Source organism: Sorex fumeus, unplaced genomic scaffold (assembly GCF_029834395.1).
Source record: "Sorex fumeus unplaced genomic scaffold, SorFum_2.1 ptg000002l, whole genome shotgun sequence".
NCBI lineage: Eukaryota > Metazoa > Chordata > Mammalia > Eulipotyphla > Soricidae > Sorex > Sorex fumeus.
This window is the reverse complement of record NW_026606059.1, coordinates 3547042-3689775: the sequence shown is the minus strand read 5'-3', so window position 1 is coordinate 3689775 and position 142734 is coordinate 3547042. Positions and strand designations below refer to the sequence as shown.

The 142734-nt window shown below is 49.1% G+C and overlaps 1 protein-coding gene across 1 annotated transcript; it reads left to right on the top strand.

The window, feature by feature from the left end:
- Positions 1-40050: 40050 nt before the first annotated feature.
- On the top strand, positions 40051-100661 carry RB1CC1 (RB1 inducible coiled-coil 1). The gene is made up of 24 exons (XM_056109696.1): positions 40051-40142; positions 56113-56221; positions 57938-58059; positions 60126-60252; positions 60375-60545; positions 63404-63606; positions 65032-65461; positions 68572-68742; positions 72781-72965; positions 73096-73282; positions 73372-73453; positions 73865-73926; positions 75402-75505; positions 76681-76807; positions 76896-78793; positions 87522-87687; positions 89541-89649; positions 89746-89959; positions 92668-92722; positions 93638-93685; positions 94678-94736; positions 96815-96951; positions 98212-98282; positions 99281-100661. Exons 3-24 carry the CDS (start codon positions 57989-57991, stop codon positions 99356-99358), a joined length of 4755 nt encoding a protein of 1584 aa, XP_055965671.1. The 5' UTR covers positions 40051-40142; positions 56113-56221; positions 57938-57988; the 3' UTR covers positions 99359-100661.
- Positions 100662-142734: the final 42073 nt, after the last annotated feature.

Genomic DNA, 142734 nt, shown 5'->3' with positions numbered 1-142734 from the left:
TTGTAGCATAAAAATCATGACAGAAGCAATAAATGATTTTTTGTCATGTAATGTGTACATAAGAATTATCAAGCAAAATACTAAGCAAAATAAACAAAATACAAGCAAAAATTGGGGGAAAATGTACCTCTTAATACACATCCCAAGCCATTCCTGTCCCATGACATAGTCTGTAGCTCTCATGGTCTGGTCTCAGCCAGACAAACAGTGATGTGATTCTCCTGCCTCTTATACACTCAGAAATAAAGGAAGGGCCAGAGAAAGGACTAAAGAATGCGCCTCGCATGTGAGGACACCAGGTTCAACACCCAGCATTGCATGATCTCCATGCACTGCCAATTTGCCCCCCAACATTGCCAGGGTAGCCTCCCCAAAGTAAATAAATAAGAAAAATAGGAGATTAATTTTTTTAAAAAATCAATAAAATTAGAGCAATCTCTTTTTTGTAATAATTGTCCAGCACTGGGGACAAGGAGTTGCTTCCCATGACCTCCTGCTTCAGAACCCCGTGGGTGTAGCCCTGGAGTACCCATGAGCACCTGAATATAACCTAGGTGGTCCACAAGCACCCCTAGACCGAGTACCAAACCACTGGGTTGGGCAGTGCCAGGAGTGATCTCCCCAAACCTCTCCCCGAGCAGATGCGGGATGTGGCCCATGTTTTTGAAAATGACCAGCTGGGAAAGACAGATCGGGGAAGGGGAAGGTCCCTGCCCTACTTGGCGTGCGTCCGACTCTAGTTCCATTCCTGGTGCTGTCCCCAGTCCCCAGAGCCCCACCAGGGGTGATTCCTGAGCACAGACCCAGAAGCAAGCATGGAACACTGTCAAGTGGGGCCCCCCAACAAAAACAAACCAAAAAATCCATCAATAAAGGTGCAAGCATAAATATACATTTTTAAAGAAAAAGATTAATCCCCACCTAATATCATACACAAGAATTAATCTGAGATGGGTTGCGTACCTAAAAAAATATCTTAAGACACAAAACATTCAGGAATAAATACATTTCCCTGAGATTGAAAAAGAAGTAGTTAAATATTTTTTTAAATATTTTTTTAATATTTTTAAATTTTTTTTAAAGTCAAAAGGGAAAATTTACGCATTTAACATATTCATAGTTTTAATATTTTGTTTCTCATTTAAAAATCACCTTTATGAAAATAAATAAGCAAGTCACAAGCTGGAATAAAAACATAGATATCAGAGGAATGATTTTCAGAATAAGTAAAGATTCCTTCTAGGTTGATAATAAGATCTGGGTCCCGAGTGATAGAGCAGGTAGGGTACTTGCCTTGCATGCAGCCCACCTGGGTTCCATCTCTGACATTCCATATGGCCCCCTATTCACCACAGGAGTGATCCCTGAGCACTGCCGAGTGTGACCCCAAAACAAAAAACAAAACAAAAAACAACAAAGAGGAATATATAGCCGATCCAACCAAAAAATAAATAAATAAATGGGCAAAACGTTTAAATAACTACTTCACTTAAAAAGATCTGCAATGGCTAGAATCGTAACTCAGTGGTAAAATCCATCCTCCTTAGGCAAGTGGCGTCAGTTACCTCCCTAGCATCACAGAAAAAGAAGCAAACGTGGGAGACACACCAACAGGAGGCCAGGGAGTGTTCAACAGTGAACTCTGCCTTGTAGGTTTAATATGCAGGGTCACACACACACACACACACATATACACAAACACACGCTCTCACACACACGCACGCACATGCACACACACACACACACGCATGGACGCATGCACGCACGCATGCACACACCCCCCACACACATGGGCGCGTTCTCTTACACTTCAATACATACACATGAATACATACACGATCACGATCACGATCATCCTGTTGTTTGTCGATTGCCTCGAGCAGACCCCAGTAACGTCTCCTTGGTCCTAGCCCTGAGATTTTTTTTAAAAGTGCCATATTCAAGGCTCTTTCGGGGTTAGGAAAATAAGACCCATCATTGTTACTGGTATTTGGCATATTGGGTACGCCACGGGGAGTTTGCCAGACTCTGCCGTGTGGGCAGGCTACATTCGGTAGCCTGCCAGTTTGTCCAAAGTAGGAATGAGATAATAAGATGTCCGGGAGCTGTTTTTATAGTCTCTGGGTCTTGACCGTTGATGGGATTACACGGCACTGGGGGTCAGTTGGTGGGTGTGACCCCCGCCTACTGGAATTTGGAAGATCTGGATGGAATACATACACAAAGAGTTCAAACAGTTGATAACCTTGTTATAAGTTACACCGTATTATTAGCCATTAGGGGTATTCGAACTAAAACCACAGAAATCTACCCTCATATACCATGAGAGCAAGAACTAGCAAGGATACGGAGCAACTGAAATTCTCCCCATTCCTGGTGGGAGTTGCGGTGACACAGCTCTCCTGACTGCATCTCCTCTACATGTGCTTACAATCCTCCATCCTCAAGCCCACGCCTGTGGCTGTGTCATCCGTAACCTCTGGGTACCAGTGCGGGAAGAGCCATCTCCTGGGCTGACCAGTAGCTGTCTTGATTGCCTAGTGTCAAACTGAAACAAAATCATTGTCCTGGGATTATTTTTAGCTTCCTCGCCTTTTGACAGGAGGCACCTCACTGCCAGGTGACTCCTGCTCCTGCTTTACTCCAGAGGGCCTTCTAATGAGACACTGCAATGGCCTCGGATGGGATCACGAACACTGAGAGGCGAAATGAAGAGAGAAACCCAGACTCTGGCTTCACAAAGGTCCTTCTAGTGAATCCTCACTGAGCTCAGTTATGTGAGGTTAGTTTCAAAAAGTAAAACGAAGAAAAAGGTTGCCTTCTGCTGACTCATTTAGACATAGTCATTAAGAGTTCCATGGTTATTTATGTCAAAATAGTGTTTTGTAGGATTGCATTTACTCCATCATCTTATTAAGACACTTCTGGATTTAATGTCATCAGAAGGTGGGGTATCTACTTGTCCACAGTCGCTGTCATTAGAAAGAACCAAACGTCTGAAGGTCAATAGGCAGGTGCCATCAGGATTATTAAATAGAGAGTAAAAATGGGGAGAAAGAGCCAAATAGGACAGTAGATGGAAATATAACAACGGGGATGAAGGTTAAACTATGGCCATGACCTTTTCAATTTTCTAATGCCATTTTCTACAATTCTATGATATTAAAATGTCATCTTATTAGTGAGCAGGAGTGTGTCTCCACAGATTCCAAATCTCTTCCCACTCTAGTCTTTCAAAGGTTCTTTTGAAGGTGAATCCAGACACTCTGGGTCTCTGGAGAATGCCTTCTCTGAAGCAGAGCTCACCACCATTCCTGAGTCCCAGGACCCCTCCTTTCTGATAACCGCCCCTGGAAGACCACTAACTTCCATTTCAGCTCACAGCTCCCCTTAGAGCCCACAGACCACTGTCCCATATTCCCCGAATTACTATCAAAACTACAGTCTACTGAGAATGAGGTCACCTTTATATTTGCTTTTTTTTTCCCCTTTTGACTTAGCGCCTCGTTTGAAATATGTTTTTCAATAATCCTGTGATCTTGGTGCGTGATTCAAGATATGAGGACCACTTCTTTTGTTCCCAGCCTCCTGCTCGTCAAACATGAATATCCCATATCTGGTGGATACTTTGCTCCCTTATTATCTCTTCCTTTAGGTCTGTGATTACCGTCATCTTTCCACAACTTCGCCTATTGGGATTCACATATTCATTTATACTTTCCTGTCTTCATCCTGTTTGTGATTTACCCACCTTGTGGCATTGTTCCAAAGTATGTCCATATCCCAAGTGACTTGGTGGCTGGACAGATCAGGGTGCTATACCCTTCAAAGATCTGAACTCCCTTGATCAGAGGGGATCATGTATTAGCTTTACTTTAAATAGTGGTTTAAGATGCCAAAAGTAGAATATTTATACTCTGGAAAAGACTCCTGACCTTAAATTCAGATCTCACTAGCTGTATCACCTAGAGGATCAGATCGCAAACCCAAGTGAAGAAGAAGAAATATCATACATTTAGAAACTATTATTCAGAAAAGCACTGCCAGGAGTAATTCCTGAGCGCAGAGCCAGCAGTAAACCCTAGAGCTTCTCTGGGTATGACCCTCCCCCCCCAAAAGCAAACAATAACAACCCCCTGGGTTACAAAACTCAGACCAATGGAGTAGAATAATGTATGCAGGAAGCTGTCACCAACAGTGCGGTAAATCACGACACCTCAACAAATATTCCTTTTAAAAAAGAAAGGGGGGACAGTGTTTCACTTATCTCGTTCTTGCCCTAAAGCCTATTTATTATAAGGAATATCAAGTACAGGCTGAATGCTTAGCCAGAAATCACTGTTTTCATTGCAGATTCAATGGAGGGTTTGTCACAGAATCTTTGTCTACAAGAGAAGTTGCTCCCAGCCATCAGCAAAATAATCATTTGGTAAAAACAAGTTTATATTTTTCTATAGAAGTTGCTTTCTCGGACCAAGCAAGACCAGATGGTTTTCTAGACCCGGACTCCACAGTTGACCAACCTGCCGGATTGTTGCCAGCGAAGCTCTTTCCCTACCCAACCACTCGCTCCTCTGTTGCTTGGCTCCCTCACGAGGAAGAGGAGGCCGACCTCTGCTGCGAGCCCCCCTTCATAGCAGATATATCAACATAGATATCGAAACAGTCTGTTATCACACGTTTTTACAAACACATTGTTGTCTCATTTGCACACTTGGGATTTTAGTTTATGGAGATGACTGAGTGACAAGACAGAAAGAGCTTTGAAATGTATTATTCACATCTACGTCATTCACATTCTCTAGGCTAATGTGAGTCTGGAGACACGCAGGTTCTGCTAAGTAGTTGAACCGGGTCAAGGGTATCTTAGGTAAGGTTTCTGCAGGTACGTTGGGCCAAATAAGTCTTTCAGGACAGGTTTGTTGGAATAATTTTCATAGTCTTTGGGCTGGAGCGATAGCACAGCGGGTAGGGCTTTTGCCTTGCTCGCGGCCAACCCAGCTGGCCTGCGTTTGATTCCTCCACCCCCCTTGGAGATCCTGGAAAGCTACCGAGAGTATCTCACCCACACGGCAAAGCCTGGCAAACTACCTGTGATGTATTCATTATGCCAAACACAGTAACAACAAGTCTCACAATGGAGACGTTACTGGGCCCACTCGAGCAAATCGATGAACAACGGGAGGACAGTGCTAGAGTGCTACAGTCTTGGTCTGTAATGATGACCTCTAGTTGGTACCAGCCCTGGAATGATTAAGGGAAGAACTATGGGTGTTGCGGGTAGTGCCAAGGGAGGCAGTATGGGCACAGATCTCAGAGATGTTGGTTTGCATGTGGAGTGCCAACCTCCTGTCTGCGGAAGCCTTCATAATCGCTAAGGATAGGTTGATACTTGCAGGGATAGAGCCACCAGGAATGGCAAAATTTTAGCTGGCGAAATGGAAGATATTGTAAACTGGTTAAGAGGCTGGAGCAATAGCACAGTGGGTAGGGTGTTTGCCTTGCATGGGGCCAACCCGGGTTCAATTCCCAGCATCCCATGTGGTCCCCCGGGCACTGCCAGGAGTAATTCCTGAGTGCAGAGCCAGGAGTAACTCCTGAGCATTGCTGGGTGTGACCCAAAAAGGGAAATAAAATAAAAATAAAAATGAAAACTGGTTAAATATGGTTAATATAATTACAGTTAAATATACTAGGTTTATGGTGGGGCTGGGGAACTCTGGCCTGCAGCTGTCCAGGAAACCGTGTGGTTTAGCTCTGGTACATGATGGCATAGACATGGGAACTTTATTTTTTAATCCATTTTCATTGTTATCATTTCTTTAGTGAAGTGACTTTGCATGATTGCATTAGATAAATTTCAGGTATGCAATACTGAAAATCAATGTGTGTGGGGGGGGGGGGTGGGTGTGTGTGTGTGTGTGTGTGTGTGTAAAACATAAGTTCACCAAAAAACATTTCGTTCTATCCTTCACCATGAAATTGGTCCCTTTAACCAAATTTACTCACCCCTTTCCATCCAGTATTAAGTGGTCTCACAGTAAATTTACAATTTTGATGATTTGGTGGGGATGGAGGGTGGGGATTGCACCCAACTCTCATATATGCTTTGACACCAAGCCACTTTCCTAGCTCCTTGGTGATTTGTAAAAAGAAGAAGAAGAAGAAGAAGAAGAAGAAGAAGAAGAAGAAGAAGAAGAAGAAGAAGAAGAAGAAGAAGAAGAAGAAGAAGAAAAATTGTTGGTGCCAGGGAGGTACGGAACTTGGCTTGTATGTAGCCAAACCAGGTTTGATCCCAGTACCATAGATGCTCCCCTGGACCCCTCCAAAAATGACCCCTCAGTGTGTGGAGTAAGTCCTGAGCACAACCAGGTGTGACCCCAAAACAAGAACAAAGAAAACAGAAAAAAATATATTGTTGGTGAGTATAACACACATCCTTTTTTTTCCTTTTTTATGTAGGATTACTGCTATTTATTCAGTCACTGACTAGGCTGATTGAATTGGGCATGAACTCCACCTTACTTTTTATTTTTTTTTTTTATAATTTTATTTATTGAATCACCGTGAGAGCATTTACAAAGCTTTCAGGTTTAAGTCTCGGTCATACAATGAAACACCCGTACCTTCACCAGTGCCCATTCTCCACCGCCAAAAATCCCAGTATACCCCATCCCACACCCTCTCCCTACCTGTGGGGAAGATGATTTCCACATTACTCTCTCTCTACTTTGATCACATTCAATATTTTCACACCAGACCCACCATTATTATTTGGGATTTTACCCCAACACTCAGCTCTGCCAACGGCCAAGACTCAGAGACACTCCCGGAACCGCGCGGCCACATTCGTGGCCGCCGCAACATTCTATTATAACATCTTATTATCTCATTCCTACTTTGGACAAACTGGCAGGCTACCGAATGTAGCCTGCCCACATGGCAGAGTCTGGCAAACTCCCCATGGCGTACCCAATATGCCAAATACCAGTAACAATGATGGGTCTCATTCTCCTAAAGAGCCTTGAATATAATCTCAGGGCTAGGATGACGGAGACGTTACTGGGTGCCTGCTCGAGGCAATTGACGATTAACAGGATGATTTGTGATTTGTGACTCAGATCTGCTGAAAAGGCAACAGTAGACAATTTGTTTTCTATTGCTGGTTAAGAATAACATATGATGTCGCATGGCTGCAGTAGTGGCTGCATGATTTTGAAATTCCAAAATTTTAACACTTAAGTCTAGGGGGAGTTCTGCCAAAACCTGCTGGGTTACGAGATCTGCTCCTGAGTCTCTGGGATCATATCCATTAAGCAGCTTGATCAGGAGCCAGGAAGGCCGTTTGTGGGCGATGACTTGGGGTCTTGTTGGGGTGGGGAGGACGACTCCACCCCCATCCCATGAGGCCCCACATGTCTTGTCACTGCAGGCCCAAACCTGACTGTCATATGGCCTCTGGTGGATGGCGGCTACCAAGCTTCCAAGGGGGAGCAGGCAGAGGGGCAGCACCCTTTACCCTCTGGGATAGCCTGGCGACAGTAACCTACTGCAGGGTCTGGACAGATTTCTGGCAAAAGCCACTGGGTTCTGAGATTTGTTTCTGAGTCTCTGGGATCATGGCCGTTAAGCAGTTCGATCAGGAACCAGAGAGGCCATGCCTCCAATTATATAGCTGAGCCGGAGGTGGTTTGTGGGTGTGTGTCTCCCACATACCTAACTTTTGGCCGTTTACTTTCTTGGTAAACTTTGCCCCAAGTTTTTTGGGTTCTGGCCAAAGGCACAGCAACAATTTTGGGGTATCTGCATTATCTGTGGATGCACTTGCCTCACAGGTACAGATTGACCTGCTGGCGGCACCATAACCCCTCGACACACATCTTTAGCCACATCAATTGATATCATAGATTCTCCCTGCCTCTCCAAATATTTTAAATTATTACTTTTGTATTTTATATTGGGTTATAGGATCACATATTTGCTCAAGTTTATGGTATTGCTGTATGAGGGTACTGTACACCACTACCCCCTATGCCCAATGCCCTCTCTTCAACCCCTGTCACCTCTAATTCAGCGTCCTTCCCTCCCATGCACTCCCCTGTTCTTAGTGGGTTGACACTGTCTTAGCCTTTTGTTTCTGTTTTGTTTTATTTTTCTTTTTGGGTCACACCCGGGGATGCTCAGGAATTACTCCTGGCGGTACTCAGCGGACCATATGGAATGCCAGGGATCGAACCCCGAGCCAAATGCATGCAAGGTGAACACCTAAGCTGCTGTCCTATTGCTCAGGGCCCCTGGATTGAGATGGGTTTTGTGTGCACTGTTACCTCCCTCTCCAGCCCCAAGAAAATGTTAGTTTTTAAAAAATGCTTCCTGAGAGGCGGGAACTACACTGCCGTGGGAAGGGCATTTGCCTTGCACACCACTGGCCCTGGCTCAATCCCTGGCATCCCAGACCATTCTCCAGAACCGAACCCTAAGCTCAGAGCCAGGAGTGAGTCCTGAGCACCGCCAGGTATCTCCCTCCTTCCCCCCCCCCCCCAAAGAAAACGGAAACCAGAAACTGCTTACTAAGCATCATGTCATAGCAGTGGGGTTTACTTGCAAACATTTCAGCAGCCACTAGAGACAAAGCAGAGAAGGATGCCTGGCACGACTGACCCTAGGTGGGTCCCTTCTAACATCGCCAGACCCAGGTCTGGAGGCCCAGGAGTGGCCTGGAGACCCCCAAGTGCTGCCAGGGTTCTACATAATCAAAAACTAACTATGCACTGAGAATTAGGACCATCACGCTGTGAGATATTAATGTCAAACCGAGTGAAAAGTCCTGACCCACCGCATAGCTTACACGGATTGGTTATAAGTAACAAAGCTCAGAGCAGGTCAAGTTGAAAAGGGGATTTATTGGTTAATAGAGCTGGACCCTGAGATTTTTCTGAGGCAGCAGTGAGCACAGAGCTCAGTAGGACAGGCACTTAGTGCAGCAGGGAGGGCAGTGACCTTGCATGCAGCCCACCCGTGTTCGATCCCCCGCATCCCAGCCCATCCCCAGAGCTCTCTAGGAGTGAGCTCTGAGCTCTGAGCCAGGAGTAAGCCCTGAGCACTTCTGAGTGTGTCCTCAAAACCACAGAGACAAAAGCAAAACAGAACTGAGTCAGGGGCTGGAGTGATAGCACAGCGGGGAGGACGTCTGCCTTGCACAAGGCCGACCCGGGTTCGATTCCCAACATCCATCCCATATGGTCCCCTGAGCACCGCCAGGGGTGATTCCTGCATGCAAAACCAGAAGTAACCCTTGTGCATTGCCAGGTGTGACGCCCCCCCCCCCCCCCCAAAAAAAGAAAAAAAAAAACAGAACTGAGTCAGACATCTGTGAGGGCGAGGAGATCTGAGAGAACTTCCTTGGACCTCTTCTAGCAAATTTGTTCTTTTGGTTTTTGTTTCTTGGGTTCATTTTTTGTTTGTTTGTTTGTTTGTTTGTTTGGGGGCCACATCCTATGGTGCTCAGGGAAGACTCTTTATGCGTAGAGTTGCTTGAAGTTGGGGACTGAATCCAGGCCTCCTACATGCAAAGCACATGCTCTGCCTACTGCGCTATCTCTTCTGGCCCCTCAGATTTATTCCCTCAGTCCTGCTTCTCCAGAGGAAATGCATTGCCCATGAACAAATGGCCCCATTACCAATGAGTCAAAATATCCCAATATCCCCATGGCAGCAGTGCCCTTTGTTGGGCCTGGAGTGACTCATCTTCCCTGCCCTCCTCCCACTTGACTAATCACTCTGGTTAGCAGGTGAATAATTGTGGCTGTCCCAACTTGGCTAACAGGTTTTTCCACAAAACTCCCAGGTGGATCATGTGACTTAAGGTGGGACTAGGCATGCAACTTCTCCAAGGAGGAGCTGACTGGCACTAGAGGCAGAATCAGGAGCCAGAAAGATAGTTCAATGGGAAGAGTGTTTGCCTCGCACACAGCGGACCAGGGTTTGATCCCCAGCATCCCATAAAGTACCCAGGAGTAATTCCTAAGTGTAGATTCAGGAGTAACCCTTGAGCACCACCAGGTGTAGCCTCAAAACAAAACAAACAAAAAAGAAATGTTGGGGTGCCCCGGGGGGGGGGGGGGCGGGTGAGAGCCCTCCCCGCCCCAAGGGACCCAGCCCTGGCAGATGAAAAAATCCACTACCCAACCGCCACCCTGCTCAAGGCCGCTCCCCACATGCTTGGGCCAAGACAAGCCTCACGCACAAGTGAACCTATTCTTGGACTGCAGGGTTGAGACACATCATAAGACACTCCCTCCCCATTCTCCAAGAGTACCACATCACATTTGATGGAGTTCAAATAGTGAGCAACCAATCATAGAGGGAACTATATATATATATATGCATATATATCACAGTCACCGTCCTCCCGTTGTTCACTGATTTGCTCGAGCGGGCCCAGTAACGTCTCCATTGGAGACTTTGTTGTTACTGTGTTTGGCATATCAAATACATCACTGGTAGCTTGCCAGGCTCTGCCGTGTGGGCGAGATACTCTCGGTAGCTTGCCGGGCTCTCCAAGAGGGGTGGAGGGATCAAACTCAGGTCAGCCATGTTGGCTGTGTGCAAGGCAAACGCCCTACCCACTGTGCTATCGTTCCAGTCCATGCATATATATTTTTTTCAGATATATATACGAAAGTTCATATCATTCAACCTGCAACAACATGCTTGTGATAACCTAAAGAAAGTCTTTTTGTGTGTGTGTGTTTTGGGGTCACACCCAGCAATGCTCAGGAGTTACTCCTGGCTCATGCACTCAGGAATCACTCCTGGCAGTGCTTGGGGGACCATATGGGATGCTGGGGATCGAACCTGGGTTGGCCGCGTGCAAGACAAATGCCCTACCCGCTGTACTATCACTTCAGTCCCAATAACCTTAAGAACGTCTTAATGGCCCACACCAATATAGAATAATCTTCACACTATTTCCTCTATGGATACTTTTTTGTAGCATTTTCAGCAGTTTTACATAACAGACAATATGAAATATATTGTTTCGGTTGTGTTTTAGGACAGGAATTGTGGTTTGGGATGGAAATATCCCAAATTTGGTGGTGGGAAGGTATAATGGTGGTGGGATTGGTGTTTGAATATTAAATGTAATCAAATATTGTGAACTACCTTATAAAATAAAATTTAAAAAAAAAAGAAATGTTAGCTAAATTACCAGCAAATGTCTTCTATGAAAAATAAATTAACACAAGGAAAAGGTTTATCTTACAGAAAACTTCCTACTTACTTAGAATAACGTGTCACTCACTGACATGTTTCATCACTATTTCTTAATAAGTGACTTTAACTATTTTCATCATTTTGGGGGGCTTGTTCTTTAGGTTACTTCCAGTGGTGCTTGGGCGGTCACCACCAGCAGTGCCCAGAAGACCACCTGGTACCTTCCTTGGGTAGAAATAAGTGCTCCACAGGCCAAGCATGTGCTCCGTCCTATGAATATCTCTCTGAACCACTCTTCATCTTTCAAATGTGCAAAAACAATGATTAAACCCAAATAACTGCCTACTCAGAACCTTAAACTGGGAAGGTAAAGAATGATGGAGATGAGTAAATATCACAGTGCAGTCTTGTATCCAACAACAAATCTTCCTTTGTCATATTCACTTGAACTTTTAGAAAACCATTTATCTTTGCTATTTTTCCTTCAAACCACTCCCTTTAACTCAGAGCAAATAGCCTGGCCTGTGTTTGATTGACAGAGAGAGGACAGTGACTGGACAATGACATTGTTTGACTACCCTAGAGCGGTCAAGGCTGTTTGCTGGATCTTCCCAACCTTACAGCCTCTATACGCGAGGCTCCTCGGGAAGTCTAGTACAGACCAATAAGTTCAGAGCAATATGTGTCTTCTTAAATGAGCAATTCCTCATTTAAAAAAAAAAAATTTAGTCACAGTGAAATTTCAGTTACACATGAGTAGGTTTCAGGCAAACAACATTCCTATACTGACCGCTGCCCTGGCGTCCTCTCCCACCCACAGTTTCCCGCACCCCCCTTTGCTTCCCACTCAACAGTCAACTCCACGGGAGGCGCTATAGGGATAGAGATGGATGGATGGATAGATGGATATGTGGGTACACAGATGTATATACAGATATCACTGTCACCGTCACTATCCTCCCACTGTTCATCGATTTGCTCGAGCGGGCCCAGTAACGTCTCCATCATGAGACTTGTTACTGTGTTTGGCATATCGAATACGTCACGGGTAGCTTGCCAGGCTTTGCTGTGAGGGCGAGATAGTCTCAGTAGCTTGCCGGGCTCTCCAAGAGGGGCAGAGAAATCGAACCTGGCTTGGCCAAGGCAAATGCCCTAACACTGTGCTATCACTCCTACACATACACATACACATGTTTTTGCACAATGGGTTACAGCACCATTCACGTAGGGTTTCATACGTAAAACTTGACCACCTTCCCCACCCTGCCCCTCCCGTCCCAATGTTCCCTCCCCCATAGTAACTGCCCCTCCCCATCCTTGGGCCTGTCATTCCACCCTTACGGTTTTTTATACCCCCATGTGAGAGAGAATTCTGTGTCATCTCTCTCCCTCTGATCAACTTCACCCAGCATGATACTCCCCAGCCCTCCAGAGACGAGCAAATTACAGGACTTTCATCTTTTTCTTTCTTTTTTCTTTTCCTTAAAAAAGAAAAACTTTCATAATAAAATGACAACGCTTAAACATTTTACATAATTCTGTAAGTGTGGTCAAAGGACTGCCTTCATGTCACTTGGAAATGACTGATGTGAACTAAACTATAATTAAATCATGTCTAGGCATAAGATCCATTCGAAATGTCAAACCAGTGGATTGTATCATGGCCAAGTGTGAAACATTCAGTGACATTGCATGAGATTCCACTTTTTTTTTTCTGCATCTGGGCCACACCAGTGATGCTGTGGGGGTCCTGAGGGTGGGCTCAGAGGAATATGAGCACTGTCCGGTTAGGTCTAGACAGGGCAAGCTTCGAGCAGGCCGAGTACCTCTGCCTCTGAACCATCTCACCAGCCCCTCAGCAAAAATTCTAAAATATGATTTGATGTGCCATGGCTTATAATATTATTAATGCTAGGGTTTCAGGCATACAACACCCTGAACAAATTCTTAAAATACTATCATTTGTTCAACCTAGAGGTGGCACCAAAATAGAATATCAGTTATTTTCTGTACAAGGTAACAGTACACGGCACTTTCCAACTCTGTATCTGCCTGAGTCTGCGGATGCCTCTACCAAGGGGCAGCTACAGAAGCATCGAGGAGGAGATTTCGCGCTGGATCTTTGTTGTTGTTTGATTTTTTGGTTTGGGGGCCACGCCCAGCTGTGGTCAGGGCTTATTTCTAACTCTGCATTCGGGGGTCACTCCTGGTGGGGCTCAGAGACCATACGCGGATAGAGTCCTGGCAGCAGCAAGGGAGAAGCCCCGCACACCGTCTCTCCTCTAAAACTTAATCTCCAGACTTAAATCTCCTAGTAAGATAGTTATGAAAGAGATTTGCGAAAACAAAACAATACCATTCATCTTACTGAATATTTTTCACTCGTTTGCTTAGGAAATCATTAGTTTTCCTTAAAATGTCATTTATATAAACATGCAATGGTTTGTTATGTTTCATGGTGAAACCATAGAAATTCAAAAGTAAAAAAAATTAATACTGAATATGGTAATTATTAGTAAGTTGAACCCTCATAAGCAGAAGTTTTGGGAGAATATTTAATAATTTTCGGTCCTGCAAAGATATCCTGAGATTACAAAGTTCGGGATGGAAAAATACAGTGGGTAGGGCCTTGACCTTGCATGTGGGCCATCCCGAGTTCATTCTCTGGCACCACCAGAGTGACCCCTGAGTGCGGAGCCCGGAGTAAGTTCTGAGCAGCCCTGGAGATGGCCCCAAACTAAAGCAAGCGCAAAACTTCTGCAGCAGGCCCAGACTGTGGAGAAGTCTGCTCAAAGCAGATCTAAGGGAGGGACACCTGCGTGAGCTCTGCCCAGGCTCCGGTTCTGTTTGATACTCTAAAGAGCTCTTTTAAGGGGGGCTGAAGTGATAGCACAGCGGGGAGGGCCTTTTTGCCTTGCACGCGGCCAACCCGGGTTCAATCCCAGCATTCCATATAATCCCCTGAGCACCGCCAGGAGTGATTCCTGAGTGCAGAGCCAGGAGTAACCCCTGTGCATCGCCGGCTGTGACCCAAAAAGCTAAAAATAAAACAAAACAAAATGGACATAAAGAGCTCTTTTAGAGGTTGAGAGAGCCCAAGTCGCTGAAGCGCCTGCTCTGCCTGTGGGGCGGCTCCAAGCACGTTCCCTGAGCACGGCTGGGAGAGAACCAGAAGTCCCAAGCCCTGAGTGGTCCCTAGCAGAGGCAGGCTGGGTCCCCGAACCAAAATAAAGAATCACTGTATCACTGTCATCCCATTGTTCATGGATTTACTCGAGCGGGTGCCAGTAACGTCTCCGTTCGTCCCAGCCCTGAGATTTTAGCAGCCTCTCCTTACTCTTCCTTCCCAATGCTGCCATATTGGAGGCTCTTTCAGGGTCCGGAGAAAGAGACCCGTTATTGTTACTGTTTTTGGCATATCAAATATGCCGCGGGGAGCTTGCCAGGCTCTGCTGTGCGGGCAGGATACTCTGGGTAGCTTGCTGGGCTCTCCAAGAGGCATATATAAACATATAAACACAGTAACAACAAGTCTCACAATGGAGATGTTACTGGGCCGGCTTGAGCAAATCGATGAACGACGGGAGGACAGTGGACAGTAGATATATAGATATAGATATAGATATAGATATAGATATAGATATAGATATAGATATTTCCCTCTGTGATTGTTAGGTAACAAATAAATAACAAACAATAAAATAAGATAGACTCACCCAAAATCTGTGGGTTCTGAGTTCACAGGGTGCGCACGGTGCCCTTCCCCTGCCAGAGGCCTCCCCTCTCCTACCCCTACTGCGCCACAAAGGGCCGGCAGCTATCTGGGCTTTCCCTGCCCTAAGAAAGACATCAGGCTTGGCAGTCCTGAAGCCTTAGAGGGAGGTTGAGGGGAAGGTGGCTTTCAGGCTGGGGATCAACGACTGGCCCAAGGGTGGCCCCGAGGCACACTGAGCAGAAGTTTCCAAGTAGAGCTTCAACCTGTCTGGCTTCAGCTTCGGAGGCAGGCAAGCGTGAGCTCAGGTGGATTCACTCCTGAGCTCTGGGTTCTTGGCAATAGGCAAGGTCTGCAGAGAAACTCAGGGGCTCTGACTGCGGAAGGATGGACCAGGCCTCCCCGGGCCGCCTGGCCGCCTCTCTGGGCTGGGGACCTGCGCTGCTCCTGTCTTGGGGACCTTTTCCACCTGAAACGTGCAGCTGGCCCCACCTGGCTCCCGTCCTCGTGCAGGGGTGGGGGCTGCTCAGCCCTGGGAGTCCCCAGCGGCCCCTGCCACCCCCCTTCCCGTGTGTGCGTGGTGAGACCTGCTGCCCCGCCATCTGTCCGGGCCGAGGAGCCGGGCCTGTCCTGCCGTCTGTCTGCTTGGAGCTGAGGGAGCATAGAGCCAGAGAACTGGTCTCCCCCTGACCACTGCCTCCTTCCCTGGGCTGCTATTTCCCCATCTGGCCATCCCTTATCTATTTTGATTGGGTACTTTTTTTTTGCATTGGTGAGATTAAAATGACCAAGTATGTTGATCAACCTTCCACCCTTTGTTTTTTTTTTAATAATTTATTTATTTATTGAATCACTGTGGGAAAGGTTACAAAGCTTTCAGGTTTAGGTCTCAGTCATGCAAATATCAAACACATTTCCCTTTACCAATACTTATTTTTTACCCCGAAGAACCCCAATAAAATCCCACCCTCCACCCCTCCCAGTGCCTGCGAGGCAGATGAATTCTAGTTGACACTCTATCTGCTTTGCTTAGATTCATTGTTTCGATAAAAGATTCACCACTATTATTTAGAGTTTACCCCCCCCTCCCCAAATCAGACATGCTGAGAAAGCATTGTGAAGTGATTCGCTTTCTACAGCTGGGTTCAAGAATTAAATGTTGGTTTTGGATTTCCGCTATTTTGCTAATTAACCCTGGAAGGATTTCTACTGAGAGTCAGATAATTAAGTGATTGGTCTCTGTGCTTCTGGGGCCGTGGCCGTGCTGGAGAGCCGCTCGTGGGGGGGCAACTGGTGACCTCGGTAGGGCGTGAAGGACGGGCCGGAACACCCCCCTTCCCATGAGGTTTTCGTCGCCCCCACACCCCTGGCTCATACCTGCTGTCCGCAAGGCTCCCATGCGGCCGCCATCTTCTTTCCAGAGAGGAGAGGGCGAATGGGGCAACACCCTTTCCCCTCCAGGCAGGCACAATGGCCTGGATTAATGCATAGTCCGTTCACTTTTCTGCTCCAAGCTGCTGCCACCCTTTGTTTTATCTGACATGCCACCTTCCACTCCGGCTGTATTGTAGGGGCACAGGCCCTGCCAGGAATGACATGCTGTTTTTTCTTTTATTTTACTCTTCTTTTTTTTTCTCTCTCTCTCTCTCTTTTTCCTTTTGGATCACACCCGGTGATGCTCAGTGCTTCCTGAGTGCGGAGATGGGACTAATTCCTAAGCATCACTGGATGTGACCCAAAATGGGGGTTGGGGGTGGGGGAATTCCTCCTGTTAGTCATCAGGGGTCCATATGTGATGCTGGGTGGGGATTGAACCTGGATCGGCTTAGTGCAAGGCAAATGCTCTACCCGCGGTGCTATTGCTCCAGCCCTGAGCTCTTCATTTCTGGGGGCTTGGTTCACTGGTACCTCTGAAAACTTTCCATGATGAAGTGAGTGAAAGGGAAGACAACTACCAGATGCTGTGGTACGTGAAGTCTAAGGCAGCATACAACAGCCAAAGATAACGGCCCTGGAGTCTCCTTACAGAACTGAGTTTGCGTATTTGGGTCAGAGAGAGTAAAGCAGGAAGGGCACTTGCCTTGCATGCTGACAAACCCTGGTTCAATCCCCGGCATCCTTTATGGTCCCCTGAGCACCACCAGGAGTAATTCCTGAGCACAGAACAAGGAGTAACCCCTGCCCATAGCCAGCTGTGACTCAGCCTCCCAACTCTCCCCAAAAAAGAACCAAGTTTGCTGAACGGGGGTAGAGGGTGAGAGACAATGATGGAGGGACTCGGACTCTGGTAGTGTGTAGGAGGTAGTGACTTTGCATCCCTGGAACGATATTCATTCATTCATTCATCATCCTGTTATTCGTCGATTGCCTCGAGCAGGCCCCAGTAACGTCTCTTTCATCCTAGCCCTGAGATTATATTAAAGGCTCTTTAGGAGAATGAGACCCATCATTGTAACTGGTATTTGGCATATTGGGTACGCCACGGGGAGTTTGCCAGACTCTGTCGTGTGGGCAGGCTACATTCGGTAACCTGCCAGTTTGTCCAAAGTAGGAAGGAGATAATAAGATGTCATAAAAAGATGTCCTGATGTCGCACAGCCGCATTCGCAGTTCCGGGAGCTGGATTTTATAGTCTCTGAGTCTTGGCCGCTGATGGGATTACATGGCGCCAGGGGGCCAGGTGGTGGGTGTGAACGATATTATGTCTTATAAATTATGGTGCCTACGTAAAAGAAATAGAATATTACCCTTTTGTTGTGCATAACTCCATAGAATTCCTATCTCCTCTCTAGAAAGGATATTTTGAGGGGCTGTGGGAGGCATGTCTGGGCCATACGCCTACTCGGGAATCATTGGGGGCTATGCAGGGAGACCACGTGAGCCACTCGCCAGACCAAGCCCATGTGTGACCCCTGTAGTCTGCCCAGCCTTGCTGGGTGGGACTCTATGGGTCACAGCAGAAAACCAACTAGATTTCAAATTTACATGTTGGATTTGGTTTCTGGAGTAGCTTTGTCATAATCATTTCTTTCCCTCTTTTTCTCATGACTCTCAAAACCTTCAACTCCAGGGGCTGGAGCAATAGCACAGCGGGTAGGGCATTTTCCTTGCACGCGGCCGACCCGGGTTCGATTCCCAGCATCCCATAGGGTCCCCTGAGCACCACCAGGGGTAATTCCTGAGTGCAGAGCCAGGAGTAACCCCTGTGCATCGCTGGGTGTGACCCAAAAAACCAAAAAAAAAAAGAACAAAAAAAACCCTTCAGCTCCAGAGCTGGGCGAGAGTTTGCTTCCTGTAGTTTCAGTTCCACTGTGTGTCTGCATATTCACCTTTCTTGTCCCCACTGGGCTGGGACCCGGCCTTTCCTCTGCCTGTGCCAGGCCTCTGATCCTCGGCTCCACCAAGGCTGGAGAGGCACTGGGGTTGACAGCCGATTCCTGCACTGATACAGGCTGGGAGACGCACCTTGAGTCCAGCCGGGGCAGGACCCTTTGCCCCCGTGTGAACTGTCTGATGTATGGATATGCCTTAGTTTCCTCGTGTCTGTGCCATTAGAATGCGGGGAAACTGCTTTCTGTTTAATATAAACCTAAGTAAAAACTGTAGTTTATCTTGCGAGATTTGGGGTGGAGGGTAGTCGGCTTTTTGCTTTTTTGCTTTTTATGGGGGGAAAGTCACACCCAGCGATGCTGAGGGGTTACTCCTGGCTCTGCACTCAGGAATCACTCCTGGCAGCGCTCAGGGGACCATGTGGGATACTGAGAATCGAACCCAGGTTGGCCACGTGCAAGGCAAATGGGAGCTGGCTTTTTGGGTCACAACCAGCAACACCAGAGTACCTCCGGCTCTGCACCCAGGAAGTACACCTGGCGGTGCTTGGGGAACCATACGGGGTGCATGCAAGATGAATGCCCTACCCACTTTACTATTGCTCTGGTCCACTCTTGGAAGATTTTCAATGACACTTTGGAATGTCCCTTTGGAGCATAAATCCAGCCTCCGCTTCTGAATCATTTGAGGAATGGGTCAGAGAGCCAGGCCCAGCACGGTTGCTGGGCCCAGGGCCAGGATAGAACCTCTGCCCTGCTCCCCTCTGGCACTCAGCTGCCTCGCTGAGTCACGGTGAACTCGGGCATAACAGTGCAAGGCAAGTGCCCTCCACGCTGCACTGTCCCTCCAGTGCCTCTGTGATAGACGGAAGTTTCTAGACTATTCCTAGGTCTGGTCTGGTTTTCGCCGAAGCTTACCTACAAAATGGCTCTAGTGGCCAGAGAGAGTGCAGAGCGGATGACCTGGCGTGGTCCCCGGCACCACACAGGGGCCCCTGAGACCCGCCAGGGGTAATCCCCGAGCACCACTGGGTGTGGTCGGGTACAAGAGGAAAGTTCTAATGTTTGTGCTGTTTAGAAGACATGAAAACAAAGATGAATCGAGTTGGCTTAATTGTATCATTGAAACCCTGGACCAGAGATTAGGTCTTTCTTCGTGCAGGTTTGATCCCCAGCTCGCTCTACCTGGTCCTCTGAGCACCAAACCAGGAGTAGTCCCTGAGCACCGGTGGATTGGCTCCCCCAAACCAAACCCAGACAAACAGAAATCCCTGTCATGGATAGACTCTGAGAGACCATCTAACAGTGTTTTCCTTACATATCGAAACCTAGGTGACATGACCCATAGCCAATTCAAGGACTCATCTTTCTCTGGGGGTGGGAAGGGGGTAGGTCCAAGCTAGGTCCGAGAGGTATAAGCAAGTTCTGTCAGATCTCACCCTCAGATATGTCTTACTCGGCTCTGCTCTCCTTTGCTTTTGTCTTTGTGGTTTTGAGGCCACACCCAGCAGTGCAGAGGCCAGCTCAGTCATGGGGCTCGCGTGAGTGAGGCCCTGTACCTGAGTCTTCACAATTCTTCTAGATACACACACACACACACACACACACACACACACACACAAACACCACCATCATAGCCTTTCCTGATTTTAATTAACTTTAATTTTTTTTTCTTGTTTTCTTTTGGGCCACAGCTGGAGGTGCTCAGGGCTTACTCTTGGCTCTGTGCTCAGGGATCACTCCTGGAGGGGCTTGGGGGAGCACATGGGAAGTTGGGGATGAGCCCAGCTTGGCTGCATGCAAAGCAAGTGCCCCACCATCTGCACTACCTCGGGCCCTATCCTGATTTTAAACCTGGCCTTTCTTCAAAGCTATAACAGCTAATTTTGCTGGAAAAGGGGTCTTCAAACATTCCTGAGGAAAGGTACAGTGAAAACTGTCTTCATCAATATGACTGTGACAGCATTTCTAAAACGGCAAGGGGAGAATTTTAATTTTCTCGTTAGTTCCATTAAAATCAGACAGTTTAAAGATTATTAAAGGTAAAAATGGGTTGTCATGAAACCAGAGATCTTACAAAAATTACCTCCCTAACAAACAAATCATCAAATAAATAAAAATGTGTTCAACATTAACTTGATATCACGAAACCTATTTGAGTGTTTCTAGCTTAGAGTGACCCCTGGTGTTTTTTTGAAAAACTTGCACAATGTGACTCTTAAAAAAAAAAAGACTTATTGTTGTAGTTAAGGTGACATGTTCATAGTTCACAATTGTTTTTAATACTTTGTGGCATGGAAGCTGTCCACCACCTAAGTAACCCGGACCCTCTACCAATGTCCTTTTGCTCTTTGGCCTCTTCATTTCCCCGTCTGCTTGGTAGTATCAGATTTGTAAACCAAGGCCAAGAGTCTGTCATCACTTGAAACTGTCTATCCCTGGCTTTGTGCCTCTGGACACCATACCTGAGTGAGAGCGTCTGTTATTTTCCCTTCTCCCTCTGACTAATTTTGCTCAACACGATACCCTTCAGGACACGATACCCTTCAGGTCCATCCACGTGGCAGGAACTGCAAGATTTCATCTGTTCTTACAATTTATGGTGTTCCATTGTGCAGCTCTTGTCCCAGTTCCTGTATCCATTCGTTGTCCTTACACACCTGAGCCGCTCCCATATCCTGGCTATTGGGCTAAGCTCTATCAATGACAGACCAATTAATATTTTTTGTGTTCTTGGGATAGAAGTCGAATCACCCGATCATATAGATGTTCTGTTGTGCTTTGTTGAAAAGACTCCATTCTGCTTTTTCTTAGAGGCTGAACCACATGGCATTCTCACCAAATCCCCCCAACACTGCTTCCAAACTTTTCCACATGTGTGACTCTCACTGGTATGAGATGATATAGAACTGCTTTGCTATTTGAACCACCTTGGGCAGTGCTCAGGGGCTTACTCCTGGCTCTGTGTTCAGGGGTCACTCCCGGCGGGGGTCAGGGAGCCACGTGTGGTATAAGGGTTGAACTCAGGTTGGCTGCGTGCAAAGCAAACGCCCTACCTGTAGCACTGTAGCACTGTCCTCCCATTGTCCATCAATTTGCTCTAGTGGGCACCAGTAACATCTCCATTGTGAGACCTGTTGTGACTGTTTTTGGCATATTGAAATATCCACAGGGAGCTTTCCAGGCTCTGCCAGATAGGTGGGATACTCTTGGTAGCTTGCCAGGCTCTCTGAGAGGGATGGAGGAATCAAACCCAGGTCAGCCTTGTGCAAGGCAAATGACCTACTTGTGCTATCGCTCCAGCCCACGCCCTACCTGCTGTAGTATTATTGCTTCAGCCCCATCCTCTTTTCATTTTTTTAATGGGGTTATTTCTAGACCTTCACTATATCACTGTCATCCTGTTGTTCATGGATTTACTTGAGCAGGTACCAGTAACGTCTCCATTGGTCCCCGCCCTGAGATTTTAGCAGCCTCTCCTTACTCATCCCTCCTAACGGTGCCGTATTGGAGACTCTTTCAGGGTCGAGAGAATGAGACCCGTTATTGTTACTGTTTCTGGCATATCGAATACACCAGGCTTGCCAGGCTTTGCCGTGCGGGCAAGATACTCTCGGTAGCTTGCCGGGCTCTCCAAGAGGGGCAGAAAATGTATATAAGAGAATACAAGCAAGTATGTTAACGCCAAATACACGTGTGCTGCTTTAGGTACAAAGGTGGGCTAGACTCTAAGTGGGCTAGACTGGACCACTTTTATCTATAAAATAAATCTTCTTTTTCTGACCCGCAGTCACTTATACCCCACTACGTTGTTTCTCTTACACACTAAAATTCCAGAGACTAAGGGTTCGACTTCATCCAGGGTAAAAGCAATCTTCAAACTGAAATTGTGCAAAAGTGCCAACAGCTGACAGGGAGACCTATGACACCGTCCACATCAGGGCCGGAGTGGAACAACCAAAGACTGGGAAGTGTCACAGGCACCGAGAGGGTTCAAGGAAAAGCTCTAATACCGTCACTGATTGATGCTTGCATTTCCGTGGCTCTAATTAGTGTAGCCAGTACGTTAATACGGCATTTGGTAAGTAATGACCAGGAACCTTAATGACGAATTGAGAAGAAAGATTAAGATTTATTGTAAGAGCAAATCAAATTCTGATAGTGCTGGTGAACACAAGTATATAGGTATTTTTAGCAGAACTGTAAAACGCAGTTCTTTAGACCTTATCTTTTTTTTTAACTTTTAAAAGTTTAATTAAAGAACTGTGTTTTACAAAGTTAGTTATAGTTGAGTCTTAGGTATATAATATTTCACGATGAACCTCACTACCAGTGACAACTTCCCTCCACCAGTGTTCCCATATTTTCTCCCCATCTCCGCCCCTCATCCCCCCAACTCCATCAACTTGAGAAGCACATGACAAAGTTCCAGTGTCTAGACCTTCTCTTTAGGACCATTTGTTGAAAAAGTTCATAGGAGGAGTTGGCAAACTCTCTATAAAGCAGTTCATTTCCAGTTCATAAGATAAAGGAGCAAAAATTTCTATAGAAAACTAGTTTTTATAGTAAAACATGCAAAGAGCAACACTGTTTAGATAATAGAGATCAATGATGCTCTTCACTACCTCCGACCTTCAACCACATGAAATGGCCTTTTATGATTTACAGGGGAGTTGGTTTTTTTTTTTTTTTTGCTTTTTTGGGGTCACACCCGGCGATGCTCAGGGATTACTCCTGCTCATGCATTCAGGAATTACTCCTGGCGGTGCTCGGGGGACCATATGGGATGCTGGGAATCGAACCTGGGTTGGCCATGTTGGCTGCGTGCAAGGCAAACGCCCTACCTGCTGTGCTATGGCTCCAGCCCTGGGAGTTTGTTTTTTAAGACTGAATGTGGAATGAAGAAAAGAAAAAAACAATTTCCCCATGACAACTTTGTAATTGTAAGTTTTAGGAACAAACTAAAAAAAAAATGGTAACTGTGATACAAAGTGAGCTAGTAAAGTGAATGTCATTACGTCCATGTGGACTTACCATCTCCTACATGACAGAAAACTATGAAGGTGTCGAAGGCAATGAAGTAAGACCCGCCAGTCCTATTTCTCTGATGTGAAAAGTTGTTTCCCTCCTGCCCCCTCTCTCCAGGTGACGGCGTCACTCTGACCTGCGTCAGCAAAGCTAAATCTGTTTAGATGAATAAACAGCTATTCATAGTTACAGCTAGGTCTGCAAACGACTGGCAAGGACAAATATCTGGATAACTCCAGAAAGATCCAGAAGAAGTACCACAGAAATGTGGTAGCTCCATGAGGTTTCAGAGGACAAAGAAAGGATGGTCAGCTGGGCGGACTCAAAAAATAAGAATTAAAAAAAAATAATTTAGTTTTCAAACAGGAGGAAGATAAGCATAGGAAAAAAATCGAAGAAAAGTAAGAGCTTGAGCAAAAGCTTAAAACTGAAAGGGAGAGGGGCTTAATGCGAGAGCTGAGAGTAACAGACAGCATTAATTGAACACATACTGTTTGCTGGGCATGTTTGGCTCTATCCAAGTACTCTGTCACAGCACCCACCTGGGTGCTATGGTTGTGCATTGAGAGAGAAGGAAACTCTCCGTCCATGTGAAAGGTGAGCTGCCTCTTCACTCTTCAGGGGGCGAGGGGGGGGGGGGGTCCTGCTGTCCCATCAGCTGCGTGACCAGGTCCGTGATCTTGTTAGTCTCTGAGTCAGGGAATGGCTGGGCTGGAGAGAGCGTCCAAAGGCACGAGACCAGTACCGACCCAGCCCAGGCACCATGTACCAGCACCGTCAGCTGTGACCCCTGAGCACAGAACCAGGCCTAAGTCCTGAACACCCCCTGAGCACAAAGCTGAGAGTAACCTGAGGCCACCTGGGAGCGGTCCAAAGTCTACAGAGAAAGGGAGGGAGCAACTGTTCCTTTTAGGACCCCGGACAATGACCACAAATGTTTGCATCAATATGAACATGTATTCCTACATGCTGGCTATCTGGCAACTGCTTTGAATCAAAAACATTATTTTTTTGTATTGTATATTGGGCTGGAGCGATAGCACAGCAGTAAGGTGTTTTGCCTTGCGCATGGCCGGCCCGGCCAAGCCGGGTTCGATTCCTCCGCCCCTCTCAGAGAGCCCGGCAAGCTACCAAGAGTATCTCGCCCGCACAGCAAAGCCTGGCAAGCTCCCCGTGACGTCTTCGATATGCCAAACACAGTAACAACAAGTCTCACAACAAAGAGACGTTACTGGACCCGCTCGAGAAAATCGATGAACAATGGGAGGACAGTGCTATAGTGCTAGAGTTTATTGGGCCACCCCCAGAAGTGTGTGGTCATCAGCATGCCAGGCAAGCCCCTGACCTCCTCCGCCTCTGTCTCTCCGCCTCCCTATCTTAAAACAGTTAAAGAACTTTACACAAATACAAAACTAGAAATTATAAGCTAATAAATACCAAAGTTCTCCAGTATCCAAATTTGACAGAGTTGGATGTATAGGCTATGTGCATTTCATATTTAAAAAAATAAAAGAAACATCACCGATACAATTAAACATACCTGTGCTCATTTTTCTTATTTCAAATCTCTTTTCCTTCTTCACTAATTTGAAGTTGGTATATTCCATTCCCGGGCATATGTTTGGATTTGGGGTTATTGGTATATTATTTTCTGTGATTTACTTTTTTTTTTTTGGCTTTTTGGGTCACATCCTGGCGATGTACAGGGGTTCCTCCTGGCTCTGCACTCAGGAATCACTTCTGGTGGTGCTCAGGGGACCATATGGGATGCTGGGAATCAAACCCAGGTTGGCCGCATGCAAGGCAAACGCCCTACCCGCTGTGCTATTGCTCCGGTCCCTGTCATTTACTTTATTTTCTTCTTAAACTCTATGTTTTAAAAAGTTCTGATTTTCTGGGGGTCAGAGCTATAGTACAGTGTAGCGTAGCAGACCTGGGTTCGATCCCCAGGATCCCATGGGTTTTCCCAAGCCCCCCAGGAGTGACCCCTGAGTACAGAGCCAGGTGGAAGCCCTGAGCCCTGCCACGTGTGACCAAAAACAAAACAAAAATAAATCGTTCCTATTTTCTTTTGGTAAACAGTTCGGAATTCAAATGATTTTTTGGGGGGAGTGGGAAGCAGAGGGCAGAGAGGGGTCACACGTGACGGTGCTCAGGGCTTAGCCCTGGCTCTACACTCAGGTGTCACTTCTGGTGGGCTCAGGGGACCACCTGGGGTGCCAGGGCTTGAACCCGGGCTGGCCACTCAAGGCAAGTTCCCTGCCTGCTGTACTATGGCTCAGGCATAGACATTTCTTTTCATCGGATTATGGATCATAAACCTTATGACCTGTGAATAAGTCACCCATCCTTTACTAATATAAATAATGGCGCAATCGCTATTTCTGTTCATGATTTTCCACAATGCAAGTACTTCTTTACAGAATAAAATAAGTAAAATTGACACCTTCATTGTTTGTTTTTGACCCACACCTGGCAGTGCTCAGGTCTAACCCCTGACTGTACTCAGGGATCACTCCTGGGGGAGTGGGGACCATGCTTGGTGCTGGGGATCAAACCCTGGTCGGCCACGTGCAAGGCCTTAACCCCTGTACTCTCTCTTTGGCCAAAATTGACACCTTTGTTATATTAATCATAATGGATTGTCAAACTGTCCGTCATTGAAGGTTACATTTATACTAATTAATACTAATTAAGTACATGCTCATTTCCTCACATCCTAGTACCAAATTGACAGACACATGTGGCCCACCAACTTCGCAGGTTTTAAAATAGGGGGTAATATTTATTTCTTTTTATTTTTCATTTATTTATTTATTCATTTTGCTTTTTGGGTCACACCCGACGATGCACAGGAGTTACTCCTGGTTCATGCACTCAGGAATTTCCCCTGGCGGTGCTCAGGGGACCACATGGGATGCTGGGAATCGAACCTGGGTTGGCCACGTGCAAGGCAAACGCCCTCCCCGCTGTGCTATTGCTCCAGCCCCTAGGAGGTAATATTTAACGGAATAAACTGCAGCTCGCTTATCCATACACCCACTGACGGACAAGTAGGCTTTCTCCACACGACCTTCTCCTGTCAGAAGGCTTGGCCAATGATGACCGTTGAGTGGATGAATGAACTAGTGAATCAATGAATAAAGATGACAGTCTGAGCAAGTGCAGCTGGATTGGTCTCGGAGGGGCTCGAGCTGATCTTCCCTGCCGTATAGAGCTCACAGCACCTACGGGGGCACAGAAATCCAACCCCGGGCACTTACACACTAAGGGAGCAAACATCAAAGAGAAGAAACCCGACTGTATTTTAACTCACTGCACCTTTCCAGCTTTCTTCATTTGGCTTAATAGCTTCAATTCACCTGTTAGTCGAAGAAGCAATATCCATCGAGACCACTTTTTCTACTTTTAAATGGAAATAACACCTCCTCAGTTTTTGAATTCACCTTTGAATTGTAAGTACTAAAGTATAATTATCTTGTTCATACTTAATGATCCAAAAATAAATCTAGCTAATCGAACCCAAATTCAGGTTCAAATTTGGAATGCCCAAATTAGTTTCATTTGATCCAGGGACGGCTTCCATGTTAAAATTTGTAACACTAATGTCCACTGTTGGCAACTTTTGTGGTGGGTTTTGTTGGGGGGCACCAAAGCCAGGTCTCTGAGGCTGCTCTAGGCCTGGGACTCTAGGTGCTCAAATGTAATTAAATACAGGATAAGGTGCCGGAATGATAGTCCGGTGGGGAGGGTGTTTGCCTTCATGAGCCTGACCCAAGTTTGATCCTCGGCATCCCATACGGTCCCCTGAGCACCGCCAGTCGGGAATAATTCCTGAGTGCAGAGGCTCTGTGCATATAATTCCCTGTGCATCGCCGGGTGTGACCCCCAAAGCCAAAACAATACAATACCAAACCAAACAAGACGGGACAAAAGAGAAGACTGGCTTCTTTTAAACTAGGGGGAAACCGGGGGTCAGAGATGGTGCAGGGTGAGAGAAGCACTCGCCGATCCTGCAGTGGGCCTGGTTTGGGCCCTGCCACCACACAGGGGTCACTGAGCACGGCCACGGGTGAATCCTGAGCACAGAGCGAGAACAGTCTCTACGCTGGGCTCCACGCTCCTCCTCAAAACACCCTTCCAAGGGAAATATTTATGAAATTTTCCCTCATTGCCGACAATTGTAATTTTGTACGTAATACATAGAATCTTGGTGCAAAGTCTATCCTGGAAGTTAAATAGGAGGAGGAATTATGTGGCATTTTGTGGTGGGATCAGACATTTCTATGCATGGCTTCTGTGAAGTGAACCATATTAGATGCTCCTTTGCTCCAGAGACAGATGTCCTAATGTATGATGCCAAACACAGAGCTTCAGGCCTGCAGGCATGCACAGTGTCTGACACACACAGCCTGACCCCAGCCCAGAAAGGCTTATCTGGGTTTTTTTTGTTTGTTTGTTTGTTTTTTGTTTGTTTTGCTTTTTGGGTCACACCTGGCAATGCACAGGGGTTACTCCTGGCTCTGCACTCAGGAGTTACTCCGGGGTTACTCCTGGCAGTGCTCAAGGGACCATATGGGATGCTGGGAATCAAATCAGGTCGGCCGCCTGCAAGGCAAACACCCTACCCGCTGTGCTGTGCTATCGCTCCAGCCCCAAGAGGCTTATCTTAATGACCCCTTTTCCTCTTATTTATCTGACCTTCAAATTAAACTGTGCACCAAGAACTTGGTGATAGAGTTAACTTCTTGCCGACCAGGCAAACATTGACAAACATCGACAAACATTGTATTGTTTACTCAACAAGGGCTCATTAGATGAGAATAATGGTAGAAAATAAGACCTCTAATGAGAGATGCAGCACATAGGTTTGAAAAGACTCCTTGAAAATATTTGTATGCTGATTCTTTCTAAAATTTTGCTCTACCGCTGAGACATATGGCGGCTTTTTTTTTCTTTCACAAATGTTAATTCTTTCCTTTCTTTCTTCGCTCCCTCCCTTCCCTCCTTCCTTCAATCCTTTGTGGTGCTGGTGTTCCAACTCAGGACATCATACATGCAAGTGCCCCGTCACTGAGCTTTGTCCCACGCCACCACTTAATTAGGTCTGGGCTCCCGTTTGTTTCTTCACGGCAGACAACAGTTTGTGGTGTTGGATTAAATAGGGGTACACGAACCCCAACCATGATTAAATAGGGGTACATGAACCCCCACGGACTCATGTCAGAACCCTTTTGGAATCATTGGCGTATCTGATATTCTGTAGACATCATTTTTCATACCTCTTCCATCACATTTTTATTATTTTTATTGATTTTCATGATGTATGAACAACTGTATTTGAAAAAGTATTTAAATGGTCTTCGAATCGGTAATGATTGAAATAATTTTGAAGACTTCAGATAGTATAGAGGGTAGGGCACTTGCCTTGCATGGGGCCAACCCGGGTTCGATCCCCTGCACTCCATACGGTGCCCCCAGACTGCCAGGAGTGACTCCTGAAGGCAAAGCCAGGGGTAAGCCCTGAGCACTTCTGGGGTGCCACCTGCCTCTCCCTGCCTTTAAATCATAGTACAAGAAAGAAGAGGTTAATAATCCATTTCTTTGTAAGTTTTGGGGGTCACCCCTGGAAGTGCTCAGAGCTTACTCCTAGATGTGCTCAGGGAATCACTTCTAGTGGTGGTCAGGGACCAAATGGGGTATCGGGGATCGAACCGGGTCGCCCATTTGCAAGGCAAGCGTCCTACTCTCTATAATATCTCTCCAGCAAGATCACGGAATATCACGGTCCTCCTGTTGTTCATCGATTTGCTCGAGCGGGCCCAATGATCTCCATCCAGCAAGATCATTGAAAATAAAAATAGAAATAGATACTTCACAAGAGAGAAGCAGGTGCTATTGAGAGAATAAGCTATGAAAAAAGAGAGAATTGGAATTATTCCACTATTCCACTATGGCACCATTATCATATATTTCTTTGAATCTGTCAAAAGGTGTGATTGATATAGTACCAAAGGACTTTGACACACAAACTAACTTCTTTATCTAATATACTGTTTATTAAAAATAATAAAGATCGGAGCTAGAGGACTGTACAGTGGGCAGGATACTGATTTGGGTTTGATCCCTGACCTCCCATATGGTCCCCTGAGCCTGCCGGGAGTGATCCCTGAGTTCAGAGCCAGGAGTAATCCCTGAGCACTGCTGGATGTGGCCCCCAAACAAACAAGCGAACAAACAAACATAATGTACTGTGTTTTATTGAGGCTTGTGCATTACTGACATTTAATAGACACCACACCTTCGTAGAGCTTACCAGAGAACAAAGCTTCTCTGTCAGGGGATACTGGTAATAAGAGTCGACTCTTTCTGTTTCGTAGAGTGGAGAGAAAGTACAAACTAGGGGCAGAGGCCATGCATGCAGGAAATCATCCCGGCACTCACAGAAAGAATTATTTGCTCCAAAATAACAAGATTGACAAACCTGGAGTTAGACTAGGAAGTCTTTTCCCCAGGAGGGGGAAATATTTTCACTGACACTCCCTTTGCTTGCAATGGCAAAAAAAACTAAGTTTGCGTGGCCGCACCTGGCAGAGCAGGGAGGCTGCTCTTGCTCAGTGCTCAGGACCGTGCTCCGGCCTCCTGCAGGCTAGGCAAGCACAGCAACCTTTGGGATTACTTCTCCAGTCCCTCACTGGCTCTGATTCAGGGGATGGGATAGATCCTTATATTTATTTATTCATTCATTCATTCATTCAATCAGGGGTTGGGCCACACTCCATGGTGCTCGGGGCTTGCTGTCCGCCCTCACCGGAACACACCCAAATCATTATTAAGCAGCTTAGCTAAGCCTGGGACTCTGGAACAGGAGGAGTTCCAGAGGGGGACTTCAGGACGCAGGTAGGAGAGGGTTTCTGACTTTCACACACAATCGCTCGGGTCCTACCTACCTTCAGTCCCCTCCAAAGGAAGTGACTTTTGCCCAAGACAGTTTTTTTTTTTTTTTTTTTTTTTTTTTTTTTTTTGCAGATTTGGGTCCTCACTCTCGGTGAATGAATTTTTTTAACCACTCCATTCCAACAAAATTAGCTTTAGTAACAATTATGAAGCTATAATGGGCGGCAGAGAAAAAGAGTAAAAATAATTTATCAAAACGTCATACGACCAAGGAAGTAAAATAAGATTCTAGAGGCTGGAGAGAGCGCAGTGGGCTAGGTGCCTGCCTTCTTTATAGCCAGTCTGGGCTCAATTCCAGCATGTGGTCCTCCGAGCCTCACCAGGAGTGATCCCTGAGCACAGAGACAGGAGTAAGCCTTGAGCACTGCTAAGCGTGGCCCTCCAAAAGAAAAAATTCAGATGGTATTAGAGAAAGTTTTTTATTCGTTTTTAATTATCTCTTAACAGATTGATGTCAATTACCTAGTATCTAATTTTAATGAAATATTGGCAAGGTATCTTAGGCTAACTACTAAGTCGTACCACAGTTTGATTTCATGTCTTAATTTCAATTAAAGTTAAACAGCAATTAAATGGGGATCGAGCAGGACAAATTTCAATTTTAAAGGTACTGGTGTTAAGCTATTATAGCAATGGAATACATTCTGCATACATGTGAGGTCTGTTTTAGGTTTAATCCTCAGCATCACAAAATAAACAGTTCTGTGAATATTTAAACCATGCAATTACGAAGTAGTAGAACATAACGAGGGGGGGTAAAAAACAGTAAAACAGGATGGGGTCAAATACCCACGGTTCCTTCCTGTGAAAAGCACAGGACAGAGGGGGGCCCCCAAGTACTGCAAACTTGGTCTGCAAACGTGGTGGCCAAGGGATGAACATTTTCCATTCTCCCAAGTTCTGCACCCCTGGAGACATGGGGAGTGAGATTATCCAGAATGAAAGCCGAGGGCCAGGGACACAGGGCAAAAGGCTGGTGCCAGGGAGGAGTCCAGAACTTTCCTTGCATGTGTGAGGGCGCCGTGTCAGGGAAGAGCACACAGGACAAGAGGCCAGATGGGGCTTGGCACGGGGCAGCCCCAGCCTTGATGCACGTGGCCTGAGGAACCAGGACGTGCCATCGTCACCGAGCTGTGGAAAGGGCACACGGAGTGCAGAGCGGGGCTGGGAGGCCGCACTGCAGCCAGGGTGGGGAGAGCATGGGGGCCCCCAAAACAGAGCTGGCTGGGGCAGGCCCTGCACCGCCTCCCGGGCCAGTGCACTGAGCCACTTCTTCCGTCCCCTCCCACCCACAAGTGAGATCCTCTGATAAAGGGAAAGTGCAGAGGCAGATGTCTGGGCGCGGCAGACCTGGGGGCATCTAAATCAGATAGGAGAAAAAGGAAACGCTGGGCGCTGGGCGTGTATCTACGCACTTTGCAACAGGAAGGGTTCCAGAAAGCTGTCTAGGGGACAGCGGGAGGAGCAAAAACAAACAGACTTGGAGCCCTGGAGGAAGACGCTTTAATAGCTGATAAAACAGCACTTGTTTTCACAACAGAAGAGCAACACATTTACAAAGAAGGTAAGCAGTTTGGAAAATGGACAAGCCCAACACATTGGTAAAGCTACTTGACCAAGGGGCTTCTGGTGCCAAACTTACCTTCTCTGCATCCCAGGGGGCTCATGCCACAGGCTGGGAGCTCCCAGGTGGGATTCTCACCACCTGCAGCCAGGAGGCATGAGCTTGGCTTGTTCTTCCCCGGTGAGTTTCGCCCATCCCGTCCTTAAGCAATCCCGCCTGCTACCTGACTAGAGAGGCCTCAGCCTTCAGATACCCGGGTGCTCTCCCCCGGTTATTGTCCATGTTTTGCGTCCAGAGGCCTTGGCAACTACTTGCAGGACCGCAGGGCATTATTCATGACAGACAGACTTTCCAGAAGCAAGAAGGAAATGGGGGCTGGGCTCGGGTCCGGGGGTCAGTACATCTCAACAAAATAAAGGACAGGAGTTTTCTAACTCTTCTGCTATTAAGTGTTTTTCTGAAATACTTTAGTGGCTGCTTAATAGTTCATTCTAGAGATGTACCACAACTTAATCCAGGGTTCTGAGGAGGGGACGATTTTGTATCTGTGAGAACAGTATGTCCTGAGATATATTTGGCTGTCGTCATTGGGAGTGTCACTGAGATCCAGAATGAAGAGGCTAGGGATGTTGTTAAAGCCCCAGACGCACAGGCCAGTCCCTGGCTACTGTCACTGTCCTCCCGTTGTTCATCGATTTGCTCGAGCAGGCCCAGTAACATTGCGAGAGGGGCGGAAGAATCGAACCTGGGTCAGCCAGGTTGGCTGCGTGCAAGGCAAACGCCCTACCCCCTGTGCTATGGCTCCAGCCCTACGAAGAATTAACTGCTCCAAATGGCAGCAGTGCTGAGATTGGGAAGCTCTATATTAGACTGCTAGGTTTTTGTTTTTTTTCTTTTCCTTTTTGGGCCACAGCCGGCGATGCACAGGGGTTACTCCTGGCTCTGCACTCAGGAGTTACTCCTGGCAGTGCTCAGGGGACCATTAAGGGATGCTGGGAATCGAAGTCGGGTTGGCCGGGTACGAGGCAAATGCCCTCCCCGCTGTGCTGTCGCTCCAGCCCTAGACTGCTAGTTACTAAGCCTTCTCCTTTCCCTCTTCTCTGGAGCTCACCAAATTAAGGGAGAGTCTAAATAGAACGGTTGCAGATGCAGCCTGGTCTCAAACCCCAGCCCTATCAGTTACCAGTTGAAGAACATTAGGAGAAACTAGTATCTTGCCCGTTCATTTCTCAATATGTAAAAATGGAGAAAACGTAATAGAATTCCAACAGGGCAATGAGGGCAACACAACAACTTTAGAAATGTAAAGCCTCCATCTGAGTCTAAAGACACAGTGCTTTTATGGGCTTCAGTGAGGGCGTGTGCCTTAAAAAAAATAAACAGAATGACAAACTTCTACCGGGGATATCAAAATATGGAAGCCAGAGAGAAGAACCAGGAACAAAATCTTGAAGTCCAGGGCTTTAAGTCAGTGAAGCTGGTGTCTTTCCACGTATTAAGAGGTCTAGAAAATCAAGGGGAATATTGAAAGTTTTAAAAAGCACAGGAAGGGTAAGCACCAGAATAGACTGCCTCACTAGAAGCATTAAAAAACAAACAAACAAACAAACAAAAAAAAACCCATGGTTTTATTAAAAAAACAAACTTCAAGCCACACCAAATCCCAGTGTTAAACAGACTTTTCTTTGTTGTGCTGCCAAGGGTACCAAGCAGGTCAATACTATGGGTGAGCGACACCTCCGGCCACCAACGCGTGTTCCCTTCCCCGCCTCCGCAGGGCTGGGTGAGTGGCACGCAGCCAACCTGGCACTTCCCCGGGCAGTGTCTGGGGGAGCAGGTGACACTGGGACCGAGCGAGCCCAGGACTGAGGCAGGGCCCTTGCTGGAGAGCTGTCCCTGCAGCTAAATGTGTCTCCCACTGGGGGCGGAGCAGAAGTGGAGCGAAAGCCCCCGCCTGAACCGAATCTGGCTGGGTCCAGATTGCCGTCTACGGCTGATCCGTCTCTCAGCCCTCTGAATCAGCTTTATTTCTTAAAACGCTCCTCTTCAAAATAAGCAGAGGCAATCCTTACCTGTAGGACCTGTAAGCTTTTGCTTTCAGATGTTTGTGCTCAACTTTCCTTTTTTTAAAAAAATTAATTATTTTTTTTTTATCTCATCCGCACGGCAAAGTTCCCTATGACGTATTCGATATGCCAAACACAGTAACAACAAGTCTCACGATGGAGACATTAACTGGGCCGGCTCGAGCAACTCGATGAACAACGGGAGGACAGTGCTACCGTGCTATTTTTTATTTTGAGATGAATGAAAAATTTAATAATTCATTTTAAAAAATTATTATTGTAGTTTGGGGAACATATTTTTTCAATTTTTATTTTTAATGAATCGCCATGAAGTGCAGTTACAGACTTACAAACTTTTGTGCTTGGGTTTCAGTTATACAATGCTCGAGTACCCATCCCCCCACCAGTGCCTATTCTCCACCACCAATGATCCCAGTATCCACACACCCCCTCCGCCCGGCTCTGTGGCTGGCACATTCCCCTTTCACTCTCTCTCTCCTTTAGGGTGTTGTGGTTTGCAATACAGGTAGTGAGTGGCCATCCCATTTGGTCCGTAGTCTATTTCAGCCTGCATCTCCCATCCCGAGCAGGCCCTCCAAGCATCCTTTACTTGGTGGTCCCTTCTCTATCTGAGCTGCCTTTTCCACCAGCATGTGAGGCTGGGTTCCAAGCCATGGGGCGATCCTACTGGCCCTTATCTCTACTATCCTTGGGTGTTAATCTCCCATTCTGTTTCTTTATATCCCCCAGATGAGTTGTGCTCAACTTTTCTAAAAAGCTTTTCCTTGGGGGCCAGGGGATGGTGGCAGAGGGGCACTTGTCCTGCACTCCAGCAGAGAGAGTGAGACCATCTCGAAGTCGTGGTCTCTAGACAGAGGTCACTAGCGTGGGGCAGTCACTGCTGTGTTGCTCACTAGCTTTGAAGACGGTGGCTCCCAAGCTAACTATCATTATCACTAATGATACGTGAGCACCGGCAGACCAAGTAACTCTGGGCAGCTTTCAGGTCCGTAAATAGCCCCGCAAGCATCAAGCTCATAATCTCAGTGCCAGAAGCCTCCGAGAAATGCGTGCGCATGCTTCACGCATCAACTGAGGCGCAAGTTTAAAAACAAAGTCCAAAACTTTTTAAAGGGTTCACCTTAAAAAAAAAAATGAACGACTGTGACTAATTCTCAATAAAGTCAAATGACATCAATAGTGGTTACTGGCTGTGTGCGTGTAACCTAAAAGAAAATCGGGACGATGACAACTGTTGTGAGAACGAGCTAGTGTATATGTGGAATGAAATAACACATCTGGGCGAGTTAGCAAAACGAAGAAATGGGCCCCTGTCTTCCCCAGATCCTGACATATTCTGGGTAAAGGAAAGAATTCAGTGGCACATACACAGTACTACCGTGATTTTTTAAGAGTTCCCTGAAATAGCGGAAGGCAAGAATTTTTCACAGTAACTTACGTATTGGACAGGTCTTGACACACTAGTAGAAATCAACACATTCAACGAACTTTTTAAAATTGCTGATTGCTACCTATGTGCCAAGGTCTCTAACACGGTTCCAGAAAATGAAAAATGAATTACTGCTCTTAATGGATTCAGTGAGGGGGAAAAATTGTAGCTATATGATAATGCAAGAGAAGCAGGTGAAGTGTGAACTGTAACTATTATTTAGAAGTTGGAAGTTAAGGACCTCCGGCCTTTAGGGAGGTGAAGGTTTCTTCAGCAGGAGACAGGGTGGTCCTGGGGTGGGGGGCGTGGACAGAGGCTAAGCCCAGCAGGCATGCACCCCATCCCCTTGCAGAGACAGAGGGTCAGAGATGAGCAAGGGGGAAGAACATGCCTCCTGAGGAAATGAGAAAGGGGAAAACAGCAAGGCGAAGGGCGGAAGCAGATACCAGGATGGATGCAGGACATCTAAGGAAGATGTAGGAATCTTGGCTTCAGTAGTTCCTTTAGGGAAGGGGTTCTCGAGAAGCCTAAACTGAGAGGAAAAACAGGATTTTAAAGATCAGAACTGAAGTACTCTACGGCATTGAACTGTACATATCCTACATACTCCTACTAAAGAAAATCTTTTTTTTTCTCTTCTCACTGTAAGTCTATCAATATACTTGCATGAAATAATCTCTTCTCTGATGAACCCCTTTGGGGCATCATTTGCACTGAGAGAATAATCACTCGAAAATGTGAAAGATGACCCAAGGAAAGAAGAAATAGCTTGAAGGGCCCGAGGTAAAACAACTGCAAATGCTCTATTTACAAAAGCCCAAGTCAAGGCTTGGCACTGCCCACGTGCCGACTGCATGTCGGAGTCCGGCCCGACCCGCAGCCAGTCGTCTCAGGGGGCTCCGTCCAGGCGGGGCGGGCTGGGGAGGGGGTGCCAAGGCCGATCCCTGGAGGGGCCCCTGGACCCCCACGCCTGAAACCTAAGGGACAAAACTGTAGAGTGGGTGGGACGCAGTCTGGCCTGAGGAGTCGCGACTGTAGGTCGCTGGAGAAAGATGCCCCAGAGTTTCCCGGGGCGAGTTCTGGGAGGGGGCAGTGGGGGACAGCCCGGGGGGGGGGGGACAGCACCCCTGGGTGCCGCAGCCGGGGCTAATCCCAGAGGCAGCAAGCACGTGTGTGCCTGTGTGTGTGTGTGTGCTGGTGGTGACACTTCTCACCTCCTCCGTCTCCTGTTCCCTTGCATGCCCGGGTTCAATCCCAGATACTGTGTGTGCGTGTGTGCGCCTGTGTGCTTGACCAAGTGTGTGTGCGGCACATGTGTGCGTGTGTGTGCGTGTGTGTGCCTGTGCGTGTGTGCCTGTCCGTGCCCATGTGTGTGCCTGTGCGCCTGTGTGCATGAGTGTGCGATTGTGTCTGGGTGTGAGCCTGTATGCATGCTTGTGTGTGCCTGTGCGAGTGTGTGTGTGTGTGTGTGTGTGTGTGCCCGTCCGTGCCCGGGTGTCAGTGCCTTGCAGGGCCGACGACCCGAGTCCCGGCCCGCGGCCCCGCCCGCCCGCCCGCCCGGCGCTGGGGCCCCCGCGGCGGCGCCGGGCCGGCCCGAGGGGGCAGCGGCCGGGGGCTGGGGCCGCCCCGGGGCCGCGAAGGGCACCGTCTCCTTGGGGCGCCGGCGGCCAGCGGCGGCGGGCGCGGGGTCGCGGGAGGACGCGGCCGGCCGGGGGCGGGGCCGGGGCGGGGCCACAGGGCGACGCGCGGCGGGGCCGGGGCGGGGCCGGGGGCGGAGTCTCGGGGAGGACGCGCGGCCGGGCGGGGCGGGGCCGGGGGCGGAGTCTCGGGGAGGACGCGCGGCCGGGCGGGGCGGGGCGGGGGCGGGGCCAAGAGGGCGGGGCGGGGCCTGGCGGGCCCGGGGCGGGGCCTGGCGGGCGCGCCCCTTCCCGGCGGCCGCGGGCTTCCGGCGCGCGCCCCTCCCCGCGCTCCCGGCATGCTCCGCGGGCCCGGCCCGGCGTCGACAATAACAAACCCGCGGCCCTGCGACCCCGGCCCGCCCGGGCTGCCCCTCGCCGCGGCCCTCGCCCTGCCCCCGCGCCTGCCCCGGCCGGCCCGGCCCGCGCGCCTGCTCGCCGCTCCCGGGCCGGCGGGCGGAGATGGTGCCGGGCGCCGCGGGCCCTGCCGCCGCCCGGGCTCGGGGCCGCCGCGCCGCCCGGTGAGTGCGGGGGGGGGGGCGGGCGGGCGGGGCGCGGGGGGTCACGGGGTCAGGGGCCAGGAGGTCAGGGGGCGAGGGGTCGGGGCCCGGAGTCGGGGTCAGGGCCGGGGTCAGGGTCAGGGCGGGGGCCGGTCGGGCTCGGGGCCGGGCTCGGGGCCGGGGCCGGGCGCGGGGCGGGCGCGGGGTGGTCGCGGGCGCCCGGTGACTCAGCCGCGCGGGGACCCCGTGGCTCGGCCCGCCGGAGTCGCTTCGGGTCCGGTCCGGGTCGGGTCGGGTCTTTCGGGCGCCCTGAGCCGCGCGTCCCGGGGGCGGCCGAGCCGGGCGTCGCCTGCCGCGGGTCCCCCTGGCCGGGCCGGGGTCTGCCTGCCTGCGTGTGTGCGCGGAGGGGTGGGTGGTGCGCAGCCCTGGGATGTGACTCGGGGTGCCTGTGTGTGTTTACAAAGTGGTGCGCAGCCCTGGGATGTCACTCTGTGTGTGTGTACACACAAAGGAGTGCTGCTCTGCCCTGGGATCTGACTGTGTGTAAGTGTGTGTGTGTGTGTGTGTGTGTGTTCACAAAGGAGTGGTGCTCTGCCCTGGCATGTGACTCTGTGTGTGTATGAGTGTATGTGTGTGTGTGTGTTTACAAAGTGGTACACTGCTCTGGGATGTGACTTTGTGTGTGTGTTTGTGTGTTTTATAAAGGAGTGCTGCTCTGCCCTGGGATGTGACTGTGTGTAAGTGTGTGTGTGTGTGTTCACAAAGGAGTGCTGCTCTGGCCTGGCATGTGACTCTGTGTGTGTATGAGTGTGTGTGTGTGTGTGTTTACAAAGTGGTACACTGCTCTGGGATGTGACTTTGTGTGTGTGTTTGTGTGTTTTATAAAGGAGTGGTACTCTGCCCTGGGATGTGACTCTGTGTGTGTGTGTGTGTGTGTGTGTGCAGTGGTGCTCTGCCCTAGGATGTGACTCTGTGTGTTTGTATGTGTGTGTGTTTACAAAGGAGTGGTGCTCTGCCCTGGGATGTGATTCTGTGTGTGAGTGTGTATGTGTGTGTGTGTGTTTTATAAAGGAGTAGTGCTCTGCCCTAGATGTGATTCTCTGTGTGTGTGTGTGTGTGTGTGTGGCTCTTTATAAAGGAGTGGTGCCCTGCCCTGCGAACCCGTGGTGCTCTGACTCTGGGCCTGCACTTAGTTTTGTACCCACTGTGATGTGCCCCCGTGCACTGCCGTTAATCGCTGGGATTTCTGCAGTGGAGAAACCAAACCCACATTTACGTAATCATTCTAGGAAAAAGGAGGTTGTAGGATCGAAACTTTTCCCAGGCAGCCCGGGACGAAAGCCTCATTGATGCGGTTTTTTTTTTTTAATGAAGTCGCAGGAGAAGTGGGGGAGGGAGCGCGGCCTGCAGGAGGATCTGAGATGGGGGCACCCTGGCGGGAGGCGAGGGGGTGCTGCCCGGGCGGTTGGGGGTTCGGGTTCGGGGTTCGGGTTCCGGCGGGGAGCTTTTGCTCCACTGTAGGAAACTCATCTGTCTACACCCCTGGGTGTCCAAACACGCCGCCGCCTTGTCTAGTCGTCTAGTAAAAAGCCTGGAAAGCAACTGGCCACTCCCTCCAGGTGAGACTGACCCTGCGGGCCCGCCTGCTTCCCTCTGGAGGTGGGCGCAGGAGCGGGCGGGAGCTGTGTGTCCACGGCTGCAGGAAGGATGAAACTCTGAAAATGTTCAAGTTGCAATGCAAGTTGTTTTCAGGGGCTGGAATAGAATGTTGCAGAAGCGTTGTGGGGGGTTGAGTTTTCTAGTTCCTGTTAGTCCTAGATACTGTCAGTGCTACATTTTTTCCTCCCCTACTCTGGCGGGTAGAACCTAGGGCCTCCTCACACTGGTGTGAGGGTCATTAAGTCCCATCCCAGCCCCCCCCCCACCCCTTGTTAATATTTCTAAGTTTGTCTTGACTGCTGAATTGCAGATTCCAGATGTGCACTTAAAAAAAAAAATAGCCCCACGTTTCCCTGTGGGTTCAGCCCAAACAAATGAAGGTCATGAGCGTTGGCTGTGTGACTTTGTTTTCACTAAGTTAACTCTTCGTGTCTGTTAGAAAGGAAAGCTTGACAAAGTCTTGCGCTAGATCAGATAAAATTAAGAGTAGCAAGAGCAAATCAAGACTCACCTTTCAAGGAAATAGCAACTCTGACATTGCTCTCGCGTAAATACAGCAAGAGTGACTGCTGCGGAACGTGGCTTTCAGGGAATGAGACTTTACTCAGAACGCCCAGTACTGTTCGGGAAGGGCAAAGTCTAACGATGCTCTTGCCGGTGACTTGAACAACTCCTGGCTGCGGTGATGGGACGCTACGTGCTCTCGCAGCAAGACACTTGGTAACAAAGACCGTTCACTGGTGTTTCTTCTCACGTCAAGTTATTTGTCATGTACTTACATAGATTTTATAGATGGCTGGACTTGAAAATTTACAAAATGCTTCCATGTACACTGGCCACAGAGATCACAGAGCTGAGTTGGTAGTTCCCGGGTTCTTAGAAGTGGCAATAGCGGAGTCACCTCCTCTTTACGCGGCAGGCTTGTCCGCTGGCAGATGCCTCCTCCCGCCCAGGATGAAGATGTGAGGCGAGGAACTGCTCCTGGTGAGATCCCTGCCTCCTTGTCTCGCCTGAGGCGGCCTGCCTGGCCCTAGGACGTTCCCTGGGGCAGCTTCCCCCGGGGCAGTGCTGCCCTGTGGTGACGGGCCTTGGGGACGGGCATTGTTGGTGGGGCGCTGGGAGCTTCGGCCGGGGACACTTTCTGTGAGCCGGCTGAAGACAGATTTCCAGGGGCCACTGAGAAGGGCCTTCTGAAAGGGGCAGCGGGCCAGGTCCGTGTGAACCGGTGGTTTCTTTGGGCAGTCGTGAGGGGAAGATGACCGGCCGACCTCCTGTTCTTCCCTTCTTTCTCTTCTGTGCGGAGAAAGGGAAGGGTGAAATGGGAGTCATCTGCTTTGGAGGGACGGAAGCCGGATGTTCGGTCCCCGGGTAATGTGGGCACCCCATAATGCGCCTTCAACCTTGTAATTGGTACAGCACCCGGGAACCCCTCCGTGAGCGTGCCCCGTGCTCTGAGTTGTAGTTTGCAGGTTTGCTGGCCACACAGTTCTTTTACAGTCCTCTCTCACTCTCTCTGTCCTTCATCTAGTGTCGTCCAGATTCCAGGTGTTCGCTGGACTTAAAAGCAACCTGAGGATATCTGTGTTCCCAGCATCACTCTGCGCCTGGCTTGGGGGGGGTATTCCGCCAAGTGGAGTGAATGCTGGCTGTATCTGTTCAGTTTGGGAGGACGAATAGTCATCTGGCGGGGGGGGGGGGGTCCGGGTTCCTCCCCTTCTCCCCTTTTGTTTCCCACAATGTAGAAATAAGTCTCAATTTTGAATAGATTTGACTCGTTGACAGTAAACTGGAATGACTCTGCTAATCGTGATTCTGGTGATCACGCTATTGTAGGTTGATTTCCAGTTGATTAACTAGACCCCCCCCTCCCCTAAGTATCTCTTGGTCTTTTCTGTCTGCGAGTGAGGGAAAATGCAGCGCCTGTGTTATTGAGTATCTGGACGTGGCACTGTAGCACTGTCCTCCCGTTGTTCATCGATTCTCTCGAGCGGGCCCAGTTGGGACTCCCCGTCGTGAGACTTGCTGTGGATCTGGATGCAACCTCTGTAGTATCAGCACTTTAGAAAGTGCATCTCCGGCTCATTCTGCACTCTCAGACTGTGATGTGAGGTTTCTTTCTTTCACTTTGTTGCTCGTTCTTCGCCTTGGAGGTTGCTGGCGTATCTGAGATGTGTTCTCAGCTTTTCCCCCTCTGGAGACGCTCGTGATCTCTCCCGCCATCTCTCTTAGCAAATGTCTTCAAGTTAAGAGCGACTTTACTTCAAAAATAAATGAAAACAAAAAGTACAGCTTTCTTCCCCTTCCCCTTATTTATAGCTGCCTCTGTCCCAAGGAGTTGAGAAGGAACAATTTTTACTGTTTTGTATCACTAGCTCTCTAACTCAGGGGTAGGGAAAGACTGTTAGGGACCAGCCACCGGAAGACTTTCCAGGAACTGCCAATAGGGCAGCCGTGTGGATGAGTGAGAGTCAGTGGTCAGGGGAGCCTTCTCTGGCCAGCGGAAGGGCGTGGAAGTTTTCGCGGGAGTCGAGCGGGAAGTGGCTTTAAAGAAAGACGCCTGGTCCTCAGCAGGGGTCAGCGGCGAGGGCTTTGCCTCTCACAGTGCCCGGGTCCCGCCAGACCTGATCCCCGAGTGCCGAGCCGGGAGCATCCCTGAGCGATGCAGGGTATGGCCCCAGAGCAAAGCAACAACACACATGGGCTGGCTTTGGAGTCCTTGAGGTCAAAGCGGTAATCACCACAATTTTTTGGTAGTGATTGTGCTCAGTATACTCTTAAGGCATTGGAGACGCATTGTTGCTGTCTCATCGACTAGGTAAAAGTCAGTTTAGTTTATAGATGGCAAAGTGTAGCGAGGTGGGTTTCCAAATGGAAACAAGTCTGTTTCTGTCATGTCAGTGCTAATTTTGTTGTGTGCCAAATCTGGCAAATTCACATGCAGTTTTTAAAGGGACAGGCAACGGTGGTGATTAAAATTGTGAGTCATCTGGGACGGCTGTGGCCGGTCGAGAGGTGGTTCCATGGACCCGGGAGAGAGCGTGCTGGGGGGAACTGTCAGTAGGAAAACGGTTCGGGAGGGACTCAGCGGCCAGAGACCAGGCGGCAGGGAAGTTTCCGGGTTCTGCGATAAGGATGGTGTCGTTGGAAAAGGAGGCGGAGGCTATAAGGGAAAAAAAAAATTCATAGAATTTCGGTGGGCAACTGAAGTTTTGAGAAATAGGAAAATGATAATTTTGTTGACAAAGAGGGGGAATAAACTGTTCTAAATGTAGAAACACTGAAGTGAGTTTTGATAATGGCAGTTTGAGGTGAAAGTATGATTTCTGATCGAACGTTTCTTAAGTGCCAGGCTAAGTACATAAGCTAAGTGCTTAGCACTCCGTCGGGTCAGAGATGTGGGTTGTCTGATCAGCTAAATTGATTTGTGCGCGACACTGGAGTTTTGAACTTGAACTTTAATGTATAGTAGATTCCTCACATTCTGGCAGCAGCCCTGTGAGGATTTTCCCCTTTTTATAATCATATTAGTGTGTTGGGTGGGTGAGTGGGTCACGGCTGCTGGCAGGAGTGGGCCTTGGCTCTGGGCCTTCTGAGAGCAGGTTCGCCCAATGCTGATGACCCCTCCCCCCACCCCCAGTCGGTACCGGGCAGGCTGCAGACCCCCAGGCCCTCGGGCTCGCAGAGGGAGCCTTGTCTGGCTCCTCTCATCAGCTCTTCTAAAACAGAATATCCAGGTTCTTTGGTTCCTTGTAAAGCGTAGTTGTCAGTTCTTTTCCAAATTGGGTAAGTGTGTTTTTCTAGCAGGTATAAATGTGATCTTTAAAATCAGAAAGTGAAAGTCTGACATTCAGATATACTTACTCAAAAGATTGATGCACCAGTCTTGTTTCCTCGCCTTCATTTTTTTTTGGGGGGGGGCATGTTTCTGGGGCCACAGCCGGCTGTGCTCAGGGCTCACTCCTGGGACAGCCCAGGCTGACCACATGAAGGCAGGGGCCCTTCCTGCCCCGCCCTCTCGGGCCCTGAAGACTCGGCATTCATGTATGTGCATCCGTCAGTGCTCAAGAAGTAAACGTGAAAAGTCACCAACAGAATCACATGATGTATCTCATGACTTGCTTTTCTTACCGAATAATACATTGCTGATCCGTATGTGGTTTTATCGCTTAAAAATGCCTCAGTAATGTCAAGTTGTATAGTGTCACCCTCAGTTGCGTGACCAGCCTTGATTGTTGTGTTTGCTTGTTAGGGCTGTAGGGGCGAGGGGAGAAGAGGCCAGAGGGCCAGAGCTCCCCCTCCGCCCAGTCTCCCCGTCCCCTAGGTGCCTGCGGGACCTCAGGCACTGAGTGATGCTGGTGGTCCCCTCCTGCTGCAGAGCTTGAGGGCCGAAGAGTGGCCCCACGCAGGTGCACGGGCCTCCTGAGCGTTGCCTGGCAACCCCTCCCTCAAAAAAAAAAAACAGAACTGGTGCCATGAGAGTGAGAGTTTTTGGGTACCTTTGTGAGCGTCTCTGACTGTTTCTCAGGTATTTTCAGGGGCACAGTTGTTTTGCGTATTTGAATTTTTGAGGTATGTTGCTAGGTTTAAAAGTCTCTTTGAAAATGGAAGTCACATTTATTGTCGGAAACGTGCCTGTCACTGTTCCAGCTTGTCTGCATCTTCCATTCACTATAATCATTAGCGGCGATCCGAAGTGGGGAGCGGGGTGTTTTGGGGACTGGAGCCCGAGTAGAGCAAGTAGGGTGCTTGCCTTGCACGGGGCTGGCCGGGGGCTGAGGCCGGGCGTCATCCTCGATCCCCCAGTCCTGCCAGGAGTGACTCCTCCGGAGCAAGGGCTGGATGGAGGCCCCAAACACTGCCCGGCGTTTCTTCAGAAAGTCTAACGCAGTGCTGAAGCTGCAGCTTGTTCTGAGTGTGAGCTGCCGGTGTGCCCGCTGTCTGCACAGGAACAGGATTGCCCTGCGGCCCAGCCTTTCTGCTTCTCGGTAGAAACTCCAGAGAACCGGAAACAGACCCAAAATGATATTGCCATGACAGTGCCGTGCACCTTATGCACTCAGCCAGATACTGAAAACCCACGGATTGGCGGATATAGAAAACGTGTATCCATAGGATGGAATATTACTCAGTTGTGAAAAGGATGGCATCTTCGGGGTCTGTTTCGTTCCCTTTTGTTTGGCTACACCAAGCGTACTCCTGACTCGGCTCAGGATCTCTCTTGGTGGGCTTGGGGGACCGTTTGGGTAACTCTTGAGACAAAAAGTTATGCTTTTGTTTTGTTTTTGTCTTGAGACAAAAAGTTATGCTTTTGTTTTTTTGAGCCAGATAGAAGGACAAATATTGTATGGTTGAACTTAAAATGAATTTTCTATAATACGCAAATTTCTAGAGACAAACCATATTGACGCGTATGGGGGCGGGGCGGGGTGTTGGACAGGAGAGGAGGAATGGGGTGTTCTTGTGTGTGTTTGGGGGCCACATCCGGCAGTGCTCGGGCTTGCTCCTGGCTCTGCACTCAGGAAGTGCTCCCGAGGGCCGGGGGAGTCAGCCCGATTCCACAGCGGGCCAGGCAAACACCACGGTCGCTGCACTCTCTTTCTGACACTGGAAGGGGGTGTGAGTACCAGCTCTAAAGTTTGCTTGACATGATTCAATGTTTGGGAAGTACTTAGCAGCTGAATTCAAGCAGTTTGCCTTAAAGAATCACTTGGTTGCTCAAGCCCCTTGCTGGGGGCCGCAGCCGCTCTCTGCCCATTCTCTGCCCATTCTCCTCACTGCCGGGGTCGTGCTGCCTCCTGTTTGGGGAGGTCATGAATAAAGCCGCGGTGAACCCTAGGTGCCTGGCTCTCGCCTCTGTTTCCTCTGTGGGTATGGCCCCTCCCCCCTTCTATTGAGAAATCAAGACGTACGTCGTTGCATAAGTGCGGACTGTACCGCAGGATGGTTTGATTTCCAGCGTGTTGGGAAATGGGCTGAGCTAGTACTCCTCCCCTGACTGAGAAGAAAAGGAAAAAGCTCCTCGGGATGAAGACCCAGGGGTTTCGCCTGCTAGTTAGAGTAGTTTGTGTTGGTTACTTCGTATTGGCATTGTGCTAAGTCAGCTCTTCTTTCTAGGTCCTGTGGCTTGTTTGGCACAAAAGTTGCGGGAGGCAGATGTGTCACCGATCAGGGAAGGGTGATTTATTCTTCTTTGTTTGGGGGCCACAGGTGTGGTCTCAGTCAGGGGGGCTGGGGGTCCCCCGGGCCAGGGCCTGCCAAGTCGAGGCAAGCCCCTGCCCACTGCCCTCTCCGGCCCAGAGAGGGGTGCTCAGAAGGAGATAGGTACCGGCACGCTTTGAAAAATGCGATGATTTTACACACTGCACGTGGGTTGATGGGAGAAGATGGAATTCAGTCAAATTGTGTGACTTTTGACTTAGATCACACAAAGTCGGTGCTACATGATATTTCTTTTACTAAGAAAATAGTAAGAAATTTACAATGTTTTCTTTCATGTGCCCTCTTAAAGCAGTTATTTATTTTTGTTTGAAGACATAAAAGTTTTTACTTAAAAGAACTGGACTTGGAGAAGTGGGAGAGGAGGGAAGGAGAGAGAAAGCCCTGCTGGAGAGAGCAGGACTTTCTGGTGGGCCAGGGCCCCCCCTAGAGCGGCTGTGACTCTCCCCACCCTCCCTGCCCCGCCCGCAGCCTCCCTGGTGCTCCCAGTAGGACTGGGTGGGGCGCTGGCCCGTGAGTCAGTGTTTGGCCCGGGCTGCGGCTGGCGGTGCGCCAGGCCTTGCGTTGCTGGGACTCAGCCCCGCCAGGGGTGGCCCTGGGCCGGCCCGACACCCAGCTGTGCCCGGGGCTCGCGCCTGCCCGGGGCACAGGCGCCTCCACCCTCTGCGCTCTCCCTGGCCCTCGAAGTCCTGCTTTGGCGTTAAAAGTCTTGCCAGAGCTTAGACCGTGCCTGCGTGAAGTTGAAAATTGGTCTTTCTGTTTTCTTGTGGTGTTTGGTCTCTGTAGTAAGAAAAAAAATTGCAATGAGCTGTAGAGATACCTTTTTTTTTTTTTTTTTTTTTTTTTTTTTTTTGAGATACCTTTTTCTACCCCAGATATGTCTGTCTTGCTGTGAAGCTGGCATGACCGTCTGAAAAGGAGTACTGTGGGATTGAGCTTGTAGCCCAAGGCAGAAATAGGGTTTTAAGACGTCCTCCTCTGCAGGGACCCTCCCCGGCATGCAGTGCTCCCACCCCTTGCAGCCCCCTCTCTGGGCCGGAAGCAATCTTTTCCTCTTTTAAGACTCATGTCATGTCTTTTTAAGGCGGGTAACAGAGACCTTAACGTGTCCGCGTTATGCGGAGACTCTGCTGATGGAAAGTGGGGCTCTCCCTGGTTTCCCTGTGTCTGCCCTGGGAAGGGATGGCGCCGTCTCACTCCGTGCACTGCATCGCTGCTTGCAGAGACCGTGCAGCCCCGAGACCGACCGACAGACAGCCTGCTCGACTGCCTCTCTGTGTGCCTTGCGGGCTTCCTGGGGAGACTCTGGGGAGCACCCCGGTCAGCCACGCACGACGCAGTGTCGGCTTCAGGGGACTCAGGCCGACGACAGTCAGACACCCGTTGGATCTCTCGTGCCCTGTTTATCGCCGCAGATTCAGCCGTGGGCGACTTCTCACCGCTTTGACGTGATTTCATTGAGGAATATTCCTAGGAAGGCAGCAGCTTCTGATTTGCTGTTGAGTAAAAGTAGCTTCTTTGCTTCTTCGTTCTCATCAAGATTAGGAGAGATAGTCTAGAGTTAGGATTTTTTTTGTTGTTGTTCTGGTTTGGTTTTTAGGCCCCACCCAGTGCTTGGGAGGAGTTGCTCGTGGCAGTGCTCAGGGGCCCCACGGGGTGATGGGGTGATGGAACCCGGCTGTGCCACGTGCTGGGCACGCCCCCCCCCCCCCCCCGTTGCGTTGCTGCTCTCGCCCCAACAATTTTAAGTGGCTGCTTAATAGAATTGTTTTCTCCTACGTGATATTTTCTTTGAAAAATGATGAGTTGGGGCTGGAGCGATAGCACAGTGGGGAGGGCGTTGGCCTTGCACACGGCTGACCCAGGTTCAATTGCCAGCATCCCACGTGGTCCCCCAAGCGCCGCCAGGAGTGATTCCTGAGTGCAGAGTCAGGAGGAACCCCTGAGCTTCACCCGGTGTGACCCGAAAAGGGGAAAAAAGAGAGAGATGAAGAAAGATGAATAGCAGAAGATTGCATTGAAAGAGCCTTTCCCCCCTACTCATCCTATAGTGTTTGGAGCCATCTTTTTTCGTTGTCACAGGATACAATTTTCACTTAAAAAAGTTCTGTTCCAGCAGAATGTGTGGGTGTGCAGAGGGCCCCCGGGGAGACGGCAGCTTGCCGGGGAGCTCCCGGGCGCCCTCGGTGCTTCCCGAGGTCCTGTTTCTGTCCGGCTGCCAGACTTGACTAGAAGGAAGAAATCGTTCTTCTAGTCCAGGTGTCCACTTCTTCTAGTCCCGTGAAGAAGGTGCCTCCGTTCCTCGGGGTGTGTTTTGGGAGTTACAGAGCACACTGGAATGTTGGTTTTTATCTGATGTTGCTTTGGTGTTGGTGCCCCGGGAAGCTTCAGCTGGTCTCCTCTGCTCCCCGTGCAGTGCTCAGGGACCGCCGGGCTCCAGCCCCTCGAGCCTCTGCACCCAGCTCTGTCTTTCCCTGGGCTGTGCTTCCGGGAAGCTGGCATCTGCGCTGTGCCTGCAGTTGGCTACGGCGCTTTGCGTGCTGAGCGCCAGGGCTCGGGTCTCGGCGTGGACACGCATGCTTGCAGGGCTGGAGACGAGACGTGGCCTGTTTCCTCCCGTGCGCTGGCCTTCACTGCAGCTGCCCTCCTGACTCTGGGCTCTGCCTGGCTGCCTGACGGAGCGCATCCCGAGAGCCTGTCGGACAGCGGCCATCAGGACGGAGATGGCCACTGAGTGTGGGGGGGAAGTCAAAGTCTTGCCCAGCATAGATGGCTGGAGGTGGGGCGTGTCATGTCGCGTGCTTACATGGAACTTTTATATAGGTATTGCCAGTCGTTGGATTTCAGAGTAAATAATGTCACAGACTCATAAAATAGTTCAATCAAAACAACAGTATTATTCCAGAAAAAATAATGAAATGGCTGTCAGTTAAAGCGAATAGCTGTATCGTTTTCTCCTGTTGTAGGGATGGGAACATAGGAAGTTTCTTCATGTTTTAAAGATCTTTATGTAGTTATTAACTTAGGGGGTGGCTCACCGCGGTTCCGGGGCTGTGCCTAGCTCTGTCCATGGGGGTCATGCCTGGTGGTACTCGCACTCAGGGGACCGGATGCTGTGCTGGAGATTGGACCAAGGTCCACTGCACTCAGGGCACACACATCTCCGTCTCTCGGGCCCCTGTTTCAATTTTGTATTTTCATAGCATGGAACGTTTTTGGCACACCTGCAGTGCTCAGGGCTTATTCCTGGCTCTGCCCTTGGGGATCGGGTGGGCTTTGGGGACCAGAAGGGGTCCCAGAGGTGAAACGCTGCTTGAAGTGCCTTGGCTCGCTGCACTCGGTCTGCCCCCAGCGCCCGCCGTAGCTGGGGAGGGAGGGGCGCACCCGCTGGTGCTCAGGGCTGACTCCGAGCTCTGCACTCAGCATCACTCCTGGCGGGCCCAGGGAGCTATGTGAGGTGCGGGAGGGGACCTCGGTCGGCTGCAGGGTAGGCCGATGCCCTGCCCTCTGTCTGGAATGAACCTTTGTAAGCACTGGAATTGGGATTGGCTCGGTCATGCTGACTGCCAGCCTTGCTTCCGCCTTTTGGCTCCACCGGCTGGGACGTGGCCCCAGGGTAGCTTCCCAGATCCTCACTTGTTAATGGCCAAGGAAGAGTTTCAGCCAGGTCTTTTGAAATTCTTTCATAAAAGTCCATTGTTTTTCCTCCTCTTTGAGTCAGATTAAAATCAGAGAGCTGGTGCACTGGCGGCCAAGTGTTTTGCCGGCTTATCACCGACACTAGGACCTAGGTGATGACATTCTCTCTCCTCGGCATTCTTTTCTTTTTCTTTCTTTCTTTTTTTTTTTTTACAGGTGATCTTACTGCACGTATGTTCTTTACTAAGATTGTCAGCCTTATTGAAAATGGTTTTCTGGGGCCAGAGTAGTAGAGGGGTTAAGTGCTTGGCTTGCATGAGGTCCACTGGGGCTTGATCCCTGCCACCATGTTTTCCCCGGAGCTCTACTGGGAGTGATCCCCGAGCACAGAGCCAGGAGTAAGCCCCGAGCACCGCCGGGTGTGACCCGGTCGCCCTCCTCCCACCCGAGTTACTCCGAGGGCAGAGGTGAATGAGGAGCCAAGTGGTTGCTTATGCTCACTCTCCACCTGTTTCCTTGGGGTGATTTTACCTGAAAAGGCCTCACCGGCTACCAGAGTGGATGCTTGGAGAGCAGGGCTGGGGGTGGGCCCCGCGCGGCTCCCTGAACTCGGCTCAGAGCCATGGACCCCGTGCAGGACCCACGCGGATCACAGGACTAGTAGTCGAGCTCCTTGAGTCCCTAAGCCTCTGCCCGCCCCGGGGCTTTCTGGAGAGGTCGCCGTTACAGTAGATTCCCACTGATTCGGAACCCAGGAACGTCGACTGTCAGAGTCTAATGGAAACCTAGAAACACACACACACAAAGTGCTGTCGAAACAAGCCTGCTCTCTCCATCCATGTGGGGTTGGGTTTGGCTCTCGGGCTCACTGCTGGGGGTCCCGGGGACCACAGGCGCTGCCCGGGATGGACGCGGGCCAGCCACGCGCCAGGCAAGCGCCTCGCCCAGGCCCCATCACGCCTGCTCCCGTCCCGTATGTTTTTATACGTACCAGTATTTTGCCGATCTTATCTGTGGCTCTTCCTGACCTTTTCCTCCCTTCCTTCCTTGGATTGTTTCTGCTGGACTGTTTTGAAACATTGCGAAGATTTTTGTGCCATTGATTTTTTTTTTCAGAATTCATTGTTGCTTTACTACAGTGCCGCCTCAGCCCCCGCCCCCGAGTAAGTGAGCCACCAGCAGTGCTCAGGGCGTGCTCCGGGGGCGGCCACACGCCAGGCGGGCACCGCGGCCCGGAGCTTCCACTGGGCCCGCAGAAGTGTGCCGGCTCATGCCGTGCGACCCTGGGCCTCTGCCTTTATTTCAGAACGTGCCTTTCAGAGCAGTCTGATCCAGAACCCTGTGTGTGAACTTCCGACCTTCAATATCTTCTCACAGCTCCTTGGGTGGAACTCCTTCCTGTCTTTTCTTTTTGAAGCCATTTGTTGAAACTGGCTTGTCTTGTAGAATATTCATTTCTGATGCCTAGCCTCTTAGAATATTAAGTTTTCTCCGTAACCCTTGTTCAGTGTTTTCTTTCTGTGTGGAGATTGGGAGGGCTCAGGGCTGACTCCTGGCTCTGTGCTCAAGGATCACTCCTGGTGGTGCTCTCAGGGGACCACATGGGATGCCGGAAGTTCTTCTCTCTCTCTCTCTCTCTCTCTCTCTCTCTCTCTCTCTTTCTCTCTCTCTCTCTCTCTCTCTCTCTCTCTCTCTCTCTTTTGACATATGCTTTGTGCCTGCAGGAACCCTCCCTGGTCCTGGGTCCAGGCCACGCTCCCAGGGTGATTTTTCATCATCTTAAGAACCTCTTCAGGGCTGGAGATAGAGCACAACGGGGAGGGCGTTTGCCTTGCACGCGGCCGACCCGAGTTCGATTCCCGGCATCCCATATGGTCCCCTGAGCACCGCCAGGAGTAACTCCTGAGTACAGAGACAGGAGTAACCCCTGAGCATCGCCGGGTGTGACCCAAAAAGAAAAGAAAAAAAAAACTCTTTCTGACACATAGCGGATTTTCTGCCATCCTACTTTGTTTTATCTTGAAAATTGTAAAAATTGTATTTAAAAAATACACTAGCTCAAAAACAATTGCCACAAGAAGTGGGAAAATTGCAGAGGGGGAGATTAGAACGTGTACAGGCGAATCCTAAGCTGTGCTCTTCCTGCGTGTTTTCGTAGGACGGTCATGCCCTTGCTCCCCTGGGGGCCCGAGTGCCAGTACGGCGAGTGGGGTGCTGGCCCCCCAGAAGTCCACATGGGCCCCTAGCACTGCCCGTCGAGGAAGCCCTGAGCACGGCCAGGGGTGACCCCCGGACCAGAAGAGGGTCTTTTCATTGAGACGACCAGGATGTCAGCAGCACGGGAACCTGAGGCCCGCTCCTCTCCCGCCGCCGAGCCCTTGTTCTGGAAGCTCAGAGGGTGCTAGGTTCAGGGATGCGCGGCCGGCCACGGGGACAGCCAGGCTGCTGGCGGGGACCTGGCGGCCTCTCGGCTGTTTCCAGTGAGTGCTGCAGGCTGGGGTGGAGGCTCTGTGAACGGGCTAGCTGGGTCGTGGAGCTGGGTCTTGGTGTTCCGCGTTTCTGCCTGTAGCCGTCCTGAACAACCCGTGGCCTCTCTTCCCCGCTCACGTTCATAGAGACGGTGCTTAGGAAACATCAGTGAGTGCACACACAGTTTGGTGTGAGTGACAAGATGAGTGACCGGTGAAGAGTCCTTCATGGTCACGCGATGCGCGGGGTGCTTGGGGCACGCGGCGCAGATGGGACCTTTGGCGCCGAGGGCCGCAGGCCTGCGCGGGTCCCAGCAGGTGGCGGCTGTGGCGGGGAGAGGTTGGCACGGCCGTGCGCGGGTGAGGGTGCGGGCCAGGACGCAGCCCGTCTGGCGAGGGCCGCCGGTGTGGCTGGGGCAGGGCAGGGGGGCCAGGAGGGTCTCAGCACGCTGGCCGGCGGCGCTCGCTCCCGAGCCTGGGGGACAAGCTCCGTGACAGGGAGCATCAGGTGCGACTCTGGAGCTGGGTCAGAGCTGGTGTCGCCGCTCCTGAGGCTGTCCGTGCGGATGCTCCCGTGGAGGGCGCAGGGGCCGTTGCAGCCCTCTCTCGGCCTCCCTTTTAGGCAGGCTGGCCCAGATGGTGGAAGGGAAGAGGCACAGTGCGGGCGGGGTGCAGGGCCCGGGCCCTGAGCGCGGACCAGGAGTGAGCCCTGAGCACATGGTGAGGCCAAAGCCCCAGCCCTGCCTCCCTACCCCCCCCCCCAAAAAAAAAACACAGGTCGACGGCTGCTGAAAATTCAAGGTTTGCTCTTACAGCTGGAAGCTCTGTATGATGCTACGTTGACTCTAAATGGGGGGCTGGAAGGAAATCTCACAGAATATTTTTAGGGGGAAATTTGAGTATGAACTAGGGGTTAGATCATGTGTCCGTGTTAACTTTCATTGTTTGGAAAATCACGGTATCACGGTCCTCCCGTTGTTGATCGATTTGCTCGAGCGGGTCCAGTAACGTCTCCATCATGAGACTTGCTGTTACTGTGTTTGGCATATCGAATACACCACGGGGAGCTTGCCAGGCTCTGCCGTGCGGGCGAGATACTCTCGGAAGCTTGCCGGGCTCTCTGAGAGGGGCGGAGGAATCGAACCCAGCTCGGCAGGGTTGGCCGGGTGCAAGGCAAACGCCCTACCGCTGTCCTATCGTTCCAGTTTGGAAAATAAGCATTAGAAAATCCTCTGAAGGATCTTTGGATCAATATGTATGAAATTGCCCGTAATTTGGATGTTCTTTTGCCTGTGTGGACGGAGGCATGTGTGACCCCTCCTAGAGAGGAACCGCACGGCTGGGACCGCGCCCCCCTGGGCCAGCCCGCGTGAGGCAGGGCTGAGGGGCCCGGCTGGGGCCTCCCCATCCTTTCTTTTTGTTGCTTGGTGGCTTGTTTCCAAATGTGATAAAATCATACCAACACAGAAGAGTTAGAAAAAAAAACTTTAAAAGAGAGTATCTTAGGCTAGTGATAATCACTGTAGAAGACTTTGTTTAGTCGTGACTGTTGTGTCTTCCTGCACTGCCTCACACACATTCATGGGCGGGGGCTCCTTCACCCCAAGGCCCATGTGCATGTCACCCACAGGGTGAGCCTCTTTGCATCACCCAACTCCTAACATGGATCCTTCCTCACCACCGTTTTCCGTCGTTGCATGTGTGTCAGATTCTATCATGTTTGCTTCCTTCTTAAGTAATGTCTTTGCCGGTTTAAGGAGCTTAAGGACCTCAGGGCTACCCCAGCGGGTTTGCTCCAGAACGCCTGTCTCGGCGTGGAGTTTCCCCTAGAGTGTCGGGTCCTGTCGCACACCGACGTGCCCTCATCAGGCCGGGACTCTGCGTCCTGCCCCTGGGAAGGAAGCAGGCGGCACCTTTGCTCTCTGGGCCACCCCGCCTGCCCCGGCATCTCATCAGACCCCGCCCGCTGCCCTGCCCCCACGCCTCGTGCGTGGAAGGCCTCCGTGTGCAGTGAGTCCTGTGGCGTGCATTCAGGTCCTCGGCAGGAAATGCTTGCTGAGCACACTCATGTGACCTTGGGTCGCCCCCAGCTGTGCCCGGGGCCAGGGGCCCTCCCTTCCTGGGGGATTGGGCCCTCTGGTGCTGCACGCAGAGCACGAGCCAGAGCCCTGCACCGCCACTCCGACCCCTTCTAAGGTTCCCAATAGCTTGTTTTGTTCCGCGCGTGGAGGCGTGGCTTGGGAGTGACCCGGGGGAGCAGGTGTGAGAGGTGGCCGGAGGACGCCGCCCCCGCTGTCCCGGTGGGTGTTAGTGCCGGGACTCAGCACAGGAAGGCAGTTGGCGGGAACCTTCCCGCAAGAGCCTGGGCAGCCCTCTCTCCTTCACGAGTTCCAGCGTTTTTTTTCATGGGAAACAAGAACGTTGGTATTCTCCAGCGAAAGACAAGTAGTTAAGTCAGAATATACTTGAATTTTTACAGGACGCCTATGGGGATCAAACAAAGACGTTCAATAATAAAACATTTTATAAAGCATTCTAAATAGCTGTGAGGAGAGCCCGAAGAGTCAATGTCGCACCAGGGCGCCTGCCTTGCCTTGCGTGTGCCTGGCCCAGATAGGGCCCCTGCATCCCCCGGACACCCCCAGCTCCACCAGGTGTCAGCCCAGAGCACAGAGCTAGGAGTCAGAGAGCCGGGAGTCAGCCCAGAGCACAGCCAGGCGTGCCGTAGCACCAGACCCAAACAAGACAGATCAGTGGTTGCCCAGACCAGAGTACGTTTTCTCAAGCGCCAGCTTCCGCTCTCTCCTCCAATGAAACTGCCCCGCGAGCAGACACATGACTACGCGTGTGAGCAGAGAACAGCCCGGCTGGCCGGCCGGCGTTGCCAGTCCTGGCATCCGAGGCCGCGGGGATGTGTGGCGGGTCAGAAGCCTGCTGCGGGCGGGCAGGCGGGGGAGGCTGTGCTGGGCACATGGGTGTGAGTGAAGAGGGTCAGAGAGAGCCAGAGCGAGAGAGCAGCTCCTCAGACTCGGGAGCGCGTGAGTCTGGCCCAGGGGGGCACAGCACAGGATGCCCGCCTGTTTTTCCTGTGGCTTTTGAGGGGTAGACCCCTCCCCGCCACCCCTCCGCTTCAGGCCTGGGCTGTGCCTGCAGGGCATGGGCTCCAGGCGGTCCCCTGTGCCTGGCTGTCGCCCCCATCCCAGCAACCCTCGTGGGGTCCTGGGGTCGGCACTGCCTTCCTCAGGCCGAGTGAAGCGCAACTTTGCTGAGGTTCCTGGGGCGCCTGCCCGGGCTCCTGTCTCAGGCTGACTCGCAGGATGCCTTGGCGGGGGCGTCAGGAGTCTCGCTCCCTCCCGACGCCCTGGGGCCGTCAGCGTCCTCGTCTCTTGCTCTCCAGCTCTGAGGGTGTCAGCTGGCCGGAGAGAGTTGGGGCTGCAGTAGCAGCCGGGCTGGGCTGGGCCAGGCCGGGCCGGCACATCTTGCCTGCCCTTCCTTGTTGGGAACGAGAGAGGCAGGCCTGCTCGTAGCCAGTGCGGGGCAGGGCTCACAGGGGCGAGGCCACCTGGAGATTTGTCTGAGCGAGCGTAAACCTCCTCATAGTACATTTTTATTCCTTTTTTGTTTGAAGAAACTACAGTAGTTCAATAACTTGTCCAAGGTCGTAATTAGTAACAGAGTCAGAATTGAAATCGGGCACAGACTTCATGGCCCTTTCTTTTTCTTACCACTTACATTTAAAAAACTGGGAGCTGGGTTTTATAGTCTCTGGGTCTTGGCCGTTGATGGGATTACACGGTGCCAGGGGGCGAGTTGGTGGGTGTGACCCCTGCCTACTGGAATTCGAAGGATCTGGGTGGAGGATGCTCAGCCCCGATCTGAGCAGGCTTGGAGATCTCAGCCCCGGGACCCGCATGCCTGTGTTCCTCTGCCGGTACCTTCATGCGTGTGGAGAGTGGTCTCAGCATGGTGGTGGCTGGTTCTGGAGGGCTTCGGTTGGCGGAGCTCTGCTCGGGGCCGGGAGGGAAACTCGACATCTTACTATCTCATTCCTACTTTGGACAAACTGGCAGGCCACCGAATGTAACCTGCCCACGCAGCAGAGTCTGGCAAACTCCCCGTGGCGTACCCAATATGCCAAATACCAGTAACAATGATGGGTCTCATTCTCCTAAAGAGCCTTGAATATGGCACTTTTTAAAATCTCGGGGCTAGGACGAAGGAGACCTTACTGGGGCCTGCTCGAGGGAAATAATGGCTGTAGCACTTGCCACTGGGGAGCTGTTTGTGTTGGGGGGTGGCGGGGGTTGAACCAAGAAGTGGAATTGCCAGGTCATACGGAAGCTCTGTTGTTCTTTTTTGGGGGGGGGGGTCACACCCAGGGATGCTCGGGAGTCTCTCCTGGCTCTGCACTCAGGAATTACTCCTGGTGGTGCTCGGGGGACCCTCTGGGATGCTGGGAATCGAACCCGGGTCAGCCGTGTGCCAGGCAAACGCCCTCCCTGCTGTGCTGTCGCTCCAGCCCCAGCTCTGTTGTTCTTGAGAAATCAGAGGTGATTTTAAAAGACGTATTTAAGCATCTGTCGCATACTAAATTGCTTCTCTGTATAACCAGACCTTTTTTTCTTTTCTAGCTCATCCAATTTAACCAGTAATGCCATTCAATTGCCAATATCAAGCAAAGCAAACATAAGCCAGTTTTAATCTGCTAAGAAACGTGGTAATCCTTTCACAGTGCCTGAGGTGAGTGACGGTTCTCTATACCCTGACTTTGATCTGTAACATTTTAAGTGATTTTGGAAACAATTCAAACATATTTTCTGAGTATAGAGGTGAACTGTTAGTTCTGATGAAAGACAGTTAGTGGATAGGTCTCACTTAGGCAGAATATGAAGAACGAGAAGCCCAGGCAGAGGTGGAAACCGGGACTCCTTAGGCTGGAGGCCTCTGGTAGCCGCCAGATGGGAGGGGGGAGGGGACGGGGGAGGCGGGGTCTCTGGGGGTGACACGCTGGGATTTCAGTGGCGTGGTTGGTGACGGTCACATGCAGAGGTGTGAAGCAGATCCCTGAGATTCCACAATACTGTAGGCCAGTGACAAGTCAGAAAACAGAGAGATTTTATGAGGAGACATTGTTGATCTGTTAGATGAGTATCCACAGAAATAGCACTTGCCTTTGGCCTTTGTTCTTGCCCGGTCATGTTTCTCTGCAGCACACAGCTGGGGGCTGATTTTCTGCGGCCTTTCACCACTCGCTGTCTCATTGTGGGATAAAAGATGACGATGACACGATGACGTTTGAAATGTGCGCCTTTGTGTGGGAGGTCTCGATTTGGTCCGCTGGTTAAACGCTAGACTCGTTTGAAGGGTCCTGACCCCAGCCCTGTGCCACTCGGCTGCGTTCCGAGGGTGTTCGACCTCGAGGAATGGACGGGTTTTCTTTGGGGTTGAGAAGTGCACGTTGGTGCTCAGGGAGCGGTTCTGTGCTGCGGGTTCGACCCGGGGTTCCCGCGTGCAGCGGGTGCTCCAGCGCTGGGACAGATACCACTGCCCCTGGGATAATTTTCAGGGTCAGCAGGTGGAATGCAGATTAAGAGGCAGTTGGTGGGAATAACTAATTTCTCCTAACGTGCAAGGATCCGTTACTCTTACCTGTTGCTCGAGTATTTATAATAGTTTAAAATCATTTGTAACAGTAAAATATTTTTTTTACTGTTATAACAAAAAAATCAGAGGAAGAACTTTCAAAGAAAATGGTGACTTAAAACTGATTTGTGTATTTCACACTTTTCGTGTAACCGTCTACATTTTAGGTATTTCAAATGTAGAAGTTACAGGAAAAGTGTGAAATACACAAATCAGGGTTTTTTTTTTTTTTTTTTTTTTTGGTGTTTGGGTCACACCTGGCAGGGCTCAGAGGATCATATGGGATGCTGGGAATCAAACCCAGGTCGGCCACGTGCAAGGCAAATGCCCTACCTGCTGTGCTATTGCTCCAGCCCTACAAATCAATTTTAAGTCCCCATTTTCTTTCTTAAAGTCCACGGGGGCTGTAGTCTGGCTGTATTTTGATTTTTACCCTGCATACAGAAGACGAGTGCCTGAGAACTGTGATGTGGCTGGAGCGGAGGCAGGAGAGGCTGGGTCTGTGACCTGTGCAGACGGGGTCACTTTCCTCTGCTCACCTGGGGCAGGTACCCCTCCGCTCCCCCCAGGGCCTGCTCTGAGGAGTCTGTGCATCTTTCCTGGAGTGGGTTGGAGAATTCTGATAAAGCAATTACGCTTTTTGCTGGTTTCATTACTGTCTTTTTTTTTTTTTTTTTAGCAACAAATGACAAGGTGTCTAGCCATGTTAACATCAAAAACAAGCTTTGGTTTTTGTTACTTCTGTAGTGTTGCTGTATGGATACTTTTGTAGTTGGTGTATGTGTAACTGATCCCTTGTCTTGTTCCTTTCAGTGATTGCATGAGAGAGTGAGGGCTCAGCTCCCAGAAGCCAGAGAAGTCATCATGAAGTTATATGTATTTCTGGTTAACACTGGAACTACTCTGACATTTGACACTGAACTTACAGTGCAAACGTGAGCTATTTTCCATTTATTTTCATCAGTTTTTCATTTCCTGTAGCAAAAAGCTAGGGATTTGGTCTTCAGAAAAATGTTCCTTACTATATAAGAGTAGCAGTGTGTCTGGTAAGTCTGAAATTTGTTATCGAAAAACATGACGTATAGAGTCGTCATCTTTTACTTTGTTCTGTGTGAGCAAATAGTTCATTCATAATTATCCAGCTTACCTATAAACTTAGGTCTAGGAAGAGCTCTCAGGTCGAAGTAAGTCTTCATGAGTGATTGTTGTTACGAGTTTTACAGGGCATCGATCAAGGAGTCACTGCTAGTTACATCAAAATCGCAGGCATCTGTCCCCTTTGTGTTGTTTTTCAGTCACGGTGCGTTACAGGTCATTCTTGATCTCTACACGAATCCCTTCACCAGTATCCAGTTTCCCTCCCTCCTGGCAGCCGGCCTCTGGCAGACACTTGCGAGGGTTGTGTTAGGCACTGTGTTCCCAGCACTGCACCTAGACTCCTGCCACCACCTAGACTCCTGCCCTCTTCCTTGCCAGGCTCAGGTCTTTGTTGGTTGGTTGTCACTCTGTGGAAGGTGGCTCACTTATTTGTGAACATTTGTGTTCCTGTTGGGCTGGAGCAATAGCACAGCGGTAGGGCGTTTGCCTTGCGCGTAGCCAGCCCGACCCAGCCGGGCTGGATTCCTCCGCCCCTCTCGGACAGCCCGGCAAGCTACCCCGAGAGTATCTCGCCCGCACAGCGAAGCCTGGCAAGCTCCCCGTGACGTATTCGATGTGCCAAGCACAGTAACAACAAGTCTCACAATGGAGACGTTACTGGGCCCGCTCGAGCAAATTGGTGAACAACGGGAGGACCGTGTTTGTTTGGACAGTGTTCCTGTTATTTGTGAATGAGAATGTAAATCTTTCCGATATTTCAGCCTTACTGGGATTCTTCTCTAATAATTCATTCTTTAGCTTTGCAGCAGTTTCTGATACTTGTCTAGTTTCGTATATTTGTGAAAAGTGGCCTAGAGGTTTCAGGGAAGGCAGAATATACTTGGAAGCCAAGCAGGAAAGAATGAATAGCACGTATTTCTAAACCTCGCCCTTCCCCCATATACATATTTGTGTGTGTGTGTGTGTGTGTGTGTGTGTGTGTGTGTATTGGGGGGGCGCTGCTGGGAAACAGGTGCCCCCAAACTGTTCAGAGCCCAGGGTCCCCTCCTTGCAGTTCTCAGCCCACCTCAGTGCTAGGCTGTTGAGTGCTTGAACCCCCAGCCGGGGACCTCCAGGCCCACAGCCCACCAGTGCGGGGAGACCAGGCTGCAGGGATTGCGCTCAGCTCCAGGAAGGCCTTGACCGCCGTGCCATCTCTGAGTCTCTGCCTGCTGATGTTTTCATTGATGATCATTGTGTAATAAATAATTCTGCCTGTGAGATTATAAAAAATTGAGATTAATATTCCTGGTTTGAAAAATCAAATTATGAAATTTCCATTCAGGTTATGAGTTTTTATGAAATGCAGTTTTACCTCTTAAAGGAATGACTTTGGGGCTGGAGCGGGTAGGGCGTTTGCCTTGCCTGCAGCCGACCCGGGTTCGATTCCCAGCATCCCATATGGTCCCGTGACCACCGCCAGGAGCAGTTCCTGAGTGCATGAGCCAGGAGTAACCCCTGTGCATCTCCGGGTGTGACCCAAAAAGCAAAGAAAAAAAAGGCTTGTTTTTCTTTTTTTTAAACAGAGGAAGAATATTCTGTATGATTTCATAGCACAGTGTGCCCACAGCGTGTCCGTTTAGCACACATCTCCTGTCGGAGAGTGCCCCCGTCTGACGTTACTGTCAGAGTGTTTCGTTGCTCCACCGTGTGAAGTGTGTAGTGATGAATGTGTCTCCTGCCCGTGTCTCATAGACCTCTATTGGGTCCGGCGTGGGGCGGCTGGTTGGGTGTGAGGTGCACTTCTAGAGGGTGTGTTTCTGCTCTGGGCGGAGACACTGGAGTTGAATCGGTCCGTTCCCGGGGAGGTCCTCGGGGTAGCACATCGGGCAGCCGGCAGTAACGGCCCCTCCTCTCTCCGCAGTGTGGCCGACCTCAAGCATGCCGTCCACAGCAAGTACAAGATCGCCATCCCGCACCAGGTGCTGGTGGTCAACGGCGGCGAGTGCATGGCCGCCGAGCGGAGGGTCTGCACCTACAGCGCCGGCACGGTGGGCTCCGGGGGGGGGGGGGCGGGGAGCGGGGGTCTCTCCTCACACACGGGCCTTCGGGTCTGCGGGAAATCCTCAGCGTCTCATTTGAGGGATTTTGTTTGTGTGTTTCGCTTCCTTAGGACACAAATCCCATTTTCCTTTTCAACAAAGAAATGATCTTGTGTGACCGCCCGCCCACTATTCCTAAAACCACCTTTTCAACAGAAAATGACATGGAAATAAAAGTGGAAGAGTCTCTCATGATGCCGGCAGTGTTTCACACTGTTGCTTCAAGGACACAACTTGCAGTGGTAAGGTCACTGTTTTTTGACATTCTAGTACCACCCATCTCATAAAATGATTTCTTCTTCGTAGTCCTGGTAAGGCTTTCTCCAAAGTCTGTTCATCTTAGTTGGGCATTAATGATCTGAAAACGTGGGAAAAGCGGCTTAAAATATATGTAATTAATGTATGCGAAGGGAAAGAGATGGATGACCAAATATATACAATCAACTTTCAAATCATGGAAATACTAGGGACATTTTTTTTGGTGTGAATTAGAAACATTGTGCTAAAGCACAGATAGTACAGATTCCTTAGATGCCGGGTTCAATCATGTGTTCATGCCTCTGGAAGACAAGAGTCCCAAGTAAAATCCTGTTTGTCAGCCGTATGCCCAGCAGAAAGCCAGTCCCTCCGCGACTGCTCTTTGTGCTGACTGAGAGCCCCACGGTCGACTCCATGGGCACCTGGTTGCTGTGTCCCAGTGAACTTCTTTGCCACTATCCAGAAGGAGTACAAATCAGTAAAGAGTAATTGGGGGAAATGGAAGAAGTGAAAATGAACATTCCTCATATTCAGGAACTTAGCAAATGCTAGTTCAAGTCGCCACCATGAAGCGTCTTCCACGGGAGAAGGGAGTTTGCCGGAGGAGCTTTGGGCTTTCCTGGTTTTAGATAAAATGGGTTTCTAGTGTATGTGGAGGATCAGGGACCAGCATCAGCATAGTGAAAACTGTGGAGGGGTGAGAGTCAGGTGAGGGGGCCGTAGTGTGGGAGGTTTCCCGACACACGCCCCCGTAGCTGGTGTCTTACAGTAACCTGGGCGTGCTGCTCGAGTCCCATTGAGTCGGTCCTAGTCGCTTTTCAGTTAGTCAAGTTTAAGTCTGGTCACCCCTTTGACTGGTGGCGTGTCTAGGAACTCGCCTTTCGTTGTACCTTGATAAGTAGTACAGTTCTTATTTACTGAGCTTATTAAATGATAGAAAATGAAAATGTGAATCGTACGTTTTCTTCAATGCGTTTTCGCAAAAGGAGCATGAAAACAGCGACCCCTGAGCAGTGCCTGCCGGCTCTCCTCTCGGTGCTCACCGTCCCTTTCTCGTGAGAGCCGACCAGTCCCCTGGCGCTTGCCTGGGCCTGCCTTTCCTCTCCCCGAGCTCAGCGGGAGCCGCCTCCGTTTTCCTTCCTGCCTGGGCTCTCCCGAGCTGTCTGTCCTTGGGCTGCGCTCGTGCCTTTGCCCCATGGGTGCTCTGCCTCCTTCACGCACACAGGCTTTCTGGGAAGGCGCCCTGGGCAGACGCCTGGCCCGTGTGTCACTAGTTGATTGACGCGACGCTCCCAGGTATGACCGGCCACACCAGGTGGCTGTGGGTGTTTCCTCCGGGGGCCCTGCCCCCGTGGTTTCTCCGTGGCCAGAATGCCGTGACGCAGCCGGCTCCCGACTGCTGTAGCTGGCCGACTTCACCCAGCTGTAGGAGAGCGTTTCCAGCTTTAGGCTGTTGTGACTACCCTGATTTGTACGTTCTTTATCGCACCGTTTTATCTCTGGCACGTTGTTAAGTTTTAGTGTTTTTGGCTCCTATAGCAGTGCAGTACGGTTGATAATCTCAGCTTTACTTGGGGCGGGGTGGGGGGTGTCCATGGGCCCCGAGTGCAAAGCCTGCTCCGGCCCTGGGCCCTGGGCCTCTTTCCTGTTCTATACACCCTGGATTTTATTTGGAGCCTCTTACCCATTATCTGAGACGTCTGTGATCTTAGGCCATGATGGCTTCTTTTGTATTTCATGGTAGTTAGCAAGATGACCAGATGTCATGTATTTGTCATGTATTTCTGAGGTTTTTGTATAACTTCTGCGAAAATACTGTGTTCTCTTTTAAATTGGATTGTTAATTTCCTTGTAATCGATTTATATGTGTCCTTACTTAATTTTCATAGAAGACCCTTTTTGGTTTTTGTTTGTTAAAATATGCCCAGCCGCTGATGGCATTTCTTTTACCTGATGCTATCTTGTGACGGGAACAAATTCTCCTTGTTTCACGGCCAGTTTACCAGCGGTATTGCTCTCGAGTCTTGTTTAAGAATTGCCTGCTTATCCCAAGGACTCCAAATGTACAGCCAGTGTCGAGGCCTTGGGGCACCTGTGTTTGCTCTTTCCAGAAGGCCTCCTGCCGCCAGAACCCCACACGTGGGCCTTTCCCAGGATTCCACGTTGAGATCCTTGGGGACCCGCAGCTGGTCTCTGGCGTGGGGCTTCCACGGGATTGCTCCTGGCGGCTCTGCGGCTCGGTGTGGGCTGCTGGGATCAAGCCTCGTCACTTGTGTGCCGGGCAGACAGACACTCTGCCTGCTGTCCTATCTCTCTGGCCCCGTGATGAGTCTGTGTCTGTACTCACACAGAAACAGTTCACTCGTGAACCTGGCACCCTAGCTTTCAATCGTGCATATCGATCTTTCCCTAAGTACAAAGAGATTTCGTGTCTCAGTGCTGTGTTTTTATAGGAAACTTCAGTTGTGTACCATTGGTTGTTACACCTGTGGATGTTTCCTTTGTGGTCGAATGCACTGAGGGAAAGAGCCTTGTGCTACCCTTGGGTCGGTTCCTGCAGGGGGAGTGGCCTTGCCCTGGCCGAGACGTTTCGCTTTCTGTATCGGGCTTGGGTTTTCGCTTTCTGTATCGGGCCTGGGTGTCCTCGGCCGCTCTTGCCTCAGCGTTTCCTTGCTCACCTCTCGGGCCCGAGAGAAGCAGCAGGCCTGCCAAAACAGGGTGTTCTTTGCAGTGGTTCCGGAATGCCACGACGGGCCCACGTGGGCGCGCGGGCGGGCGGGCGGGCGGGCGGGCGTGCACGCGAGCACTGAACTGTCTTCTCCCCACGCTCCCCCTCCCGCAGGAGATGTACGAGGTGGCCAAGAAGCTGTGCTCCTTCTGCGAGGGGCTGGTGCACGACGAGCACCTGCAGCACCAGGGCTGGGCCGCCATCATGGCCAACCTGGAGGACTGCGCCAGCTCCTACCAGCGGCTGCTCGCCAAGTTCGAGAGCGCCTACGCCGGCTACCTGCAGTCCATCGAGGACATCAAGCTGAAGCTCACGCAGTATGTCTGCCGCTCCGCTCCGAGGGGCCTTCCCCTCCCGGGCTCCTTCCAGAGTCTTGGTGGCTTGGTGGTAGCATTTTGGTTTTGAGTCGAGGCCCATTTGGAAGCCGGGTGGTGACGTTTCGTAGGCCAAGGTCAGGCAGTCTTCGCGGGTCTCAGACGCGCAGGGCTCTGCGTTGCCGCTTCTGTTGGGGGCCGCCCTCTGGGCGCGCTGAAGCCGGTTCAGCGGGGGTCGCTGCCGGTTGCCGACTCCAGGGCTGCCCCTGCCCGGGTGTCCGGCTCGAGGTGGCCTCAGGGTCCTCTCCCTCTGCCCCCAGGCTGCCTTCTCCTTGTGTTTTTATTTCAGAGGCTTGAGATATTGTTTGATCAAACCGAGAAGCTTCGCCCTCCTCTCTTAAGTTTCCAGTAAACCTACATTCCAGTAAGGGCAAATGTTTTGTGTTTTTGTTTTTGATTTTTTTTTTAAGATAAGCGTAAAAGGAAAGGGGCAAAATTTTTCAAAAATAATAAGGAAATTAAGTATTCTGTTTGGTTATTCCCATACGACAGACTTGCCAAGATGAAAGGTCAGCCCCTTAGTCTGGGCCTCGTTCAGGTGTTTTTTTCTGGTGCGTGGTTTGGTTTGGTTTCATGGGCCCGCGGGGAAGTGAGCAGCAGCAGGTGGCGCGGGAGACCCTCGTGTGTCCACTGCCCCCTCCCCTGCGCCCTGACACTGGGGGCAGTCACCTTCTCTCCTCTTCCTAGAGCCTCTGCCCAGTGCCTGCGCAGCCCAGGGACAGTGCTCTTGAGCCAGTGGCTGCGGAGCCTCTGCAGTGCCCAGGGACAGTGCTCTGAGCCCGCGGCCACCGGCCCTCTGCCGTGCAGGGATCAGGGGTGGGCCCTGTGGTCACTCCATCCCTTCAGCCATTTTTCCTTGGCCCCTTGTTTTTAACAAGCGATCCAGGTGACCCTCACTCAGGGTGCTTGGTTTGGTGGTGCGGATGGGTTTTTTTTTTTTTGACCCAACAGACTTTATTTATCAATATATTCACATATATTGTTATTACTATATGCAAGAGGCATAGTTTTAAAGAATGCAAGATCATGCATTGTTAACAAAGGACTAGAAAAACCCAGAATGCTTGCTTAAGTAGATGACTCTATTATACCTACGTAATACCATTCTATACAGCGGGTTGAAAATTTTAGGAGTCAGAGAGGTCTTTCAGGAGACTCAACTGCTGGTCTGAGCCAAATACAAGCTTTTGTTTGGCCGTGGGGTCAGGAAGCCCGGGGGCGGGAGTAGCTGACGGCCTCTGCCGCTGTCTTGGCTAGTGTCCCACCGGGAGAGTAAGGGGTGCGGAGTCTGAAGTGAGCGAGGAGTGTGGGCCCGGCCTTTCTGGACGGGAGCCGCCGTGCTCTCTGACGGGCGCTGTGTACCTTAAGCTTAGGAACTGCGGTGTCCGTGATGGCGAAGATCCCGCTGCTCGAGTGCCTGACCCGACACAGCTACCGCGAGTGTCTGGGGAGACTGGACTCCGTGTCTGAGCACGAGCGCCCCGAGAAGGCCGCGCTGAGAACCTCCGCTGAACTGGTGCTTTCCCCTGAGACGCCTCGGACAGCCGACCGGTCCCCGGCCACCTCGTTCCCCAGGGCCGGGGACCCCGGCGCCCCCGAGGCGGCCGATGCCGGAAGCGGGAAGGAAGTCGGGGAGTCTGGCCAGAGTCCGCTCCCGCAGGAGGACGCCGCGGCGGCGGAGGCGCAGGACGGGGGTCTGCCTCTGTTCAACGTCTCCCTGCTCGACTGGATAAACGTGCAGGATCGACCCAACGACGTGGAGTCTCTGGTCAGAAAGTGCTTCGATTCTATGAGCAGGGTGAGTCTGGGGCTGCGTATCTGATGTGTAAGGAAGACGCCTGCGGCGTTCTGAGGGCAGTGCAGAGCCTCGCGCGGGACCCGTGCTCTGTTCGCTGGGGCCGGTTCTGACCTTTCTATGGTGTCCAGAAGGTTTCCTTACGCTGACAACGACCCAGTGACACGTGCGTGAGGCTTGTGTGGTTAATCCACAGAAGGTTTCTGGACTGTCGACGTCCTTAATGTGATTCTAACCGTCGCTCTAGAGCGAGAACTCCTTCTCAAAGGAGGAGGTTTAAACGCTGCAGTCCCTGAGATACTTTAAACTTCGAAGCCTCGATATGGCGCGGGACTCTGTATTGGAGCAGGTGGCGGCTCCCTGAGATACTTTGAAGTTCCGAACGAGTTTATTCCGTGGGGCGTCTTCTTGGAGGGGGTGGTGGGTGGTCCATGCGCAGCTGCTGGCTCTCCGAGGGGTCGCTCCTGGGGGCCAGGGGCCTGCACACCGGGGATGGAGCAAGGTGTGCCCGCAAGGAGGCACCTCACCCCTCACTCGGTCTCTGGCCTCACGCTGTGTTGGGGGGCTGGGGGGCGGCACCACACCCAGCAGTGCACTGGGGACCTGCACGGTGCCAGGAGTCAAGCCGGGTTGACGGCACGCCAGGCGAGCATCCTGATCCTGTTACTGTCTCTTCCCAGCCCTCCAAGGGTCGCTTCAGTTACGTAATTACAGTGAGCTTCATTTGGGGATAACTTTCCCTTTCCTGTAACTCAGGGATTGCTTATAGAGACTTTAAAATGTGGGGAATACGTAAGTCTTTGAATCTTACTTGTAAACATTAGTTTGCAGTGTAAATCTTCAGATCTAGAAAGGAAGTTAATGAGGCACTGCGCCTGAGCTGTACGGAGATAGAGCTTTCCATTGGGAAAACTGTTGCGTTACTGATAGATTTTTGTTTTTTGAAGTAGCGTATAGCTGTTCAAATGACAGGGCAATAAAATACGATACTTAGAAAAAAATCCAGTCTGTGATTCTTAATTCTGGCAATATCTCTTTCCTTGACGAGTCCTTTTACGTGAGCATTTCATTTGCATGTTACAGAAGGCTTCGGTTAAGACATTTTCTAGGACAGGGTAGGACACATAACATTATGGAAAGACTACTGACAAGTGAGTATTCCTGACTAAACTATGGCTATTTTAGTAGCCAGAAAATTTGTGGTATGTGTGAAGTCAAGAGCGAGATCGTTACTACGATGATTGAAGTCACATTCTTAACAGTTCCATGAGTCAGAGAAGGGGGCTGCGCATTTTGAGGAGAGTCACTGGTTGAAAGAACTTGAAATTGGTTTTGTTTGTTGATTGAACTTAAATCTACGCGAGCCAGATATATTTGCGTGGTTATACGAGGGAAGAAAACAACAGCTTTTCCTAACAAAATTATGAATATTCACAGGAATTTATACCTACAAAAAACAAACATTAGTAGTGTCATTTCTGCATATTGGTACATTCGTCTCATTTTTCATGATTACTATCAGAGCACCATGATGCTTTTGTTCATACTTGTTATAAAATTTGTTAATTTTACTTAAAATAGTAACTACAGTACAAGTTTATAAGCTTCTTAAAATTTGTTTTTAAATTCACTTAACGCAATGAAAGCTCATTTTGAAGAACTGTTCATATTTCTACTGTACTTTGTACTGTACGTATTGGGTAGTTTCACTAGTGTGATTTACCGCATCAGCACTTTGATATTTTGTTTCATTATTTTCTGTTTTGTTTGGGGACACACCTGGCAGTGTGCTGGCTCCCTCCTGGCTCTGCACTCAGGCTCACCTCCTGGGGTGTCGGAGGTGGAACTCATGCAGGGCCAGCACCTACCCCCTGTACTGTCTCTCTGGCCCCCACCCCCACGGTAATTTCTGTCCATACTTTCATGACAAAATCCCAAGTCCTAACGTGTACAACTTGTAGACATTGAGTCACAAAATATTCTTCCATTCCACCTTTTAGTGATACTTGCAGTGAACTGTGACATGCTGAAATGTCACCGGGTGTCCTTGATATTCGATCTTTAGAGTCACTGCTCTGTTAGATTTGTAGAGACTTATTTTTTTTTTATCCAACTTGCAAATTTGAATTGGAAAAGGGCTGGGCAGTAGAAGCTGGAAAGGTAGCGGCGGGGTAGTGCTACCTTTGCACCTTGCACGCGGCCAGTTTGGATCCTCTTGCTTCGCCGTATCTGACCCCCAACACCGCAGGGGAGATGACCGAGCGGTTTCCGACGTGGCCCAGACACTCCCACCCGCAGGGGCCAAAGGCGGACCGCCTGCCAGGACAGAAAGGGAAAAGTGGGGACATGGCGAGCTTTGGCGCTAACCGTGGAATGGAGCACGGTCCTGGTGCTCCTCTCGTCAGTCAGTCAGAGAGCAGGAGCCACTGAAAAGCAGCAGAGACGCGTGCCACAGCTCGAAGGAGCAAGGGCCCCTTCAGGCCAGGTGGCTGAGGGACTCTTGAGGAGACCTCACGACCTCGGCAGAGTCTTGAAAAGGAGAGGGGGTGTCGAGAGGATGTCGGGAGGGTGTGGAGGTGGGCTGACGCTGTCTGCTTCACGCGGACGGCCGTCTCCCAGTCGAGCTGCTCCTAGCCCCAGTGGAGGAAGTTTTTATGCGCTCCGAGAACCGGAAATTTTGTACAGTTCAGCCAGGGGACGGGAAAACTGAGGAGTCCAGTAGGAGAGGGTCATTGATGTGGCAGGTGGAGCGTAGCTCAGCTAAGTGCGAAGATGTTGATACTTTACGGGGATGTTGGCTTGGCTTTTTTTTAAATAACCAAAGAATGAATGACAGTTTTGACTCTGCTTTGTGTAATGTAAACCGCCTGTAGCATTTTCTGTGGGATGTCAGAAACAGTCGGATTGTAGAATTGACTGACGGGTGTAATTCCCGGAATCACGTTCCCATTTATTTATTCCAGACAGCAGTGTCACAGTTTCATTAACGCAGATTTTTCCACGTTTTTCGCTTATGTTTGTTTCTGTCTGTCCCTCTGAAGCGGCGTATGAGAGACCTTGGGTGTGTGGCGTTGGCTGAAATTCTCGTTCCTGTTTGTTTCCTTGTCATTTAGCTTGATCCGAGGATCATTCGGCCCTTTATAGCAGAGTGCCGTCAGACTATCGCCAAACTTGATAACCAGAACATGAAAGCCATCAAAGGGCTGGAGGACCGCCTGTACGCCCTGGACCAGATGATCGCCAGCTGCAGCCGCCTGGTGAACGAGCAGAAGGAACTCGCTCAGGTGCCTATTCCGCCCCCCTCGGGAGGGGGAGCTGGTGGGGTTCTGGAAGGTCTTTCCTCGGCCTCCCTGGGAGTGTGGCGTGCGCCTGGATATTGCTAATGCGCCACTGTTGTTTCCGTGTAACAAAGAGGCATGCCCTTGGCGTTTAGTTTTGTCAGAGTGAGCCGAAGCTAGATGCCAGCGAAGGGATAAAACTAGGGAAGTGCTTTGAGCAGCCCAGAATCGATCTTTGCATGTCTTGATGAATGTTGTAAGGTGATCGTTTGAGTAGTTGAGTACCTCTAGCCCCCCCCACTGCAAAAATCAAAAAAGTCAAAAGAAACACGCAATTTTTTTCCCAAAGCACAAGAAAAATATAAAGTCTTCAAGATTGAACTAAAATTTGGATGTTTTTCCCCGCTTTACAGCGCTCAAGGGGTTACTCCTGGCTCTGCACTCAGGAATTACTTCTGGCGGGGCCGGTGCTCAGGGGACCATATGGGATGCTGGGAATTGAACCCGGGTCCACTGCGTGTAAGGCACCGAATTTTAGGGGCTGGAGTGATAGCACAGCGGGTAGGGCGTTTGCCTTAAAATTTGGATTTTGTCGTCTGATTTACAGCAGTGTCCCAAGATTTTTTGTTGTTGTTGTTGTTGCTTTTTGGGTCATACCTAGCGATGCTTAGGGGTTACTCCTGGCTCTGCACTCAGAAATTACTCCTGTCAGTAAATAACCAAAAGAATTTATACCCCCCCTCAAAAAAAAAAAAAGATTTATAACCAAAAGAGAGAACTGCAATTTCGAAGAGTCAATAACTGAAGCTCTTGTTGCTGCGTTTCCGACCTGTCAACTTTTTTTTGACATCGAGTGTAGCCGGGTCTCATGTACAAGGCCTCTCCCATTAGGCCATATTCCCGGCTTGATCTTGAAACAGTCCCGAGTACAGACCAATGTAAAATTCAGTGTTACTACAATATTCCGTATAGTGATCTTGGGGACATTGAGTGTTTGATGTCTTGTGCTAGAAGTAGACGTCTTCATGTCTAAATTATTGGCAGCTTTTGTTGGCGTTCTCAGCTGCAGAGGCTTACAGGATTGAACCCTTGAAATACCTTAAAGATAAGGTAAAGGCCCTCCCGTTGATCATCGATTTGCTCGAGCGGGCCCAGTAACGTCTCCATTGGAGACTTTGTTGTTACTGTGTCTGGCATATCGAATACGTCACGGGGAGCTTGCCAGGCTCTGCCGTGTGGGTGAGATACTCTCGGTAGCTTGCCGGGCTCTCCGAGAGGGGCGGAGGAATCGAACTCGGGTCGGCCATGTTGGCTGCGTGCAAGGCAAACGCCCTACCGCTGTGCTATCGCTCCAGCGATATCTCGCTTCGGCAGCACATATACTAAAATTGAAATACCTTATTCTAACCAAATTAATTATTTGTACATTTTAGTAATTTTTTTTTCACTAATTTTCTACTGAAGTAGTACAGCTTGGACATCCAGTTCATTACTCAGTGAGTTTTGTTTATATTCTTCTGTAATATACGGATACATTTATACACCTGGATTGTCTGATCACATGCTGGAAGCAAAACTGTAAGAAAGAAATCTAGGCATCAGAGGGAGACGCCGATCAGCTGGACTCGATAGAGACTCCAAGTGGGGAGGGGGCACACACACGACGTGGGTGACTGACATGCTGAAGGGGCCACGGGCACGCCTGGCTTTGGGGGGGATGTAGAGAGAATTTCCCTGAAACTTCTTTCCCTGGACATCCTTTGCTGACCTTGTAGTCTTGGTCAGCTCAGTCGTATTTTCTGAGTATTATTCGTTAGAGGGGGAAGAGTGGTGAGAGCTTGAATAGTCTCCAGCAAAGAAAGGGGAAGGAGTCACGGAAAGGGGTTTATTCTGGAGATCTTCCATGGTCAAGACCACATCAAACAGCTCTAAAAGAGTAAGTCACGTCTTTAGGATGTTTTTTGTTTGACTTAGCAGAGAAACTTCATCAATCTTCAGAAACCTAGACAACTTACTTAGTATGAATTATTTCTCTAGTTGCCTTTTTTTGAAGACTGCTAACACAGTTAGAAATAACAGGGAATCTTTTCTCCCCAAAAGTTCATATAATGGGTCTGCAGCAATAACACAGCGGGTGGGGCGTTTGCCTTGCATGTGGCCGACCCCAGTTCGACTCCCAGCATCCCATATGGTCCCCTGAGCACTGCCAGGAGTAACTCCTGAGTGCAAAGCCAGGAGGAACCCCTGAGCATCGCTGGGTGTGACCCAAAAAGGAAAAAAGGAAAGTTCATGTAATGTATATTGAAGGGGGCTGTGAGTACTGTAGGAAGTGGCAGGTCATTGTTACTTCTCTAGAATATTGCCATAATAGTTGACTTCTTATTAGTCTAGCAAAGTTCAGAACGTAGTAGAGTTTGAAGATCCGCTCTCAGTTTTCTCAGTCTGCTCGGTGATTTTCTTTTGACCATACAGAGCATGGAACTGTCAAATCCTAACTTCACAGAAAAAATAGTAGTACTAAAGGATGTCAAGGATTTTTCACCTAGTTGCATGGAAGATGGTGTATTTAATAAAGAATTTATTTTATTGAAAGCAGGTTTATAGACATTTGTCTAAAGCATTCGCAGCCGCGCGACCTCTTATTGTCTAGTTCTCGCTCTTGGAGAACCCGGCAGGGTACCAAAAGTATCCTGCCCACATGGCAGAGTCTGGCAAGCTCCCCGTGGTGTATTCAATGTGCCAGAACCCAGTAACAATGATGGGTCTCGTTCCCCTGATCCTGAAAGAACCTCGAATGTGGCACTTGCTAAAATCTCAGGGCTAGGACGAATGGAGACGTTACTGGGGCCTGCTTGAGGAAATCGATGAGTAACGGGATGACAGTGATACAGTGATAATCATTTGTAACTGCTTTTTATTATGAAGTAGACACACTGAAATAACACTACAGAAAGTTTTAAATACGTAAAATGAAAGCTGCAGTTGAGCATTTTGATAACGAAACTGCCACATAAGATCGCCTTCAGTGGCTTGGCAGTGTCATGCACACAGCCAACTGAGGTTCAATTCCGGCACCTCCAGGGTTTTGAAGTCCTTTCGGGAGTGATTCCTGAGTGTAGAGCCAAGAGTAAGCCCCGAGAACTGTGGAGTTGAGAATAGCCTATTAGTACTGTCACTGTCACTGTCACTGTCCTCCTGTTGTTCATCAGTTTTGCTCGAGCGGGCCCAGTAACGTCTCCATCATGAGACTTTTGTTGTTACTGTGTCTGGCATATTGAATACGCCACGGGTAGCTTGCCAGGCTCTGCCGTGCGGGCGAGATACTCTCGGTAGCTTGCCGGGCTCTCCGAGAGGGGCGGAGGAATCGAACTCGGGTCGGCCATGTTGGCTGAAGTGCCACATACAGAAGAAGGCTTAAGTATGGTGTATTTAACTTAATTTAGAGTCTAAGCATCATTTCTTTTTGGCAAAGTAGTGGTGTAGAGTCCATCTCTGAAAATGAGTAGGGTGGCCAAGAAAACCATATAAAAATTATTTTCCTTCTAAATAACAGATGTGCTAAGGTCTGATAGTGTAGTTGATGTTTCTAAAGATGCTGACACTAATACACAGAAAAATACAGTTGAGAATTGCTGCAGAGCAAATTAACTTCTTAGTTAATGGTGCAAAGACAATGATTTTTTAAATTGTCGACGTATACAGTATTATACTATTGAATGCCTTTGGTTAGATTGTGCCATTTGCCGTTATTCTGCGTCCCACGCAGACCAGTTATAAGGGGTCTGCACACCTACACTTCTAGGTAAGTGTGTCATTGGAGTTCCTGGCTTTCACTTTTTTCTCAATTGCAAGTGGAACAAGATGAGCTGGTGGGAGTCTGAAGCTGTGGGTGTGTCCTGTAAACACACCTGCCGCGCTTGGGAAAGTGGGGGTTTGAAAGTGTCATTCAAAAGTAGAACGGGTCATATTTAACGCAGATTGTTCTCCTGGGTGTTTATTTTTCTAGATTCGAGTTAATATCCTTTAAACATTTTTCTCTCCAAGGGATTTTTAGCTAATCAGATGAGAGCTGAAAACTTGAAAGATGCGTCTGTATTACCTGATTTGTGCTTGAGTCATGCGAATCAGCTGATGATTATGTTACAAAATCATAGAAAACTGTTGGATATTAAACAGAAGTGTACCACTGCCAAACAAGAACTAGCTAATAACCTTCACGTCAGACTGAAGTAAGTGATTCTGTCCTGTTTGATTGAGGGTGCTTAGCATTGATACTTTTATTTCTCCTAAGTGAGGTGTGTCGGATTGATTGACTGTCTCGGAACTCAGGGGTTTGCGCGTCTTGGTTTGGTCGTGCAGGTGGTGTTGCTTTGTGATGCTTCATGCCGACCAGGATGGAGAGAAACTGCAGGCTTTGCTCCGCCTCGTGATCGAGCTGTTGGAAAGAGTCAGAATCGTCGAAGCTCTGAGTACAGTTCCACAGATGTACTGCTTAGCTGTCGTCGAGGTAGTCAGGAGGAAAATGTTCATAAAACACTACAGGGAGGTATGCAAATTGAATTCTCTTCATTAGACAGGAGCCTTAATGAATTGATTGTGATAACATGTTTTTTTGTTTGTTTGTTTTTCCCTCAGTGGGCTGGTGCTTTAGTGAAGGATGGAAAGCGATTATATGAAGCTGAAAAGTCAAAAAGGGAGTCCTTTGGGAAACTATTCAGTGAGTGTTTATAATTAATACGTAGTTTTGGGGAGTTGGCTCGGTGCCATACCTCGTCATGCTAAAGGCTTACTCTTGGCTCTGTGTTCAGGGATCACTCCTGGTGGGTTCAGGGGACCCTGTGGGATGCCGAGTATGAAACCTGGGGTGCCCGTTTGCAAGGCAAATGCCCTACCCACTCTGCTTCATCGCTGTGGCCCCTAAAAATTTAATTTCTGAAGACAAGCTTTTTTTATGTTATTGGCATGGATCTTTATGTGATAGTGCCATTGAGCTCTTGATATACATTAAGGTTTCTTGAGCTGTTACATTTTAAATATGACCCAAGATTTTTTTTTTTGCTTCCCCCAAACTCGTTACTTTTTAACCTTACAATTAGAAAATAACCACACTGTTAATTTCTTTCCGCAGGGAAATCTTTCCTAAGAAATCGCCTGTTTAGGGGATTGGACTCCTGGCCTCCCTCCTTTTGTGTATGTATGATTTTAAATCCATGGCGCTCTCTTCTGTGTTTAGACTTTCACTTGTGGTTCTTGGGTCACGCTGGTCGTGGTCAGAGCGCCATGCGGGTGCTGGGCTGGCGTGCGTGGCAAGACCCGCCCCGCTATACAGCTGCTTTGATCCCGGGCTTCTGTTTCGGAAGTAGAGTATCTTCACTTCATTTGGCTTATTCCAACAAAATTTTAAGAAATGGCAGACAGAATGGTCAGGAAGTAAATCCGTAAGAAGCAATTTGTGACTGCTGTATGATTCTTCTTACCTGTGTAAGTAAGGAAAATAGAACCCTTTCACACAGTATAAGAAAATGCTTATTCTCATTTACCTGAGTTTTCGACTCTGGGATCTAAAGCATATCGCACTAAGTTTTATTTTACATTTGGATCTCATTATGGAAATGATCGTGCTTTACCTGTCATTAGTAAAACTTGTACAGAAATCCTGTGCTAATTATTTTGGAGCTTACATGAAATAGTTACAATTATCATGTAAAACTTTCCCCCTGCACTTTATGTACACTTTGCTGTCTGCAAAGTCGTGCATGCCGATTCGTTTCAGCATTCGGTATTCCAACACAGTCCCAGCACCGTTGTCTCCAGTCTCCCACCTTCCCAGCCTACCCCATAGTAGGCCCACCGCGATTTATTCGAGATTACTTGTTACCACTGAACTGCTAACAGAAAATCCTGATTAAAAAAAATATTCCCTTCGAAGAAAATCCGTGTAAATTGCTGTGTCTCGCGGTGCAGACGTTGATTCCTCCTGTGGGGGTTCGTGGCATGACCAGGGCCTGCTTTCTGTGTTTCTGTTTTGTCGGTAGTGGCCGGTCGCCTTCTCCGCCACGTCCCGTCCCACCTGCCGTGCTCCTCCCGGGGTGCCGTGCTGTCGAGCTTGGCTCTGTCCTGCAGGGAGCCCAGAGCTCTTCACCGCAGGGTGCCCCTGGAGTTGGGTTGAGCTGGGCGGCAGCTGTGGGGTGTGGCCGTGGGAGCGGGGCAGGTGGCCTGCAGCTTTCTGCCTCAGGCGCGCATGCCTGAATTTTCAGCAGGTGACTTTCCGTGTGCCACTTGCTCCCAGAGAGTGGAGCCTGGCTGGAGACTCGGTGGCGGCTTTGGACCGCCCGCAGGGGCGCCGTGAGGGCAGGCCTGGGACTGGCCGCCCCCTGTCCCGGGCCCTGGCTGTTTCAACCATGAGCTGAAAACTTTGGGGAGCTACTTCCTCTCTTGGGAGGTTTTTTGATTAGCCCCCGGGGAAAGGCTCCGGGGCCTGGTGTGTGTAGGTCAATTCAGGCTTAGCCCAGGGTTGTCCTTGAATCGCTCTTTGTTTTTGGTGCTGCATTGAGTGTCAGTCATGTTCAACTTTGAACCTTTTGCTTATTGAATTTAATTACAATGAAAAAAGCATTGATAGTGGTGACCTGTGTCTATTTTGATCGGTTCTTTTTTCTGTACAGACTCAGAAGCCTCGAAAGTTTGACTGTGAACTTCCAGATATTTCATTGAAAGATTTACAGTTCCTGCAATCATTTTGTCCCTCAGAAGTTCAGCCATTCCTCAGGTACGTCTGATTCTGTTCTGTTTGGGGGCGGGGGCTTCCGAGCATGGCTCGGCGCTGCTGGGCTCAGGGTGCGGGCAGAGACCCCCGTCCCATCCTGTGCGCGCGGGCCTGGGCCTCTGTCAGCAGTGCCCGAGAGCTGGCAGGAGACAGTTGCCTGGTCGCCCGGGCCTCAGGATGTCACTCCAACCTCTGACCCACTTCCCATGTGAAGCGTTTGGGGGCCGCAGGCACACAGCCGTGCTCAGAGCTTACTCCCGGCTCTGCTCCGGGAACACTCCTGGGCGCGCCTTGGGGATTGAGCTCACATCAGTCTTCGAGGCTTGGCCCACGCTGGGACCCTCGGGCCCCACTCTCAGAGTCGTTCCCTTTTTTAAACTCTGCAAAGTAGCGTGAGTTCTCTTGAGAGATACCAGGATAAAGAAATGTTTCACGGCGATTTTTGCTTTTTTAGGAAATTTTTGGGACTAGAAAATGATGCCTTATCTACAAGTAGTGTTTTATTATTTAGTAGTTATGTTTACTTTGAATATTGTGGAAGATTTCTTTTTTTTTCCCCCAGGATCAATCGATCTCTCTCCCTCTCTCCCTCTCCCTCTGTATCTCTCCCTCTCCCATTCCCTCCGTCTTTCTCCTTCTGGGCATTGTGGTTTGCAATATTGATACTGAAAGGTTCCCAGGAGTATCCCTTACCTACTTTCATTTATTTATCATCTTTTTTTTGGGTGGGGGGTCACACCGGGCAATGCACAGGGATTCCTCCTGGCTCTGCGCTCAGTAATTACCCCTGGCAGTGCTCAGGGGACCAGATGGGATGCTGGGAATCGAACCTGGGTCGGCCGTGTGCAAGGCAAACACCCTCCCCGCAGCGGTATTGCTCCAGCCCTCCCCCGTCCCCCTTACCTACTTTTAACCCTCCGCTCTTGTCCAGTGTGGTCGTCCCCAGCTATTATCGCCACCCTGGTCTCTTCTCTGTCTCACCTACCCTCAGCCCCACACACACTCGTGGTCGGTTCCGACCGTCGGCCAGTCCTCCTAACCGTGGGAGGTTTCTTACTGAACACTTAACCGATGGTGTCTTTGCCGCAGTTACTCCAGCGTGGATTTAAGTTGTGTATCTGCTTGGCCGTTGTTTGGTTAAGAAATAAAACACCTGCTTTTGTCACCTTCTGTTCCAGGGTCCCTTTACTCTGTGACTTTGAACCGCTACACCAGCACGTTCTCGCGCTCCACAACCTGGTCAAGGCAGCCCAGAGTTTGGACGAGATGTCCCAGACCATCACAGACCTGCTGAGTGAACAAAAGGCAAATGCCGCTGCTTGTGGTCATTTACTTTGTGAGTGGGAAGTGTTTGTGCCGCCGCCCCGTCCTAAAGCTGTCCCTGTCTTTGCAGGCGTCCGTGGGTCCGACTTCCCCCCAGTCCGCCTCCTCGCCCCGGAGGGAAAGCGCGCCGGGGACCACAACTACTACCTCACCGAGAAGCCCTCCTCCGCTCACTGTCCAGGACCCCCTGTGCCCTGCGGTCTGCCCCCTGGAAGAGTTGTCTCCGGACAGCATCGACGCACATACCTTTGACTTTGAGACCATCCCCCACCCCAACATAGAGCAGACGATTCACCAGGCGTCCTTAGACCTGGACTCCTTAGCCGAGAGCCCCGAGTCGGACTTCATGTCTGCGGTGAACGAGTTCGTGATAGAGGAGAACCTTTCGTCCCCGAACCCCATCAGCGACCCGCAGAGCCCAGAGATGATGGTGGAGTCCCTGTACTCGTCGGTCATCAACGCAATAGACAGCAGGCGCATGCAGGATACGAACGTGTGTGGGAAGGAGGATTCGGGAGACCACGCTCTCACCGCCCGGCTGGAGAGATGCCGCGCGGTGGCCCACGACTCTCACTTCAGCATCCAGACCATTAAGGAGGACCTCTGCCACTTCCGAACATTGGTGCAGAAAGAGCAGTGTGACTTCTCGAATTCTCTCAAGTGCACAGCTGTAGAAATACGGAACATTATTGAGAAAGTCAGATGCTCCCTGGAAGCAACACTAACGGGAAAGCACCAGCGCGAACTACAGTCTTTGAAGAGTGAGTACGAAGGTAAACTCGAGACACTACTGAAGGAGAGCGAGGAAAGCGAAAACAAAATCAAAAAATTGAAAGGCGAGCTGGTCTGCCTCGAGGAGGTCTTGCAGAACAAAGATAACGAGTTTGCGCTGGTGAAGCACGAAAAAGAAGCCGTCATCTGCCTGCAGACCGAAAAGGAGCAGAAGCTACTAGAGATGGAGAAGATCATGCAGACGCAAGACCGCGAGATCAGCGAGCTCCGGCAGTCCCGGGCCACGGCGCTGGAAGACTTGAAGAAGGCGCAGGCGGAGAACGCCGAGAAGCTGGCGCTGCTGAGGGCGGAGCTCGGGAGCCTGGAGCAGAGCCGCCTCCGGGAGCTGGAGGACAGCCTGCAGGGCCGGCACGCCCAGGAGCTCGAGCGGGCCCGCGCCGACCACCGGGAGTCCCTGGAGGAGCTGAGGCGGGACAGCCAGCAGCGGATCGAGCAGATCCAAGCGTCCCACGCCGCCGCCACGCAGGAGAAGGAGCAGCAGCTGCAGGAGCTGAAGCGGAAGGTCTCCAGCCTGTCCGACACGAGGTGCAAGCTCGAGGTGGAGCTGGCGCTGAAGGAAGCCGAGACGGATGAGATGAAGATGCTGCTGGAAGAGAGCAAAGCCCAGCAGAAGGAGACCCTGAAGTCCCTCCTGGCGCAGGAGACGGAGAACCTGAGAACGGAAATCGGCCAGCTTCGCCAGAAGATCCAGGATAACAACGAGAGCTATCAGGTGGGCCTGGGGGAGTTGAGGACTTTGATGACCATCGAGAAAGATCAGTGCATTTCAGAGTTGATCAGCAGACACGAAGAAGAGTCCGATCTGCTTAAAGCGGAGCTAAGCAAGGTGACCTCTTTGCATCATCAAGCCTTTGAGATAGAAAAGAAGCTGAAAGAAGAGATCGGCGAACTGCAGAGAAAATTGGACTCCGAGTTGAAAGCTCTTGAAAAACAGAAAGATGAAAAAATGAGCCAACAAGAAGAGAGGTACGAAGCTATCATCCAGAAACTGGAGAAAGACAGAGAGGGGTTTGTCGTGAGCCAGGAACAGGACAGAGAACAGCTGATTCAGAAGCTCACCGGTGAGAAGGAAGAAGCAGTTCAGGCTGCCCTCAAGGAATTTAAATTGGAGCGAGAAGCGGTTGAGAAAGAGTTGTTAGAAAAAGTTAAGCACCTTGAGACTCAGATAGCAAAAAGGTAAGAATTCACTTTAATTTGTAATCATGAAATGCAGCCAGTTCCGTTTTAATTGTGTCTGAATCGTAGTGCCTTGATTTACTCATTACCTTACGTGAATATGGAAACGGATCATTTCGGTGCTTATGTGGCTTAAGATCGTGACAGTTGCCTCCGAGCAGTCTTCGGCGTTACATAGCCTCGTTGTACAGATGTACAGCATTACATGATTGTTATTTTCTTTATATTACAATTTTATTTATTTCCTCTGGTTCAGAAGATTATGTTTTTAAATTCCAGGTTCTGTACAGTGATCTTTTTGGGGGTTTTGTATCTTGATTTTGTTACTACATGATGTTTTTGATCAGAGAAAATGGTGCGGTGTTTCTGACCTTTAACATTTGTGGGGGTTTCGTAGTATAATAAAGTTTTCTAGGACGTTATCATTCTATCATTCTTACAAGTTTGTAAGGGATATTTGTAGGGATATACATATATATCTACATATAGATATATGTTCCTCCTGGCATCATCCTCTCTGTGATGGCCCTGCTGTGTGGGACTCACAGATGGGTTCCAGTTAAGTCTACCTGTCCTGAGAACAGAATGTCTGTACTTGAGGTGGGGTAGGGGTTGAATGTAGCCGCCGGACCTGTGTGAATGTTTACCGAGCGAAGGGCAAAGGTTTGGAGTGTTGGAGGCCAGGAACGCCCTCAGGGAAATCACGGGAAAACAGAAGCTGAAGCGAGTCCGTGGCTCTCCATGGCCCTGAGAAGCTGCTTGGACCCTCAGGAAGGTCTCTGGAGCCCCCGCTGCAGTTCCGCGGTAGCCCTCAGTGGCCCTTAAACCTCGACCGAAACCACATCTGGCCGAGGCACTCTGCAGGTCGCCCAGCTGCCTTTCTTCTTTCCAAAGTTTTCGCGTGTTTCTTTCCTTGACAAACTTGAAATTTCATTGGCGCTTCCGGGAAATAAAGACGGCGTCATTGTCCAGACGGAATGTGGACGGGAAGGGCACCGGCGGGCTAGCAAGCACCAGGCACCAAAGACCCTTTCAGACCAAGCCGCCCTCCAGGCCGCCTCTGCCCGGAATGAAATTTCAAAATAAAGACACTTGAAACGTCCTGCTTCTGTCTACTGTGATTCCCCTTGCCTATGTCCTAGGTCCTGGGGTCAGAGATGCCTCACCCACGGCTCCAAGTGACCCACGATCCCCGTCAGTGTAGAGTGAATGCCCGTTCTCCATCTGTGCAGACGCAGTCTCCTGGGGGTGTTTCGGGCCAAGGGAAAACAACTGCCGTCAGAAGTAGGGGTGGGGAGAGGGGGACGTAGGGGAAACGTCTTTAAAAATCAGGACGAGGTGCCAGAGTCATCGCTGAATCTGTTTCCGTGGCCTTCAGCTCCAGGTGCACCCTCACCCGCGTGGCCTGGCAGCGTTGGGGCCCCGTGATCTGAGCGCCTTCCCGTCCGTGTGTCGTTCCCGAGCTGCCTTCCTCTGGACTGAACGGCATTGGGTCTGATTTGAAAAAGTCTAGACAGCAAGCATTGTAAGATGTGTCACATATCTCCGTTTGTGCTCCCTTTGCCATGTGTAAAAGCCATGCTCATGTGGTTTGTGTAAAGGCCGTGCTCATGGGGTTTTCTTCCTTTGGTCTCAAGACCTTTGTGTCCACTCAAAAGCCACTGGTGACCCAAAAGCAGTTTGTTGAATAAACGAATCATATTGACGTTTTGTGTAGTAGAGATTCACATTTAGAAGAGAGTCGTATAAAACTATCAACTACTGTTAGCACAAATATTTGTCGTCGCTTTCGTGGGAAGTGAGAATGGGAACTAGAGGAGCTGGCTTTGTTTTCTGTCTTGGTTTGACTTACAGGGTTCTCATTCGCTCCTGTTTTCATTCTGCTCAAGTAACCGATTGACGCGTACGATGAAAATACAGCTGTTCACTTGTGTGTGGAAAAGAGGAATGTCGAAAGTAGCCCTTCTGGGGGCTCACTGGTGGTTTTCACTTCTGATGAGAAATGCGGTTCCAGCAGGGGACGGTTTCCTAAGCGTGGGTTCCGTGGTGGAACTGTGTCTGCATAATTGGTGCCGGCTCCAGACCCCTGTTAACTCGTGTCTGCTGGGCCCTTGCGCTCCCCGTCGGTGTATCGCTCGTGCATAACCCCTAGCGCCACGGGGCAGTCATTTGACCAGCACCGAGGCGGGTCTCCGATGTGCCGGTGTGTGCGCCCCAGCGGCTTCTCTTCTCGCAGTTGGACGTGCGTGTGTTTATTCGGAGCCACACCCAGGTTGCTTAGGGTCTGCTGGAGGGGCACGGAGATGGTGCCAGTCCCCCCGACTTCCCCCTTTGAGCTCTCTCGGCCCTGGCACGGTTTCCAGTGGCGTCACACATACTCACCCACTTGATACATGTTGTCCTTTCAGTGTCAGATACACACTTGATAAAACTTCCATTTGTAGAGTGTCCCTTGTTCGTGAGTGATGAATCCTCTTCGTTGTTGGGGGCCGCACCTGGCGGTGCTGGGCGCTTCCTCCTGCCTCAGCTCTGCCGCCTGGGGCCCGGGGCCAGGTCCGGGCCTGGCTCTGTTGTCATCGTGAAACCAGGCGCACATAGATCGTTTCTAAGAAACTGTGTATGAGCAGCCCAGGGTCTTGATGACCAAGGATTGTCATTTTGTACAGAAAAAGAGCGTGGCATGAAGAACGCCGGGTAGCCCAGCCCCCCTGGAGCAGTGGCAGGCGCATGCGAGAAGCGCTGGCCAGGGGCTCCGAGTGACCACGTCGCGGTTATTCCAAGATCACCTGCTCTTTCCCTTTCTCACGGAAAGAGTGAAGGATACCAGGACTAAACGTGCAACGTGTTGGTGATCTCAGTTCCTGGTCTGCCACCATCAGGTGGGAAGGACATACCGTCTGGTGTTACCCTGAAGATCCTTCCCCTTGCCATGTCCCAGAAAGTTCCTGGGGGATCCCATGTTGAGAGTGGTTGGCACGTTCTCGGTGTAAAGTGCCAGGTTGTAAGTCTTTTCGATTTTGTGGCTGATCTCTGTCCAAGCTACTCAACGACCAGCCTGGCAAGAGAGCACTATGGCATTGCGCGTGAATGGATGTGAAACGGAATTCCATAAACAGGTCGCAGGCGAGATCTGGCCTGCACGCCCTTAGTTGCTTACCTGTGGTCTAAAGAACAGCTTAAACGTTACTCTTAGAACCTCTTTTTTTTTTCTTCAAGAAAGTATTACATGACCTCAGGTATACAAAATTGGTATGCCACTTAAACATTTCCCGAAACTCAGTGATAATTTGAATAGAGTGATAGTACGGCAGGTAGAGCACTCCTTGCATGCAGCTGGCCCGGGTTCTGGCTGGCCCTAGCCATATGGTCCCCCTAGCCCTGTCTGAGTGACCCCCGAGCACAGCTGGGTGTGGGCTGGGCCTTCCCCCCCACCCCACCCCATCCACCAAATTATACGTTTTTTAATAAGTGGGTTTTGTGTGTGTGTGTGTGTGTGTGTGTGTGCGTGTGTGTATGTGTGGGGTCAGAGAGAAAAAATGCCGTGGGCTGGACACCTGCCTTGACCGGGGTTTGATTTCTGGTACTTCATATGCCCCTTGACCCCCGCCCCAAGCCCTGCCAGGAGCCGAGAGGGCTGCCAGGGGTTTTGTCACTCCACGTTACGTCATTTTCCTTGCCCCTCTGTGAGGGTTCCAGCGCACAGTGGCAGTCACTTGCGGTCTCGGGCGTGTGGTCTTGCAGGGGCAGCGCTTCTCTTTGTTGGCCCTAGAGTAGATCAGAACTTGGCCGTCGGGATCCAGCATCGAACGTAGGATTGCAGTTCTGGTCAATAGGCACGTGAAAAGGATTCGTCCTGATCCACCTGGTTTTTCCTTCCTGTTTTACTCCTGTTGGATTCATTGCTGTATTTTTCCAGGTTTACTTCGAAATAAATGAAATCTCTTAAGATCCAAAGGCCCCGTCGAGTTGGGTCCTTCACTCCCTGGGACCTGGGTGGCCGTGAGTCTGGACTGTGCATCTGAGACGTCCCGAGGGGGCACCTCAAGTCCCCAGCACTGGTTCCACGCAAGAGAGGAGGGGCTGCTGCTGCCTGTGGAGAAAAGCCTGGGTGGAATTTGGGGCAGTTGGGCCGTCGCCCAGAGCTCTGCCTCTTACGTGATCTCCGGCGAGCAGGTGGTGAGCCGTCTGTCCCACCAGCGCCCGGTGCACCAGTGTTCTGTTCCCTCAGAACATTCCAGCTCTCACTCACGCTCCTGCGCTTTCCCCTTCCCCCTAAAATCCTTATTTCGAATTTTACAAGTAGGACGGGAACTGCTGTCTAAATCCTTCAAGTTGGTTCCGATTCATGGAAGCACCAGAACTGGTGCTAATCCAGAAATCGCTGTGGGTTTTGAAGAACTCCGGGGTACTGCAGTCAGCCTGTCCCTCTCCGGAGGTGGCTCTGGCTGTTCTCGCAGGGAGAGCCCGAGGGAAGAGGTTTCCGAGGACGCGCCTCGCCGGGACTGCAGGAGACAATTCCAGACCTTGGATGGCCAGTTTGAACCCAGAACTTTCTGGGGGAGGAATTCAAAATTATGCGGAGGGAATAAGACCAAAAATATTTATGCTGAGAAAAATCAGAAAGAAACCTTAAAAAAGAAGTGATCGGTGAAACAGCGCACACACCAACACGTCTCTCTCCCTTAGGCTACCCTGCAGGTGGCGTATGTGGCGGGCGCAGCACTGAGTGACCACCTGGGAGGGTCGTTTGTAAGGGGTCACTACAGATTTCACGTAGATAGGGAATGTCAGGGTTCTCCCTAGTCAATGACTCATTAAGAAAATGTGGGGAGGATATAAACAGATGAAATAGTAAAAATAAAAGCTATTAACATTAAGGCCAATAGTATCATTAAAATGAAAATTTAAAAATAATTAAGAGAAATAACAGCCGCTTTGTGAGTAGTTGTTTACAACTTGGCGTCACAGACGTGCCCGTTTTTAAGCATCTTCTGGGCTGGAGGGAGGGATAGCCCAGCGGGGAGGGTGTTTGCCTTGCATGTGGCCAACTGGGCCAACCTGAGTCGGTTCCTCCGCCCCTCTTGGAGAGCCTGCAAGCTACCGAGAGCATCTCACCTGCATGGCAAAGCCCGGTGAGCTCCCCATGACGTATTCGATATGCCAAACACAGTAACAACAAGTCTCACGATGGAGACGTTACTGGGCCCGCTCGAGCAAATCGGTGAACTACGGGAGGACAGTTTTCATATAATGGGAAAATAAATCAGCAGTCAAATTATCTTGAGAATTTAGGGGGAAAGACTGACCTGTACAAATAAGTGACGAATAAATGTGCATCTGGTTCCCAGTGTCTTGAGAACTTGCTGACCGGTCACAGGCGTGCTCTGGGGAGTCTGTGCTGGCCCTGGGCAAGGACAGCAGCACTGCCGCTTAGGCACTTGAATCCCTGATTTCCCCTCAGAGTGACACTTCTCTCGTCAGCTGGCCCCAGGTCAGCGGTAGAATTTCAGCATCAGCACAGTCTAGTGCAGGTCTGCTCCCTAGGAATGTCGGGCACAATAAAAAACCCTTGCTGTCCTGGGGTAACTGTGACGGACACTCCGGGCTCTGTGAGAGCCCCACTCTGTCACCAGCGTGTCTGTCCTTGAGTTCTCTGGTCCAGGCTCTTTAAAGGGCATTGTTTCTTCACGTGTTTCCTCCCACCAACAGAATCCTGGCTCCAGAATCCCGAAGGAACCCAAGCATTCTGGTGTTGATTAAACAAAACTTGTGGTACCTGTAGTTTTATTACTAAGGCTGATTCCCTGTGTTGTCAGAGCCATTCTGAGTCTGCGGGAATGTGAAATAAGATAATGTCACCTGGAATATTTCCCACAGAGAGCTTCAAGCAGTGTGATGTAGTATACACTTCTGTTTAGGATGATAATAATAAGAGGCCCCCAGAAAGTACACTATGGGTCAGTCTTTCCATAATGCCCATTAGTGTTTCAAGCTTTGCTTTCTTTGTGTTTACCAACACAATGTCTTTGCTGCATATACCTTGTGCTAATTATTCCGGTGGTGCGATAGCACAGCCGTAGGGCGTTTGCCTTGTGCACAGCCAGCCCGGCCGAGCCGGGTTCGATTCCTCCACCCCTCTCAGAGAGCCCGGCAAGCTACCGAGAGTATTTCGCCCGCACAGCAAAGCCTGACAAACTCCCCGTGACGTATTCGATATGCCAGACGCAGTAACAACAAGTCTCACGATGGAGACGTTACTGAGCCCGCTCAAGCAGTCACAGTAATTATCCAGTGCTCAGTCTCGTAGTCGGGTGATTGTGTGTTTACAGAGACAGTGGTGTTTGTCCCTGGATTTGTAGCCCTTCTGCCACTCAGCATAGCACTGGCCGTAACACAGGACAACGCTTCCCGGAGTCCGCCGGGCAGTTGAGAGGGCTCTAGAAACCGTAAGCACTTAGCTTTTGTAGGTGCACACATGCATTTTGAATCACAGCTTCATTTTCTTCAGTGTTCTTAGTGCCCTTTGCCACGCTGAAATACTTTTCACTTCATACTTATTCTCTGCATGAGTGTATTGACCAGTGTCCTCATCAGGGTCTTCCCCAAACCCAAACTTTCCACTATATCCTAAATGTGTGTGCATACGGGGCTTGAACCCGGGGCTCTATATGTTTGAAGCGAAACACACACTCTTGCAAAATCTAGGGTCTAGACAAAGTGCTTTGCATTGTACTTAAAAATGAAGACTATTTGTTGCTCCTGATCTGACTTCCTCATCTCAACCCCCTCTGCTCTCCGTGCGGTTTCCCCGTGTTCACTAACCCAGTAGCTAGAGAGAGATTTCTCCTAGATGTCCCTTGCAACAGTCGGCATAGTGGCGGGTGAGTAACCGACAGGTCCTACTAACTGATTTTATCCCGGGTTCTTTTATTGTTGGTTGGTACACTGAGTCCCTATTGGTTTCCGGATGACTCAGTAATATTTTGATTTTTGCAGCCCTTGTCGGATTTTCGTATACGCTCTAATTTTTAGCATGCAGACTCCTCGACCTCCAACGGAAAACAGACCTTTGCATTTCCCCTCAGCATTGCGTGTCGTAGTGTTCATTTCCCCATCCCAGCCTCTCTTGACGGCAAGCAAACTCTCAGGCTCGGATAGAACGACGATGTCTCGAGCTGCACATTTCATGTTGGGTCTCTGAACGCCATCCCCGAGGGAAAACAGTTTATCCGAGTTACTAAAGTTTACCGGCAAATTTGAAGTATTGTTAAGTGGTATGAAAGAAACCGTAGATGAGTTTTCCGTATGACGGGCAGTCACTGCAATGCTCTTTTTAGCTGAGTCAGGAAATTGCTCAGTGGGGCATTAAGATGTGCATAGCAGGCATGCGTCTGCTCCAGTGTGATCTCCATCACGGCCGAGCATCTCCCAGCAGCACCGAGAGAGCCCCCGAGCACCTCCTTTGACCACCCAGAATCAGAATTATCTTGGGGGGAGGGGGTGGGAGGGAGAGGGAGCAACCAGCTTTGGACACACCGACCAAGATGCAGTCCCCAGCACCCGGTATGGTTCCTCGAGCGGCCTCCAGAAATGATCCTGAGCACTGCCAGGCGTGGCCCAAAGATGTAAGATGCGTCCCGATTCCATCTGTGACAGTCTGGCTTCCAGTTGAGTAAAATGAACCCTGAAGACCTTGAGCCGGGGGTTCAGGGAGAGGCGGAGGGAAAGCCACGCCTTCCTTGCGGACGACCCCGTTGGAATCCCCCGCGCCCCACGGGGGTCCTCAAGCACCGCCCACCAGCAGGGGTAACCGAGCACCCCTGGGGAATGACCCAGAATCCGAAGAAACATAAGAAAGCCGGCTTGACTTAGTTCCTCAGGTGGCTGAGGAATGTTCTCCGACTGCTGTATTTTTCCGTCTCTGGTGGAAGAGTGGGTGCTTTGGGGTCGTGGGGACCCAGCTGGCCGGGCTCCCGAAGTGCTGCCGGGCTGGTGCTGGGGTTGGAACGGGCTTGGCCGGGAGGGTGGGAGCTTCAGCCCTCAGCTGTCCCCGGCCCCGGGCGCAAACAGTGTGCATGTGAAGATGACGCAGTTGAAAGTAGGTGAGGTTAACTTCTCTGTCAGATGCCGCCTGCGGATTGTTCTAAAGAGGCCTCAGGAAGGGGGTCGGTTTGCTCCTTGGGAAGTGCAAGGTTGGGCGTCAGTGGTGTGCTTCTCCTTCGCTCACAAGGGAATTCCAAATTTAAAATGGGGAAAAAAAATATATGGCATCGTCATTTTCTTTATAGACCTTAGTGACCATCTAAGTTTTTAATAAAATGCCGAAAATGAAATTTGATGTTCAGTTCTAGAGAGGAGTGTTGATTTTTCGTGTATTGATCTTTCGTGTGGAAAACTGCCGTTTGCTCATTAAAACCGATGATCTTGAACTGATCAGGTTAGAAGACATTCAGCCTTGTTCGTGTGGGATCCCTGGTCTTCCATTAAACTTGTCCTTCGGTTTCCCTGTCTTTGGTATGGATTCCAAGGGTCCGGGTTCACCTTGAAGGGCCTTTGACAGCCCTTTCACTCTGTTACGGGGTCACCAGGAAGCCGTGGAGCCTCTCTGCCGTCCGCTAGTTATGCTGCTTGCGATCTTTGTGATGATAACAAATAAAGGAAAGCTACAGTAATTTTTTAAATTTTTTAAGTTTAACTTTTTAAGTTTTTTTATATTTAATTTTTAAAGTCCTGCCGTCGAGTCTGCTAGAGAAGATTCTGTAAGCTTAGTTGCTGAACTTCAAGAAAAGCTTCAGGAAGAAAAAGCTAAATTTTTAGAACAACTTGAAGAGCAGGAGAAAAGAAAGAATGAGGAAATGCAGAATGTCCGAACATCTTTGATCGCAGAACAGCAGGTAGGTATTAACACCTGTACCCTTTTCATGATGTCCTGGCCGAAAGGTAGATCTAGCTTCATACATGCAATTTCTCTAGAACTGAGAGTTTCTTATTTTTAAGATATACTTCTCCTCATGACCTTTAAACATCAAAGATCTTCATAATAAAGGCATTGGCTATGTGATCCTATTAATACTGAATATTTTATGATAAATATATTTTAGTGATCATTATGTCAGATAGATGTTTCAAAATGAAATTGTCCTGCATTAGAAATGGGAAAAAAAATACGTTGTGTAATTTAATGGCCTTTTAACAGCTTTATGACTTTCTTTTCAGTTAAAATATTAATGTTACTACATAGATGATTTTTTAATTTTCTGTCAAACTATGTGCTGTTCAGTGTATGCTAGAATTGCTGGGTGGTGACGAGTGAATAGTTCTTGCACACTAGGTACTCCAGAACTTCACCCGAGGTACTGAGGGTGGTCGGAGGGAAAATAAAAAGTGGCCGCACAGCCAGATTCATGGTAACGAAGACTCCTGGACTGTGCTGAGGACTTCGGGGATTTCGAGATGCAGGCAGGGATGTGAGCAGATCTGCGTCTGCCGTTATTCGGGCCAGGGATAATACGCTAGAGCTGTAAACGATACTCCATAGAGAAATGGCTTAGTGCGTAGGCATAAGAGTTTCCAAGGGGTGGTTCTTGCTGGCTCCTGTCCCTAGCTGAGGAGAGTGGGACTCTTGAGTTTGCTCGGTAGATGGGAAGAGTCCTTACGCCACTTCACTGTCTCTTGCTTCTAAGCGTTCAGGAGGTCTTGAATGAGATCTCTTGAGTGATGTTTTTGACCAGTCGGACACCTTGATGAAAGAAACTCCAGTTAGGATTGCCGATTGGCTCCTGAGGAAGGGAGGCCGTCAGACATGCAGAGGGTCTGTAACTGTGTGTGTGTGTGTGTGGGGGGGGGGGGTTCGGCCCGTTATCTGAGAGGAGCTGTGGGGCTGGCCAGGTAGCACAGTGGGTAGGACATTGGTCTCGCATGTGGCTGACCTTGGTTTCATTCTCCAGTATCCCACGAGCCCCCCCCCCCCCCAGCACCACGCAGAGTAATAGCCGAGTGCAGACCCAGGGGTGACCTTGGAGCCTCACCAGGGGCGGCCCCAAAGTCAAAACAGGCGTGAACTGGGCACGGCCAGGGTGTCCCGGGAAGGAAGCTCTGGAAGGCTGCTGTGGGGTGGAGGGTTGGCAGACGGCAGAGGGCAGGACCTGGAGGCGGGAAGACTACTGGGAGAAAAATGAAGCACAAAGCAGCACTTACTCCCTTTTTTAAAATTGTGTTCTTTTTTCTAAATCCTGAAATTATTTGCTGATGTTTTTCCTGTGGCATAATCTATTTCTGGACAAAGTGAGGAAATAAAAAATTTTGTTCAAGGTAATAGCAACTGTTAATACGGGACGGAGAGAATACAATCTTTCTTACCCTAGTATTACATCTTCATTAAAAATGGGCTTCTTGGGGCTGGAGCGATAGCACAGCGGGGAGGGCGTTTACCTTGCACGCGACCGACCCAGGTTTGATTCTCAGCATCCCATATGGTCCCCTGAGCACCACCAGGAGTAATGCCTGAGTGCATGAGCCAGGAGTGACCCCTGTGCCTTGCTGGGTGTGATCCAAAAAGCAAATTAAATAAAAGAGCTTCATTTTGTGAGTTTTATCTTCTCAGACATAGCTAAAGAATCACACACATCCAAAATAGATACAGTTGGGAAAATGAAGGAGCACTGAACCCCATCTTCTCAGACAAGTGAGCCACACAGAACTTACCGTCAGGTTGACTTTTGTGGGTGCGCTAACCCTGTCGTTCCAGACCAACTTCAACACCGTTCTCACCAGAGAGAAAATGAAGAAAGAAAACATCATCAACGACCTCAGTGACAAGCTCAAGACCACGATGCAGCAGCAGGAGCGGGATAAAGGTCAGTGACGTTCGGGGAGGGCCGTGCGGTTCTCTTCCGGCGTGGAGGTGCCTTCCCGTTCATGACTCTCGTTTCCGTGCTCGGGGGGGTGCTCAGATCTGATCGAGTCGCTGTCCGAAGACCGGGCGCGCTTGCTGGAGGAGAAGAAGCAGCTGGAGGAGGAAGTCAGCAGGCTGCGCGGGAGCAGCCTGGGCCCCCCCTACGGCGCCTCGGCCCCCGAGCTCTGCGGGGCCTGCGCCCCGCCGCTGCCCTGCGAGGCCGAGGACGGGAGAGTGGACTCCGCGATGGACACCAGCACGATGTCTGTGCAGTACGTGCAGCCCGGGGGTGGGCGGCACTGTGGCCTGTCCCGGCCGTGGCCTTCTGTCCAGAGGCCCGGGTGGCCGTGTCCTTGCTGCAGGGAGCGTGGGCGCTGCGGGGCCCCCGTCCCGGGACGGTGGGGCCACAGCCGGCTGGGCGAGGGAGGTTGGCTGGGGGGGACGGGGGGGCAGAGGAGGATTTCAGAAGCTGAAAAGCATTTTAGGTTTTGGCTGGGTCAAAAGAAAAGATGATAGGGGACTGCAGCGGGGAGGGCGTTTGCCTTGCACGCGGCCGACCCGGGTTCGATTCCCAGCATCCCATATGGACCCCTGAGCACTGCCAGTAATGATTCCTGAGTGCGTGAGCCAGGAGGAACCCCCTGTGCATCGCCAGGTGTGACCCAAAAAGAAAAAAAAATTACAAACTGGTCAACTTGGGTCTTTAGACTCGAGGCTTAAGAATGAATACTTATACATATATATATATAATAGATTTAACAAAATGTAACGTTGAAAAGGCAAGCTATAAACACGTAAAGAGACCAGTGATGATTCTAAATCCTGAGTGACAAACGTTTTCAGAAAGCAAACCAATCTTTCCAGACAGAACATGAGGGGAGGGAGGAATCCAACTATATCCTGCCCAGAGAGTAATTCCCAGAGGAAAATACTTCAGAAGGGTTCGTCTCCAAGGCATGCAGGACAGAGGAAGGGGAAAGATTCAAGCTGTTCAATGGGAGAAGTTTTTTAAGTTTTAAATACAGAGGTACAGTTTAATAAAGCAGTACCTTGTGGGTGCTTTAAGATACGATTTGATAGGTTTTATATGAATAAAAAATGAATTCAAACTTGAATGAAAATCACAGATGTGTAGGACATTTCCTAGCAAAATAGAAAAAAATAAGTAAAGCAACTTATTTAGTTAAGAAAATCTGTTAAGAAGATGCACTGCGGAGCAGATCGTAGGGGAAGTTGCTAAATTCTAAATGTTGATCGAATTCAGGTTCCCTGAACGTGAACATAGACATCCTTCTAGATACTGGGGTGTCTAAACATCTAAATATGTAAGCGTTAAAAAAAATATGCAAAGCACATTATGTGGGACCAGTCAAAAAGGTCACACCTCTAGGTTTTTTGTTTGCTTTTGGTTTGGGGGCCACATGTGGCAAGGCCCCGGGCTTCCTCCTGGCTCTGTGCTCGGGGACCATCTGAGGTGCCGGGACCAAGCCCAGGCTGACCGCATGAGGGCAGGCACCCTACCTGCTGTACTATCGCTCAAGCCCTCAGAGTATTACGAGCAAGAGTCGGTCTGGTCCATTGGGAGGACGTGAGCCCTGCCTGTGGGCTGGGGAGGGCACGGGAAGGGCCTGCCCCCGCCCCCAGCACTGTAGGGAGACGTCTCAGACCTCGTAGGCCTGACCCTGACCTTGTGCATATATTGTAGCACTGTCCTCCCGTTGTCCATCAATTTGCTCGAGTGGGCCCAGTAACATTTCCATCGTGAGACTTGTTACTGTTCATGGCATATCGAATACACCACGGGGAGCTTGCCAGGCTCTGCCCTGTGGGCGGGATACTCTCGGTAGCTTGCCGGGCTCTCCGAGAGGGGCAGAGGAATCGAACCCGGGTGGGCTGTGTGCAAGGCAAATGCCCTACCCGCTGTGCTACGCTCCAGCCCAAATAGATATATGGAAAATGAAACTAGAAATTTGAGTGAGCTGTAGTAGACAAGTCTAAGTCACCAGTTGAAAAAAAGAACTATTGGAACCAATGTTTATTTCTCCGGCCCCGTCGCCCTTCCAGCCTTGGTTCCTTCCTGGCACCCCACTCACCAGTTTACCCCCAGTCTCACGCTGTCCCCACTCCTTCCCTGCCCCCATATTTTTTTCGAGGGGGGGGCAAGAATACCTACTTCAAATCCTAGCTTTGTAGACTTGTATAGTTCGCTTTTTATCTCTCTGTAAAAAAAGATACAAAAGCCAACACTGCATTTCTTTTCCTTTTTTTAAATTTTTTCAATATGGTAGACAAATGCACGAATAGCACATAACCGTTATAGCCACTCAGTCATACTTTGAAACATTTATTTTTTATTTTTTACTTTTTTTGCTTTTTGGGTCACACCCGGCGATGCACAAGGGTTACTTCTGGCTCATGTACTCAGAAATTACTCCTGGCAGTGCTTGGGGGACCATGTGGGATGCTGGGGATTGAACCCGGGTCGGTCGCGTGCAAGGCAAACACCCTCCCCGCTGTGCTATCTATCACTCCAGCCCAACACTTTGAAACATTTAAACTTGGTTTAGTTTTCTTAAACTGGTACTTGCTGTTTTGTAGCTTTCTCATAATTCGTTGTGTTTTGTTTTTTAGTTTTGCTGGTGTAATTACTCAGGAGCTTGATCAGTAATACAGATTCACGTATGTGGCACAGGAAAAGAGTAGTTATTGATATTGGAGGTCGAGGCCAAAGCATGAAACATGAAAGATCCTGTCCCAGAAAAAATGCACATAGAAAAATTTGGTTCCAGAGATTTAACGTAAGCTCAGGGCCTCTGGTTAGAAAGCTTACATTCTCCACGAAAAATCTAACTCCAGCAGGGGGCTTTTCAAAGTGTAGTACAAACCCTTAACTTTTAAAATGCAGTAATATTTAAATTTCTAAGAGTATAAAGTTAAGAATTTTTAAAGACTTAAACTAAAATAAATTATTTTCTTTTAGAGAAAATATCCATATGCTTTCTGAAGAGAAACAGAGGATAATGCTTTTAGAACGAGTAAGTAAAATTGTTTTCTTAAATTTTTAAAAAGTGTGTGGGGTGGGGTTATACCGGGGTTTTTGGTGGTGGAGAATGGGTACTGGTGAAGGCATAGGTGTTTCCTTGTGTGAGCGAAATTTAAACCCGAAAGCTTTGTAACTGCTCTCACGGTGATTCAATAAATAAAATTATAAAAAATGAAAAAAAGAAAGTAAGGACTTTTAAATTGCAGTTTTACATAAAGAGGACACTGTTCGGTTGGAACCAAAAAAAGTGTTTATTATGACTTTCAGTCCTACGTTGAAAATACTTGTCACTTTTATAGTGATCTCATTTTTAATATTCTTTTTCACCGTTACGTTTTGAGAAGCCCGATCGTAAAAATTTTTGTAGTGCTTTGATCTTACGCGTCTAAGACCTGAACTTTGCTGTTGGGCACAGCCCTCATTCCTGCTTCTCTTATTTTCTTGACCTTGGTGATTAAATAAATAATTGGCAGTGGGATTTTAAGCTGCTTTATCCTGAATTGCCAGGACTGAATCAGAAGCCTGTATCATAAAAAGATCGGCATGGCTTATCAATTTGTATTAGGGTAGCTTGTTCTCATACTGTCACCGTCACAGTCCTCCTGTTGTTCCTCGATTTGCTTGAGCGGGCCCAGTAACGTCTCTATCGTGAGACTTGTTGTTACTGTGTTTGGCATATCGAATATGTCCCGGGGAGCTTGCCAGGCTCTGCCATGCGGGCGAGATACTCTCGGTAGCTTGCCACGTTCTCCGAGTGGGGCGGAGGAATCGAACTCGAGTCAGCCATGTGCTGCGTGCAAGGCAAACGCCCTACCGCTGTGCTATCGCTCCGGCCTGATAGCACGCAGAGTAAGAATTACCTCGAAGTCGCATGTTCAGACAAATAGGGTCTCTCTTCTTCCCGCAGACGTTACAGTTGAAAGAAGAAGAAAACAAGCGGCTGAACCAGCGGCTGGTGAGTGGCGGCTTCTCCCTGGGACCCTCCTCGCGGGATAGGCGTCCCTCCTGTGTCCTGCTGAGTGCCTGGGCACGAGGGGCAGCGCTGAGCCGCCTTGGGCGGTGCAGGGGGTCAGGAGGTGGCCGGGGGCCTGCCTCAGTGTCTCTTCTGAGGCCCCGCGAGTGTCCATGCCGTGGGGACGCGTGTTGCAGTGGGCACTGCCCCTCCTGGGCCACGGGCGTGTCCTTGGAGTCGGCGTCTCTTGTCCTAAAGCCGACGCATCCGGGCCCTGAGTCCCTGCCGGGGAGGCCCCAGCTGCTCTGTCGGTTTCTCATCTGCTTTAGTTCTTCAGAGTCTGCCGCGTGGGTGGTGTTTGTTCTGGGTGCCCCGTCCCTGTGTGGGTGGCAGTCACAGTGCTCACGCCCAGACTCCCCCCACCACGTGCCTCTGAGCTCACCCAGGGCAGACCACCCGCAGGGCTCCGGGGTCACACCCGGACTCCAAGCCCCAGCCCCGGGCCCGCCCGCCTCTGTGTGGGAGGTGCCGATGGTTCTCATGCGTCAGAGCAACACCAAAGCCTCTGCACAACTTTAGAGAAAATTGGGAGCCACCGATGAGAGTTTGAGTTGAAGGCCTGGCGGTATTTTTCTTGGTTTGGGTTTGGGCTTGGGGCCACACCTGGCCTCACCAGGCTTCCTCTGCCTCTGCTCTCAGGGGTCATGCTCAGCAGGGCGCAGGGGACCCGATGGGGGAAATGTGTCCTCCGAAAGTCATCATTCAGAAAAACAGGTGCCATATCATTCCCCCATGCTCAGGGCTAGGTGCATCCATCCTTTCTTGACTGAGCACTGTGGTGGGAGTCGCCTCCCAGCACATTCAGTGGTGGCCTAAAATCCAAAAAGGAAAATAAGGAGAAGGTGTTGCTGTAAGGACGTGCCTCTCTCTGACTGTGGGTGACATTATCGTAAGCGCCATCCCTCTCTCACTACATGACCTGCATCTCTCCACAGATGTCGCAGAGCATGTCTTCAGTGTCTGCGCGGCACTCGGAGAAGATCGCCATTCGAGAGTAAGTCCTGGGCCTCTGGGGGTTTCCCCACCCCCCGAAGTGCTCAGGGCCCCCTCCTGGCAGCCCTGACGGGGCCACACTGCCCACTGTCCTGCCTCCCCAGCCCCTGGGTATAGCACTTTCCTATGCTACAAAGTCAGCACCGAGTACTTGGGCTTGTTCAGGAAACAAGCTCTGTTCGTACCTGGCAGGGCGGTGGTGCGGGTCTGCTCGGGAATTGGCCCCTGGCCCGGCCCCTCGCCGGCCTCAGCATCCCCCGGCCCAGAGATGCTGTCCCAGGGAGCACGGCATTTGTTCTCATTAGCAGGAAACTTTTTTATTTTTTTAATTAAGAATTCAAGTTTGGAGGAGAGTCGGAGGGGACATTGTGGCCTCGGTGAGAGCTGCTGGCCTGGTGGTGGCTGTGACCGTGGCCTGAACCATAGGCCTGAAATAAAGCCTTCAAAAATCAAAACATAAATTCTTCAAAACTTAAGATTCGTCTAAATTTCGACTTTGGAACAAGAAGATGGAAGGAACGGCGGGCAGACGTTGCTGCTAGGATTGGGTCATCTTCACACGTAGATAATTCTGAGACCTTTTCACTCTAGTTCACTCTCAGTGTTGTCTCTTTAAAATCCCATCCTTTGCATTTTGGGTTTGAGATCAAAGAACTCTTATGGGTTTTATTTTTTTGGTTTGAGGGGGTCGATCCAGGCGATTGATGCTAAAGACTTACTCCTGCCTCTGTGCTCAGGGATTTCTCCAGAGGATGCCCGAGGGGTCGAGCCTGGGTCAGGCGCGAGGCTCTGGCTCACTCTTGAGGGTTAAAGTGGCTGAGTTTACTTATTTTTGTTCCTCAGGCTTCATTTATTGATATCAAACTCTTCTACACTATTGAATTGATCATTTGATTAGTGTCCCTGGACCAGATTGCCCAGAGCAGTCGATTGTTTTGAGGCCTGGGTTTTTAGTTGAAGGGAGGACCTGGAATAACAAAGGAAAACGTGAATACCCGTCAAAGTCTGTACTTGGCGAGACTGATGAAAGGAAACTCAGTGTCCTTAAAACTCCTATAGGCTGGAGCATGAGGTGGGTGGGGCCTTGCCTCCCCACGCCAGCCAGGGTTCGGTCCCTGGCCTGCCCAGAGGGGCCTTTGGAGCAGAGCTGCTGTGGCCCCAAAGCCGAAACAATTATAATGAATCTGTTGACCACATTGTTTACTTGTCCGATTCCCATTATTGATTTTTTAATGTTCTCATTAGAATTTTTGTTTTTTTTTTCCTCAGATTTAAATGCCCCGGGTGGCAACTTTCTTGACCAGCTGTTTGCCAAGTGAAATGAATTTCTGTTTCTTCCAGAGATTCTAGGCAAAAAAAAACTTTAATGCCTCAGAAAAGCTTTTCTGGGGCTGGAGTGATAGCACAGCGGGGGGGAGGGTGTTTGCCTTGCACGCGGCTGACCCGGGTTCGATTCCCAGCATCCCATAGGGTCCCCCGAGCACTGCCAGGAGTGATTCCTGAGTGCCGAGCCAGGAGGAACCCCTGAGCATCGGTGGGTGTGACCCAAAAAGCCAAAAATAAATAGAATTAGCTTGACACTTAAAAAAACTTTAAGAAAAGAAAGAAGAGCTTTTCTCTGCCTCAGTCTTCTGGTGTGGGCTCGCCCCTGCCCCTCTGTTCCCTGGACCCGTGCCCTGGCTGTGGGTGAGGGACGGGTGGGCACGCAGCTGGCTCTCTGGACTCCTCTCCTCCTGCCCTCGGTGGGTCGGGCGCCCTTTGCTGCGGCCCAGGGCTGCCCGCACCCGCCCCGTGTGTCTGCTCCCTGCACTCTGCCGGGAACTGCTGCCAGCCGCGAAGTCAGCACTGGCAAGGCAGGCACGTGGCTCTGAGCGTCTCAGCCCCCTGCAGTTACCTCCTCAGACAGGAGGGGCTTCAGGCATGCCCCGGGGACGCCTGCTGCTGTGACCATCCGCCCACGAGAGCTGCAGAGAGTGAACTGTGTGGTGTGGAGACAGTGCTGGGTGCTGGAGAATAGCACCGAACCCGTCCCGGTAGGGTGCCAGGCACTCCTCGGTGAACCTGGATTTCCGTCTTCAGTTTCCAGGTGGGGGATCTCGTCCTCATCATCCTCGACGAACGCCACGACAACTACGTGTTATTCACCGTCAGTCCCACCTTGTACTTCCTCCATTCAGAGTCGCTGCCCGCCCTGGACCTCAAGCCGGGCGAGGGGGGTAAGTGTCACCTGCGGAACCACAGCTGTAGACTTGGGGGGGGTGGAGAGATCAAAGCTGTTGCTTCCCCCTCCTGCAGTTAACAAAAGCATACTCGCATTCTCTGAACACCGGCTTTTTCCGTAAGCGGGTATACTGCTTAATCTGCTTTTCTGGCTTTCCAGGAAATAAAAAATTTGTCTTTATATTAAAGTGATTTCACCGGACAGTTGAGAAATTAAGGTGTAACTAACGCTGCCGTAGCGGCAGCAGAATCACTCGGCCACAGTCCTCGGAGACGCAGGCGACCTAAATCCACTGTGTGCTCCTTTGCTCACTGTGGTCGTCTGTGGTCCAGGGACTTTAATTACACATCGGTCTTTGTGTTTGTTCGTTTCTGATGATCCGGGATCTTTCGGTCGTATCTTGCCAAATGGTATTTAAGGATTAAAAAAGAGTGTTGGGGGCTGGAGCGACAGCACAGCGGGGAGGGCATTTGCCTTGCAGCCTTGCAGGCAGCCGACCCAGGATCGATTCCCAGCATCCCATAGGAATTACCCCCGAGCGCCACCGGGGGTAATTCCTGAGTGCAGAGCCAGGAGGAACCCCTGGGCATCGCTGGGTGTGACCCAAAGAGCCAAAAAATAATAATGATAAAAAGCAGTGTTTTTTTTTTTTTTAAGTCATTGTTATTTATTGGCAAGAAACTTTTCCGTCAGATTTTTTTCCTGATGACTTTCCTCAGCCCTCTGTGACGGTGGAGACTGGCTTTTCCCTCCCGTTGTCCAGCAACTTTCTGTCTTCTTTTGCCGTTCTCTTCACAGGGCGCTGCCCACCCCCCTCTGCCGGCAGGACCTCATCCGGGCCTGAGGAAGGTGCTTTCTCCCCTGGAGGTGGAGGTGAAAGTTCTGCCTGGCGTTGTGGAGCTTTTTCTGTTTTTGTTTTTGTTTTTTGCTTTTTTTTTTATCGGAAAGGCCATCTTCGTTGGTGCTTTCAGTAGATGGCACTGTCGAGCTACTTTTCACTCCCAGATTTCTTGTTCGCGATTTGTGCCCAGGCTCTTGTTCATTTCTTGAACGTTCTTAGTTCTGTGACTTGACTGAGTCCCGAACTGCCTGGATTCGCGGTGTCCCATCATCCAGGCACGGCAGTGATTCCACTAGCCCCTGTTTCTCCGTGCTCGCTCACTCAGGAGAACCTTGTTAGTCTCTCAGTTATTACAGCAGTCATGAGCTTTATAACTGTACTTCTCAAAGAGAAACTAACGATTGGATTCAACAGCTTCAGGTGCAACTAGAAGACCCTGGGTGCTTGGGAAAGTCATGGAGAAGGAATACTGTCAGGCCAAAAAGGTAAGGACTCCGTCGTAACGCCTAAGCGTTACCCAGATGCAGCCTCACAGAAGTTATCATTCGTGCTGTTCTTAGCTTTGAAGCTCACTTGAGTCTGGTCAAAATGCAGTTGAAGCAGCAGCCTTATAAGTAATTTATGTCACTTCCCTCACTGCTGTGCAGACAGGAAAAAATAAAGCCCGTTTCCACCCTAACTCTGCCCTTGTGAGAATGAAGGTATCGAGATAAGCAGGGATTAAAAGTGAGCCGACTTGGGGCTGGAGTGATTGCCTTGCATGCGGCCGACCTGGGTTCGATTCCCAGCATCCCATATGGTCCCCCGGGCACCGCCAGGGGTAACTCCTGAGTGCATGAACCAGGAATAACGCCTGTGCATTGCTGCATTGCGGGGTGTGACCCAAAAAGCAAAAAAAAAAAAAAAATAGAACTGACTTGTAGAATTGACATTGTCTTTCTTTATGTGCTACCCCCACTGAAACGTTGTTATTTTCACGTGCTCTCCCCCTCACCCCCCAAATAAAATGCAGCGTGATGGACTTCAAAGCTAAAATTGCACGTGACACCTAGTTCTCGGCGTGAGAGAGCGCAGTGGGCGGACACTCTTCCTCACTCCTATTCCTCGGGTGCTCTCGACTCCCGTGCACTGGGAAAATTTCAGTTGCGTAGTACTGAAATCTGTTTGGAACTTAAAACAGTGTCATCCCCCATTTTTACTAATTCGGGTGAAGGGGCAACCTTTGCCGGCTTTTCTCCCGAGTACTAGCGGTTATGTGTTGACTGTGAGGGGTAGTAGGCGCAGCGGGCAGGAGCGTGCCTTGCACACAGTCAGCCCGAGCACAGAACCCAGTCCAGGTGTTCTCAGGGGAACGTGGGACTTGGAGGGTTCTCCCTCCCCCCCACCCACCCACCCACCCGCCCTTCCTGGCGGTGAGCACTGGGTCCAGGACGGTCCCTTGAAGTTGGTCGTGTGAGTGAGTTTCTTTTTCTTTCCTTCTTAGGCACAAAACAGATTCAAAGTTCCTCTGGGGACAAAGTTTTACAGAGTGAAAGCTGTGTCCTGGAATAAGAAAGTATAACTCGCAGGCGGAAAAGAAATCCCTGTGTTCTGTGACATTTTCTGATCTGTTCTGCTGCGCTCTTTCGTCACTCCACACATAGCAGCCGTCTTTTGACACGAACGTCACCCGGACAGTAGACTTCATGGGCGTGACACCATTGGCTTTTTAACTGGCGACGTCTTAGGAACAACACGTTCATCAAAACTCATGGCTGAATTGAAATGGTTTTGTTTTTGTTTCTGTCTTCTACCCGGATAACTCTAGAACCGCGGACCAAACTAGTTCATTCTCTCAAAGGGCATACCTTGTGCATCGTGGCTCCTAACTGGCCATATTAATTGCCTGTTACATAAACACATTAGCGTGAACTTAGAGATTAATGTTAGTTCTTATTACCAGCATCTGTCCTTTCGTGGAATCAATATCAGAAAACTTGCACTCTTTAACCCATTCTTTATACAGCGTGTAAATTCTTCAGGCTCTACAAAGGAGGAGTGTTATTGCATGCAGATAATCATAACTTTGAGTTTGCCTCTGTAGATTACTAAAGCAAATCGTTTTATTTTTTTAAATGCCCTTTGATGTTTGAGAACATAAAGGAACTCTAACTTGATTGGGCTGATCGGAACATCAGCTGTAATCAGCAATCTCCAAAAGCACTTTCAGTGGCTTGGTCGCTGGGGCGGCAAGGGAAGGCCTGCTTTGAGTTTCAAAGGCAGCACATCCCAGTACCTTTGTTAATTCTCTTTAGAGTAGAATCATATCGATGAGCTCATAATCCATGGTTCAGTTTCAGGAGAGAAAAGCTCATTGTACATTAACCATTTAGAGATCATTTAAATAACAAAATATTGTATTGTACAAGACATGTAGAATTTTAAAACAATAAAGATTTGAACCTATAAATGTGTGTGCCTTTTCAAGGAGGATGCATTTTTAATATATTTGAGTGATTGCCGGAAAGTGTGAAATCTGTCTGTATCATATGGAAAGAGAAACCTGTTTATTACAAAAATGTGCTTTAACGATATACTATGTAACAGGGTGAAACAGTATTATGTAGACTAGAATTGTGTAAACTAGATCTTTAGACAAGTTGCCCCTGAGCAAAGGTGTTGAAATGAGTTGGTTAAGATTGTTGCGGATTTGTTGTAGAGGACAATAAAATGATTCTTTTTCAAAAATACTTAATTTCTTCTGAAAAATAAGTTAAATATTTTTTTAAATATGTGTACCTAATAGTACAGAAAATGGAACAACCACCAATAGTGTATAGAAAACTGAATTTGACAACGTATTAATAAATGAAGAAATGATTTGATACGTTTCTATTCAATCCTTCGCTGACATCTTTATGCAAAGAACACTAAAGCAATAAATGACTTTTTGTCAGAGTTGTTTCCGTAAGCAAATTTGGGTGGGTCTGGGTCTCCGTGAATTGAGTTTCAGGAAGACTGTTTGTTTGTTTGTTTGTTTTTAAATTTTTATTAGTGAAACACCATGAGGTACAGTTGTAGACTTACAAGTTTTTGTGCTTGGGTTTCAGTTCTACAGTGATCGAGTACCCGTCCCTCCACCAGTGCCCATCCTCTACCACCACGGATCCCAGTATCCCTCCCACCCTGCCTCTGTGGCAGGGCATTCCCTAAGACGTTTTCTTTTTCAGGGAGACATTTGAACACGGTGCTTTAACTTGAGGGCTGCCATGACCGAATCCATCCGTAAGCCTCACTCTCATGCATTAAGTTTCGTTGTTACAGTCAACGGTGTCAGGCATATACCAAGTGTTCCCTGCTAGCTATTGTAAAAAGTAAGATCCTCTTCTGTTCATAATTAAAACCCATAAATCTGCTTTTCGATTTGGAATGGAAACGCAGTTTTGTGGCAGTGTTGGGTGCCCATTGGGGTCCACCCTAGCTGTGCTCAAGCCTCACCTTGGCTCTGCCCAGGGGTCACCCTGCGAGGCCGGCGCCCTAATCACTGGTGCTTCTGCCCACAGTATTGACCTGTTCCGTTGCAAGGGAACTTCAAATACAGGCGGTTTGTTGTTTTGTTTTGTTTTGCTAGGATACCTGATCAACACTAGCACATCTTGAGCAAATCTTATGAGATTTAGTCCTTACTTTAAAGTTACGGTGTAAAACATATGCATGCTTTCAAAATAATCAGTCCTTCAGTTCCTTCCCTAGATGCCTTTTTTGTTACCTGGAATGAATTTTACCTTTTTTACTGCACTTTTACAGTGTGTGCCAAATCAGCTGAATTTATTTCTCGACGAATCGATTTATAATGTCAATATGCTTTCTCTGTAAATAGTGTATTTCATAAAACCTTTTCTGGTTTTTTTTTTTTTTAACATCATTTCTATCTAGTTGCTTCCTTGGCTTTCACGGTGTCCTCACACTGCACGTTGCCTCCTAGTCAAACCCTGGAATAGTTCATTCCTTCTGGTGCCGCCAGGTCTCTGAAGCTTCCCCGTTTTTCTCTTCCTTCTTCCTAGCTTTTCCTTTCAAATGTTTCTTCTCGTATTCAAATCGCCTTTTCTCTGAAAACCTCCTTACTATCTTGAGCTCTGCTTCAAAGGAGTAAGTTTGCTTTCAGCCCTCCGTCCGTCCCTCCCTCTTTCCCTCCTTTCCTTCCTATTTTAAGAGAAGGGGAAAAAGCAGGGAAGCTTCCGGGTTATGGGGAGGGGTTTCCTTGAATAAGAGTCCCCATTTCACATTTTAAGAATGTAAAGTAACACGTGTTAGTTTATCTTTTCTTGAGTTCGTCCATTTACAACCTTCTATGTAAATTTTTTGATCCTCTGCATGTATAATGGTTTAACTGATAGTTTAACTGGATATAGAGTTTTTCAGTCATTACCCCTTTTCTCTTCAAGGTCGGTGTTACAGTTGAATGCTTTTCCACTTACATTCTGTTATAGATGATGCTTCCCGCCAACCTCTCAGAAAACTTGAGAAGCGAGTTTTTTGGTCCTGGTATTAGAAAGGGCACCGTGAAGCCTGTTCTAGTACCTCTTGCTGGTCGGCCGTCCTTGAAAGGTGCAGTAAGCCTGCCTCCTCCTTGACTGTTGTTATTTGGGTCTCATTTGGAACTCTCAGTATCGACTTCCCTGGATTTGTATTGTCTGACTGGTTTTATTAGTATTAGAATTTTACCCATGTTTCTTTAAGCTGTTAGGTTTTTTTTTTTTTTTATTTTGGCACTTCTGGTTTCTTTTCCAAGAATGCTGATTACTCTCCAGCCTAAGGTCCATCTCCAGTTTATCTAAAGACAAGTTATTTTCTAAGGTTATTTTCCATCTTGAAAGACTTTACTCTCGTTAATTTTTCTTTTTTTATTTTTTTGGGCTACACCCAGTGGGGTTCAGAGGTAGCAGACCACACCTCAAGCCTGCCCCCACAAGAAGGCCCCAAGTTATACCACTGAACGGCTAATGGGATTGTCAAAAAATATCCTTAGATGAATTTATCGTACCTCGTCTGACCTCGAGTCCTTGTCTGAGCTGACTAAGCCTTTGCTGCTGCTGGTGGAGCCTTCTGTGTTCAGGTCTACGTTAATCAGGCTTGGTTGGACTCCACTTTCCCCTCCAACCTGGCGCGCACCTACTGAGAGAGTGGAGTCGTTCGGGGTGTCACGGGACCCAGTGCAACTGTGCTCCGGGAAATGGGAACTGTTCCCACCTCCTAATAACATTTTCTTACACTCCCGACCCCCTCTGGCATTTTCTTCACTTCTTCCACCCTAGCAGTGCCACAGATACTAGGGTTTTCTCTGGCAGGAGCTTGGTCCCTAATCATGGGTAACTGCTTACTCTGAAGCAGCGGCCCAAAACCACTTTTTAGCGCTTTAGTTGCAATCGCTTGTCAAAGCAAGCACGGATAGAGTTCTGTTACTTCTTCGGTGTCTGGAGAGCTGATAATGATTTATTGGATTCTTACGGGGTGACCTTTTTTTGCCACCATGCTTGTTTTTCGAGGTTACCTCTGGCCTAGCTAATGCTGCTTAATATCTGTATATTTATAGTAGCCTTCAAGGTTTTTTAAAGATGTGATCTAATGCTGCCTTAAAGCCACCAAAAAAAAAAAAAAAGGTTTGACATCTAATGTTCAGGATTGCTTTTTTACTTCCAAGTGATCACTAGGAAGAAGTTAAAAGTATTTCATAGCCCAGCAGTTGATAGCTTTTATGTTAGTCATTTCTTAGAATTTAAACAAGCTGTCACTGGCAATTCTTTTAAAACGCTTTGTGTAGTTTACATTCCTTACACGTAAGATGGAAATCCTTTCACATCATTTTTAATGGCGGTAATGAGGCTACACAGCCTTAAACTATTTGGTTTACATTCTCCTGTGTCACGAGACAGGAAGCTTGTTTAGATTGAGTTCTTCCTGTTTGTCTGCCGGGGTATCCGTTCTAACCGAGGCCAGTCAGTGCAGGCCGGTCTCGGCGTGAGGTGCGTTGGCATTTGCGACACCCACCTAGGATTGCCTCATGGTCACCTGCTGGCCAGCCCTGGTGAACCGCTGGCCTGGAGACCAATTAACAGCCACCTCCTTTGCTGTTCCCGCAGTGATGGCCCGGCCTGCAAGCACCAGGAGTCCTCGGTCCTGTTTCACTGGAGTTTAGTGGGGACAATTTCTGAGCTTTTTTTCCCCTTTTTGAAGGGTAGGCAGGCAGGTCACACCTGGTGGGGGTCACTCCTGGCTGCGTTTGGGGGACCACCAGGGTTGGCCACATGCAAGGCAAACGCCTTAATCTCTCTGGCAATCTCAAAAGTTTCTAACATCTAACTCCTAATTCCATGCAAATAGACAAAACCTGAATTCTCTCGGCAATTTCGGTCATAGTAACGTTACAAGATTACTTCTGTGCCTGCCCACATTGAGAAGTCGGACTTACGTAGATGTCACCATATGAATTAGACAAGACCTTCAAAACAGGGTGTCAAGACTAGGAGAAATGTACTCAAAGTAGAGAAGCTGCAACTTCATGACAAAAACCTGTTTTATCGAGGCCAATTGACAAAAGCACGAACTGGGCATATTTTGCGTCACAGAATCCAACTTCTTAAATAAAGATCCGAACCCTTAGAATATCAAACTGTCATTTGTATTCGCTGGTTTCCTCAGCTCCAGGCCACTTACTTCCCGCTCCAAGCTTGCCTGAGCTGAACTCTCTCCCTTACTGAACCTTGCCATTCTTCGAACCTGACGAGCTTCTTCAATGTAAGTGTCTTTGGACCTGTTTCCACGGGGAAATTCCTGCCTCTGTGACTTATACGTATGTATGGCGGTGACCATGGACAAGGAATGGGACCGTTTTCATCTATAAAGCCAGATTGGGGGGCTGGAGCAATGGCCCAGCAGGTAGGGCATTTGTCTTGCATGCAGCTGACCTGGGTTCGATTCCCAGCATCCCATGTGGTCCCCCAAGCACCTCCAGGAGTAATTCCTGAGTGCAGAGCCAGGAGTAGTAACCCCTGTGCATCGCCAGGTGTGACCCAAAAAGGAAAAAAAAATGAATCTTAGTTCGTTGTGATGATTGAGATGGAATAAAGTCACTCAAAGGATTTTGCATATTGACATGTATTGTAAAAATACAATTCCGAAAAGATTAAAAAGATCTAACAGGCTTCAGTAGTCTTTTTAGCTTTTAATTCAGTTTCTGAAAAAAAAATTTATTTTTAAAGCTCCTAATTCGAGATGGCTTTGTGTGGTAACCTAAGATCTTCAGATAAATCCCAGAAGGGCAGGAAGAGGCCGTGCAGCAGGTAGAGTGCTTGACCTGCACACTCAGTTTTCCTGGTACTGAGTCAAAATTGGCTTCCTGGGACTGGAGAGGTCAAACATCAGGGAGGACAGTTGACTCGCTCCACTGAGCTCCCCAGGGAGTGACCCCTAAACTCGGAGACAGAAGTTGGTGCTCATGAACCTGAGCACCAACCAGGAGGTTTGTCCCTCCCCCCACCCCCAGGAGGAAAAGAAAGAGAGAAAGAAAGAGAGAAAGAAAGAAAGAAAAGAAAGAAAGAAAGAAAGAAGAAAGAGAAAGAAAGAGTGAGAAAGAAAGAAAGAAGAAAGAGAAAGAAAGAAAAAGAGAGAGAAAGAAAGAAAGAGAGAAAAAAAGAAAGAGAGAGAGAAAGACAGAAAGAAAGAAAGAAAGAAAGAAAGAAAGAAGGAAGAAAGAAAGAGTGAGAGAGAAAGAAAAGAAAGAAAGAAAGAGAAAGAAGAAAGAGAAAGAAAGAAAGAAAGAAAGAAAGAAAGAAAGAAAGAAAGAAAGAAAGAAAGAAAAAAAATGAGCTGGAGAGATAGATAGTTCAGCAGGTCGGGTGTTTGCCTTGCATGCGGCTGACCCAAGTTTGATCCCCAGCATCCTACATGGTCCCCTGAGCTCTGCCAGAAATAATCCCTACCACCACCAGGTGTGGCCCCAAATGCAAAAACAAAACAATTGGCTTCCATTCAGTGACCACTTAATAGGAGTTTATTGTCTCAACAAAATCTTCCTTGAGTCAAGTGGTAATTTCTCAATAAGCAATTGTCATCGCACCTGGGCGGGTTCAGGTCACATTCTGAGGCGCCCCAGGTGAGTCTCGAGAAAGAAGCCTGCAGATTTTGGGGAGAGAAAATGCGTTCAGCACGAGGTATTAAATTTGCAGTGAACAAATAGTTGCAAAATACTATACTCAGTAGAGTAATTCCGCTAGGTCTGAGAGAAGCTGATCAATACCTTCCATGAGGGCTGCTTCCTCGTCAGCCTATGAAGGCTGGAATTTTATTTCATAAAAGCCACAGCCAGTGTAGATATAAATAGTTCTCCTAGCTTATGTTTCTAGTCACAAGCTAGAGCTAAAACTGGACCTTTGTAACTAAAAGATCAGTTAAAGTATGAGACGTGCAAAATAGATATGTCAGCATCAGTATAATAAGTTCCCAGATTTATTAAAAATAAGCAGATCATATTTAATGCACGAGAAATGGAAAGGTCAAAATTCCTGATTGTAGCTCCATCTTATTTCTATAAAATTTCAAAAATGTGTAAACTACTCCTACTAGATCTTTGTATATGTAATCAGGAGTATGGAAAATGAATCTTGAATGGTGCAATATAAATGCCCCTTATTTCTTTATGCAACTTCATTATATTTTCTAGATACTGTATTAGAGAATTAATATTATTAAATTTTTCCCTTTAGAAAAATTGGAATAGTAGAAAAAATCAGGAACATCACTAATATTTACATATATTAAAACTCATGGCCATCTTTGCTCTTATCAAGGGACAGAAAATCTGTCAGGGAAAAGAATCAAAAGAACTTCAAGCAAAGCATTTATGTCAACCTAAAAATAGCGTCTGGGGCAAGCACTATCTCTTGCCTTACAAATTTAGTGCTAGGTTATATTCACGAGGTCAAATGGGAAAAAAACGAAACCCAAAATAGGCCTGCATATATGCAGTCTCCTGGCTTTGGACAGAGGCATCCCTGGGATTCAGTAGGGAATGATGGTCCTTCTAATAAGAGGTATAAAGGGGGAGTGGGTGAGTCCTGGCCTACACTGCATGCTTTGTTCAGAAAAAGTATTCAAAGAATAAAGAGTAAACGTGAGTTCATAATAGGTCACAGAAACTCAATGTGAAAAGCTAAAGCCACAAAAAGTAACAACCAAAAAATCTCCCTTTGGGGAAAACAAAATTATTGAGCAGGACCCCCAAAGTAATTAAAACATTGAGAGTCCATAGAGGTAACGTAGGATAATAAGGTCCCTGCACCCCAAATATTGCCAGGAGTAAACCCTGAGCTCAGAACTAGAAGTAAGCCCTGAGCACAGTCAGGTGTTGCCCAAATAAACCAAGTGACATAGAAAACATTGCGTTCTCAAGGGAAGGTTCCACGGGTAAGAACAGAAAGCTTTGCATGCAGCTGACCCTGGGTTGATTCCTAGCACTGCGCGATCCTTGAGCCCAAACCAAGAGTAAACCCCGAGTGCTGCCAAGTGTGGCCCAAGAACCAAAAGCAAGAAACAAATATTTCAATATTGGATTTTATTCAAACAAATCATTGCTTCCATACCAAAACTCCATGGATAGTAGAAAGGGAAGTCAGAGGGGAGAAGATATTTGCAATTCATGCATCCAAGAGAGGGGTTGGTGTCTAGAATATATACAGAACTCAAAGTTTAAAAAATTTTTTTTTAATTTGGGCCACGCCCAGTGGTGCTCAGGGATGACTCTTGGCTCTGCACTTAGGGATCACGCTTGGTAGGGCTCAGGGTACCATACGGAGTGCCAGGGACCAAACAGGGGTCAACCCCGTGAAGGCTAGCGCCTTACCCAATGTACTACCTCTCTCTCACCTTATGATTTTCCTTTATAAAAGAGAATCATAGTTCAGCGGATATAGAGTGTTTGCCTTGCATGCAGCCAACCAAGTTTCGATTCTGAGGAGTAGTTCCTGAGTGCAGAGCCAGGATTAATAACCCTTGAGCATCAAAACACAACATACAAACAAACACATGTGGGGTGACGGAGGAATAAGGGAAAGATGTTCCCTTTACCAAGCACGTCTCACATCTCCAGGTGGTATCCTACAAGTTAACTTGATTTTTTTTGTTTTTGTTTGACTTGGGGTCTCACCTGCCTCTGCTCAGCCTGCCTAGCTAGCGTCTGTCTTTGGAAATGTCTGTGGTTCTGTTTGGGGGCCCACATCTGGTGATGCTCAGGGGTGACTCCTGGCTCTGCACTCAGGAATTACTCCTGCGGTGCTTGGGGCGGGGGTGGGATGTTGGGGATCTAGCCTGGCTCTGCCATCCTCAAGGCAAATCCACGACTCGCTGTGTGGCTAGCTGTTAGGGGCAGTCCAAGGGGACTGCAGTCCAAGGTGGGTGGAAAGAGAAAGGAGATTATTCGCAGGGACAGAGTTCGGGGCATCCTAACTACTCTCAGCCTGAAAAAGAGTTTTATGTGCTCAGGAGTGGAAGCAAGAGGATTTACACAAGGTAGCTGGGAATAGGCTGACGAGGTTATGGAGAACAAAGGGTTTTGCGTAGAACCGACTCACTGTTCTGTGCAGTGACTTGCTCTGTGGCTCGGACCCCTCTGTGCAAGCAACTCACCACCACCTTCCTTCACTGCCTCCAATGCCCATAAATTCCCACTAGTTTCCCTCACCCCTCCGCCTCCTATCTTTGGAAGTTTCATCCCAGACTCCATCCAATCTTGACTTGTTTCACTGAATTCACATTTTAAACTTACCACTACTTCCATGAGGAAGCAGAATAGAAAACAATAGTGTCATGCTGACTGTTAATGCTATATTCAGCTTATAGAGGCCTTTGGTGGTGACCCAGAAAGGGGTCTTAAAAGGGGTTAATTGATTCTCAGATGAGTCACCGGTGGGGCTCCAGCTCTTCCTTCTATACCACTGGGCTGCGTATGACTGTGAAAATGATGAAGGAATATCTTTTTTCTAGGTGTCCTATATTGGTGATGAATAATTAAAAATAAACAATCCTTAAAACTGAAGTTTTATTGAAAATGCCTTAAATTAGAAAATCATGAAAAAAAAAAATGTCACCTTATAAGAATCTTCGGAGCAGGAGGAAATCTAATGGGAGCTACTTGCAGAAGTTCTTTAATACCAGTGTGGTTGTTCATTCTTTTTGTCAACATACTGACTTCAATACAAGGTTTGGTGTATTCTGGTGCTATAGAGTCATACAGAGACCTCTGAGGGTCTAATTGATGGAGAGGAGGCTATTGCAGGCGAATATTATGTCTTTGATTATCAGTATTTATTGAAAAGCTAGCCCTTTAAATCCCCAGATGAATTAACTCTTAAAGTGTGTAGGTGCATCAAATTTGGTAAATCTGGATGCCAACAAATGAAACTGGACCCTTATGATATACAAAGATTAACTTACAAACGTTCAAAGACCTTTATTTTAGACCTAAGCCATAAAGAACATTGAGGAGAAACATTGGCATAGTACATAGTATCAGCCTCCAAGTTATCTTCGACGAATTGACTTCACCAGCAAAGGAAACAAAAGCAAAAATAAACAAAGGGAAAGTACATCAAACTTAGAGTTTTTAAAACGTTTTTGCACTGTAAAAATATAGAAATAAAGAAACTCTACTGAAAGGTAGAAAGTATTTGTAGACCATACATCTGACAGAGGGCTAATATCTAAGCTAGATAAAAAACACAAAGCAGTAAAAAAAATAAATAACAATAAAAACCACACCATCAAAGATGGAGATAGAGCTGAACAGATGCTTCACTTAAGGACATACTCAGATAACCAACAGGTATATGAAAAAAAAGTTCATCATCCTTGATTAGCAAGGAAATACAAGTCAAGACAACAAAGAGCTATGGCCTCGTACAAGTAAGAATGACATAGCAAAAAGAACAGAAACCACCAGTGTTGGTGGGGATGCAGTGAAAGCGGGACCCTCACACCCTGCTGGTGGGAACGCAGCTTGGACCAGCTGTGATGAGAAACAGTACGAAGACGTCTCAAACAACTAAAAGCTGAACACCTGGAAGACCCAGCGGTCCCACTTGGCATCTTCCCCAAGAACATCGAGTCACCCATAAGTGAAGATCTACAGGGATCTGTGGTCACTGTAGCCAGGTTTCAAGAGCCCAGGTCTGGAAGCAACCCAATGGCCAATGGTAGACGGGTGCGTAAAGAATTGTGGTATAGTCACACAACAAAATACTGCTCAGCTGCAATGTGGATGGAGTTGGAGGGAGATGAGTGAAATAAGTCAGGAGAGAGGAATAAAACCCAGATGATCTCTCTCATATGTGGCCTATAAAGAAACAGAGCAAGGGAATGTCCGAGTCAAACAGTAACACACCTTCGCACTTAGACTACAGAGGGAGGTAGCCCACCAGTAGGGAGAGGGACTGGGCAAAATCCCACAAGGATGCCAGTGGACAGTTTTGACACTTCAGTGGTGATGCAGTGTATAACACAAGCATTCGTCTTAGCACCACTGTAACCATATTACCTCTAATATAATAATAACCATAATAATAAGAACAACAATAACATTTTAGCCCTGCGGTGACTGTTGCATTGGAACAGAAAATTCTGCATGTGGAAAAGAAGGAGTTGTTTATTATCTTAGCAGTTATGTGAAAAATGCTTGCAACCAAGCCAAGGAACTAATCGCTAATTTTGCAGAGAAGCAAATGTACTCTGTAGATGAGAAAAGCCAAATTTTTAACAATCACTCAAGAACCACTATGGAACTGGGCAAAACTGGTGAAATGTGATTTGGCATAAGTGATTATGTTCAGTGAATAAACAGTTTTAGATCGAAGAAGCGACATGCTATCGGCAAAGAGTTGAGCTCCTGTTAAGTCGAGCCAGTTGCCCGGTTCCAATCTGCCATCGATAAGCTCCAGTCTTAGGCCTAGTGGCTTTTCCCGTGATTCAATTTCTGTGTCTCTACAGTGTCCTCAGTTTATCTGGTCTATCACCACATTTTCAGAAAAAAAATTTTTTTTTTTAATCATCTCCCTGTTCCCCAACCTAGAATCTACATTTCCAAGAGAGCAGAAAGGGTCTCTGATCGCCCAAGTCAACTACAATCCCTAGGGATTGTTCTAGTTCCCCCGGGGGACAGTACTGTCCATTAAACTGAAACTCTGACCTGCGCTATGACATGGGAACAGTCATGACATTAATAAATCACACACAGCAGTAAGAACTAACGTTGTGACTGTGGAGTTCTCACAATGACGCAGTTTGCTCGTGGGGTGCAGTTACCACTGTCACTGCATGTCTGCTCACCCCCCACTCCATGAGCGCCAGAATCACGTCTTAGCATGTCTCCATCTTCCCATAATTGCCATCTCACCCTCAAATTCATTCACACTAACAAGTGGATTAATTATGATAGGTGTCAGTAAACTTGTCTGTAACTTGTACATAGCATTATGACAAACTGCAGGATTTGTTAGTGATTTTTTTGGCCACACCCAGCGATGCTCAGAGGTTATTCCTGGCTCAACACTCAGGAATTATTCCCTCCAGTGCTCAGGGGATGCTGGGAATTGATCCCAGGTCAGCCACATGCAAGGCAAATGCCCTTCCTGCTGTACTATCACTCCGAATCCTGTTAGTAATTTCTTTCTCAATTTTGATTTAGAAAGTTCTATGCAACAGCATGGTATCACAGAAGTACTTTCGTCTTACTGTAATTTTACATTTAAAGATCTAGTAAGTGATTTTCAATAATAAAATTCATAAAAATAATTTTATAATGAATCCTTTTGCAAGAAATTGTTCATTTGTAATGCATGGATTTTTTTTTTTTTTTTTTGCTTTTTGGGTTACACCCGGTGATACACAGGGGTTACTTCTGGCTCATGCACTCAGGAATTACTCCTGGCAGTGCTCTCGGGGGACCATATGGGATGCTGGGAATCGAACCTGGGTTGGCCATGTGCAAGGCAAACGCCCTACCGGCTGTGCTATCGCTCCAGCCCCGCATGGAAAAAATTTTGTGCTATATAAAAAGTAATAACTTTGGCTATTTTTGTTGTTGCTGTTTTGATTTTAGGCAATGCCCAGAGGTATCCAGGACTTTTTCCTTATCCTGTCGGGGATCACTCCCACACTAGTGCTCAGGATACCAGGAGCAGTGCCGGGATTGAATCCAGGTCAGCCGCATACAAGGGAAATGCTTTGCTCCTGAACTATCTGTCAGAGCCCAAGAAATATTAACTTTTGTTGGAGAACTCGTACAGGGACTGAGGTGCTTATTTTTCATAGGACTCACCCAGATTTGATCCCTGGCACTGCATCAGCTTCTCCCACCACCGTAGCACTCTAGCACTGTCCTCCCGTTGTTCATCAATCTGCTTGAGCGGGCACCAGTAACGTCTCACAACAAATCGTGAGATTTGTTGTTACTGTTTTTGGCATATCAAATACGCCACGGGGAGCTTGCCAGGCTTTGCTGTGCGGGCCGGATACTCTCAGTAGCTTGCCAGGCTCTCCGAGAGGGATGAAGGAATCGAACCACTAACAAATAATGTTTTTCTTTTTTATTACTTTGAAGTATGTTGAAAATGCAAGTTCTTTGTCCCACACTCTTAGTACTTAGGTAGATAAAAATATAGTACAAATGCCCTGACCATAGTTATTAAGACAAAATTGTTTACAATCATTTCTGAAACATAGGTGTTTGTAACTGTGTGCAGTACTAGAAATTTTTAAATGGTATAAATTCTTTTAAGAACATGCAGATTACAATTCAGAAAATAGCCTAGGTTGCTTTGTTTCGTCGAAACTTAATATTGACAACAGTTTGTATTAAACATAATCTGAACAATGACCACTTACTGATTAAAATCATATTATCCTAAACATGCTCTAAAACATATATTATATAAACTAGTTTCTCTCAAGTTAGAGTTAACAGACACATTCTAGAGATTCTATTACTTTTCTTTTACTTATAGGTGAAATTGAAAAAATGTTGACTAGTATTAATGATAAAACATCTTATTTACAGAAATTAACTGCAATCCAAAGGTAGTCTCGTGCAAGATTACTAGTAGACTCTAATATCTTTTCTTTAATTACTCGTAGAAGTCCAGAGGATCAATATATCAAAAGTTCTCAAATATACGTTCTAAAGTGTGTGAATATACACATTCAACAAAGACTCAAAGTCAACTACTGTCAGAAAGAAATAGTTCACATTTTTGCTATTGAAATAATATCTGTAATGAGAGAGACCTGAAAGTGAAATAGTTATCAGCCGTATCCAAGTAATTTAAGCTCCTATCGCAATACAATAAGGAAATAAAGAAGCCAAGAGCTCTTAGATGTTGAGTGATATACTTAGGAAACGCATATTATTGCTGTCCATCTGCTTCCCTAAATTAGGCCTGGATATGTTTCCTAGTAGCAGAAGGTACGACTAGAAAAAATATCACAATTGTCGAAGTATGGTCCCACTGAAAACAACAATAATTATCTTGCTAAAGTAAGTGTGGTATTTCAATTAATGGTAATCAAGTTTATGATGGTCTATTTCCTCTCTCATACTTGACATCTGCGAGTACTGGTTATAAAAGTGGCAGTTGTCTCAATAATCAAGTCACCAACAGAGCATATGAAATTAAACCTTGTTTCCTTGAAATTGGTTAATAGTTGTCTGCAGAGCGCAACAAGCCTCCTTAGCACACATCTAGCTTAAATCTCCGAAGGAGTTCAGGAATAATAGATGAAAATCCAACGTAAACAGTTTTTTCAGTTCTCTAGATTTTATTCAGGCTATGACTGTTTGCTTTCATTTTCCTGCAATTAATAAAATACAAATCTAGGAAGCGTTCAGCATAAGAGAAAGAACACATGGAGGGTGCGGGATCCCGGAGGAAAAAAAAAAAGAAAAAACAGGTTCCAAAAAGAGCCGAGATCACCCGCAAGTTCCAGATGGAGTAGGTGCCGCATCCCGCCTCCCCCAGATGGAACCCCGGTGACCAGAAGCCTCTACAAACACAGCTCGAGTATGCAGGAATGAGGACTTTTTCTCAAATCTGCCGGACTACACCTCCCAGGTAACCTCTGATTCCGGAAGTCATGCCCACAGCCCGCCCCCCAGCGCCATCTTTGAAGCCTTAAGCATAAGAGAAAGAACACATGGAGGGTGCGGGATCCCGGAGGAAAAAAAAAAAGAAAGAAAAAACAGGTTCCAAAAAGAGCCGAGTTCACCCGCAAGTTCCAGATGGAGTAGGTGCCGCATCCCGCCTCCCCCAGATGGAACCCCGGTGACCAGAAGCCTCTACAAACACAGCTCGAGTATGCGGGAACGAGGACTTTTTCTCAAAACCGCGCGGCCTCTTACGCAGCCGCGCGACATCTCTCTGTATACAAAGTGATCAATGAGAAGTAAACCACCCAATCTTTCTCCCTGAAAGTCAGAGTTAAGTTTGGAGCACGGCCACATCCCCAGAAACACAAGGACTTAATGCAGAACCCAGCAGCTTAGAGCAGAAAAGTGAAAGGACTATGTGTTAATCCAGGCCATCAAGTCTGCCGGAGGGGAAAGGGTGTTGCCCCATTCGCCCTCTCCTCTCTGGAAAGAAAGATGGCGGCTGCATGGGAGCCTTGTGGACAGCAAGTATGAGCCGGGGGTGTGAGGGCGACTAAAACCTCATGGGAAGGGGGGCGTTCCTGTCTGTCCTTCACGCCCTACCGAGGTCACCAGTTGCCCCCCACGAGCGGCTCTCCAGCACGGCCACAGCCCCAGAAGCACAAGGGCTTAATGCAGAACCCAGCAGCTTGGAGCAGAAAAGTGAAAGGACTATGCGTTAATCCAGGCAATCATTTCTGCCCAGAGGGGAAAGGGTGTTGCTCCCTTCCGCCCTCCTCCCTCTGGAAAGAAAGATGGCGGCCACATGGGAGCCTTGTGGACAGCAGGTATGAGCCGGGGGTGTGGGGGGCGACTAAAACCTCATGGGAAGGGGGGCGTTCCGGTCCGTCCTTCACGCCCTACCGAGGTCACCAGTCACCCCCCACGAGCGGCTCTCCAGCACAGCCACGGCCCCAGAAGCACAAGGACTTAATGCAGAACCCAGCAGCTTGGAGCAGAAAAGTGAACGGACTATGCGTTGACCCAGGCCATCAAGTCTGCCGGAGGGGAAAGGGTGTTGCCCCATTCGCCCTCTCCTCTCTGGAAAGAAAGATGGCGGCCACATGGGAGCCTTGTGGACAGCAGGTATGAGCCGGGAGTGTGGGGGCGACTAAAACCTCATGGGAAGGGGGGCGTTCCGGTCCGTCCTTCACGCCCTACCAAGGTCACCAGTTGCCCCCCGCGAGCGGCTCTCCAGCACGGCCACAGCCCAGAAGCACAAGGGCTTAATGCAGAACCCAGCAGCTTGGAGCAGAAAAGTGAAAGGACTATGCGTTAATCCAGGCAATCATTTCTGCCCAGAGGGGAAAGGGTGTTGCTCCCTTCCGCCCTCCTCCCTCTGGAAAGAAAGATGGCGGCCACATGGGAGCCTTGTGGACAGCAGGTATGAGCCGGGGGTGTGGGGGCGACTAAAACCTCATAGGAAGGGGGGCGTTCCAGTCTGTCCTTCACGCCCTACCGAGGTCACCAGTCACCCCCCACGAGCGGCTCTCCAGCACAGCCACGGCCCCAGAAGCACAAGGACTTAATGCAGAACCCAGCAGCTTGGAGCAGAAAAGAGAACGGACTATGCGTTGACCCAGGCCATCAAGTCTGCCGGAGGGGAAAGGATGTTGCCCCATTCGCCCTCTCCTCTCTGGAAAGAAAGATGGCGGCCACATGGGAGCCTTGTGGACAGCAGATATGAGCCGGGGGTGTGGGGGCGACTAAAACCTCATGGGTCGGGGGGCGTTCCGGTCCGTCCTTCACGCCCTACCGAGGTCACAAGTCGCCCCCCACGAGCGGCTCTCCAGCACGGCCATGGCCCCAGAAGCACAAGGACTTAATGCAGAACCCAGCAGCTTGGAGCAGAAAAGTGAAAGGACTATGCATTGATCCAGGCCATCAAGTCTGCCGGAGGGGAAAGGGTGTTGCCCCATTCGCCCTCTCCTCTCTGGAAAGAAAGATGGCGGCCACATGGGAGCCTTGTGGACAGCAGGTATGAGCTGGGAGTGTGGGGGCGACTAAAACCTCATGGGAAGGGGGGCGTTTCGCTCTGCCCTTCACGCCCTACCGAGGCCACCGGTTGCCCCCCGCGAGCGGCTCTCCAGCACGGCCACGACTCCAGAACACAGAAACCAATTTCTTAACTATCTGACTTTCAGTAGAAATACTTCCAGGGTCAATAGGTAAAATAGCAGAAATCCAAAACCAACATTTAATTCTTGAACCCAGCTGTAGAAAGCAAATCACTTCACAATGCTTTTTCAGCATGTCTGATTTGGGGGGGGGGTAAACTCTAAATAATAGTGGTGAATCTTTTTTTGAAACAATGAATCTAATCAAAGCAGATAGAGTGTTAACTAGAATTCATCTGCCTCACAGGGACGGGGAGGGGTGGGGGGTGGGGTTTTATTGGGGTTCTTCATGGTAAAAAATAAGTATTGGTAAAGGGAAATGTGTTTGATATTTGCATGACTGAGACCTAAAGCTGAAAGCTTTGTAACCTTTCCCACAGTGATTCAATAAAAAAAAAAAAAAGTAAGCTGAAAAAAAAATATACAAATCTATTCTCTAAATTGGTTGGAAGCTTCTAAGGAAAACCCAAACTTAGCAGGTGATTTATTTCAATGGCATATGATCTTGTGATGTTGAAGCGTAAGTATAAACATTCTCTTTGGCCTCAATATTCTAAAATTCACAATTATAAAACCAGTAGAGTTGTATGAAGCCATAAAAATCAGAAACCATAGAGACCCTGCTCATCAGAAACCTAAGCTATAGGAAATCTTGTCTGTAAAACATATGAATGACCAAGGACGGAGCCAATTGAAGTGTGAGTTACTCCAGAAATGGAAAAAGTTCTTATTGCCCAGGGAAGTTCATTTTACCTTTGAATAATAAGCTGATTCTTAAGATACTCCCCTTGAAATGCCAATTCACTGTTTTACTTGAAGCTACACGAAGTCATTTTGATGTAGCAATTTTCATAATGAAGACAAAGTTTTTTTTAAATATGGACACTCACTGTCCTATTCATCCCAGCTCCATCATTAATCCAGGTAAATAATTTTACTTCTATGAGGCTTAATGGCCTATACTGAAGAAAAAGTGAGAAAATGTATAGTAGGCATTCTGAAAGCCTTGAAGTACAGCTCAGGAATGAGTATTAGAATGTTTTGGAAACAGTCAATTAAACTATTTGAGTACTTCTTCATTAAATTTAGAAAGTGAAATATCTGGATTAAATGAGATCATTGGAGAATTGTTCTCTGAATTAAGCTGATATATGTTATGCATCAGGATATGATGGTGATGAAACAATGAATATCTGTGAACTACCAGCATTAACTAGGATAAAAATTAGGGCAACCAAAGAAACATATAAAAAGAGTATTTGTGTATTTTGTTTGTGTTGTTTCATATTGAAATGCAAAATTATTTACTCTTTTTTTTTTTTTTTGCTTTTTGGGTCAGACTCAGCGATGCTCAGGGGTTCCTCCTGGCTCCGCACTCAGGAATGACTCCTGGCGGTGCTCAGGGGATATGGGATGCTGGGAATTGAACCCGGTTCGGCCGCGTGCAAGGCAAACACCCTACCCACTATACTATCGATCGCTCCAGCCCGGCAAAATTATTTACTTATTTTTATATGTTATTTAACCCCCGTGGTTTACAGAGTTGTTCACAATCCAGCATTGTTTCAGGCGTTTCATGTTCCAACACGAATCCCACCACCCACGCCCCCTTCCCTCCACAATGTCCTCGGCTTCCCACCTGCTCTCTTAGCAGGTACAAATGATTTATTTTATATTGCTTGTTACAACTAATTGGTAATGGAGTGATTAAAAAAAACACCACTTCAGTAAATGGACATTTATGAAAATTGTTGTATTTCACAAAGGAGCTCATTAAGTCACTGTCTGAAGATTTCCGAGGAGGTTCGTCCCGAGTTGAGCCTTCTGTGTTACTGTTTTTATTTACGGAGCTTGGTTGGCTTCTCGCTACTTTCCTGGCTGACTTGGTTGAGCTCCCACTGGGAGAGCAGCGTGGCGGGATTTGGAGATGTTGCTTCGGGAGCTGTGGGGCTGTGGGGTGTGGGTGTGGCTTCCCGCCCCCACTCCAGGAAGACTCCAGAATTATCTTGGAATTTTCATAGCTTTGGTGTCTCTGCAGAGATTAGTTGTGAAGCAGCAGGGAAGTTGAGACATTGGCATGGGGTGTGAAGTAAAAATATGTGAATCCCGAAAGATGTCTGGTCGTAGCCTTAGAAGCCCTTGTGATACTTTCCAAAATAGGAAGTAACTTAGAGGATTAGAATGGAACTTCCCAGGCTGATTTCTAGCTCGGGGATAAGGGAGTAGACACACTTCTTTCCTACCACAAATCACAGTTAAAAACCCTTACTGCCAGGTTGAAGCAAACACAGGGAGCCCCTGAAAGACAGATACGAGGAGCCCGAAGGCATGGCATGAGCTCCCTTCTCCCTCCTTCCCCTCCTCCTCCTTCTTTCTCTTTCTTCTCTTCCCTTCCCCTCCCTCCCTCCCCTCTTTCCTCCCTCCTTCTCATCTGTCCTTCCTTCTCTTCCTCCTTCCTTCCTTCCTTCCTTCCTTCCTTCCTTCCTTCCTTCCTTCTTTCCTTCCTTCCATCCTCCTTCCCTCTTCCCTCCCCCCTCCCTCCCTCCCTCCCTCCCTCCTTCCTTCCTTCCTTCCTTCCTTCCTTCTTTCCTTCCTTCCATCCTCCTTCCCTCTTCCCTCCCCCCTCCCTCCCTCCCTCCCTCCTTCCTTCCTTCCTTCCTTCCTTCCTTCCTTCCTTCCTTCTTTCCTTCCTTCCATCCTCCTTCCCTCTTCCCTCCCCCCTCCCTCCCTCCCTCCCTCCCTCCTTCCTTCCTTCCTTCCTTCCTTCCTTCCTTCCTTCCTTCCTTCCTTCCTTCTCTCCCTCCCTCTGTCCCTCCCTCCCTCTCTTCCTTCCTTCCTTCCTTCCTTCCTTCCTTCCTTCCTTCCTTCCTTCCCTCCCTTCTTGCTTCCTTCCTTCTTTCTTCCCTTCCTTCCTCCCTACTTTCCCCTAACACTTGTTTTTAACTTTCTATTGTTTTATTATTAGCTGGCACCCTCTGGGGTCCCCCAAGCTCTGCCAAGGCTGATCTCTGAGCACAGAGCCAGGAGCTAGTCCTGAGCACTGTTGTGGCAACCCCTAAAAGGATAAATAAGCGGCACTCTTTCATTGTGTCTGTACACTTCCTGGCTGTATCCTGTCACCTGTGGGTGGCGTTTAGCATGGTTTCACGTCTGGGCACAGTGGAGAGAGCCGGGCTCTCTGTGGGCAGTGCTGACCCACTCGGCTCCGAGGTGCCCCGATGTCTCAGCGGTGTGTCTAAGTGACAGTAACGTAAAAGAAATAATAGAATATCAAAAACTATTATATTAAAATAGTCAAGTCATTGTTTTCCTTGTTGGGTCACACCCAGTGGTGTTCAGGGCTTGGTCCAGGTTCTGTGCTCAGGGAGCACTCCCAGTGGTGCTCAGGGAACGGTTCGGGCTGCCGGCAATAGAACCAGCCCGGCTGTGAGTGAGGTGAGCGCCTGCCCACTCTGTTATCTCTCTGGCTAGAGGCACCATCGCAAAATAAAGTTTTGTTATCTAATGTCTCTATTCACTACTCCTGGAAGTGCTCAGGGGACAATATGGGATGCTGCAAATCAAACCCCGGTCAGCTGCGTCAAGGCAAATCCCTAACTGCTGTGCTATGGCTCCAGCCCCAAGGTGATATATTCTTGTATTATAAGTATATATCACAATCTTGTATGTGTACACATCTATTTCTCTGTCTATCTCAGTCCTCCAATGTCCTGATGGATCTATCACATCTTCCAGAAGGGCAATGGAGAATATTATCCATGACTTCTACTTGGATCTCTTTGATAGCCACGTCCACCTGCCCACATACTAAATTCTGCAGGATGGATATGTCATTCCCAACGTTCTCCCTTCCAAAATCCAACACACCATTTTGTCGGTAAAGAAGCAAACAGCACCCGACCCAGACAAGGTCAGACCTGAACACCTGAAGAACCTGCCGTCAGTACTCATCAATACACTGGCTCGGCTCTTCACTCGCTACCTGTCTGAATGCAAGGTTCCGTCCCAATGGAAAACCAGCAGGACCGTACTACTGTTCAAGAAGGGAGACATCCATGACATTGGCAACTATCGCCCGATCTGCCTATTGTCTGTCATCTACAAGTTGTTCACTCGAGTCATCCTGAATAGGATTGGCAGAACATTAGATGAAGGACAACCATGCGAGCAAGCAGGGTTCCGCAAAGGATTCAGCACCATCGACCATATCCACACGATAACCAAGCTCATTGAGGTTTCTCGGGAGTTTAAGATGCCGCTCTGTCTAACGTTCATTGATTTAAAGAAGGCCTTTGATTCTGTTGAGACGGAAGCGGTCATTGAAGCCCTAGCCAATCAGGGCATTCAAGCCCAATACATCAGGATCCTCTGTGAGCTGTATTGCGGATTCACTACCAGGATCTCACCATTCTACAAGGAACTGATCATCCATGTCAAGAGAGGGGTTCGGCAGGGTGATATCATTTCACAGAAGCTCTTCAGTGCCACCCTCGAGAACATGCGACAACAGGAATGGGAAGGAATGGGAGTGAAGATAGATCGTTGGCAACTACACCACCTCTGCTTCACTGATGACATCGTTCTCATAACACCAAACATTAGCCAAGAGGCACAAATGCTGGTTGACTTTGACCGTGAGTGAGGAAAGGTCGGATTACAGCTGAATCTCATAAACACAATGTTTATGAGAAACAGACTCGTTCCTGACGTTCCATTCGCTCTCAATGGAACAAACATCTCCGAATGCAACAGTTATGTGTACCTAGGTCGAGAAGTCAACATGATGAATGACTTGGCACCTGAGTTGTGCAGGAGGAAGAGAGCAGCTTGGAACACCTTCAAGAACGTCAAAGAAATAGCTAAGAGGACGAAGAATCTCAGGCTCTGAGCACATCTCTTCAACTTCACTGTTCTCCCTGCATTAACATACGCCTCAGAGACCTGGGCCCTACGCAAACAAGACGAGAATGCTATTCAGGTCTCCCAAAGAGGAATCGAAAGAGCTATGCTCGGAGTATCACGTTTCACTCAAATGAGAGAAAGAATCCGGAGTTCCAACCTCTGTCGACAATCAAGAATCAGGGATGCCGTCTCATTTGCCAAGGCATCAAAAATCAGATGAGCTGGACATGTAATGAGATTTGGAGACGACCGCTGGACTAGAGCCATTACCGACTGTATTCCACGGGACATCGAAAAATCACGTGGCTGCCCACCTACGAGATGGTCAGACTTCTTCGTCAAGACCCTGAACAATCAGTTTGAGGTTCTTCATGTTCCTAGAACGAGCAGACACCATTGGGCTACATTGGCACGTAACAGGGACAATTGGAGACGTTACTGGTGCCTGCAAAGCAAATCAATGAGTAATGGGATGTCAAGTGATCAAGTGATCTCTGTCAGGAGAACTCTAAGATACCACTACTTGGAAGAACAGAATGTGGAAGTGATGTAGGCAAAGGAGACAGGGAAGGGCCCAAGGCAACATAATTCCTGGGACGTCATCAAACCGCCTAGCCTCAGCCCTGGGGCCCACCTTGTTACAGCGGAACCAAGGCCTGATAAGATTTCATGACAGCAACAGACCTGGAGAGGACGGGAGCCCTCTTGGGGAGAAGCTTCAGCAGGAACAAAAGGCCTGAAGGCATTTCAGAGAAGGCCATCACCATCCCGGCTGCACCCCCTTGGCAACAGCTCTAGCAACAGACTTGCACCTCGGTAGAAGCCCCACAAGTTGGAGAAACCCTACAAAGGCCACCTTGAGCAAAGGAAGGACGTATGATGTCTGAGCCCATGTGCTGCTTGTGCCCACATGGCCAAGCACCTGTGTCGCCCGCATCTCCCCTCCTGAGATGTGGAATTTCGGGCTTCCAAATCTGATGCTATCAGTGTGTGTAGGGCTTTCTCTCCCTCTGGAGAGGCCTGCATTCTCCCTTGAGTGTGTTATTCTCCTCTCTCTCAGATTTTATTTGGAGGTTTTTAGGAAGGGGACGGAGGGAGAGAAACCTCCAAATAAAATCTGTGTTACTTCACTGCGTGTTTACCTCTGAAGTTCTTTTTCTGCGAGGCAAGACAAGAACCCGTAACCCTGGGTAAGGCTGACTCTCTTTGCCTGCAAAGAGCAAATATTGGCTCCCACCTGAGTCCGCAGCTCCCAGAGAAATCGGGTGACTGGGGTCAACTCCCGTGCCAAGAAGACCAAGAGGACACCTTGGTGGGCTGGTGGGGGTGGAAGGTGGGCGCTGTCTCATGGTAGACCTTGTCAGCCCCAGCCTTCCCAGCCGGTCCTGTGGGGAGAGGCGGGTCAGGGGAACGTGACCCTCCCTGCCTCACATCAGCCAGCCTGGGGCCGCGAGCTTAAGGGTCCAGATGAGAGTCTTGAGAGCCAGCTGGGCTGTTTGCTTGACACTAAGTCACCTGAAGCCCCTCAACATCTGAGCCGAGTATTGAAGCAACTAGATCATCTCCGGCGGAGAATGGACGTGTCCCGTGTGGCCTGGGGGGAGTGAAGGGAGCCCCCCCCCCAGTTCCTGGGACAATTGGACAGGGCGACAGGGGTCAGAGCTGGCCGGCCGGCGGCCACGTGGGCAGCTGAAGGTGTCACTGCAGCAAGAGCGTGTCCGGAAACCAGACCGCCGCTGCCACCTACTGGGGAATGGTGTGTCGGCGTTCTTTCAGTCAGATGTGCATAAAACGGTGACTGACCTTTGTTCCAAGGACCCAGGGAAGTGCACAATTCAGTACCCTGTTGGTTGGTTGCTCTGGAAGGTACAGAGACAGTTGCTTGCTGCTGTTTAGATGCAAAGGGGAGTCCCAGAAGTGGGGGGGCTGATGACACCCAATAAAGCCGGTTCTTAGATAAAGGGGCCCGGGAGGGGTTTGTGGTCCCTTTCTATTTATTTATTTATTTATTTATTTATGAAAGGATGGCTTTAATGGGAGAAAATACCATCTGGTTCTTCTTTTTCATATAGTTTATTATGGTGTGATTCTTAGAGGGCTGTAAGACGTAAGGATGAAACCATACAGTCAGCAGGGGACTCTGTTTGCTGCTCTTTCTCTTAAGACTTTTGAGCAAGTCCAGTCCAAAAATGATCTGTGGTCCCTTTTCAAAAGCCACACACAGAAGCTGGCCTTCAGCTGTGTGAGAAGAGTCCTTAGCCCCAGCCCAAGGCAGCTGCCACCTCAGTCTCTGGTGCCATTTCTCACAAGGGGTTTGAGGGTTCCACATTTTACACACACGTCAACATTTTAAGGCTTTAGGCTTAGGAGAGAACGTGAGAAGTGCCTTGAACAGGGTGGAGGACTAGAAGGCCTCCCTTCTTTTTTTTTTTTCTTTTTGGGTTATACCCGGTGATGCACAGAGGTTACTTCTGGCTCTGCACTCAGGAATCACTCCTGGGAGTGCTCAGGGGATCATATGGGTTGTTCGATCACATGGGATCGAACCCAGGTCAACCTCGTGCAAGGCAAATGCCCTACCTGCTGTGCTATCGATCCAGGCCCCAGGTCTCCCTTCTTCAACGGGGAAGCAAGCACAGCGCAGGCAAAGCTCTGTGGCCCCCTGCTCCGAAGGAGAAGACCCACACTTACTCAAAGGAATAAACGATTCTCCCCGACGCAGAGAACTGACAACTGTAAGCCGTGAACAAGCAGTCTGCACCAGAGAATCTCTTGTTCTCCTGGACTTGAAAATTTCTATTTATTTTATCATTTTGGGGGGGGGGCACGTGTGGCATTACTGCAGGGTCATTTCTGGCTTTTTGCTCAGGGGCCACTCTTGGTGGAGCCAGGGACTACACTGGTCTCAGCACATGGAAGGCAAGATATGTAAGAACACAAGTGTTTGAATATTTCATTTAAAAAATAATAACAAAGCAAAACCCCAAATAGAATACACTTCCATGCACTTGCTAGGCAATGATGAAGAACAATTTTTTCCTTCCCACTTTGTTAGGGCACTTATCCAGAATCATAGAAGTCTCGCAAAGTTTATCTCAAAATTAACATGCAAAAAGAAAATGCACCGGTTTTTATAATTGTGACATAATGTTATAATATCTTTAAATCTCCATCTGTCACTATGTTTTCATCATTCTTATGTTTCTTTTTTCTCTCTGCCTAAGGTATAGTTTCATTCAAGGCATTTTTGTTGAATGAATAAAAGTGGGTTTCAAGCACCACTTCCGAGTCAGGACTCTCAGGTATGCTGCCCGGAGCCGGGGTGCAGAGTCAGACCCCCGGGTGCGGAGTCAGAACCCCCGGATGCAGAGTCAGGACCCTCGGGTGCGGAGTCAGGACCCCCAGGTGAGGAGTTGGGACCCTGGGGTGCGGAGTAGGGACCCCCAGATGCAGAGTCAGGACCCTCGGGTGCGGAGTGGGGACCCCCGGGGTGCGGAGTGGGGGCCCCCGGGATGCGGAGTGGAGACCCCACGGTGGCCGCGGGAGCCGGGCGGGCGCTCCGCCCCCACCCGGAGCCGCGAGAGGCGCGCAGGGGCGGAGCCGCGTCCGCGGGCGCTCGGGGTCCCGGGGCGCAGGGCTGGCGGCTGCCCGATCCCGGCGGCGGGCGGCAGTGAGCCCGGGTCCGAGTGTTGGCCATGCCCCGCGCCCCGCCGCCCCGCGCCCGGCTGCCCGCGCTGCTGCTGCTGCTGCTGCTGCTGGCGCTGACCGCGGCCCCGCGCGCCGTCCCACCGCCGTCCAGGGGCTCCCGCAGCGCCGGTAGGACCCGGGCCGGGGCCGGGGGGCTCCAGGGCGGCTCTGGGGGGTCTCTCGGGGACGGGGCGGGCTTGCAGCGCGCCAGGCTGGAGGCAGACGCTGCCCGGAGCCCGTCGCGGCGGCTCGGGGCAAGGGGAGACGCGCCGGTGGCCGGGAGCGCTTGTGGCACCGGGAGCGCTTGTGGCATCGGTGACCTGGAGCGCTTGTCGCACCGGTGACCGGTGACCGGTGACCGGGAGCGCTTGTGGCACCGGGAGCACCTGTGGCATCGGTGACCGGGAGCACCTGTGGCATCGGTGATCGGGAGCTCTTGTTGCACCGGTGACCGGTGACCGGTGACCGGGAGCGCTTGTGGCACCGGGAGCGCTTGTAGCATCATCGGTGGCCGGGAGCGCTTGTGGCAACGGGAGCACCTGTGGCATCGGTGACCGGGAGCACCTGTGGCATCGGTGACCGGGAGCGCTTGTTGCGAGACTTAAGCGCCCCGCAAAGCCCGCTCCGGCCCGGGAAGCGGCTCGGCCCGCGCTGGACTCCGGGTGGCCGGGCCCCTCCCAGCCCGGTTCGGGAGACCCAAGCCCCGGCCGGCTCGGACCCGCTTTGCCTCCCGGCCCCCCGCAAGCTGGGGTGATTGGGGAAAGGCCGCGCTTGGGGGCTTGGGGGCTTGGGGGCTCCGACTCCCGGGCAGGCAGCATAACCCCGCCCTCCCCAAACGCGCCCGGAGCGCCCAGACCTGCCCTTGGACGCCCAGGAGGGACGGGGCTGGGCGGGCAGGACGAAGGGCCCGAGGCGCAGAGCCTGGGGGAAGGGGTGCAAGGAGGCCGGAGTGGGGGGTGTCGGGGATGTGCAGGGGGGCTGCGAGGCGAGAGGGAGGGAGGGAGAGGGGCTGAGGCATCGGTGCGCCCAGGCATGCCCCCTGTGTCTTGCCCCCTGCGCCCCTCTGGCTCCCTCCGCACAGCCTTGATGCCCTTCTCCATCCTTCTCCATTCCTCATAGTCACACACTGTCCTCCAGTCACAGGCATGCAGGGGTCCCAGTGACAGGGTTCAAGAGTGGAGGGCACCCCAGACCGGCGTCTGGGCCCTGGGACTGGACCCCAGGGTGGACCCACGCTTCCCCAGCGACAGGGGTGCAGAAATAGGCGACTGGGTGGCCAGAGCTGAGTGGGGAGAGGCTGGGTGCCAGCACCAGGCAGAGCACTTGAGGGGAATGATCAAGGAAGGGGCTGTCAGGGGGCGTGGAACCAGGGGCCACTGCAGGGGTGCCGCGTGGGGTGGCCCCAGACACGACAGCCGGACGCACATCCAAACATCTGGATCAGAAGTGAGATGATGTTGTTGCTCTTTTTTTTTTCCTTTTTTGTGGCGGGGGTGGGGGTCCCACCTGGCGATGCCCAGGGGTTCCTCCTGGCTGTGTAGTCAGGAATTACCCCTGGCTGCACTCAGGGGACCTTCTGGGATGCTGGGAATCGAACCCAGGTCAGTTGGCCGCATGCCAGGCAAATGCGCCCCCCCCCCCCCATCACTCCAGCCCCCATGTTGTTGCTTTTTTCCAGTGGGAGGAAGTCTGGCCCTAGGGGCTCACTTACAGGAACACAGTGATCAAGGCCCGGCCTCCCTGGGCCAGCCTGCTCCCTTGGGCACGACCCCTTACGGCAGGAGGTGCAGGAATAGACTCTTAAACATGAGAAGTTCTGAAGTCAGAAAAGTGTGTGTGTGTCTGTGTGTGTCTGTGTATTCTGTGTGTTTGTGAGTGTCTGTCGGTGTGTGTGCTGTCTCTGTGTGTGTTGTCTGTGTGTGTCTATGTGTGTGTCTGTGTATGTCTGTGTGTGTCTGTCGGTGTGTCTGTCGGAGTGTCTGTCAGTGTGTGTGTTGTCTCTGTGTGTCTGTGTGTGTCTGTGTGTCCGTGTGTGTGTGTCTGTCAGTGTGTCTGTCAGTGTATGTGTTGTCTGTGTGTGTGTTGTCTGTGTGTGTCTGTGTGAGTCTGTATGTGTCTGTGTGTGTGTTTCTGTGTGTCTGTGTGTGTGTCTGTTTGTGTCTGTCAGTGTGTCTGTCAGTGTATGTGTTGTCTGTGTGTGTGTTGTCTGTGTGTGTCTGTGTGTGTGTCTGTGTGTGTCTGTGTGTCCGTGTGTGTCTGTCAATGTGTCTGTCAGTGTATGTGTTGTCTGTGTGCGTGTTGTCTGTGTGTGTCTCTGTATGTCTCTGTGTGTGTCTGTGTGTGTGTTTGTGTGTTTCTCTTCGTGTGTGTCTGTGTGTGTGTGTGCTAACTGGAAGGGAGGGCGGGCCATCCTCGGAACACGGTTCTCTCTCTGGAACCCTCTGGATGGCCTCATCTGATTAGCGTGTGTGGGAGCAGAGAGAGGGTCTTTCTCCTGGAGGGGAATCCCAGCCGGCCCAGGCTTGGGACAGCAGGACCTCAGCTCTGTGGCCGTGGTCCCAGGACAGGTCAGCGGAGGACAGTGGTCATTCCGCTCCCGATGCTGAAGGTCAGGAGTCCTCACTAGCCACGGCAAGTGCATCTCATGTTCTGCCTCTCTAATTCCACACCAAATAATGAGGCTCGTGGCAGCAGTAGGGGGCAGCAGCCCCTTCTCGGAGTTCGCTGGACACAGGTGTGAGGCAGGAGTGCAGGACTCGCTTTTATTTTTTTTTAAACTTTTTTTTTGGTTACACCCGGCGATGCTTCAGGGGTTCCTCCTGGCTCTGCACTCAGGAATTACTCCTGGTGGTGCTCGGGGGACCCTGTGGGATGCTGGGAATCGAACCCGGGTTGGCCGCATGCAAGCCTAATGCCCTCTCCGCTGTGCTATCGCTCCAGCCCCAAACTTTTGAATGATTATTTCTTTGATTTGTGGCCAGTACCTAGGGGTGCCGTGAGACCTGGTGATCGTTGGCTGCATGCAAGTCAGGCACCTTCACCCTGGTACTAATACTCCAGCCACGTGGCTCCGAGTTGAAAAACAAGAACAAATCTTTTCCCTTAAAATTGTTACTCAGGGGCCAGAGAGATAGGACAGTGGGTAGGACACTTGCCTTGCACACGGCCGACCGGGGTTTCATCCCAGGCATCCCATGTGGTTTCCCCAAGCACTGCCAGGGAGTGATTCCTGAGTGTAGCAGACCCAGGAATGACCCCCCGAGCATCGCTGGGTCTGACCCAAGAAGCAAACAAACAAACAAACCACCAAATTATTATTCAGATGTAAACAAGTGATGGGTGAGGGTGGCAGCCTGGGGTGGGTAGGGGAGAGGTGTTGTCTGTGTGTGTCTGTGTGTGTGTGTGTCTGTGTGTGTGTCTGGAGAACACCAGGACTCAGCATGGTTTCCTGCGCGCCCACCCCCACCCCAGCCTACACGTTGTTATTCCGTCATTTACTTATGCAGCCAGTCAGCACACATCTGAGATTCTCCCGTGCGCTTGGGACTATGACGTTGTTGGCCCCCGTGCTTGAGAGTCTGATTTTAAGTGGACACATTCTGCCTCAAATGTCCCTGGGATTTTTTCCTTTCTGATGCCAGGGGTCCAGGTCAGGGACTTACATAGGTGAGGCACGTGCCATATCTCCGGGAGACACTCCAGTCTTGGTGACCCGCCACTCGCTGGCCCCCAAGGCTGGGTGACAGTGTCGCAGCGACTCTGCAGTTGAGTCCTGCTTCTGTGTGCCGAGTCCTGTGACTCTGTTTCCCTGTGTCACTCTCCGCACGTGGATGGTTCCAGAGTCTTCCTTCCCACCCTCTGTCCTCGGCCGCCACTCCAGCGGAGCAAAGACTTTTACCCAAAGCCCTGCCAGAAGCAAGAAGCACTGGAGTCCTTGTCCACGGAAACGAAGACCAGCTCGGGCCCCTGAGAGATGGGCAGAGGGAGCCTAGAGGAGACATTTGGTGAAATTTAGGGGCTGCAGAGATAGTACAGCAGGGAGGGCACTCGCTTTGCACACAGCCGACCTGGGTTCAATCCCCGGCATCCCAGCCAGGAGCAATTCCCAAGTGCAAAGCCAGGACTAAACCCTGAGGGTTGCTGGGTGTGGCCCCAACCAACCAAACAAAAAGAAATAAATAGAAATTTGGTGAAATTTGAGGCAAAAGAATTGGTATGAATGTGGGGAGATGGAAGGACAGGGAAGATTCTAGAACATTTTAATGTACATCATTCTCCTTTGCTACCTTGACCCTTTTAGGAGATTCCATGGACCTATTTGAAGCGTTTCCATGATTCTTAAATCTTCTGGAATAAGGTTATTGTCCTTTAAAGTATAATCCTGTTGGCATTTGTTTTAAGAGGAGAGTGTGAAGGTCATTTTGGCTGGATGGTTTAGGACAATGCAGATGAGTCTTCTTAACAAATGCAGGGCTGCTGCTTCTTCTTTTCTCACTGGCTTCTGAGGCAAACCCTGTGGGACCTACTACCCCACCAGTTGGATTTTCCTTCTGTGTGGCCTGCCCACAGCCCTGCCCCTCCTGTGACCTGCTTATCTCCGACGCCTGTCAGAACTCCACCGGGTTCTGCGCTGGGCTCCCTTCCTTTGTGATGTCTTTGCAGGTATTTCCATGTTCAGGGAAATATAAACCTTAAATTCACTTGGCTGATATGCCAAAGTGCTGATAACGGTCACACACACACACACACACACACACACACACACACACACACACCCCCCACATAAAGCGAATACTTCTTGAACTTACGTAATAGTGGAATTTTAGATATACAACCCAAATTCTTCCCATTGCAAGTCTGTTACTGTTACGTCTGCTCTCTCAGTCCTGTCTTTTGAATAAGAATTTTTTCCATATGACTAATAGAAATAAATGCTCTCATTCTGCGTATCATCAAGAAGGGGGCTCCGATGGGCTTTTCTGGATACTTTATTTGCAGTGATTTGAAGTTGTGTGTTCTAGAGACGTGGACAGAAAGGCTGTGAGTGCTCTTTACTAAGTGTGTTTGGCGGTGCTGTCGCTAACCGGTACTCTTCTCCGAAGCAGCCCAGACGCGCTTGCAGGATTGGGGTTCCGTCACTCACAGGAGGGCAGAACCGCTCACAGCTCTCAGGAAATGACCCATCCCAGGACACTGCTTCTCAGTCAAGCATTGCCTAACACCCTGGATGTGAAAAACTCTCTTCTCATTCATTTCTGTCCCTTGTCCTTCACTCTGGAGTCATTTTTTGTTTTCCGGCCTCCCCGACTGTGCTTAGGACATAGAGCAGGCTCTGTGCTCAGGGGACCCTCTGGGGTGACAGGGATTGACCCCAGGCCGGGCACATGCAAGGCGTGTGCTTGTCTCCTGTGTTTCCTCTCCAGCCCCCAACCTCACTCTGACCACACACGACAGTTGCTCAGGAAAGAGTTCCGGGACCTGTGTGCTCTGTGGGACAGACGAAAACACCACCTGGTGACCTGCACAGTCTGTGAGTTCCTCTCGTGTACCTGCTTTCATAGAAAACTCCGCAGACGTGGAAGGTGCCATGTTCTGCAGTTGGATTATTTGTTGTAACTGGGATTCTGCATCTGTCAACATCAGTTCTCAGGAAAAGCAGCTGAAATCTTTCGATCACGTTTGAATCAAGTTGAACTAGTATTCAGTATGATTTACTTGGGATTATTGTTTGGGGGAGAGTGATTTGGTTAGTGCTAGGGCGTGGATCGAGATCTCCCTCTAATGACAAAGAGACTCCAGAGACTGCAAACAGCAAGCAGGGTTTATTGCAAGACTGGCTAGCCAGGGTCCCACCGCCTACACAGACACACAGGTCCGGCAGGTTGGGTAAAGACCCTGAGCTTCTCCAAAGGAGATCTTATATAGGCCTTCACCGACCGTTACAGCAGAGCCCGCACATTTCATAGCCAATAGATTTGTAATAACAAACACTTTCCTGACCAATCCAATTAAGGGTACATCACTTCTTAGCCTATACTTTAAAGATCAGCATTTGCGTCAGTGCTTAGGAACGTCCTGGTTTTTAGGGCAGTCCTGGGTCTTGTGACATGGGTCTTGTGACAGACATCTGGCTATCTGGTCTGACCCCTCCCCCCTCTTCTCGCGACTTGCAACTCGGGGCACCTGTATCTGAATTCCTTGCTCAGGGGAAGAAAAACCAGTTATTTTGCAATGCGGGTTCCTGTTAAGCTAAGCCAAATTAATTCTGGTGGTCCATTTTGGGCCTGTCCCTCACAGTTGGATGGACACATGGAGTCATCATCTCTCTGGCTTTATCAAATAGTGCCTTTATTTTCCTCTCCGAAGCAACCCTCATGTAGTTGCTCACTTTAGTACCGAAGCTGTAGTTGTCTCAGTGAAGACCTCTGCAAATAGGATCTGCAGATTACTTGGTTCTTAATACCTTGTGGGACGTCTCTCTGCCAGGTCAAACTTTGGAAAGAATTTTTCTTTTCAACTGTGAAAAGAAATTTTGAAAAAAAAATTAAAGTTTGAAAACATTAAAAAAATTAACTTTAAAAGACTATGGTTTTTATTGGCCTTCCAAGTCAGATTAGAACTCTTCCTGGTTTTGGAGGTGGGTGGTTTGGCTGACCCCCGTCAGTGCTCAGGGGCTGTCCCTCGCTCTGTGCTCAGGAGTGACCCTGGTGGTGCTTAGGAGCAATGTGTTAAGGACTCAGGCCACGTCCCGCCTTCATCCCTGTTGCATTTCTGACTTCTAGATCTTTCTTGTGGTTTTATCTCTGCCATTACGTCCTGACTTAAATTTCTTCGTGTCTTAAAAGCCCAACTCAGGCAATACAAGCTTTGCTCGTCCTAACACCTTTCTAGAGCAGAGGTTGCTGAAATGAGGCGTCCTGGGGCATAATTCAGAACGCGGATGGGGGCTGAGTTTAAAGTGTAATTCTTGCAATACAGCTGGGGCTCTCAATGGCCTGAAGTTTTGGAAACATATTAAATATCTGAGCCCCCGAGCATGTGTATCAGGAAACTCCTGGGGGATTCCTGGGGACAGTCATTGAACTTTGGCCTCTACAGAGATTCAGTGAGAACCTGACGGAGAAAGCAAGCAGACCAGGATCTTCTGGGGAGTCCCTGGGGTGGGAGAACTCCTGACCCCACAGCCCGGCCAGGCTTCGGTTTTGCTTTTAGCAGCTCCCTCCCCTCATCCTTGCTCCCAGTGAGCTGTTGCTGTTTCCCGCTGGACGTTGAAAGATAATCGGAGGAAAAGGCTTCCTGGGTGAATGTCACTAAGTAATCCCCTTGTTAGCAAAGCACTGTGGAAAACCGGAGTGAGGGCTCCAGAGATCAAGCAGGGTTAGCCAAACTCCCCCTTCCTCCCTCCCATCCTCCCTTCCTCCTGCCCTCCCCTCCAGCCTTCCCTCTCTTCCTCTCTTCTCTCCCTCCCTCTCTTTCTCCATCCCTCCTTCCACCTACCCTTCCCTTCTTCCTCCCTTCCTCCCTCCCTCCCTCCCTCCCTCCCTTTCTCCCTCCCTTCCTCCCTCCCTCCCTCCTTCCCTCCCTCCCTCCCTCCCTCCCTTCCTTCCTTCCTTCCTTCCTTCCTTCCTTCCTTCCTTCCTTCCTTCCTTCCTTCCCTCTTCTTTCTCTTCTTTTAAATCAAACATTTATTTGCATTTGCGGCCGCGCAACATCTTATTATTATTTTTTTTTCCTTTGCAGAACCCGGCAGGCTACCAAAAGTATCCTGCCCGCACAGCAGAGTCTGGCAAACTCCCCATGGTGTACCCAATATGCCAAAAACCAGTAACAATGATGGGTCTCATTCTCCTAACCCCGAAAGAGCCTTGAATGTGGCACTTTTTAAAATCTCAGGGCTAGGACGAAGGAGACGTTACTGGGGCCTGCTTGAGATGAGCAACAGGATGATCAAGATCCTGTGATTTATTTGCAATACAGAGGTTCTCCCTGGGGAAGCCTAGTTTTGGTCCTGGAGCTTAATCCACCCTGGAGTACCTGGGGACCTTGGGAGAGAACCTTGGGTCAGGCCAGAGCCAAGGCTAGAGCCAGGGTGCAGGGACAAGAGGGTCGGTCGGGGCTGCCCAGAGAGTCCCCAAGAGGTGTTGAGTCATCAGCTGCTACTTACGTGAGAAGCATGACTACAGTCAAAGGCACATTGCTCTTTGATGGACCAATACGTGTCAAGAGATAATTTCAGAAAAATGACGCGGTTCATCTAAAATTTAACCCGTGTTCCCAGAGTGTGAGAATCGTGAACGCTTTGTCCCTTTGCCAGTCGGTTCACAGCTTCGGCGCAGGAGCCTGGGACCTGCTGACACCCGGGGGGTCTCCAGAGCTGCCCTTCACTCAACAAAGCGCCTGTCCCCTCTTCCTCCTTGGGTGACCGCCTTCCCCAGACTCCAGGCACTGGAAGCGAAGTCATTAGGTGGCAGCTATCAGTAAGTGAGCAAGGAAACTCTGGGAAATTTCACCCGAAAAGTGTCAGGCTGGCCTTGGTCTTGGAGAGGAAGGCTGGGAGGGGTGCGGTTCCGAGTTTGAGGGGTGTCGTTGATGGGGAAGACAAGAAAGAAGGTCAGAGAATAAGGGAGTGTCGCCATCAATCACTGCAGATCTAGGCTGCAGTTATAGGGGGGTTTTGAGTCCACAAAGAATTTCTGTCTTGCTTTTCACTTGATCACTTGTTTTCCCGTTAATCGCCGATTTGCTCGAACAGGCGCCAGTAACATCTTCATTTGTCCCTGTCGCGTGCTAGTGTAGCCCAATGGCGTCTGTTCGTTCTAGGAACACGAAGAGCCTCAAACCGATCATTCATGATCTTGACGAAGAAGTCTGACCATCTGGTAGGTGGGCTGCCATGCGGTCTTTGACATCCTGTGGAATCCAGTCGGTAACAGCTCTAGTCCAGCGGTCGTCTTTAAATCTCATTACGTGACCAGCCCATCTGATTTTTGACACCTTGGCAAACGAGACAGCGTCCCTGATTCTTGATCGTCGACGGATGTCAGAACTCCAGATTCTTTCTCTCATTTGCTTTTAAGAGGAGAAAGACAACCCCCAGTGTTCTGGGTTTAGAATGTCATTTGTATGGGAGAGAGAAAGAGAATAACAGAGAGAGACAGAGACAGAGACAGAAACAGAGAGAGACACAGAGAGAGGCACACACACACACACACACACACACACACACATATATATATATATATATATATAGAGAGAGAGAGAGAGAGAGAGAGAGAAAGAAAGAAGCACCATCCCTAGAGGCGGTTTTCTTGGGAGGGTGATGGAAGGGACCCTGGGGACCCTGGTGCTGGGAAATGTGCACTGGAGGAGGGACGGGTGTTGGTTGGGACACTGTATGACTGAACCCTAATCATGAACAGCTTTGTGAGGGTCTATTTCACAGTGACTCAATAATAAATCTTAAAAAACAAACAAAAAATAGAATATCATTTTTTTGGCTTACAATTCCCTGTGATTAACTCCTACATTGCAGAGTATTTTTAGAAGTAAGGACTTTTTGGAAAGGGCAGGATTCATAGTGTGCTTTTAAGGCAAAAGAATAAAAATGCATGGTGCGTTTACTCACAAAGACCAGACTAGTGGACGAAATCTTAGTAGTGTCTCTGTGTCCCCTGAGGTCTCAGTGATAGTACTCTGTTCTTAGGGGTGACGGTGGTGCTGGGGACTGAACCAGGGCCTCTCCCTGCAAGGCCAGAGGTCACTCCTAGCCAGACGGTGCAGGCTGGACCCTGCAGGCCCTCAGTGCTCAGTGCTCGGGGAACCAGGTAATCCTAGAGATGAAACTCCACGCTCATGCGTGTGGACATGTGCCTGCCCATTTGAGCAATCCCTGTATAGTTGGCATTCTTGGTGTTTGGACATATCTGGCTATGCTCAGGACTTACTCATTGCAGTGCTCAGAGGACTGTATGTGGTGCTGAGGATCAAACCCTGGAAAGTCTTTTTTTTTTTTGCTTTTTGGACCACACCCAGTGATGCTCAGGAGTTCCTCCTGGCTCTGCACTCAGGAATTACTCCTGGCAGTGCTTGGGAGACTATATGTGATGCTGGGGATTGAACCCCAGTCGGCTGTGTACAAGGCAAACGCCCTACCCGCTGTGCTATTTTTCTGGCCCATGCTTTTTTTTTTCTTTTTGGGTCACACCTGGTGATGGTCAGGGGTTACTCCTGGCTCATGCACTCAGGAATTGCTCCTGACGGTGCTCAGGGGACCATATGGGGTGCTGGGAATTGAATCTATGTCGGTCATGTTGGCTGCGTGCAAGGCAAATGTCTTACCCGCTGTGCTATCACTACGGCCCCTGGCCGTAGTGTGTATGAAATGATCGTTAATAGGGATCTTTATTGAGGTACTGTGGTTGAAATACTGTTAATGACGCTTCTCACACACACACACCGCCCCGCCGTCACGAGAGTCACGGTTCCCTTGCATCAAGGTCCCCAGCCCTTCTTTCCAACCGTCAGCCCACTGCAGACTCAGCTGTGAGGCGGCTCCCAGCGCTGCCGCCTTTCACCCTTTATTTCCCCCTGGCTGTGTATTTTCACAGCCCACACATAGAGAGCTCATTCTGTGTCTGTCCCTTCCTGCTGACGGGCTCACTCGGCATGATATCCTCTGATTTCATCCGTCAAGATAAACTGCATCGTTTTGTCCTTTCTTAGAGCTGCACAGTGTTCAGTTGTGTGCTTAGGCAAAGTCCAGTCTTTAATCCGAGGAGCCTGGGGGTCATGGCCAGCCAGGAGCCCCTGGAGTGTGAGGGAGTGATGGGGTGACTAGTAAGTAGGACTCAGTTCAGCGGGCAGGGCGCTTGCCTCTCACGCAGCCGCCCCGGTTTGATCCCTGCACCCCACACCCCCTGTGCTCAGCTGGGGTCAGTCTTGAGCGCAGAGCCAGGAGTAACCCCTCAGCGCTACTGGGTGTGACTCCCAACCCAAAACAACAAAAGAGAAGCGTGCAATGCGTGAATGCCCTGTTTACTGCAGTATCATTCACAACAGCCAGATGCGAAGACAACTTAGATGCTGACAGATGGAAGTAGAAAATGAAAAACACAGTAAATGATACAGAAAAGTAAAGTGTCTGTCTATGTCATAGAATCGGAAAGTCCAGTGCTAAGAATGAACATTCTGATATCGTGACAACCTGGATAAACCTGAAATGGATGTTAGATGAGAAATAGAAAAATACTTTAGCGCTCACTTATGTGGTATATTTTTAAAAGTCAATTTCATGGAAATAGGAGATAGAAATGGTAGTTTTCAGGTCCTCGGAGGAGGAAATGTGATAATAATGGCTAAAAAAGCTAAAGAAAATTTTCCATTAGGAGTTCTGAGGACCCACTATACTGCATATAATAAATAATGTGTTATTATAATCCTAAAAATTGCTGAGTAGATATGCATTATCACAGCAAGTAATGCCATTTGTGAAGTGATAAATATGTTTAATTGATTTTGGCAATGCTCCCACAATGTATGTATATGTAAGAATTACACTGTATTTTAAATACAGGTAATTATGTTTGTCAATTATTTCCAGCTATCCTTTGGTGAAATGTGTGTGTGTGTGTGTGTGTGATTGTTAGGCCACATCCAGCAGTGCTCAGGACTTCTTCTTGACTCTGTGCTCGTCTGATGGGGCCAGAGGACCATATGTGGGGCTGGAGATTGAACCAAGCACTGTTGTATGTTTGACAAGTGCCTTTACCCTTGAACTATCTTTGTGATCCCTTCAGTAAAGTGTTTTAAAAATAGGGCTGGACAGAGACTTAGAAACATATCTCGGAACCCAGTGGCTTTTGGCAGAAATGCATCCAGACCTGCAGTAGGTTACTATCGCCAGGCCACCTTAGGGAGGAAAGGGTCTTGTCCCTCTGCCTGCTCCCCCTAGGCGGCTCGGTGGCTGCCATCCTCCAGAGACAATTGGACAATCAGGTTTGGGCCCTCAGTGATGAGATATTTTGGGCCTCATGGGATGGGTGTGGAGCCAGTCCTGTCCTTCCCACCCCAAAGAGACCCCCAATCGCCGCCCATGAATGGCCTTTCTGGATCCTGATCAAGCTGCTTAACGGCCCTGATCCCAGAGACTCAGGAACAAATCTTGGAATGCAGCAGGTTTTGGCAGAAATCCCTCCAGATTTAAGTGTCAAAATTTTAGAATTTCAAAATCACGTGGCCACAACTGCAGCCACACGACATCATATGTCATTCATAACCATCAATAGAAAACAGATTGTCTACTCTTGCCTTTTCAGCAAGTCTGAGTGTTGGGCTAAAATCCCAAATAATAATGATGGGTCTGGTGTCAAAATATTGAATGTGATCAAAGTAGAGAGAGAGTAATGTGGAAATCATCTGCCCCACAGGTAGGGGGAGGGTGTAGGATGGGGATATACTGGGGTTGTTGAGGGTGGAGAATGGGCACTGGTGAAGGTATGGGTGTTTCATTGTATGACCGAGACTTAGACCCGAAAGCTTTGTAACTGCTCTCACGGTGATTAGATAAATAGAATTATAAAAAATGAAAAAAAAAAAGTAAGGTGGAGTTTATGCCCAATTCAATCAGCTAATCAGTGGCTGAATAAATAGCAGTACTCCTACATTAAAAAAATAGGGGTGGAGGGAAGTAAAAAGATAACACACCTGTTAATCTCTCCTGGCCTCACCTCTGACCCATAGGGATATTTTTTTTACTGCAAAGAATTCTGCCTTGTCACCACCAACTACAGATACAGTAATCAATAAAAATGAGAGCTTGTCTTAAGAGCAAAGCCCTTCAGGTGGGAGAGTATTGTGGCCTGATGAACGTCTCAACTCAGTTCCCTCTGGCCAGAATGGGTGACAGAGGGGACGGCCAGGTAAGAGGCCGCTGACCAACAACAGCCATAACAAGAGCCAACTGCCACATTGGAGGTACTGATGAGGGAGAGAGGAGCCCAGGCCCGCCTTTTTGGCTCCTGAGCTAGAGGTAAAGGGTGATGGCGCAGGACATGGTGGGTAGATAGATCTGAATCAGGGGAGAGGCCAGGCAGTCACTCCTGGCTCCCTTCTTCCGGCAGACTCATGAGCTGCCCTGCTGAGTGACAGCAGGCTGTACAGAGGTGCCTCGAGGAACGTTTCGGGTGGACCAATAACTCTGAAATCACTCGTATAAAATGTCACGAGTTCATGTCTTTAGTGCTTATGTCATCAGAGCCTATTTATAAGATCACTTTTTATGATTTTTTCCCCAGAAATTTTCTCCAGAGATTTGAATTTAAAAGACAAGTTCATAAAGCATTTCACAGGTAAGCGTATAATCAGCCAAGGATTCAGTTGCAAAGCTAGAGTTGACAGTGGAGTCAGAGAGCCCAGACAGGGCTTAAGGCACATGCCTTGCAGGTAGCTGGTCCTGGTTCCATTCCTGACACCACAGGGTTTCGTGAGCGTTGCCAAATGCAGGCCTGGAGGCCTCCATGTAATGCTACAGGACCCCCTTGGGGTGCTCGGATAATCCCTGGCACTTCAGGGCCCAAAAAGCATTGCACCTCGGGCCCTCACATTTAACCAGCAGTGGGAGGGACCTCTGGCTTCTAGAGCACCACCTATGAGCACTTCTCCCCCGAGAAAATTACAAACATAAGTAGGGCACAGGCGATTTGAAGACAAATGTCAGCGAAAGACTCCCAGTCCAGTTAGTGAAATGGATGAATGCAATGCTATCATTGACTTGTATTCACTGTAATGCAAACTAGCTTTTGAAAGTAATAAAAATACAAGCAAAGTTTTAGGGATTCACAGGAAGTTGATAATTTTGCCAAAATATTAGAAAAGACTTGGGATAAATTTGATGTTGAAGTTGGGTTCTGTGGCGTAGATAAAATTTTGCTGCCTGAAAGAGTTCTACTGGTCAGAGTGATTTGAGCCCATGGGGGGCTAGAGAAGGGTAGGCTGGTGGTGTAGGTGGACCATGAAGTCACATGGGTGTGTGTGGTCACTGGGAACAGGTGTAGGTGGGAAGTAGGTCAGGGTTGTATTGTGGAGAGTCCTAAATGCTATTAAAGAATTATTATTATTTTTTTAAGTGGGGAAGAGTTTGGTCCACACCTAGTGGTACTCAGAGCTGTTCCTGGCCTTATGCTCAGGAATGACCACTGGTAGTGCTCAGGGGGCCGTATGTGGTGCTGTGGATGGAATTTGGGTCGGCCCGTGCAAGACATGCAACCCAGCACAGCTCTCTGGCCCCGTTAAGTGGGTTTAAGTTCCCCATGGTGGTAAGGCTGGATCACCTCCTCCTACCACTTCTGCAAAGCAGTCTCCAGATGCAGGGATGAGTTTTGTTGAAATCTCAAGGTCCTGTACATTTTAAAGTGGTCTGTGACAACAAAAAGACAGATGACTATATGTACAGAATAGAAAAAATGCATATAAACATAAATTTTGATTAAATGGAAGACAGAACGGAATGTAGAAAGCAAGACTATTTCATTTTTAGTTTCCATTTGCTGGATTTGCTATCCATAGATTTTTTTTCTGTTTAGAATTTCTCCCTATTGTTCCTATTTTAGCATTCCTCTGAACTGCAGGTTCTGTTACGCAAGCCTTGGGAATGTAGGGAATGAATCTAGATAATTTTTCACAGATTGCAACTCCTACCTCCCACAGAATTTGGGTGAGGGTATGTCATCTCAGACAAGTTCTTGAAGGGCATTGCAGGATAAAATTTAGTTGAATTATCTCTGTGCACAAAATGCTAGCAAATTTCTTTGGAAAACGCATCTGTGTTTATCTCAATCTTCTCGTCCTGTCCAATAGGGCCAGTTGCATTTTCAGCTGAATGCAGCAAACATTTCCATCGAGTCTATCACAATACGAGGGATTGTTCAGTGCCAGCTTGTAAGTGATTTGGGCAGTTTGACTCTTAGCCAACAATAAGTGCATGTAATTTTGTTTTATTTAATTAATTCATTAATTATTATTTAGACCACACCCAGCTGTGTTCAAGGCTTACTGTGGGTGGGACTGGTAGATTAAATACTGTTATTTGTAACACTGACAGCGTTCAAGTTAAGGTTTGTACATAGTGTTGACACAGTAAGAAATGAAGCCATGTGTAAAGTTGGGATTATATTCAAACTAAATACTTAACAGTTTTTTTTAAAATCAGAATATGTGTCAGGATTTAAGCTTTTGAAATCAGTTTTCAAATTCCTTGACATTAATTCAGGCCTCATCAACGTAAATGAAAAACTACAAGGAGTATTGATAGAAGTCAAGGTTCCTTCATAAAATATTTGAAACATTTTCCTATCACGTCAGTTACAAATGAGTGCTACATTTTTCTGAATAATGGCCCCATGTATTTTAATAGTTGCTCTAATAAATTCTTTTAGATACTTAAGCTAGTGAAGTTAGTAATAATTCCAAACATAATCTTTAAAACAAGTCATTTCAACTTTCCAAGTTAGGTGATCATGTGCGCTATCGCGGTTGACTATTAAATTCCTCTCTAAGTGTAAACTGTCCTTTTAAAGAAAGTGAATTCTAAGTATTTTGTTTATTTTTTATTAGATTGATCATCTTGTGGACTATTTAACTTTACTCAGAATGTTGGGCCGGAATTGTCCTAACTGTTTTAAAAACAACTTGTGTTTAATGCCTTCGAAAGTCATTTGGAATCAAGGCAAATCATGCCACCACGAGAAAGTTTGGGCTTTTGCATCAAACTGCTTCTGGTCATGAGATTCTTAACATTTTGAAGCTGTTTCTCATATCGGGAGCCATATGTGGGGTTGGAGATCTAACCCAGAGTGGGCCACATGCAACTCTATACTATCTCTCCGGCCCCCAGTATGATGGCTTTTAACTTCCGAGTGGAGTTGTCCTCCCACCTTTTAAAAATTGGGTCTGGGGCCACAGTCAGTGATGCTAACTGCTCACTCATGATGAATCGTGTGCTCAACTGAGTGGGTTTACTTGATGGTGCTTTGGTGGCCATACATAACTGGGGCCTAATTCAAGATTTCTCGGGTGTTCGACCACTTGACTTATTTCCTCAGTCCCTGTTTTCCTTCTATTGAAGTTCCTTAAGTATTTCTTGGAGTACCAGTTGAGTGGTGATTAATTCCTTTATCTGCTTGTCTGGAAAGCTCTCTATTCCTGCAAATCTGAGTGATAACACAGCTGGGGAGAATAGTTTTGGTTGGAGATATTGTTCATTCACCACTTCTTTCTGGATGGAGAATTTCTGCTGAGAAACCTACTAATGGAGGTTCCCTTTGATCTTGCTGCTTTTGAGAATCTTTGTCTTTAATTTTTGACTTTTTAGCTCTGTATGTCTTGGTATACATCTGCTTGGATTTGCTTTATTTTAAACTCTTCAAATTTTTGGATCTGGTTTTAAACTCTTCAAATGTTTGGATCTGGATCTGGTCATCTATCTCCTTTGTTGGGGAAGTTCTTGGCCATTATATACTCAGGTAAAAACTCTGCCCCTTTGTACTCTGCTTCCTCTGAGAACCTTTGATGTGATTGTTGTTCCCCTTGGGACTGTCCCAGGTGGCTATCATGTTGTCTTCATTGTTCTCAAGTCTTCTTTCTCCTTGTCTTTTTGGATGGCTTTTCCTGTTTTGCCCTAGAGTTCACTGACAGCTTCTCCCATACTTCTGGTAAAGCTCCTATCATGTATTTTTTAGTGAAGCTATCCTGCTTTTTGCTGTCTGCATTGCTTTTGGCTTTTGACAAACTTTCAGTTATAGTGTCAGGAGGATACCTGAGTTCTCCATGTGCAAGGCTAAGTTACCTGCTGTGGTATCTCTCAGGCACCTCATGTGCTTTCTGTTTACTTCATTGCTGACAGCCAGGTGTCTGTTGGCAGGGGCTGGCTGTGCCACCTTTCCAGGAGAGAGCGTTATTAATGCCTGTGTCTCTGCCCCAGGCTAGCTCTGTTATTTTCTAGGGCTGGAACTCTCTCTCACCAGTGACTTGTCCTCTAGGTTTGTGACTATGGAGAATAAGACCCCATTCGGTCCCATCAGTGCTGCTGTCAGCGGGGTCGTGAGAGGTCACCCCAAGATGGACCATTCTAGTGACTCTGATCCTAGTTTAACACCCTAAAACTTCTTGCCTTCCATCATAGTTTAAAGTACAGGGTTGGAGTGCTGGGTGGGAAGGGCAAAACTCTCCCCTCCCCCAACCCTGCCCCGTCCTATGGTAAAATTCCACCCATAGAATTTCTTTCTTTCTTGTCCTTCACTGAGTTTCTTTCTGCGTAAGGGAATCTCTCTCTCTCTCTCTCTCTCTCTCTCTCTCTCTCTCTCTCTCTCTCTCTCGTTCATTTGGATGCTTTCCTATCCATTGTTTGGGCTTCAGGTCAGTTTCTATGCTGATTCATCAGACTTTGGGTGTAGGTTTGCTGTCACTAGGGAGCAGGAACAGGTTCTCCGAGCTAGCCTGCTCTTCCTCACCTCCTGTTTTTTTCATCCATCCTATGTTATTAGAAGAATTTATAAAAAAAAAAAGAAAATTTAGGTTAAAGATTTGTTTTATTAGGCACTTATTAAATTGTAGCTGTGATGATTAGAATTAGTATTAATGAGTAATATATTTCCCACGTTTTTCGTGACTATATACGTAATTTTTATGCATTTCTTAGATTACAAGAGGTGTGCGAGGTTGCTGGTGAGATTGGCGGTGAGCCCCCTGTGTGCGCAGAAGTAGCGTCCGACTCCGTAAGTGTGTATTCATTGGTTTTCTTATCCTGCCTAAAAGTCTAACTTTATGAAGACATTTTTAACATAAAGATTCCTGAGAGGACTGGAGCAATAGCACAGCGGGTAGGGCATTTGCCTTGCACGTGGCCAACCCAGGTTTGATCCCCAGCATCCCATATGGTCCCCTGAGCACCGCCAGGAGTAATTCCTGAGTGCAGAGCCAGGAGGAGCCCGAGGGCATCACTGGGTGTGGCCCAAAAAGAAAAAAGAAAAA

Bases quoted from the DNA above. Each gene is read 5' to 3' on its own strand.
- RB1CC1 (XM_056109696.1), top strand. From the start codon at position 57,989: ATGAAGTTATATGTATTTCTGGTTAACACTGGAACTACTCTGACATTT. The intron at 75,506-76,680 runs GTACGTCTGATT...CTTCTGTTCCAG, and splicing joins GAAGTTCAGCCATTCCTCAG to GGTCCCTTTACTCTGTGACT. The intron at 94,737-96,814 runs GTAAGTCCTGGG...TTCCGTCTTCAG, and splicing joins GAGAAGATCGCCATTCGAGA to TTTCCAGGTGGGGGATCTCG.